Source organism: Gorilla gorilla, chromosome 2, assembly GCF_029281585.2.
Source record: "Gorilla gorilla gorilla isolate KB3781 chromosome 2, NHGRI_mGorGor1-v2.1_pri, whole genome shotgun sequence".
Lineage (NCBI taxonomy): Eukaryota > Metazoa > Chordata > Mammalia > Primates > Hominidae > Gorilla > Gorilla gorilla.
This window is the reverse complement of record NC_086017.1, coordinates 160251094-160365709: the sequence shown is the minus strand read 5'-3', so window position 1 is coordinate 160365709 and position 114616 is coordinate 160251094. Positions and strand designations below refer to the sequence as shown.

Genomic DNA, 114616 nt, shown 5'->3' with positions numbered 1-114616 from the left:
TTAGAGTCTCCTGCTGTCACAAAGTGAAGGACAGTTCTCGATGATTTCCTAATAATTCTGTTGGCATGGAGTAGGGGTTAAGATCCAGTTCTCAAGGGTCAGCAAAAAATGAAACTAGAAGGTATATACAGGAATAGTGGCAGTAAAGAGAGATTGCATCCTGCCAGACAGAAATAAACAGAAGGGTTATTCTGTAAAGGAGGCTGCTTCCTTGACGTTAGCCACTCACAGTCTCAGAATCATGATTGCCAAATGCCGGTAAGATTCACCCAGTCCAGAAATCCTTAAGACGACAAAAAAAGAAAATGTGGAAAATGATTAAAACTTATGCTACATAACTGTACTCAGGTTACTAAGCTGTTAACTTAGACATATACTAGTTGTTTATAACCAAGATATACCCTGGGATTCTGAGGTAAAAACCTTTTGACAAGCACAGCTAAGAGGACAGGCTGTTTGGCAGTCTAGATTCCTCTCTTTCTTGCAATGCTCTAAGTTTCCTAGGCTTCTTCTGGTGCCCCTCTGTTCCTTCTTGTCTAACCCCAGTCTGTGCTGTTGTGGTACATTTCTTGAGTACAGAAAACTCTCAATTGGAACATTATCCAAAGTTCATTTTTAAGTACTATCTCTGGAATCACTGTAATGAAGTTTGCAGTGCAAAATGACTCTGCCAATGGCTGAGCTTATTAGCTCCCAGTGCCTTCTCCCTCCTGTTTATTTTTACTGTTTATTTATTTATTATTTATTTATTTTTTATTTTTTGAGACAGAGTCTTGTTCTGTCGCCCAGGCTAGAGTGCAATGGCACGATCTCGGCTCACCGCAAGTTCCACCTTCCGGGTTCACACCATTCTCCTGCCTCAGCCTCCCGAGTAGCTGGGACTACAGGTGCCCGCCACCACGCCCGGCTAATTTTTTTTTTTTTTTTTTTTTTTTTTTTTTTTTGTATTTTTAGTAGAGACGGGGTCTCACCGTGTTAGCCAGGATGGTCTCCATCTCCTGACCTCGTGATCCACCTGCCTCGGCCTCCCAAAGTGCTGGGATTACAGGCGTGAGCCACTCCGCCCGGCCCCTCTCCCTCCTATTTAAATAGTCCTAAGGCTCAGAGAATTCTCCCCACTTCCTGCCACATGTCTTTTGATGAGAAGAGTAACTACCACAAAACAGAACAGAAATATGGACTGCATGACCTTTTTTGCATTACACCATAAAACGTTCACAAGGGCACTGGTCACAGTGTTACTGTTTAACCATTTCATTTCACCACCAATATGAGGGGTGTGCTATGCATACATTCTGGAACCCTCAGCAACTATTTGAACAGGTTTGTTTGGATGGTTGGTTGGTACAATTTGCTGAAACAAGTGACTCTGGGCATGGTTACTGTGCTCTGATCAACATCTTTCCATGCACAAGATTGGGGCTGAGTTTGAGCACTGAGTGAAAAATGAAAAGCAAATGGCTGAGACAGTTGCTGGTTCACATCGTGGCTTCATGCCAATTAGAAAAAGAACTGTCCCCCTTCGCCATGCCCTGGGGAGGATAAACGGCTGAAAGATGCCCCCCGTCTGTGTGGACCATTAGGGGAAAAGCAGCTTCTTGCAAGGCACAGGGTGTGGCCAGTGGCATCTGAGCAAGATTTTAGTCCTTCGTCAGTCCTCTCAGTGGACATGACGGCACAATTGTTCAAGGCAGTCCTAGAAGGAGGCCTTGGGGCATCCTGGGCAACATGATTCAGTTTTCTGTACCAAGCCATTTAGTTAAGATTATTACCAGCTGGTGAGAGAAGCTCCTCCACTGTCTGCCTTAACATAGGTCATTTCAATTAACCTGAGATTTTCAGATGAGGAAACTGAAGCTGGGCTGAAGTATCTTACTTGAGGTCATTTGGTAGCATCAGATTTTTCCCTAGCACTCCTTATTCTCCTTCTCTGCTTTATTTTTCTCCATAGCATTCACCACTAATATTGTGTATTTCATTTTTCATTTTTATATTTTCAGTTTCCCCAAGTAGAATGTAAGTTGCATGATGGTAGGTGTTTTGTTCTCTGCTGTATTCCCAGTGAGTAGAACAGAACTTGGCATACACTGCTGTATTCCCAGTGAGTAGAACAGAACTTGGCTCATTCAATAATATTTCCTAAACGAAGGAATTGTTCAAATATCGCATGCTTTCTTCTATACCAATCTATTTCAACAAGTGGCCTTCAGCAAATACACAATGTTTTGAGGTATTTGAGAGAAAAAAAAAATTATACTAACACGAAGTGTCATCTGTTACCAGGATTTTCTTCAGCTAAAAAAAAGAAAGCCATTTCATACTTTTAGACATATACTTCCTGACTAAAAACAGGGTTTTAAGAAAAAGTCTTCCACCTTAAAATTCATATCCACTTCAAAGACAGAAATTTCAATCTAATGATAAACTAGGGTACTTTCTATTTACTAAGACTAATCTTTGCCTCTGAAGACAGGTTTAGTTATGGTTTGTTTATTTGATTATTAAAACAAAGTTATTAGCCCCTGTTAGGCTCTGCTAGTTATTTGCATATAGCAATACAGAATGATCTGGTAAAGTTTTTATGCAGATGTGGTCCAAGCTCATAAAATAGATAAATTCTTCCAAATTAAATTCTTATTTTTGTTTACTTAAATTTGGCATGCTAGATATCATGTTTCATATCATAAAGCTGCAATTAATCATTTGTTAGACTTTTAGAAATAGTCATGCACCACATAATAATGTTTGAGTCAATGACAAACTGCATATGTGATGGTGGTCCCATAAGATTATAATAACATATTTTTACTGTACCTTTTCTATGTTTACATATGTATAGATACACAAATATCATTGTGTTACAATTGTCTATAGCATTCAGCATAGTTATATACTGTACAGGTTTGTAGCCTAGGAGCAATAGGTATACCATATAGCCTAGCTAGATGTATAGTAGGCTGTATCATCTAAGTTTGTGTAAGTACACTCTATGATAGTCACACAATGACAAAATAGCCTAACAATGCATTTCTCAGAACGTATCCCTGTCATTAAGAACGACTGTAGTAAAAAGCTACATGTTTTGATTCATTTTACATAATTCTTATCCTGATTTACTAAAAGTGCACTGTTTGCAGGACACTGTGCTGTGACATATTGTCAGAGGAACAAAGGGAGCATTTAGACACGTTCTCTGCCCTCCTGGAATTTACACGATGAATGGAAAAAGGCGCAGAGTTATGCACACCCTAATGCCTCCAACAATAACTGTTGACTTTTTATTTTCAGTCAGAGAAGCCTGGCAACCAAGAACTGTTTTTTCGTGGTTTACGAGAACTTAACTGAATTGGAAAATATTTGCTTTAATGAAACAATTTACTCTTGTGCAACACTAAATTGTGTCAATCAAGCAAATAAGGAAGAAAGTCTTATTTATAAAATTGCCTGCTCCTGATTTTACTTCATTTCTTCTCAGGCTCCAAGAAGGGGAAAAAAATGAAGATTTTGATACTTGGTATTTTTCTGTTTTTATATAGTACCCCAGCCTGGGCGAAAGAAAAGCATTATTACATTGGAATTATTGAAACGACTTGGGATTATGCCTCTGACCATGGGGAAAAGAAACTTATTTCTGTTGACACGTAAGTCACTATTTTTATTGTTTATAGACCAAAACTTTAAATTATTTTTAAAGAATAGAGCCAATAAGATGAAATATTTTTAAAATTTCTTATATACAGAAACTGCAAAATGTGGGCTTGAAACCCAGGACACTTGAATCAATCTCCTTTATATTCCTGTATATTTTTTATTTGGTGGACTACCCTGCTTCTTTCCTGTTGTTCCTGGGGATCTGTGTTCACATCTTACTACCTCCCATGGTCATTACTGCATCTCCGATTAGGATTCTGTCTTTTTATCTGTTTATGCAGAAGTTCTTTAATTTAAACAATTACTGTATACAATATTATGTTTATTACACCATTTAATGGTTATTCATGATAGGCATAAAATTTTTTTTATATCTTTCAAAACATCACTTATAGAAATAAAATACAGTTTTAGCAAATAAGATCCTGCCTGATATTTATTGAGAGACTCCAGACAGTTAAGTAGGTTAATCTTTCACAGCTTCAGGGTCCTAATTTGTAAAATGAGGATAATAAGTGTAGCTCATAGGGTTATTTAAAGAGCGGGTGCATGTAAAGCTCTTAGTACAATGCTTGGCACATATGTGCATAAAAAAATGTCAGGCACTTATTAGGATGGTCCTCAAAAAGCTCCATGTAACTTAAATGTCTTCATTTTTCAGCTGGAAAATCCCCTTATTGAAAGCAATATTCACTACACAGTAAAACAAAAAGTTTAGTTCTCCTTGAAGTTTTTTGTACAGAAGTTTATCTATACTGAGGTCTTCACTTTTAATGATGTTAATTAAACATTAACCACCAAATGGGAACTTGGAATTCAAAATCAATATTCACATTAAAATGTATTTCAGTGGTAATAAAACACAAACAAGCCCAATGACCATCAGCTGCCAAGATTATATCTTTAAAAAATAGCTAAATAAGGATGCCAAAGTTTGTAATTATTGAATCTTATTGATGAGTATATACTATTTTCTTTAACGTTATGTAAAGTTGAAATTTTTCACCATAAAAATAAATACATAACTGATGCTAATATCCAATTATTATATTATGAATTTAATAATATACAGTAAGGAAAGTTTCTGACCTGAAGATAAGTGGTTGTAAATAAAACTAATACATCTTGTAATTATTTCTTTTTTTAACCTGGTTTTAAGGTGGTATTATCTTCTAAGGAATATGACATATTTTTACAGCTTCACCAGAAACATTATTTTGCATGGATTCAGTATTTTCTTGATTAAATATAATATAAATTATATGTGGTTTTTATTTCCAAGGAAAAAGTCAGACACATTAAAAAAATAAAAATACTATCCTTCTCCATGCCCCCACTCACCACCACTCTGCCATTGTTCATGATCAAAAATCAAATCAGCTTTATCAGGCATAAACTAAGTGCAAGACATTGCCCTGACTATGTTTCAAAAAAAAAAAATATTTAATTCTAAAAATCAAGGAGTAGAAGAGTGAAGGAGTTTGTTTAGAATTTGGTGAATGGGGGCGGAGGAAATTCCTTTGTTTTTAATTACTCCTGTGGCCTGTCTGTGCCAGGGAAGCTACCCAATGAGTATAAGCTTGTTTACCCCATTGTGACTATATTAGTCTCTTCTTATGCTGCTAATAGAGACATACTCAAGACTGAGTAATTTATAAAGAAAAAGAGGTTTAATGGACTCACAGTTCCACATGACTGGGGAGGCCTCACAATCATGGTGGAAGGCAAAGGAGGAGCAAAGGCATGTCTTACATTGCAAACTTTCCCATACCTTCCTGTCTTCTGTGCCCTCCAAGTCTCTAGGAAGTTCCAAACTTTCCCACATCTTGCTATCTTCTTCTGAGCCCTCCAAACTATTCCAGCCTCTGCCTGCTACCCAATTCCAAAGTCACTTTCACATTTTTGGGTACCTTTACAGTAGTGCCCCACTCCAGGTACCAATTTACTGTATTGGTCTGTTCTTACACTGCTAATAAAGACATACTCAAGACTGGGTAATTTATAAAGAAAAAGAGGTTTAATGGACTCACAGTTCCACATGGCTGGGAAGGCCTCACAATCATGGCAGAAGGCAAAGGAGGAGCAAAGGCACGTCTTACGTGGCAGCAGCCAAGAAAGAGCTTGTGCAGGGGAACTCTCATTTATAAAACCATCAGATCTCATGAGACTTATTCACTACCATGAGAACAATATGGGGGAAACCACATCCATGATTCAGTTATCTCCACCTGGCCCCCTCCCTTGACATGTGGGGATTATTACAATTCAAGGTGAGATTTGGGGGGGGACACAGCCAAACCATATCAGTTACTTAAAAAGTATACTTAATAGTGATACTTAAGGCTCCTTAAAAGGAAAAATGGAGCATCTTCTAGTTGCAAAGTCCACCTCTCTTTTTGTTATTGTCCTGTGACTTTAACATCTCCTTTGGCTTCAACAATATGCTACAGTTTTGCAAACTCTAGGTGGGACTGCTTTCTCTGTGATTTTTTTTCCCCGTATATCTTACCAGTGAATTTTGAATACAGCTTCAGCAATTTTGCCAATACTATGCTAAACTTTTTGCATAGATGTGTGCAGATAGCAACCTTTTGGTCCCTTCTTTGTCCCAGATTTGCAGCATGTTTAGCCCAGTCAGTGAAGGAGGATGGAGTATCACAAGACATGGTTGGCACTCCTTATTGTATGATGACTAAAAAGGAGTGGAAATAAATGGGCTGAAGAATAAGATGATGGTTGGCACTCCTTATTGTATGATGACTAAAAAGGAGTGGAAATACATGGGCTGAAGAATAAGATGTGAAAGAGTGTAATATGAATTTTAGGTAAAGAATCGAGTTTAAGCTGAATGTTGATCTTGAAAGTCTGGGATGATGAACAGGAAAATATGCATTGGGAGTACTAGTATATGCAAGTACTAGTGCTTGGTCACTAGTACCTAGAATATAGGAGACACTAAATAAATATTTCTGAATAAGTTTAAATGAGTAAATAAAAGATACATAGGAAGATAGGAAAAATCATAGACTGTATTGTAAAAACTTTTCCTTGCTCCTCATGTGGAGAGATTCATGCTATAGAACAAATCAGGCAACAGAATAAAATAGAAAAGTCACCTTAGGGGATTATATGCAGGGTTAGTGCAACTGAAAACACTGGCAGATATTAAAAGAGAAAAATGTATAGGTTTTGGGGGGGACTAAAAAAATAAAGTTTACTTCTCTGATATTAATGCCAATAATATTTACTTCTAAAAGAGTGAAGTGGAAAATAATTTCCTTATACTCAGTACTGCCATTTACTTGGGTCAGTGCCTTATCTGTCACTTCAACACATCAGTAAGTAGTTAAAGACTTTATAGGAGATAATTCCTTATCCTAAGCTATATATATTCAAATTAAAATAAATGACATACATATAAAAACAATTAGTAAACACAATAGTGTGTTCTGGGTCCATAGTAGGCATTAGTTAATTATTTACTGAATTAATTAACTACATAATAGCAAAAATTATAGTAATTCTCTTATCTTCAGATTACTTTTTTTTCTGATGACCTCTAGGAAGCTGGAAATAAGTGAAAATTTTTTTAAGCATACGAACGGCCATCACAAAACTCTTTTATACTTGACTTCATAGGCTCTCACTCAGGCTTGGCGACTTTCTTAACATACAGTTCTTACAAACATTATTACCGGGTTTTTCATTCCATTAGAGGTTTCCAAAACAAATGGTACAGTGAAGATGTCACTATAAGCAGGCCTAATGACCAAGAAGAAATAACAGCTCAAATCCTGACCAAAAAACTAGACAACAAAGAACATTCCACCCTACAGTAATCATAATTGCTATAATTATGATCTTGAGTGATCAGGATATAATAAATATTCAATAAGTGTTCATTTCACTATTATTATCAAAAAAGTTACTTTTTTTCTATTATATCCCCTGTTTAGGAAAACAGGGAAGCAAATAAAGTATTTTTAAAGAAAAAGCTTGCACTAACGGCATTCATTTTACCCCTATTAAAGGATAAACTTGGGCATATTGAAAGTTTAACAAGTTTATTCAAGCATTCAGCCACAGCAATTGGGTGCCCTAAGACCACAAGCAGTTCTGTCAATGCTCCTCTGGGCAGGGAGGAAACTTTCATAACGTATTCTCAGACTAAGAAATAGATATTAGACTGGTTAAAGTGGAGACTCCCTAGTTAGATGTTAGTTGGCGGCTTCTGATTGGTAAAGCCTCTAGTTACAGATTAGAAGTTTCATTTTACTGTTTACTACATTGAATTGGGTTTTGGTTTGCTTAGGTAGGAACCCAAGGCGCTGATGTTTTCTCAGCCTAGTGGCCTCCCAAGTTATACAGCATCCCTTCAAAAATGATTTTTAAATTTTTAAATGATTCTTAAATAGGTACAATTACTAGCTAAAATTTTCTGGAAAATTTACTTTAAATGACTCATTCTCCAAGGTTGTCAAATAAAAAATAGCAAGCGATAGGGCTGGGCGTGGTGGCTCACACCTGTAATCCCAGCACTTTGGGAGGCCAAGGCAGGTGGATCACAAGGTCAGGAGTTTGAGACCAGCCTGGCCAACATGGTGAAATCCCGTCTCTACTAAAAATACAAAAATTAGCTAGGTGTGGTGGCGTGTGCCTGTAGTCCCAGCTACTCAGGAGGCCAAGGCAGGAGAGTTGCTTGAACCCAGGAGGTGGAGGTTGCAGTGAGCCGAGATCACGCCGTTACATTATAGCCTGGGCGACAGAGCAAGATTCCATCTCAAAAAAAAAAAAAAAAAAAAAAAGCAAGCAATAGCTAGTGCAGTACACTTCCAAACACTTCACACAAGACAGCTTGTATGGAAGAGCTAATTAAGTGACTAACATTTCACACTGACCAAATTCCATTTATTATCAAGTTCCTATTTCTCCTGAGAACACAGACAAAAGAAAATTCACTAGGTACTGCATTCATGCTGCGCCAGTGGAGGAAGGCTGGTTAGAACCGGCAAATCACTTGAATTTGTGTTATATATACCTAGGTTGAGTCTCTGCCATATTCTTGCAGCAGTTAATTTTTGACTGTTTTCCTTATGATTCTTGTTTATGGTAGGCAGCATTTCCAAAGTGGCTCCCAGAAGAAATCCTATCCTAAATCTCCAGAACCTGTGAACAGGATGAGACATCACTCTCATGATTTATGTTTTTAGTCAGTAAGATTATCTGAAGAGTCCACACACTGAAGCTGACTTGAAGATGAAAGGGGCCACCTAGGAGGGCATACAGGTGACCTTAAGAAACTGGGAGAGGCTCTCGGCCCATAGCCAGCAAGCAAACAAGGATTTTAATTCTATGACCCCATTGAACTGAATTCTGGCAATAACCCAAATGAGCTAGGCAGATTTCTCCACAGAGCCTCAGATAAGTACTCAGCTCAGCAGCCCCTTGATTTCAGCTTGGTGATGCCTGAGGCAGTGAACCCAGCCACACCATGCCAGACTTCTGACCCATAGAATAGTGAGATTATAAATGGGTGTTGTTTTAACCTACTTTGTGATAATTTGTTATGCAGCAATAAAAAACATATGTCTCAATTAATGAAGTCAAAAATCCAGAAACTTTTCACCTATAATACCCAAGTTTTGGGAACCACGTCTAAGCATAAACCAAGATCACTTGAGTGAATTCTAAATTTATGGGAGGGAATAGCATTATTAATATCTTACCAAAGCAATACTAAAAAATAGTTATGCTACTATTAAAAACTCATGTCTGGGTCTAAGACTACCAGAAATTATAGGAGCGGGCTTTTCTTTTTTTAAATAAGGGGCTAAAAAGAGAGAATGTGATTGATTACTTGAAGGGAGATATGTCTATAGTAATGAGTAGAAAGGAACATACTACAGTTGTCAACAGGAAGAACTACAATTAAATGTGAATTATTTGGTTGAAAGAACAGCTATAATAGATTCTTGTGGCTGAATATATCTAACTGGCAAACTTCCGGCAAGCTTCCAGTAACTGACCCTTTGTCCTCAAGCTGTGCTGTCGAAATTAAATAGAGAGCCCCTAATGACCTTTTAATGTTTATTTGGAGACAAAGCATAAACAAATAGACTTCTCCCAAAGTGTCACACAGTGTAAAATATTTTCCAGTTTGGTTAAGACAGTTTTTTTCACAATAAAAGGCAAGATGCAAAAAGCAGTTTGCATATTGCAATGTGTATAAAAGGAATTTCTAATGTTAAAACGCCTAGATATGTTATACCTTCAGATCAATAATTTTAAAAGCAATTTTAACCCCCCCAAAAAACTTTGCCTAGAAAAATTAGTTACAAAGCCTAGGCAATATAGGTGTTGGTCTTGGCCTTAGGTATTTGTTTATGGCAATGCTCTTCCTATTTTAGGAAATGATTAATACAGGAGCATTTCAATGCAATAAAATCATTTTGACAAAGCCTGCTATAGTTTATCAAAATAGGACATGATGTATGCCAAAGTGTATTTACATTCAGAAAATATAAATAAACATTTTATTTAAATGAAGCCTTAAGAATTTGAGGGGTAACTTTTAACTTTGGCCTATGTAAGATGTGTACCAATAGGACATGGTAAAGCATGGAGTAAAGTCTCCAAATATTATCAAATCAATCTCTCAGAAATAAAAGTGTGTTCAGACTCTTAAGAAAATTTACCCTGGGGCTTAGACAAGTCTCTGTGAGATTGATTGGTCCAGGGTTCTGGTGGGACCAGAGTGGAATTGTACCTTTGTACTGTAGACTTTGCAGCTGCAGTTGTGTACCTAACTGAAATTGCACCCTTGTTGACCTCCTCTCAGTCATATGGACTGAATGACTCTCTGCTTTTAAACTCAGTGGTCTTTGATGCAACAATTTTGCTGTTGTTAAGGCATATATTTATTAAGACTCTTTCTGTGCATTCCTTGCTATGGGTTTAGGGACAGAGTTCACCCCAGTGTCTTGCCCTTTTCCCATGCCTACCTGTGTCCATGAAGTCTCTCCCAATCTTTTCCTATTTTGCTTTAACAAATTGGGAAATGGCAACAAACAATTAGAAAGTGAAAACAAACAGAAAAAATGAGGGTATACTCACAGTTTTGCTGCTCCACACAGGCTGCAAATAATGACACTTTATTTTTCTAACTTCTAGCTTAGCCCTCCCACCAGGACAGGGGATGGACAGGGAAACATCATCTCAGTCATTTTTTTAGTGAATAATTTTATCTTCTTTGGGAATTCGGGTTTATACAATTCAGGAAAATTGGCATTCCCAGTGTATTGGTATATGGTAGTGACTAGGAGGAAACGCTCATCATAGAAACTCCTTGATCAATCCAGAGAATGGCGACTCTTATTTTCAACACCTGCTCACTCTGCCCAAACTCAGCCACCAGGACCATTGCCAAGTGGCCGTGGTACCCGGCCCCAGCACTCAGGCTTAATCTATATAGCCACCACCGCAGAGGTCCTGCCACTTCCAGGTATGACCTGGAAACCGAGTTTTCTACCTTTCTGTCTCATGGTATCAGGAATCCCACTGCTTCTGGGATTGGGCAGCTCTCTTAATCTTCAACCTTAGAGCCTCTTCAACACAGGTTACCCAGGGTCCCAGAGCGGCCTATCTCATCAAAACACACCAGTGTGTTGGTTAATAATGCAGATGCCTGGGCCCTGCCCCAGACCCACAGAATCAGAATCAATGGAGTTGTGTCCCAGGAGTTTGCATTTCACTAAGTTCATCAGTAGATTCCTGTGCATATTCAGACTTAAGAAACATCAGGCCTTAGACTTTTGAAAAACCACATCTTTAAATTCTGTAGCAGTGAAAGTCCAGAGTTCTCACACAAGCTCTGCTCTTGTCTTAAAGAAGGGAAAGAAAAATATATCTCACTTTTACCAATGAGCTTACAACTGAGGAAACAAGACAAAACTTATTCCTCAGTCAGGTTACTCGGCCCCACAAATGTTGAGTAGAAATTGGTAAAGTATCAAAGATCACTAAGATGAAAGAAGGCAACACACACACACACACACACACACACACACACACACCCATGATGATGAGCAGTTTTTATTCAAATGGAAGAGCCTTGGTTGTGGAGGGGCTTGCCAAAGGCCAGAATCTAAGTGGGTCCTGCCAAATGGCAACATGATGTTGCCCATGAATAGATCCTACTGGGCTATATACAGCCTTCAGTTAAGGTTGATAACACAAGAAATTAATTCAAACCAAATTTACTTTCTTTCCATCTTTTCTTTTCCAGATTACTATTTACCTCACTGATATTTTAAAGAAAGTTTTAAGCAACTATTAATGGACACTCACTAGAATACAAACATTCAATGTTAAGTATCTGTACTAGTGAGGGATTAAAAAACACAGGGATTATTTAAATTCAAAAGTAATTTAAAAACCACACACATTGCATGCATCAACAACTCTAGCTTTGATTTAGTGCTGTTAAAAGAAATTAAAAAGAATTAATTTAGCTTTATTAATCTTACTTTAAGGAAAAAATATATAAATATACACACACATACTTTGAAGTCTCAAATATCCAGATTGATTAATTATAAACTCAAATTTTTCCAGTAGCTAAGAGAGGTAGAAGTGAAAAAATGTCTTAATTAACTGCTTTATTTTAATATTTCAACTTAATTTTGTATTCTATTCCACTACATAATATGCCTGTGTTTTAATATAAAAATCATGGAGAAAATACTTCAGTAAGATGCACTACATTTCTATGATGCCTTCGCAGATGGTCCTCCGACATATACCTGATATGGAAAGCCTCACATCATTAAAATAACAGGGCTAACCACCAGCCCTCCACTTCAGTTTTGGAGGCATCCCTACAACAGGCAAACATTCAATGTGATGTGCTCATTAATTTCTCTAATTATAATGTTATTAAATTATACTGATAATGTCATCCCTAGAAATGATGGCTTCTGATAGAGTTGTCTTGTTTCTCTTTGCAGGGAACATTCCAATATCTATCTTCAAAATGGCCCAGATAGAATTGGGAGACTATATAAGAAGGCCCTTTATCTTCAGTACACAGATGAAACCTTTAGGACAACTATAGAAAAACCGGTCTGGCTTGGGTTTTTAGGCCCTATTATCAAAGCTGAAACTGGAGATAAAGTTTATGTACACTTAAAAAACCTTGCCTCTAGGCCCTACACCTTTCATTCACATGGAATAACTTACTATAAGGAACATGAGGGTAAGTTCAGCTCATGTAGCTGGAATTTCCTTTTACTTTTCAGTAGAAGTGCCTTTTAGCTTCTAAAATTGTGGACTTCTCTCCTGGATAAGACCTATAACTGCCATTCAGCTCTTAACTATTTTTTTTTAATTTTTTTTATTTTTTTTGACTTCTGTCACCCAGGCTGGAGTGCAGTGGCGCTACCTCGGATCACTGCAAGCTCCGCATCCGGGGTTCAAGCCATTCTCCTGCCTCAGCCTCCCGAGTAGCTGGGACTACAGGCGCCCACCACCAGGCCTGGCTAATTTTTTTTTTTTTTTTTTTTGGCATTTTTAGTAGAGACGGGGTTTCACCCTGTTAGCCAGGATGGTCTTTATCTCCTGACCTCCTGATCTGCCCGCCTCAGGCTCCCAAAGTGCTGGGATTACAGGCGTGAGTCACCGCACCCGGCCAACTATTTTATTAATAGGTACTTTGTTTCCATATAATAATGGCATGTTTCTCTTGGTTGTGCTCGTTCGTGGAAAGTGTGAAGGTGAGAGAATTTCTAGGTGGACTCAGTGAGAGTCAGAGAGAGCTGGAGCTTCTTTCCCAGAGCCCAGTCCTTTCTGGCCAAATAGAATAAGAGAAATGGACAAAGTGCATCAGAGCCTAGAAGAGGCAAAATCCAGAGGGAAGAGAAAGAAGGACTCAAGATGTGGATTGCCTTATCTTTGAAGTTCTTACATGTAAACATACTGTGCTGTTGTTACCTCCCATCCTAACTTTATATAAACTCTGCCCCAGCTAAGGTGGCATAAGTAGTCTCATATGTCAGTCAAATGGTACATATGCCTGGATGACTGTAGTCACATATGAGACACAATTAACTGAAAAAGTCATTTGAATGTAGGACTTGGAAGCCTTGAAAATAGTACCTGAAAAACAAAGACAAGGTTTGGTGCCTGTGATCTCATTCTTAGTCCTTAACAATGATGGTAAAAAAGGTGGTATTTTGTAGTTATGAAAAGCAAGGGCTTTGAAATTAATAGACAAAGGTCTGAGCCCCAGCCTTGCCTTTCACTGTTTGAGTGACCTTGGACAAATTACTTACGTTCTTTCAGCTTCAGTTTCCTCATCTATAAAATAGAGACAATAAGAATACATAGTAATACCTCAATAACTATCAGCTGCTATCATAAGCAAAAAATGCTGAAGTCATGCTACAGTTCATTGGAATTATAATGATCGAATAGGGAAATTAATTTAAAATTAGATTTGATTCATTATTAGTTGTCTTACTAAAAGAGATATTGGTTTAGAAGGTGAATGTGTTGACTTTTTTTGTTTTTGTTGTTGTTTAGGGATAAATTACATTCATAGCATAAAAGGCTGACTGCCATCCTATTTCTTTTTAATGATTTCATGGCTTACTAGGGAATTACCTTTCATTTTAAAGGTATGGTAATGGAACTGTGGTTTTGTTAGAAGAAAAAAAGAGTTCCTATCTTTTAGAGATACATACTGAAGTATTTATGAATGGAATATGATGTCTGAGATGTGCTTTAAAATAATTTGATGATACTGGGGATAAGAGTGTGTGGGGGTACAGATGAAACAAGGTTGGCCTTGAGTCGATCATTGTTAAAGCTGGTTTGATGGGTACACGGAGGTTCAGCATTTTCTTCTCTCAACCTTTGTGTGTGTTTGGAAATTTCCAAAATTGAGAGTAGAAATGTTTTTAATTTTATGGTTACTTCGTGGGAAAAATCTGAGATCATATAAGAAGTTTTGAATTTAGAAGAAGGTAGCCTTTTTGCTCAGACTCCCATACCATGACCCGAGTTCTTTACATTGAAAACAAAAAGTCATTATGCTCTCTGAAAACCCAATCAAATATAAAAAATAATAAAAATGTCTGTGAAGCTTCTAAACACCCTAGCCCTTAGCCTTTCATTTTCCTGTGTCCAAATAGGATATCACATCCCCAAGGATCACATAGTAGATGTTTAATAAATGTTTGCTGAATGAATTAATGGACTATCTATTCTCTCATTTAAGTTCAAACACATTCACTTTGCACCTTCATTGCGTGTTGCTTCCTAGGGGCCATCTACCCTGATAACACCACAGATTTTCAAAGAGCAGATGACAAAGTATATCCAGGAGAGCAGTATACATACATGTTGCTTGCCACTGAAGAACAAAGTCCTGGGGAAGGAGATGGCAATTGTGTGACTAGGATTTACCATTCCCACATTGATGCTCCAAAAGATATTGCCTCAGGACTCATCGGACCTTTAATAATCTGTAAAAAAGGTACATCTTCTCCTTATTGCACACGCTATATGACCAAAAGACAGGGGCAGGGCAGTTTGTCTTTTAAAAAGAAATCAAGTCTTCTGTGCTGAGATTGAGCAGGTAAGGTAGAGAGGTGGTAAGCAGAAAAAAAGGAAGGGAAGAGCCAGGCAGGACTAGGAGAAGAAGGGATAAATAGAACAAGCATTCCTACGGGGAAAATGCCAATGAAGGTAATGTGAAAGAAATATATTCTCTCAGGGATCAGTTTGCTGTATGTAACTTCCAACGGTGGTGCTGAAGAGACATATGACTTTACCAAATGTGACTACCAAAAGGGCACTCCACGGTGATAGATCTGTAGTTACTCATACTATATTGGTAAACATAATATCATAGCATTTATTTCTAACATCATGAAAAAGACAACGTAGCTCAAGAGCCTGAAATACAATTCTAACTTGAACAATCGTTACCTGTAAAGACTTGTCTCTGTTTGTGGCTATATGCATCAGAAAATAGACGCACAACTTTGAATTCCAATCTTCCCATTTGCCAAAAAGCATTTAATAGTTGTGTGGTCAGTGGATATCCAGATACAGGAGTGTCTTCCAAGCACCAGATACTGATCATAAAAATTCCCTGAGTGTTTCTGTCTGTAAAACAGGAGCGACTGGTCCAGACTTGTGATTTATTCGAAAAAATAAATACTAAAATTTTTAAAAACTATAAATCACCGAAAACATAAATCAAAATACATGCTAAAAGTTTAGTCTTGCTAAAATAGTAACTTTAACTCCAGATTCTCTAGATAAAGAAAAAGAAAAACATATTGACCGAGAATTTGTGGTGATGTTTTCTGTGGTGGATGAAAATTTCAGCTGGTACCTAGAAGACAACATTAAAACCTACTGCTCAGAACCAGAGAAAGTTGACAAAGACAACGAAGACTTCCAGGAGAGTAACAGAATGTATTGTAAGATTACAGCAGACATGTTAACTTTACTTTTTTTTCCCTTGATCCATTAATTCTGCTAAGCTTATTCCCTCACATAAATAAGTATTGAGTGTCTAGTCTGTGGTCCTTATAACAAAGCATATTGGATGTGCAATTTGATATTCAGCTAAGTAAGTCAAAATAAAAACTCTAAGCCAGGTAAAGCCAGATACACCAAACTTGTTCCCCAACTGGTAAGGATAAAGCATCAATTATGGTTTAATGCATATGTATGTGACATTAATATATTTATTTATCCACTAGACTCATTCTAAAAATTATTTGAGGCAGCTCCAAATTATTAAACTAAATGCTTAAAACCATATTATATTTTAAAGCATCTAACTATATTTAAGAAAATAGTTCAAACCACGAGTTCTGGAAGGTATTCGTTTTACATACTATGTTGCCCTCACTGGGCCCCTTAGTCTGCATCATTCTTTTCTACATTTCAGTTCACTTTACTTTTCTAGAAATGCTTTTTTTTACAGTTTAGACTTTTTCTTAATTCTCAGACACAAAATAATGAGCTTAGTAAGATTATCTATTTCTTATAATTTGCATGAGAAACAGAGTCCCTTAACAACAACTAGACCAATAAGTAGATATTTTCATTTATTTGTTTGTGTTTAACTTCTTCAAAATAACCTGTACTCAGAAACCGAGAGCACAAAAATAACGATACTACCAAAGTAGAAAAATAAACTAGTTAACAAAGTACAGATTTTGTTTCCAACTTTTACTTATATCTGGGTGGAAGGTCCTCTTTCCATACTTTAATCCTGTCTCTGTTGTGTACTAACAAAAACAGTTGTTATAAAAAGATACTCGAAATTCTAGCCTGAGCAGGTTTGGTTTGGTACCAGTGTTACATGTGGTGCACTCAGGATTCTTCCCAGAACTAATTTCCACTTGGGAAATTTTTAGGGCCACCCAGTTTGAACAGTGACCATAAGTTTCTTCTGAGGGTTTCAGGCCACCTTGCATATGAACTTTTAGGTCTTTGTGGCTCTGTCCCTGCTGCCCTTCTACATTTTTTCCCTCCTTCATATCTCCTCCAATCTTAAAAATTTTGTCTTGCAATCTTTAAAAAAAGCTATTCTTATGTACTTTTTACAAAATAAATTTATGGTAGAAAATTGGAAATTTTCTGACAAGCAAAAACATCCATACTACCAACATGAAGAATAACTGATTGAATACTAATATTCAATCTTTTTTCCATTAATTCTATGTGTGTGCTTTGTTTATATGTGTGTATATATGCACACCTCTGTATTTACACACACACACAATGTGTACAGTTTATAACAAAGACAGCAAATAGGTTTTATCTTCAGTATTGTGTTCATCTGTTAATATGGTATTGATAAGAATCCTCAGGCTGAATTCAGTTCCAAAATGAAAGAGTGCTGTGATTGATTAGCAATGTCTGACATGAGTATAGGGGGCAGGAATACCAGCATGTGTGCCAGATATTTGCCATTCCAAATTGATTCTATTTATATAGAGGTAACTCTCACTATCTCAAGCATTAATGACTCTTAGTCACAAACTCTGCTCTTGACTTACAGCTGTGAATGGATACACTTTTGGAAGTCTCCCAGGACTCTCCATGTGTGCTGAAGACAGAGTAAAATGGTACCTTTTTGGTATGGGTAATGAAGTTGATGTGCACGCAGCTTTCTTTCACGGGCAAGCATTGACTAACAAGAACTACCGTATTGATACAATCAACCTCTTTCCTGCTACCCTGTTTGATGCTTATATGGTGGCCCAGAACCCTGGAGAATGGATGCTCAGCTGTCAGAATCTAAACCATCTGAAAGGTAGGACATCTTTACCTGAAATTAGCAGTCAGCTGAAAAAGGTGGTTACTGGGAATCAGAATCTAAAAGCTAAATATCTTTGAAATAATCTGAGCTTTGAACTGGCATCTTAGTTTTATCCCTATGATGGTATATATAATAATGTAATAAAAAAAGACTGTAAGACAGGAATATTATAAAGTAATGAAATCTGAAAATATATTAGTTTTTGGAAAGAACAACTGGCCCTGAAAGTATAGTACTATATATACTTACTCAGCTTTGTAAAATATACCAGTGTTGTAACATCCAGAAAAATTGTATGTTGCACTGGAAAGCACCCTGTTTTTCAACTAATTTCCGTCAAGTATAATTAACTTTGTTCTTTATTTGAGCCTGGCCATCCCTGAGTTTAACTCGATAAATCCTTCCTTTATCTCTTTAACTTAGGCAATAAAAACATTCCTTGTTCTTGAAAAATATTAGTTTTTAATATTGGTCTACTGAATAAATTAAGTTTAACATAGGAGTTCAGATATTTTACTTTGACCTGCAAATATAATTGCTTTTATCAAATATGCTCTGGGCCACAGAAGGCCCAGCACAGCAGATGCACAACCATCTTGTACAAAACAGCAATAATATAAGCTCATTTGTTACCTCCTCCTTGTACCTCCTCCTCCACCCAATGCAACCCCTTAAAATATGTCAAAGCCTCTCTTCTCTGCTTATCTACAGATTTGTTCTTTTTCTCTCATCGAAAGAACTACCAAGTGAAACCCCACAGAAACTGGTACCATATTTTGAAAACATATATGCTTAATATCTCTATGCTGTATGTACATAGAAAACAAAGTATGTCTGTTTTAAACTTGAGTTTTCCATCATTAATTTATTTACAGCTGTCTGCCCTAGTTTATAGTACTGTTTCTATCTGTCTGTTCCTTCAATTTCTACTTGTCATCACCCGAGCAGTGTTTACAGGGCAATAGGAGAGAGAAACATTGTCTTCATTAATCAATGCCTCTTTCTGTTTCATTTCAGCCGGTTTGCAAGCCTTTTTCCAGGTCCAGGAGTGTAACAAGTCTTCATCAAAGGATAATATCCGTGGGAAGCATGTTAGACACTACTACATTGCCGCTGAGGAAATCATCTGGAACTATGCTCCCTCTGGTGTAGACATCTTCACTAAAGAAAACTTAACAGCACCTGGAAGGTAATTCACAAAAAAAGAGTACTATTTCAAAATATGCTCTCCCCCGCACAAAGGAACTACAAAAGGCTAATTCAGCAATTAAAATTTTAATTGGTATCTGACATTGAGTAACTAGACTGCTAAATATTTATTAAGGTATTTGATGTAAGAGTCTGAGCTTGAGAACTATGAGTTTTGAGTCCATGAAAAAAGATGGGTTCAAAAGTTATCAAATGCTTGACAAAGTCCTAAGAAAACACTGAATACTATTAGATAAATCAATTAATTTGCTTTCCATTTCAGAAAACGTGGCACTGTACGATTCAGCAGTATTAAGTACAGTTACAGTATTGTATAGCCGTCACCACTATCCATTTCCAGAACTTTTTTTTTGTCATCCCAAATGAAAACTCTGAACCCTTTAAACAATAACAAACTTCTTCCACTCTTTCTCCACCCCCTGATAAGCTCGATTCTACTTTCTGTCTCTATGAGTTTTCCTATTCTAGGCAACTCATACAGGTGGAATCATACAATATTGGTTCTTTTGTGTCTTTTATATCACTTAGCATAATGTTTTAAGATTTGTTCATGTTGTAGCATGCATCAGAATTTCATTCCTCTTTAAGGGTGAATAATCCTTCATTGTATGTATATACCATATTTTGTTTATTCATTCATCTGTTGATAAACATTTGGGTCGTTTCCACCTTTTGGCTATTGTGACTAATGTTGCTATGAACAATTGTTATACAAATATCACTGTTCAAATCTCTGCTTTTAATTATTTTGCATATCCAGCTAGAAGCGATTCTGCTTCTAGCTGGATATGCAAAATAACTAATAGAAATGGTAATTCTATTTTTAATTTTTTGAGGAACCACATTACTGTTTTCCATAGCAACTGCACCATTTTACAGGCTCATCAGCAATGTACAGGGGTTTCAATTTCTTCACATTCTCGTCAACACTTGTTATTTTCTGTTTTGTTTTTTTTTAATAATAACCATCCTAATGAGCATAAGTGATATTTCATAGTGGTTTTGATTTGCATTTTCTTAATGACTAGTAATGTTGAGGATCTTTTCATGTACTTTTTGGTCATTTGTGTATCTTCTTCAGATAAATGTCTATTTAAGTCCTTCAGCCATTTTTGAAGTGGGATTTGTGTTGTTGTTGTTGTTGTTGTTGACCTGCAGGAGTTCTTTATATATTCAGGATATTAATTCCTTATCAGTTATTTGCAAATGTTTTCTGGCATTCTATAGGTTGTCTTTCACTTTCTTGATAGTGTCCTTTGATGTACACAAGCTACTCTTTGTACGTGTCTGAATGACTTCCACAGCCTCCCGGTCATTCTTTCTGTTTGTCTTCCTTTCCTACTATCGATTTTTTACAAAGCAGTACTGTGATCTTTCAAAAATGTCAATGAGATGATGCCACTCCCCTGCTCCAAGTCTTTACTCATATATCACTTCCTTAGAGAAGCCCTGTTTGCCATCCATATTAAAAATACCCTCCTTGGAAAGGTTAAGTAATTCATCCAACATCACACAATAAATGGATAGCTAGGACTTGCTCAGCCCAGACCTGTGACTCCTGAAGCAGAGATTTAAGTCCCATGCTACACTGACACCTACATGTGATTACTCCCAATGCTGCGTCTCCAACTCAGGAGGATCTAGTGAATTTCAGATTGCATTTCAAACTTCTTAGTGACACCCCCACATGGATGAGGCTATTCAAACTCCTCTCCTCATCAAGTACTGCCTTATTTTATAGAAACTATCTCTGAAGGCTGTCTACTTCCCTCCATCTTCTTTGCCAATACCTATGAACTCATCTCTGCCTCTCACTGAGATTAGAAAAGCTGGCTCCTGACTGGTCTCCCTACTGCAGTCTTGTATTTTCCAACACATTCTCCAAACATCTGCCAGAGGGATCCTCCTAAAATGCTAATCCTGAATGCTTAAATCTTTCAAATGCTTCTCACTGCCCTGGGATGGAAGGCTGAAACCTTAACTAGGTCCTACTGCTTATCTCCCATCTATCTAAGCCTCACTCTTCACTCCTCTGCCCTGTCTTGCATGCTATGCTTCTGCCATATTTTCTAGAACATGGCATGCTCGCTCTTTTCTCTAAGCCTGCTCATAAGCAGTTTCCTCTTTGTATACACCTGCTCTAGTCTCTGCGCTACACACACACTTCATCTTGCTAACTCTACTTCCCCTTTAGGTAGTTTTAAGTAATCACTTCCTCTGGAATGTCTTTGTGGCCTCTTCGCTGCACTTTCCCCAACCTCAAAGAAATGCTCCATAATACCCTGTGCTTATTACACTGTATTATATTGATAGGTTCATGGCCTGTCTTCTCTGCCAGATGTAAGGTCCACGTGGACAAGGAAGAGTCCACCTTGCTTATGGTTAAGTCGTCAACACATCGGATTCCCAGCAAAGAGCAGGTGTTTGATGCATTTGTCAAGTGAAAGAAATGATGAATGAGGTGGCTTTGCGCAACTCAAATAATTACCTTTCTGAAATTTAATTTCTTCATTTGCAAAATAGGGAGAATAATACCAACTTTGTTGCGATGTCATGTGAGTTTCAGCTAATAAAAAAAAGCTCCTGGCCAGGCGCCGTGGCTCATGCCTGTAATCCCAGCACTTTGGGAGGCCAAAGCGGGTGGATCACTTGAGGCCAGGAGTGCGAGACCATCCTGGCCAACATACCAAAGCCCCGTCTCTATTAAAAACCAAAAAATTAGCTGAGCATGGTGGCATATGCCTGTAATCCCAGTTATTCAGGAAGCTGAGGTATGAGAATCACTTGAACCAGAGAGGCAGAGGTTGCAGTGAGCCAAGATCACACCACGGCACTCCAGCTTGGGCAAGAGAGCGAGACTCTGCTCCAAAAACAAAAAATAAATAAATAAAAGCTCCCGAGCAGCTGGCCAGTGCTAATACACAATAAAAAGTAGCCACTGGGGCCGGGCGCAGTGGCTTACGCCTGTAATCCCAGTACTTTGCAAAGCCGAGGCGAGCGGATCACTGAGGTCAGGAGATCGAGACCATCCTGGCTAACACGGTGAAACCCCGTCTCTACTAAAAATACAAAAAATTAGCCGGGCGTTGTGGCGGGCGCCTGTAGTCGCAGCTACTCGGGAGGCTGAGGCAGGAGAATTGCTTGAACCTGGGAGGTGGAGGTTGCAGTGAGCTCAGATGGCACCGCTGCACTCCAGCCTGGGCAACAGAGTGAGACTCTATCTCAAACAAACAAACAAACAAACAACAACAAAAAAATGGCCAGGCATGGTGGCTCATGCCTGTAATCCTAGCACTTTGGGAGGCCGAGGCGGGCAGATCATGAGGTCAGGAGATCGAGACCATCCTGGCCAACACGGTGAAACCCTGTCTCTACTAAAGAAATACAAAAAATTAGCCAGGCATGGTGGCAGGCGCCTGTAGTCCCAGCTACTCGGGAGGCTGAGGCAGGAGAATGGCGTGAACCCAGGAGGCAAAGCTTGCGGTGAGCTGATATGTGCCACTGCACTCCAGCCTGGGTGACAGAGCGAGACTCCATGTCAAAAAAAAAAAAAAAAAAAAAAAAAAGACAAACAACAACAACAACAAAACTAGCCACTGTGTTTTTAAACATTTCACAATTTGATAAAAAGATTCTATGGTAGAATCCTTTGTCAAGGGGTTGAAGGGGCCCTTCTGAAAATTTTCTCTTCACTTGAAAAAATAAACATCCTCCATGATTCTCTACTTCTTAACTGACCATCCTTCTGTGAGTGGACTGGAACTGTCTGCTTTGTTTGAGTAACTGGTACGGATTGCTGTAAATCATGGATAATATTCATCTCTAAGCACTGGTCAGAATTTTTCTCTTCAATTAGCACCTTAAGTGAATACCTGCTTTTTGTTCTACTTCAACCCCAGCATTAAACACTTTTTTCCCCCTGCAGTGACTCAGCGGTGTTTTTTGAACAAGGTACCACAAGAATTGGAGGCTCTTATAAAAAGCTGGTTTATCGTGAGTACACAGATGCCTCCTTCACAAGTCGAAAGGAGAGAGGCCCTGAAGAGGAGCATCTTGGCATCCTGGGTGAGTTCTTGCAGAATATATATGGCTGGTTTACTCTTCCCATGGGCTACGTCAACCTCAGAAAGAATAGTAACTTCAGGACCTACTGCATGATTTCTATGTGTTAAGTAGGCGTGTGGAAGATAAAACAATAAAATGCAGCAGCTAAGTACTTTTCCAAATGTAAATTACCAATAGTAAATTTTCATCATTAAAAGCCCTGCTGACGGCCGGGAGTGGTAGCTCACCCCTGTAATCTCAGCACTTTGGGAGGCTGAGGCGGGCAGATCACTTGGGTAAGGAGTTTGAGACCAGCTTGGACAACATGGTGAAACCCCATCTTTACTAAAAATACAAAAATTAGCAGGGCGTGGTGGCACGTACCTGTAATCCCAGTATCTCGTGCCTCGATACTGAGGCATGAGAATCGCTTGAACCCGGGAGGCGGAGGTGGCAGTGAGTCAAGATCGTGCCACTGCACTCCAGCCTGGGAGACAGAGCGAGACTACATCTCAAAAAACAAAACAAACAAACAAACAAACAAAAACCCATGCTGACCTGACTTCAAATGGTTATTTTTTTCTTCAAAGAGGTAAGGGGAATTGTGTGTTGTGTGTTTATGTGACTTGGTTTAAATAGGTAACTAAGTTGTGAGCCTCTGCACTTAGTTAAAGATGTGTTCCCTTAGAAATAAAACCCAGGCTAGGGCCAGGCGTGGTGGTTCACGCCTGTAATCTCAGCACTTTGGGAGGCTGAGGCGGGCGGATCACGAGGTCAGGAGATCGAGACCATCCTGGCTAACATGGTGAAACCCGTCTCTACTAAAAATACAAAAAAAATTAGCCGGGCGTGGTGGCGGGTGCCTGTCCCAGTTACTCTGGAAGCTGAGGCGTGAACTTGGGAGGTGGAGCTTGCAGTGAGCTGAGATCATGCCACTGCACTCCAGCCTGGGTGACAGAGCGAGATTCCGTCTCAAAATCAATCAATCAATCAATCAATCAATCCCAGGCTACTAATGAAACAAGCAGGATCTGTCCTAGAGCCCTCCGCAGGCTGCCCCCAGCCAGAGTCCAGAGACCTGTTCTCGCCAAGGCACGCAGGCAGAATAACAGTGGGTGAGCAAATAGAGTATGGATTCAGATTGTCCTGGTTCTTCACTTTTTTTTTTCCTGGCGGTGACTCAGAGGTATAATACTTTTTGAGCAAGGTATTACAAGAATTGGAGGCCCTTATAAAAAGCTGTTTTTTTGTGAGTACACAGTGCATACATTAGCTGTGTGACCTTTGAAAGTTACTCAACTTGGCTGGGCGCGGTGGCTCATGCCTGTATTCCCAGCATTTTGGGAGGCCGAGGCAGGCAGATCACTTAGGTCAGGAGTTCGAGACTAGCCTGGCCAACATGGCGAAACCCCATCTCTACTAAAAAAAAAAAGTACAAAAATTAGAATGGAATGGTGGCGAGTGCCTGTAATCCCAGCTACTGGGAGGCTGCGACAGAAGAATCACTTGAACCTGGGAGGCAGAGGTTGCAGTTAGCCAAGATCATGCCACTGCACTCCAGCCTAGGCAACAGAATGAGACTCCATCTCAAAAAAAGAAAAAAAGAAAAGTACTCACTGTCTGTCCCTGCTCCCTTCTGTAAAATGGGAACAATAGTTATTAAAGTTGGTATAGGGATTAAATCAGTTAATAGACATACACTCAGAAGAACAGATAGGAAACTCTCTATAAATGTCATTTTGTATATTACATAAAATATTTATGCAAAATATATATTTTTATTCTATAATTGGTAATCATTAATTTTGGTCATGGAAAATCCAAAACAGTGTTATCCTTCACATCCAAAACAATTCAACTTACCTGCTTTGGGTGGTCAGAGTTTATAGCACCTAACTCTTGGGACAAATGACACACCTCCAGCCAACAGAAGATTAGGCTGAGGAGTCTCAACATTCTGAATAGTTTTTGTAGATGTGTAAAGCTTACTAACTGACTTGTACAAAAATGATAATCCATTTCATTAATCTGAAGTTGAATTAAAAAGCCCTTCTCTCCTTCCAACCTCGACATATCAGATTGATTATGGACTTTTCAAAAACCAAGCTTTCCATTCACCACAAATAAGCATGTTGCTCCTAGTAGTTCTTGCCAGAGAACACAGTCAAAGAAGATAACTATCTTATACATTCTGCGTGTTACATACCAAGGAAGGATAATAATTCTCTCTTTGTTCCCAGGTCCTGTCATTTGGGCAGAGGTGGGAGACACCATCAGAGTAACCTTCCATAACAAAGGAGCATATCCCCTCAGTATTGAGCCGATTGGGGTGAGATTCAATAAGAACAACGAAGGCACATACTATTCCCCAAATTACAACCCCCAGAGCAGAAGTGAGTATACAGCACTGTGTAACAAATCAACAATGTTTAATAACCCACTGTACTGGTCACTGACAGTGTGCTGCAAAAACTGAAGGCAGGAACTCCCAAGGAAACCGCTCATATATCATTTCTAGGCATCATGCCAGGAAACAAATAAACCCCTTCTCCTACCTCCAATTGGTTTACGGAATTTTGTCCTGCCTTAATTGGATGATTATTGACAATCCTGATAGTAATTTAGTTGGGTTGTATCAATTATACATTTCTGGAGTACCTTGGGTGATTTTTAATTTTTAAAAAAGTTCTTATAAGAATGTTCGATGTTCACTTTAGAATATTTGAAAAATATAGAAAGGTAGCAAAAAATACTAATTATCCATAGTTCTATAAACAATCGCTCTTATATTTTTATATAATTCTTCCATTTTCATCTGTATACATATAATATATATTTTAAATACGGTTGAGATCATAGCAAATAAATGTTATTTTAATTTCATAATCAGAGTTTGTTCTCTTAGCATTACAAGGGTTTTATAAACATAATTTTAATGATATAAAATATTTCATTATGTGGATTTTTTGACTATTTTTACATATGAAGAAGGACCAGTGAAGACTAGTGACTTTGCTACCACTTGCAGTGTGACTGTGAACAGGTTATTCAAATGTAAATTTGAGAGATTTAAATAGGATCACCTGCAAAGTTCCTTTCAGTTCTACAATTATGGAATGGAATGTAATTTTCAGTTCCATTTTATTCAATAGAAAATGCATCGATTACACTGTATTGCTGGCATTGTTCTAGCTGATAGAAATGTAGAGACAGTGCTTGCCTTCAAGAAAGTTAAGCTCTGTTTGAGAGAAATACACGCAATACAACATGAAAGGTGCTAGGGACATTCCCGGAAGATGTGTGAGCACAAAGAGGGGCACCACTCCCAGGAGGAGGTTTAGAAGAGTCTATCTGGATGCAATCACATCGGTCTGTTATCTGACACCAGAGCATAAGTGGGATTCCATTCTAATTTATAACAAAGAACTCAGAAGTGGGCTATTCTAGACTAAACTTAGTCTACTTTGTGGCTCAAATGACCACGTTAGAAAGCACACTTCACCTCTCTAATGTGACCTTTCTCACAGGTGTGCCTCCTTCAGCCTCCCATGTGGCACCCACAAAAACATTCACCTATGAATGGACTGTCCCCAAAGAAGTAGGACCCACTAATGCAGATCCTGTGTGTCTAGCTAAGATGTATTATTCTGCTGTGGATCCCACTAAAGATATATTCACTGGGCTTATTGGGCCAATGAAAATATGCAAGAAAGGAAGTTTACATGCAAATGGGAGACAGGTAAGTCCAACTGGGGAAAAAAAATCGTTCAATCTCTTTGAAAATGATCGTTTGACAGAAATAGAAATATCTAACCTCATCATTATCTCCAAAAATACTTTAGTATATACCTTTAAAAGATAAGGACTTCTTTAAAAATGCCCACAATTATCACACCTTAAAATAATAACAACACACATCATAACTCTTTAAAGTTATCAAATAGCCAATCAATGTTCACATTTCCCCAACTGACTTTTTAGGTCTGTTGTTTGGATCAGTATCCAAACAATTACACATATTACAATCAATTTATATGTTTCCTAAGATTGTTTACTTGCAATTTTTCTGTTGCAAGAGTCATTGGTCCTGTAGAAATTTCCCATGTCTTGATTTTACTTTTTATCGTATGGTATCATTTAACACAGGGGTCCCCAACATCCCCCACACACACCCACAGGCCACACAGCAGGAGGTGAGCCTGTTAGGTGGTCTGTCAGGAACTGGGCTGCACAGCAGGAAGTGAGCAGCAGGCAAGCAAGCATTATCGCCTGAGCTCTACCTCCTGTCAGATCAGTGGCGGCATTAGATTCTCATATGAGCGCAAACCCTATTGTGAACTGTGCACGTGAGGGGTCTAGGTTGCACGTTCTTTATCAGAATCTATGCCTGATGATCTGAGGTAGAATAGTTTCATCCAGAAACGACCCCCCTTTCCCAAGTTTTTGTAGAAAAATTGTCTTCCGTGAAACCGGTCCCTGGTGCCAAAAATGTTGGGGATCGCTAAAACATGTTTCTTTCTCTCTGCTTTTATTTCCTATAACTAGGAGTTATATCTAAAAGTTTGATCTAATTCAGATTTTTTTTTTTTTTTAAGACTGCTTCAAATGTGGTACTGGGTACTTCCATCAGGGAGTACATAATTTATAGTTGTCCCTTAACTGGGGATGTTATCAGCTACTGATGATGGTTTCCTAGATTCATAAACTAATCAGTGTTGCATAACAGTAATATTCTAATTCCATCTTCCTTTCTTTATTAGCTGGCATACTTCTCTATAAACAGGAACTTCTTAATGAATTATTTGGTTACCCTGAGGTACACAGTATATAGAAAGAGTATGACTTTCATGCGCCTCCATGTGAAGAGGCCACCAAACAGGCTTTGTGTGAGCAACATGGCTGTTTATTTCACCCGGGTGCAGGCGGGCTGAGTCCGAAAAGAGAGTCAGCGAAGGGAGATAAGGGTGGGGCCGTTTTATAGGATTTGGGTAGGTAAAGGAAAATTACAGTCAAAGGGGGTTTGTTCTCTGGCAGGCAGGAGTGGGGGTCGCAAGGTGCTCGGTGGGGGTGCTTTTTGAGCCAGGATGAGCCAGGAAAAGGACTTTCACAAGGTAATGTCATCAGTTAAGGCAAGGACCGGCCATTTACACTTCTTTTGTGGTGGAACGTCATCAGTTAAGGTGAGGCAGGGCATATTCACTTCTTTTGTGATTCTTCAGTTACTTCAGGCCATCTGGGCGTATACGTGCAAGTCACAGGGGAAGCGATGGCTTGGCTTGGGCTCAGAGGCCTGACAATGACAAATACTTGATTCATTCCCTATATTTATAAGTTTTCAAATTAATCAAAGGCTTCTCGATTTTTTTTTTTACTTTTAAGTAGCATTGCGCACTCATGGATTTAAGCATATGTGGTGTGTTACAATTCACTGCCATTATTCCTACTGATGTTCAAAGTATCCTTTTTGACACTGAAGGACTTGTTCAGGTTGACTCCTTTATTTTTACATCATAGTAGTCTTTGAAGATTCTTTGCTTTCTAGTATAACGAGACACCAGGCTCATTTTGCACATTTTCTGAGCCAGAACTGAAACTAACCATTTGTTCCCAAAAGCCCTGTTTTTTGTTTGTTTTTTTTTTGGTGAGGATTTGGAACCACAATGTGGGCACTAGAGTTGCTTGTTGCTATTGGGCAAACAATTGTTTCTGGGCCTTTTCAGTGGAAGAAAATGGGAAAAAACTTTTCAGATAAATTCATCATGATTTCATACTAATACTTTCTATTCAAATTTGAGTCTACAGATTTTTTGGTTTGTTATTAACTGCATCAATCTTATATTTGTATCTGCCTTAAACTGCACTGAAAAATCTTATTTTTTTCATGACACCAACGTATTCATTTGATTCATCCCACAATATACATACAACAGTCTCAGAATCACAATTACAACACTACAATCAACAATATGATTACTGAAAACAGTTTAAGATTTGTTTGCCACTCTTTTTGTCATTACGGTAGATCCCACTAGAGATTTTTAGCCAAATTACATATTTAAAATCACTTGGAATAGTTCTTCTCCACATAGTTTTGCCACCACTGGATATACGGGTTAATTCATTGTACTTCTCTGTTTCAGAAATTGCTTTTAAAACTGTAATATTATTTTATGTAAAATACTCATACCTCACATAGTTACCTTTTTTTTTGGCTTTATAGTTTATTCTTTTTTTTTTTTTTTTTTTTTTGAGACGGCGTCTCGCTCTGTCAACCAGGCTGGAGTGCAGTGGCATGATCTCAGCTCACTGCAAGCCCTGCCTCCTGGGTTCACACCATTCTCCTGCCTCAGCCTCCTGAGTAGCTGGGACTAGAGGCACCCGCCACCACGCCCAGCTAATTTTGTTTTGTATTTTTAGTAGAGACGGGTTTCACCGTGTTAGCCAGGATGGTCTTGATCTCCTGACCTCGTGATCCGCCTGCCTCTGCCTATTCTTCCATTTTTAAATAAACAAACGTGTGTGTATTCATATCTTTGCTTTTTTCACTTCACAATAGAATCTGAACATCTCTTCATAGTATTGTTTGGAAATATTGCTCATTCCTCATTTCTTTGCATAGTATATATTACACTGATGTGTGGACATGCTACAGTTTATACAATCAGTCCCTTATTTGACAAGTGTTTGGGTTGTTTCTAGTCTTTGCCTTCACAAATACAAAACATTGTACAGCTTTGTTAGCCTTGTTCATGTCTCTTTGCATTTTGCCAGCATACCTTTGTGATAAATTCCTAGAAATTGTATTGTTGGGACAAAAGCTAAATGCTTATACAGTTTTGTGAAATATTGCCAAATCCCCCTCTGTAGTTGTGCCAGTTTGTATTTCCAGAAGGTATACATGAGATTATCTGTGTTTCCACACTGCTATTACAAACTATATTGTCAAATTTGGGGATTTTCACAAATCTGATAGGAAATAAATGATACAGTCGAGGAGTGGATCATGTTTATCTTTTTTCTGTATGGCTATCTAGTTACCCACAAAAAAGCTAAACTTTCCTGCATTGATTGAAATGCTGCCTTTATCATCTACTAAAATATTTATATATAAGTGAGTCTATTTCTAGATTTTCTATGCTGTTCTGCTGGTCTTTATTCATGCACCAATACCATACTGCTTTATTAAGAGAGCCCTTTAATATGTTTCATGGCTATAGCTATGTCTCATTTCTCTTCTTTTCCATCATTTTAATGGCTATTTTTGCTTCCTTATTCTTTCTACTGAACCTTAGAAAAACTTATCTAGATCCAGAAAAAAGGCTTGATAGTGTTTTATTGGGATTGTTTCAAATGTATAAGTTAAAGTAGGGAGTACAGACATAATCATGAAGTTGAGTCATCCTGTTATGCCTAGACCGTTAGTTCCTCAAAGAAGACCACCAGAGTCCAGAGTCAAAGCCAAGCGGCAAGGATCTTTACTACAAGTTCGAACTTGGTCCTTCCATTCCACAGCATACAAGAGGGCCCTGAACAATGCGAGTGTTTGCTTTTTATAGCCTGAAAGTTACAGGGGAACAAAGGAATTCTTTTGGTTCCCACTCTTTCAGTAAAACTTTGAACGGCTGTCCTCTTATCGGAGACTTTCCTGGTGGTGTTTGTACTGGGCTCAGGAAGTTTGAGAGATATATGGCGATATGTGGTGGGATGGGAGGATGGGATGTGTTTGTACTGGGCTTGTTTGTTTTGAGCCCGGGGCTGAGGAATGTGCCCGGCTCCTTTCATTCCCCCGTTTTCTTTTCAGGTATTTTTTAGAGCCAATCTTGGGTCTTATAAGTCTGATTCTGTTTCAGCGTTTACAGGTTGGTATTGGGCTCTGAGGACCATGAGTTGTACAGTGTTAAACCTTTCTTTAACGAACCGCAAAATTCTGTTAACAACACAAGGTCCTACGGTAAGCAGAAATAGTAGACTCAGCAGGGGTCCAAGGAAGGGGGCTAACAGAGAAAACATAGATGAGTTCCACCATTGGTCTGCAGCTGAAGCAAACTGCCGTGTTCTTACTTCTGTGCTTAACTTGCGTAACTGTTGGACCCGGTCTTCCATGAGCCCTGATTCATTTATGTAGAAACAACAATCTTCCTTTAGAAACATACACGTTCCTCCTTTTTCAGCAGTGAGTAGGTCTAAGGCCTTCCGGTTCTGCAAGGTTACTGTGCTAGGGACGTGAGCTGTCGCTGGAGGGAGGCAAGGGACTCAGCTGACTCTTCCATAGCAACGGCAAATTGTTGGTACAGCTCGTTACTTTCTATGAGGGTGTGACCTAGGGCTCCCCCAGCCAGTCCGGCCGCCATGAAGGATGCAGTGAGGGAGATTCCTGCAATGAGGGGGAGAAATATGGCTCGTGTAGGTCTCGGTCTAGGGTCTGGGTGAATAACAGCACTAGTCCAGTTACTGGTATACCTTAGGAACTCGCCGGCAGTAAGTAGAGTTAACCGGGGAACTAATGTGACAGGAAGACACAGTAGGTTGGTAACAGAGGGGCTTGATAGGTTTTTAGATAATGTTCCATTACACCAGAAGAATATGCCTGACGGAGCCTTTAAGGTGATATTAGGGAGCGTTGCAGTGATGTTGCAGAGGCTGGAATTAGTTCCTGAGAAACAGTAGGGAAACTTTTCTTGACTGGGGTTTAGGTATAGTGGCACGTTAGGGATAGGGGCATATGAGAGGTTTCGGTGGTTGTTAGCTTGGGCAGAGGTGGAGGATCTTCATGGCAGGGGGACAGCGGTTAGCAGTGGACACCTTAGAGTGGCACACAGAAAGCAGCCAGACAGGCTGTGAAGTCCTGTAAGGTTGGCAAGTTCTAATCCTTCTTGCAATAATTTTAACCAGGAAAAAGGACGTAAATCTTGTGTCAGGCGGTTTTCTTGTCGCTGGATATTTCCATGGACTAGGGGCCGTACCTGCACTAGACCCCGCCACAGATAGAGGTGACTGCTAGGCCATGTGGAGGCGGAGGAGTAGTATACAGCCCCATGTTGAGGCGTGGTCCAGCGGGAGTTCCAGGGGTCTCTATCTATGTATATGAAAGGTCTCTATCTCGTCTGCGATGGAAGGGCCATCTGGGATCTATCTGTTCTTCTCCACCCCACCATTGGTATTTATGGATGTTACAATAGTTATAAGGGCAGCTGGCACTTTGGTGCCACTAATAGTGCTTACAATTGTATTTAGTCTGATCATACTCGAAGCATATTATTGGTGCCACTGGTTTGGCTACTGGGAAATCGGTAAAATTTAGTAAAATTGGGCTATTGCACCTTGAGGAGGGGCAATCTGCACTGGCCACTAATTTCCCGGGCTTATGAGGTTGCCCAGGGTGGGTTTGGTTTTCATAAAGCCAGAATCTCCAGACAAAGGGATTAGGAGCTGGCTTTATGTTTTCCTCAGCGGCCACTAGGGCGACTAATGTTAGAGTTAGACTACTTAACTGCATGTTTGCAGTGAGCTATGCTGCCGGCGCAGGGTGAGTTTTAAGGGGTTGTTCTTAGCTTTGTCCACAGTCCACGTGTCTGGTGCTTCAGCCGCCACCGTGATTGGCCTCAGAAGGTCGGAGGTTGGGTCCACTGGCTTGATGTGGGTGTAGTGGATCCACAACGCAATGCTTTCTACCTTCAGGGCGGTGGGTGTGGTCAGGAGTACTTGGAGTGGTCCTTTCCACCTGGGCTCTAGGGTCTCTTGTCGGTGTCGCTTAACCAGGACCTAGTCTCCCGGCTGGTACGGATGGGGTGTCGGTGGGGGACTGGTCTCATATAGCTCTTTTAGCTTGGGCCAGATTTCTTGGTGAATTTTCTGTAAGGCTTGTAGGGAAAATAAGAATTCAGAGACATTTTCTGTTTCAGACTTAAGCAGGTCATCTTTTAAGCTAGGAACTAGGGGTGGAGGTCTGCCATACATGATTTCGTAAGGGGTAAGGCCTAGTTTGTAAGGGGTATTACGGGCCTGGAACTGAGCATAGGGGAGAAGGACTATTTAATTAGCACCAGTCTCTATAGTCAATTTAGTTAAGGTCTCTTTTAAGGTCCGATTCATCCTTTCTACCTGTCCTGAACTCTGGGGCCTGTAAGCGCAATGTAGTTTCCAATTTGCCTCAAGGATGGAAGCCAAGTCCTGACTTACCTTAGCGACGAAAGCGGGCCCATTATCTGACCTTATCTGGATGGGGAAGCCATACCTGGGAAGGATATCTTCCAGAATTTTCTTTGCTACGACTTGAGCAGTTTCTCTTTTGGTTGAGAATGCTTCAGTCCACCTTGAAAAAGTATCTACAAAGACAAGTAAGTACTGGTACCTGTACTTTCCTGGCTTTATTTCAGTAAAATCTACTTCCTAGTAGATACCGGGCCTGGTTCCCCTGAGCCTTGTTCTTGCTGCAGCTTGAGATTGGGGGTATGCGTTGTTAAGCTGGCAGACTTTGCAACTTGTCACGATACTGCTGGCCGTCTCAGCTATATGTCTAATTTTGAGCTTGGAGCGTCTGATCAGGTCTATCATCCGCCGGGCCCCCAGGTGGGTGGTTCGGTGGATGTGTTCTAACACCTGTTGTCCTAATTTTTCTGGTAGGATGGTTTGGTCATTAGTATCAGTCCACCACCTATTCTGGATTTGTTTCAGGGGAAGTTTGTCAATCCACTGGAGATCTTGTTCTGAATATTCAGGGAAATATGGCAAGTCCTGGGGGCCCGGGTCAGGGAGCTGGAGTGCAAGGTGTTGGCTGGGAGCCTTCGCCACATTTCTTGCCGTTTGGTCTGCCAGAAAGTTGCCTTGAGCAGTTGGAGTAGTTAGTTTCTGATGCCCTGGGCAATGTACAATGGCTAATTTTTCTGGCCTCCATAGGGCTGTTAGCAGGGCTAGGATCTCTTGCTTGTTTTTTATCTCTTTTCCTTCAGCCGTCAGTAACCTTCGCTCCCTGTAAATGGCCCCACGTATATGCGCCGTTGCAAAAGCATATCGGCTGTCTGTATATACTGTCAGCTTTTTCCCCGCCCCTAAGGTAAGAGCTTGGGTGAGCGCTATCAGTTCGGCCTTCTGGGCCGATGTCCCCGGGGCCAGGGGTTCCACCCAGATTACCTCAGTCTCTGAAGTTACTGCCGCTCCAGCATACCTCTGGCCTTGATGCATGAAGCTGCTCCTATCAGTGAACCAGACGAGGTCGGCGTCAGGAAGTGGGTGGTCCTGCAGGTCTTCTCGAACTCCGTGCACCTGAGCTAGTATCTTGGTGCAGTCATGGAGTGGGGCGTACTCATCTTCTAGGTTTATAGTCAGGACGGACACGGGTCGATTGTGGGAGTTGGTCACGACGGGCCCCTCAGGGAGGAAATGGATCTGTGCTCCTATTTTAGTTAGCAGTTCTCTCCCCAATAGGGGACAGGGGCTCTCAGGGATGACCAGGAAAGAATGGGTTACATTCTTGGCTCCGAGGTTTACTGTTCTTTGTGTTGTCTATGGGTATTTCTTAACTCCTGTGGCCTCTTGTACCCACGAGGATTTGGAGGATAATTTCCTATTAGTTTTAACTAAGACCGAGTGCTGTGCTCCTGTATCGACCAAGAACTGGACTGGGGACCCCTCCACTTGCAAAGTTACCTTAGGTTCGGGGAGGGGGTCCGAACCCTGTCTTCCTTAGTCTTCGTCTTGAGTGACTAGTACGGGTGTAGACCTAGGGGGTCCGGGTCCCTGTCCTCGTGGTTTCTTTTTGGGGCAGTCTCTTACCTAGTGGCCAGCCCCCTTACAGTAGGCACATTGGTCTTTGCTCAGATTATCATGCCGGGGGGGGGCCGCCTAGGTTGGGTGTACTCTGGCTGTAGATGCTCTTTCTGTACCACTGCTGCCAGGACCTTGGTCATTTTTTCAGTGGCCTTAAATTGCTTTTCTTCTGGAGTATCTCTGTTATTGTAAACCCGCTGGGCTATCTGAAGGAGGTCCTGAATCCGCTTTCCCTCCAAGTCTTCTAATTTCTGGAGTTTTCTCTTAATATCTGGGGCTGCCTGATTTACGAAAGACATTACAACAGCTGCCTGACTTCCTGGAGCCTCTGGATCTATGGGGGTGTACTGTCTAAAAGCTTCCATTAATCTTTCTAAGTAGGTAGCTGGGCTCTCTGTCTTCCCCTGCAGAATAGAATATACTTTAGCCAAATTAGTGGGCTTGCGAGCAGCTGCCTGGAGACCTGCCATTAGAGTCTGGCGATAAAGGTGTAGCCATCCTCTACCTTCTGCCGTGTTGTAGTCCCACACCGGCCTGGTCAGAGGAAAGGTTGCGTTTATGAGGTCGGGGTTGGCGGTCGGTTGACCGTCGTCCCCCGGGACCAGCTTTCTAGCTTCTATCTGTATTCTCTCTCGCTCTTCCGTGGTGAACAAGATTCGGAGGAGCTGCTGACAATCATCCTAAGTGGGCTGGTGGGTGAATATGACACTATCCAGTAAAGCCAGTAAATCTTTGGGGTTGTCTGAAAACTGAGCACTCTGAGTCTTCCAGTTATACAGATCACTGGTGGAGAATGGCCAGTACTGGAGCCTGGGGATTCCTGTGTCATCTGGGGTCCTATTTCCCAAAGGAGTAAAGCCACTGTGGAGTCAGGCAGCTGAGGGGGGCTAGACTGCGAAGTGCGCCCTCGCGTCTGCCCTGCCGGCCTTTCAAGGTTACTTTCCTTTTCAGCGGGCCCGTGTGTGCCGGCCGCCTCCTGTCCGCCTGCTCCTTCCTGCAGCTCAGCCAGGGGGGCTGGGGCCTGGGGCCCGGAGGGGTACAGAGGGGGTTCTGTGAACAGTGGGTCCCCGCTGTCAGGTAGAACAGGATGGGGGGGGCAGTTGGTTGCTTGGATTTTAGTGGTCGAGCAACCAGTGCCTTACAGGGTTCAGAGGCTAATTGGAAAGGGGACAGCCAAGGAGGCGGGTTCTCAACAAGGTCCTGCCATATGAGGATATATGGGATTTGATCTAAGTGGCCTGCACGCCCAGGTAGGAAAATCTTGGACTTTACTTTAGTGATGACAGCAAGTCAGAAGGTCCTTTCGGGCGGCCACCCCACATCAAAGGCAGGCCATTCGGAGCGACATAGAGTAATTAGCTTTCTTTTCCTGATTTCTATACCAAGATCATGGCCCCTTGCTCTAACTTCTTTGAAATTACTCATAAGGAGAGATAGAGGAGTGCTCTGGGTATTACCTATCCTGTAATAATTTGTAGTGTCTTCCTGTAAAGGAATGTGGGTTTGAATTCCTGTAAAGGAAATCTGATCTGACTTATTAATGATATCTAATCGCAGGCGCACTTTGGCAGCCCTGGTCAGAGTTAGCTGCCTGGATCGCAATCGCGCTGGGGCAGCCCAGATCAGAGACAGCTGCTGCCCGCCAAACCGGGGCAGTTCAGATTGCAAGCGCGCACCGGAAGCCCGGGTCAGAGTTAGCTGCCTGGATCGCGATCGCGCTGGGGCAGCCCAGATCAGAGACAGCTGCTGCCCACCAAACCGGGGCAGTTCAGATTGCAAGCGCGCACCGGAAGCCCGGGTCAGAGTTAGCTGCCTGGATCGCGATCGCGCTGGGGCAGCCCAGATCAGAGACAGCTGCTGCCCGCCAAACCGGGGCAGTTCAGATTGCAAGCGCGCACCGGAAGCCCGGGTCAGAGTTAGCTGCCTGGATCGCGATCGCGCTGGGGCAGCCCAGATCAGAGACAGCTGCTGCCCGCCAAACTGGGGCAGTTCAGATTGCAAGCGTGCACCGGAAGCCTGGGTCAGAGTTAGCTGCCTGGATCGCGATCGCGCTGGGGCAGCCCAGATCAGAGACAGCTGCTGCCCACCAAACTGGGGCAGTTCAGATTGCAAGCGTGCACCGGAAGCCCGGGTCAGAGTTAGCTGCCTGGATCGCGATCGCGCTGGGGCAGCCCAGATCAGAGACAGCTGCTGCCCGCCAAACCGGGGCAGCTCAGATTGCAATATAGATCAGATGAGAGCCAGGGGACGTCTCCCACCGGTCTCCGCTGGCCGTCCTATAGCGCGTCCGCCAGGACTGTGCCAGCTCCAGTTTCAGACCTCGCGAGTCACAGATTCAGATTCAGAACAGACACAGACAGACAAATGGAGACGAGCCAGCTCACCTATCAGTAGATCGATCCTAGCAGATCCATTGACCAGGGGTCTGGTGGGCTTGGGGAATCCTGGACGAGCCCCCAGATGTTATGCCTAGACCGTTAGTACCTCAAAGAAGACCACCAGAGTCCAGAGTCAAAGCCAAGCGGCAAGGATCTTTACTACAAGTTCAAACCTGGTCCCTCCATTCCACAGCATACAAGAGGGCCCTGAACAATGCGAGTGTTTGCTTTTTATAGCCTGAAAGTTACAGGGGAACAAAGGAATTCTTTTGGTTCCCGCTCTTTCAGTAAAACTTTGAACGGCTGTCCTCTTATCGGAGACTTTCCTGGTGGTGTTTGTACTGGGCTCAGGAAGTTTGAGAGATATATGGCGATATGTGGTGGGATGGGAGGATGGGATGTGTTTGTACTGGGCTTGTTTGTTTTGAGCCCGGGGCTGAGGAATGTGCCCGGCTCCTTTCAATCCTACATAAGAACGTATGTCTTTCCATTTGTTCAAGCCTACTTTTGTGTTTTTCAAGAGTATTTTATAGTTCCTCTTATATGGATCTTGGATTTTTTTTAAGATTACGCTGAGATGTTTTATTTTTATTTGGCCTTTGTAAATGGTAATACCATCACTTAACATTTTAAGTATGTGGCTGGGTGTGATGGTTCATACCTGTAATCCCAGCACTTTAAGAGGCTGAGGTCAGTGGATCACTTGAGGTCAAGAGTTTCAGACCAGACTGGCCAACATGGTGAAACCCCGTCTCTACTAAAATAACAAAAATTAGCCAGGTGTGCTGGTGCATGTCTGTAATCCCAGCTACTCAGGAGGCTGAGGCACAAGGATTGCTTGAACCCGGGAGGCGGAGGTTGGTGTGAGCAGAGATTGCATCACTGCACTCTAACCTGGGGGACAAAGCCAGACTCTGTCTCAAAAATAAAAATAAAAAATAAAAAATAAAAAATTTTAAATATGTAATTGGAAAACAAAAAGGTTTTCTACTTTTAGATTCCTATTCTTGATCTTGTGCTTGCTTTGGAAGGAATAAAACAAGACTAATGTTTATTAAACTCTCTCCAGGTACTATCAGACATATTACCTTATTTAAGCTTTGCAACAACACGAGAGGCTATGTATTTTTATGCCCATTTTGTGGACAAAGAACTGATGCTCAATGAGTTGAGATTTAAAATGAGATTTACCTTCTGCATATTTCATTATCTTCATTTTGCAAATGAAGAAATCACAACACAGGAAGGCCTACAGAGGCATCAGAAGTCCTCATCCTGGCTTTCTCAGTTACCAGCCATGTGGCTACAGATTAGTTATTTAATATTTCTCATGCCCATCTGAATCATCAGTAAAATGGAGATGATACCTGCCCTGCTGACGCATCTTGATGGGCTGCATTCTTTCTTTTTGAAAGAAACAAATGGAATGAATATAGGTTAAAGCCCTGGGTAAGCTAAAATATATTAAGCTGACAAGGAATGGTTATCTTGTCTAAATGCATACAACACAATGTGAAGTCAATCAATTTCTAAAGCAAGTTCCTGACCTTTATAACTATTCTTTTTTAAAAAAATCATTTTAATATGAAAATATTTCATGAACACTGTGAAAATTATGAAAATATATGGAGGTAAAAGAAGAAAATAGTCTCAACACAAAAAAGGGATCACAATTGCATATACTGTTTGCAATTTGCTTTATACACTTAAAAATATTATGATTATCCTTCTATATCATTAAAAAAACTTCAGCCTTATTCTGAATGACTGCAAAGTATTTCATGATATGAATGCACCATAATTTATTCAGTCAGTTCCCTACTGTCAAACATTTAGATGGTTTGCAATTTTTTACAATTACGAATTGGGTGTATTTGACATACTATTTTTTGTTTTAACTAAACAGTGGGATATGCCCATTTTTACTTCATGGGAACAAACCTTGGGACTTAAATTTCTAGGTCACAGGCCAGGCACAACTTATGTGCTTGTCAAACTGCTCTTCATAAAGTAGTATTTTTCAAACTGTAGATCATGACCCATTTAGTCGGTTGTAACTAGCGACTAGAATTTTTTGAAGTATCAAGTGGGAAAGAAGAGACAATGTCAGAGTATACCACATACAGTAAGGACAAGTAAGGGTTAAATAAATTTCTTTTCTGGAGTGTATGTGTGTGTGTGTGTGTGTGTGTATACAGGATCACAACATGAAATGTACTTCTTATGTGGTTGCAATAGAAAAGTTTGAAAATCACTGCGTAAAGTGTAGGAGAGAGGCTGTTCTCTGCCGTTTTACTAATACTTAGTTTTAAATTTCTACAAACGGCATAGGTCAATTACTGCACCTCATTCTCATTTAAATTTATAGTTTAATTAATAATGTTTATTGACCATTTGTACTTCTTCAGTCAATTTCTTGGTGATGGCAGATATTCATTTTCAATTATTAATCCATAAAATATATATTAAGCCATATAATATATATATGTGTGTGTGTATACTACGTACATATTATCTTTGTTATGTATAATGCAGGTCTTTTTCTTTTTTGTGTGTGTTTTTTCATATTCCATTATTGCTTACAGTTGAGTGTTTTCACTTTTTTGTTTGTTTGCCTGTGACAATGTAGCTGTTTTCAGTGTTACATAGCCAAATTATCAATTCTTTTTTTTTTTGCCTTTTGTATCATACTTAGAAAATTATTGTCTATTCTATAGGTAAGTAAATATTCATCTACAGTTTAGTCAGTATCTTAAAAATGCTACTTGTAACACATTTTCAGTTTGGTGAGTAGAGTTCTAAGGCTCTAAGTTTTATCTTTTCTAAACAACTATTAGATTATCTGAGCATTATATATTAACAAATCTATTCTTTACTCACTGATTTGAAGTGTCACCTTTAACATACTGTAAATCTTAAATATATCTGGATCATTTTTCTAGGTTTCCTAGTTTACCGTGTGACCTATCTGTGCCAGTACCTGTACCACATTGTTTTTATTATTGCAGCTTGTAAAGTTTTAAATACATGACAGAACATGTTCATCCATTACTGAAAAGAATTATTTTCCCTTTTTATTCTTAGATACCCTCATATATACATTATTCTAGATCAATTTTAATATAATTTTGTTAAACTAAAAAACTGCCATTGGTAGTTTTTATTATTATTACATTAAATGAATAGCTTTAGTTGGAGAGAATTCATCTCTTAGCTATAGTTAGTCTTTCACTCAGGAGCCCTTTAATTCAAGTTGTCTTTTTAATTATTCAGTAAATTCTTATAGTCTTTTTCATATTCGTCCTGCATGTTTCTCATCGAATTCCTGTTTTTCTTAATATTATGCATAACATGGTATTTTTTAATTGCATATTGTCATTATAGAAACAGCTGTTAATTGCTTAACATTTATTTTGGAGCTGGACATCTTAAATATTCATTTCTTAGTTCAAGTAATTTCCAACTGATTCATATAGGTTCTATATTATCTATAAATAATGCTAATTCTCATCGCCAGCAAATTTGTTCTATTTTCTTGCCTTATTATGATGGGTAGAATATTAAAAATAATATTAAACAATAGTGGAATAGCCAGTAGCCTTGTTTGTGTCTGATCTTAATGAGAACATCTCTGTTTATTTTACCACTAAGTATGAATTGGCTAGTGGTTGTGCTTTATTCTATTTTTACACTGAGTGTTTTTAAAACAAATCACTTGAGCTGCTCCAAAAACATCCTGTGCTAGGCACAGAATTCACTGGTAAATAAGACAAATAAGTTTCCTGCTCTGATAGGTTTTTATTCTAGTGTATATGGGAGGAAGGAGGGGAATGGGAGGAAAGGAGATGAAGATAAGCAAACAAAAGAAAATGAAATAGATAACTTCAGAAAGTGAGCAGGTCTGCAAAAAAAAAAAACAAAACAAAATAGGGTAATGAGATAGTGAACAGAAATTCTAGTTCAGATAATGTGGAGATAATTTTTAATGTGATACCTAAATTTCAAAGAGGCAGCCTTGCAAAGATCTGAGAGGAAAGCAAAGGGAAGAGCTAATGCCAGAATGTCATATTTTATACAAATTTCTTTTTAGATTTTCTTGAAATTATTATATAGTTTTTCTCCTGTAATGTGATCAACTACAAATAAATATGACCAGCTACATTAAGGACTTTCTAATGTTAAACTATCCTTGCACTCTGGGGGAGAACAACACTTAAGTATGGTGAATTTTTCTTTAATATATTGGTGGGCTGAATTTGACTGTGTTTGATTTAGAATTTCTCATTTAAGCTTATAAATGAAATTAGTTTAGCTTTTGCTTGCTTTTTCAGATATTGATATCCATGGTTATACTATCTTTATTAAATAAACTAGGAATAGTTTAAATATTTGGGAACCATCTGCTCCCTAGAGAGTTGAAAGAAACTGCCTTAAAAATTATTTTGACTTTTTAAAAGGAGTAGTTTTGTTGTTTATGGGGTTCTCCCCCCCTTTTTTTTTTTTTTTTTTTTTTTTTTAGACAGAGTCTTGCTCTGTCGCCCAGGCTGGAGTGCAGTGGTGTGATCTCAGCTCACTGCAACCTCCACCTGCTGGGTTCAAGCGATTCTCGTGCCTCAGCCTCCTGAGTAGCTGGGACTACAGGCGCCCGCCACCACGCCTGGCTAATTTTTGTATTTTTAGTAGATATGGGGTTTCACCATGTTGGCCAGGCTGGTCGCGACCTCCTGGCGTCAAGTGATCTGCCTGCCTCGGTCTCCCAAAGTGCTGGGATTACAAGTGTGAGCCACCGCACCCAGCCTGTTTATGTTTTTAATCACTATTTTATTTCATCCATGAGTGCTAGTCTAGTCAGGCACTTCTTTCTAAGTCAGTTGATCACATTAATTGCATATAATGATTTACATTTTTCTCCCCTATATATGTGGTTATATTCCTTTCTCATTTCTAATGTGGTATTTTTTTTTGGTTCTCTCCACCTTTTTTATTAGACTTGCCAGAGATTTATATATTTCTCTGGTCTTTTCACATAATATATTTTTGGATTTAATCATTTTACCTGTGTTAAATTGCTTAATTTATGCTTTTGTCTTTATTAATTTTTCTCTGTAACTAATCTAAAAATTTTTTCAGATATTTACATTTATTTTTTAGTCTTAAGATAAAAAGCTTTTCAGATTCTTAGTTTATATGTGTAGTTACATTCTATACATTTTTCTTTACAGCATGCTCACAGACATTACTTACCAAATCTCAGTATTTCATTTTTATTTTCTCTTTGATCTAAGTTATTTGGATCAAAAATGACATTCTTTTTTTACTTTTTGTCCTTGACTAGTAATTTTTAATTTTATTGCATTATGATCAGAAAACATGACCTGAAAACATTTCATTGACGTTTTCTCTGTCGATCAGTATATAGGTGATTGTACCAGTCCCTGTTGGAATCCTTATACATCTGAAAATGACTTTTGTTGTTCTTTACCTGGTGTTACATTTTTGTATCATAATATTTTCTTCTCAAAAAGATAAATGCTACTTCATCTTCTTCTGGCATTTATTATACTTGATAATTTTAATGTCAACCTGATTTTTTCGTTTCATAACTTTTTTTTTTTTTTTGAGATAGAGTCTCGCTCTGTTACCCAGGCTGGAGTGCAGTGGCTCGATCTCGGCTCACTGCAAGCTCCACCTCCTGGGTTCATGCCATTCTCCTGCCTCAGCCTCCCAAGTAGGTGGGACTACAGGAGCCTGCCACCACACCCGGCTAATTTTTTTTGTATTTTTAGTAGAGACAGGGTTTCACATGTTAGCCAGGATGGTCTCGATCTCCTGACCTCGTGATCCACATGCTTCGGCCTCCCAAAGTGCTGGGATTACAGGCGTGAGCTACCACGCCTGGCCTTTCATAACATTTTTAAAATGGAACATTTACCAAGACATTTTTAGTACAGATCTCTATTACTAATGTTGTAATTTTGTCTTGTTTTCAGGAAGCTTTTGAATCTGAATCCTCTAGTCTTTTCCCTTTGTGGTGGCAAACACTTCCACTAGTATTTCTTATGATTGTGCCTCCTCCTTTTATAACTTCTTTCTAAAATTATTACAATATGTATATTTTTCATCTTCAAATGCTCTCCTCTGATTTATGGGAACTTTCTTTAGATCGCCTTCATCATAGATTCAGTTCTCTGCAGGATCTAACCTTCAGGTCTTTGCTTTAGTTTGATTTTTTTTCAATTTGATAATCACCTTATCATGTATCTGAAGGACTGATCTTAAGGGAAAGACAGGCAATAATCTCTAAAGTATTCTCTCCTTTGAGAGTCACTTATTCTCAGGGGCTCATTTGCTTTGATTCCTTTGACTGCCTTCTTCTGAACTACTGAATCATTTCATAGACCAGATGCACTTCTGCTCCTTTTTTGTTTTTTCCACCGGGAGAAGTGGGAGGAGGTGATAATGTTTGAACAGCTGGCTGGAGATTGTTTGAATCTCTGTTCGAATTCATTGGGAGGTTATTTCTTCATCTGGGATGATTTCTTCCTCAAATCTGCTTCCATCCTGCTCTGCCTTACAGGAATTCTTCCGGTTTTCATGAATGTGAAATCTTCCCTGATTTCCAGCACAGACCCATATTCTTTCCTATTTTAACTTTTTTTTTTTTGGAGGCTTCAATTGGTATGCACAATGTGGGCAGGAAGGTAGAGTTAGAACTTTTAGATGCAGAGAGAGACTCAGATTACCATATTGAACCACAAATCCACTAAACAGATACCAAAGAAAGCTCTGGTGGTGAACTGAAATATTTCATGAACCCTAGTTTACAAAGAGCAACAGAAACTTCTGTTCTCATTCCTTCCTTTAGGTGTGTTTGTGCACAAATTGTATTGTGCACATGGAAGTCTTCTGCTTTACTCATTCTGTCTCCATCTCATTTTGTTTTGATTTACAGAAAGATGTAGACAAGGAATTCTATTTGTTTCCTACAGTATTTGATGAGAATGAGAGTTTACTCCTGGAAGATAATATTAGAATGTTTACAACTGCACCTGATCAGGTGGATAAGGAAGATGAAGACTTTCAGGAATCTAATAAAATGCACTGTAAGTACTGCATCATCCACCAATCTACCAAGTTATTTTAGTACTGCATATGTAATGCTTTTAACTAAACAAAATGTGAAGAGCTTTGCTCATTGATTATTTTTTCAATAAACGATTACAATAGTGTCCTGAAGGTAATCTCATTGGTTATTTGATGTGTCAGTTATCCATTATTTCACTTAATTCAAGATATGTCAATTACATGAATGGTCCTTAAAGTGTGGTCCCTATATCAGCAGCCTCAGCATCACTGAGGGACTTATTAGAAATGCAAATTCTTAGACCCCTACCCTGACCTACAAAGTCCGAAACTTTGGAGATGGATCCCGGCAATCTGTTTTCAACAAACTCTGCAGATGATTCTGATGAACGCTACAGTTTGAAAACTACTGGATCAGATGCTTTTCTCATTTTGGCTCAAAAATGACAGGCTCATTTGATTATTCAATATGCAGAAAGATATGATCTCAGCCCTCAATGATTCTAACCCTTGACTGCACATTAGAATCAACTGGGAGCTTTTAAAAAATGACCAGTGCCCTGGAATACCCCCAGCGATTTTTATTTAAGTCTAATACCAGATTTTTTTTAATACCTAGTGTAATTCTAAAAAGTGGTTAGAGCTCAGAGACAGTGAGTTCATTATTCAAAAGGCCCACACCACTAATGGACATCAGTAAAAGTTATTGTAGCTAATAGAAGAAAAACATGTAAAGTTGTGTTACAAACTGATTTTTTTTTTAAGCTAGGTACTAGTCACGCTACCCACAATCTTTAAAATATTTCTTTTGATTCTGCATTTTTGTATATTTGGAAGCATTGAGAATATTATTCATCAAAAATAATTAAATACACAAGATAAAGGAAAAACCTCCTACGTATGACCTTTCCTGTTATTCAAGATGAATTAGAGACTTTTTTTTTTAAATCTAGAACAGCAACACACTCCCAGTATATGGTGCACAGGAAAAGCTGTTACAATTCGCAGATTTGGGTGCTCACAAATATAATCACTTAAAGAACTGGAAATAACAGAATCATTGTTTTAGCCAGGAAGAGCAATGGGATTCCCAGGTTGCTAGGGACACTAGCATAGAACAAGAACTATGCATTCAGCTCTGCTCCTTTCAGCCAGCGGCTGCTCTGAAATGCCAGGAACGGCAAGGAGTTGCAAGGATACTCCTGACACATAAAGCGTGGGCAAGCCTGAATAGGTGTTTTAAAAATTAAAAAAACAAAGTTGGTCCTGGAAAGTCTGTGAGGTTGTCATGTAGTAGAATCTAAACCACTTCCAAAATGTTATTTCCCAACTTTTACAGCCATGAATGGATTCATGTATGGGAATCAGCCGGGTCTCAGTATGTGCAAAGGAGATTCGGTCATGTGGTACTTATTCAGCGCCGGAAATGAGGCCGATGTACATGGAATATACTTTTCAGGAAACACATATCTGTGGAGAGGAGAACGGAGAGACACAGCAAACCTCTTCCCTCAAACAAGTCTTACGCTCCACATGTGGCCTGACACAGAGGGTATATTTACTTAAAGCCAAGTCTCTATTGGATGGATTTGTGTAGTTTTGGTTTAAAATCCTGTAGCAGAATGTGTTGGGTGATAAACTTATCCCTTCCCCAAGCCTCTGAAGTGCCCTTCCTATCTTTGAAAGAGCAAGTCTAGGCCACTATCAGCTGAAGTATGTACCAGATAGGTCTGTTTCCTAGTTACTGAGGAGAATGTGGAGTAAAAGAACATGGTGTGGTTTTCTCCATTTCCATAGGCTCCTCAAGATGATCCCTTTTTAGATTATGGTCCTTTTAAAGATAGCTGGAAAATCAGACTAGAAGGGGAATGACTCCCATAAATATTCTGCACCTGAACTTTTCATCATGTCTCTGTAGCCTAGATGTAGTGTTGGCTTGTTGGTTGCAAGTGAATATTCTATATGCTAGCATTGTAGCCATGCAAATTCAGAGACATCTACAGATCTGGCTCTGAATGAGTAAAACAAACTAAAACTGAAGAGAAAGAATTTTAATCAAAATGTGAAAATATGCTAGCTTGTTTCAGGCTTTATTTGGTTTATCATATGCCACTGAAACTTAAGACCACCCCAGTGTCACCCTTTCCTTCCTTCAACAAATGTAAATACAACAATGAACAAAAGAGATAAGATGTCTCATGCTGCTGAAATTCTAATGCAGGGAGACAGACAACAAGCAAGTATATTAATACATATATGTCAAGTGATTATAAGTACATAAAGAAAAATAAGGCAGAGGAAGGGGATGGTGACTGAGAGGCGAAAGGGTCAAGATTCTCTCAGGAGGTGCTACTTAAGGAGAGACCAGAATAAAATGAGGGTGTGAACCATGAGGATATTTTGGGGAGAAGACAGAGGAAACAGCAAGTGCAAAGGTCCCAAGGCAGGCACACACTTGATCTGTTCTAAGAACAGCAAAAGGCCTGTGTGGATGGAGCAGGGTGAGCAGAAGGTGTGGAAAGCTAGATCACCTGAGACCATGATAAGGACTTCAGCATTAATTCTGAGGAAGGTGGAGAGCCCCAGAGGGCACTAGCAAAGAAGTGACATGTTTTCTTATTTACCACTCCAGGGACTTTTAATGTTGAATGCCTTACAACTGATCATTACACAGGCGGCATGAAGCAAAAATATACTGTGAACCAATGCAGGCGGCAGTCTGAGGATTCCACCTTCTACCTGGGAGAGAGGACATACTATATCGCAGCAGTGGAGGTGGAATGGGATTATTCCCCACAAAGGGAGTGGGAGAAGGAGCTGCATCATTTACAAGAGCAGAAGTAATTCTCCAGACTCTGATTCCCAATTTCAGAAGTAATTTTAGGTTTCCTTTTCAGAGAAGTAAGAATTACACCAAATTTTAGAAAAAAAAAAGTTGCATTAAACAATAACAACAACAACAACAACAACAAAACACTTCCTAGGAACTTGTCCTCATTAATTTCTGCTTCTCTCAATTTCCTTAAGGGAAAATTTCCATTTATCTTCTTTGATCCTTTGGAGTCTTGCTTTCTTTTCTACTGGAGTGTCTTCTCACATTCATGTGCCCTCATGTTGTCATTTATATTCAAACTTAACAAAAGTTAATGCCCAAATTCAGAGCAGAAATATTACTCCCCTTAGGAACTGTTTGTTGCTTATTTTTCCTTCAGAGTTTTCATTGTTAGTCTAACAATCGGTCATTTCACATCCTTAAAACTGTTACGTATGGAATATTTTAAATGCTTGAAGATGATAGATATAGTCTCTATCCTCTAAGAACTTACAGGAAAATATGGCACAAAATTACCAGTAACATGTCCATCATGGAAAAGTACAAAATAAATTCTGCATGAATAGATATAAGTAGAGGATGATTATTAGAGCTTCAGAAACATTAATTTAGAGCAGCATCTCTCATCTCTTCTAGTTAGCCCTTTCTTCATACTTTTCCAAGCACTTTCCTCTCCATCATCCCACTTACATCATGCACTGACCACATGGAGATGATCTGAGGGATTCGGGTGGGCAGGTGTTCAGATCCGGGGTGCATAGCACAACTGGTGACCTGTGGCTAGGCAGTGGTTACCTGTTTGACAGCAGTAGTGAGTATAGTTTGCAGTGTAAAGGAGTAAACTTTTATTTTGTAATTGGGGTAAAATGGTTAAAAGGCTACAGCTGCCATTAGAAGTAAGTGAAAACTGGCCGGGCGCGGTGGCTCACATCTGTAATCCCAGCACTTTGGGAGGCCGAGGCGGGCGGATCACGAGGTCAGGGGATAGAGACCATCCTGGCTAACATGGTGAAACCCCGTCTGTACTAAAAAATACAAAAAATTAGCCAGGCATGGTGGCGGGCGCTTGTAGTCCCAGCTACTCGGAGGCTGAAGCAGGAGAATGGCGTGAACCCGGGAGGCAGAGCTTGCAGTGAGCGGAGATCACGCCACTGCACTCCAGCCTGGGCGACAGAGCAAGACTCCTCAAAAAAAAAAAAAAAAAAAAAAAAAACTAAGTGAAAAGGGAATACCTGGGAAAAGATGTCCATTTCAGTTCCTATAAATCAGAAATATTGGACTCATAAAATTTTAGAGCTATAAAGTAATCTTAGAGATGATCTGTTCAAATATCTCATTTTAGGGATGAAAAAACTGAGGTTCCAATAGGCAGTGACTAGCTGGAGGAAATTTTCGCTAGTGGCAGGGTAGAGGCCAGGACTCAGATGGCTGCACTCAGATGGCTAGGTATGCTTTCTACCACACATACTTTTAAAGTCTTATTATTCATTCCTACTTGGATAGAAGAGTGATGATTAAAAACTACTATAATTACTCTAATAAAAACTATATTTTTATTCAAAATTTAAAGTTTAAAACTTAAGTTACATTTTCATTAAGACAAATACTAATCTTAGTTTTTTTTTTTTTAAGTGTTTCAAATGCATTTTTAGATAAGGGAGAGTTTTACATAGGCTCAAAGTACAAGAAAGTTGTGTATCGGCAGTATACTGATAGCACATTCCGTGTTCCAGCGGAGAGAAAAGCTGAAGAAGAACATCTGGGAATTCTAGGTATGTTAATATCTCCAGTTTATCAGGTGTGGGTTAATGATGTGATGCTACCTGCAGTAACCGTCAATTCATGTCTATGGGTTTCATTTTCTTGGTTCATATATCAAAGTTGTTCAAATAAAAATTTAAAAATTAGTTATCTAATGAAATAAGACTGATGTTTATTAAATAATATGACATAGTAAAATATTACTTATTTCTCTTGGAAACTATGTATTGTCCCGTATACTGATGAAATTATATATATTTTGTTTTTATCAAATTGATGCCTGTAGTTTTAGTGAAGTTCCCAGAAACTATTTTCTAATGAAATTCTGTTTTTTGACAGAGTCTCACTCTGTCATCCAGGATGGTGTGTAGTGGTGTGATTTCAGCTCACTGCAACCTGCCGCTCCTGGGCTCAAGTGAGTCTCCCACCTTAGCCTCCCAAGTAGCTGGGACTACAGGGATGGGCCACCACGCCTGGCTAATTTTTGTATTTTTAGTAGAGATGAGGTTTCATCATGTTGGCCAGGCTGCTCTCAAACTCCTGGCCTCAAGTGATCCACCCACCTCAGCCTTCCAAAGTGCTGGGATTACAGGCGTGAGGCACTACACCTGGCCCTAATGAAATTCTTAACCAATTTATCCCCATTATCCTACCCATTCCTCTCAAATTATAGCTATTTACTTTTAAAATTAAAATATAAATGATTAATTACAAGAAGAAATATACAAAAGGAAATTAATTACAACAGGAAATAAAAGAAAAAATGATACCACGCACAAAGCAGGGGCAAAGCTGCCTTCAATTTTTTAGGACTCACTTTAAGACAGAATGTCTAGAACTCGAGCAACACTGGTCTTGAGACATTTCTTTAAAACTATCAATTGCAGGGACCCCCACTCCCATCCCCACCCCACTGTGTTCCCATACTGTCAGCATTCCCCTGAGGCTTGGTTATCCTCAACCCCTAGACTAAGACACCAAGGCAAAATAGCATTGTTGCTGGAGCACAAAAATCCTACCAGACAAGAGACAAGCTAAGATTGGATAAAGGGTAGAAATGGGAGGGGTATCCCCACAGCAACGGCTGCAAAATGACTCCTGGCCAGATATCCAACCCACCATGATTAGACCGGTACTCTGCAAAGGACTTTCAGGCCAAACCTCCCCTAGAACTCTTAAGAGATAAACAAATGGTCTCCATTTTTATTTCCAGTGTATTGATTCCAAATTCCCTGGGACGCAGTATAAATCCAAGAGTATTATACCACAAACCCATGGGGGAGAGAAACAAGTTATCTTTGCTGATCTTTGTTTTTATTACTAAGTTAGACCTTCTGATTGGACACTCTTCCTCTTCACTTTTGCCAGGTCCACAACTTCATGCAGATGTTGGAGACAAAGTCAAAATTATCTTTAAAAACATGGCCACAAGGCCCTACTCAATACATGCCCATGGGGTACAAACAGAGAGTTCTACAGTTACTCCAACATTACCAGGTACTCATGGGGGCGGGGGTGGGGGTGGTGCATTTTAACAGGCTGTACAGCCTTTCCACAGATTACTCTCATCATAGAGAGTCTGGACCAAGAAAGTGAAAAGGGAGGTAGTTGTGAAGAGGGGATGCAAGGAGGTGTCTGTGTGTATGCAAGTACATGCACATGCTTGTACTAAAAAAAAAAGTCCACAGGAGAGCTTAAGAGAAAAACCTGAAGGTAGTGGACATCTATGAATCCTCAAGCGTGAATCAGAGAGATGCTGTCTCCTCGCTCAGCTAGAACACAGCTCAAATGGCATCTACCACACCGTATGTGGCTGGATGTTCCCACGCCTGTCTCTAGCACATGCGGTTCTAACGGCCAGAGGCTGCCACTTGGAACTCTAAATTCCCCCTATCTAGTCCAGTATCTGGCATATATTAGGAGATCATCAAATGTTTCTTTAATAAACATAGAGTAAAATCTTAAACAGATTATATACATAGGTGAGCATTTTCTTTAATAAGAACCATATTTTTCTTCTATTAGTTGTAAAGTTGGCTTCCAGGAAAAGACTATTTCTCAATAACTTAGCAGGGTGTAGCAAGGGTGCTATTTTAGGTAGAGTGGTCAGGAGGGCTTCCTTGAGGAGGTGGCATTGCTGAAAACACCTAAAGTTTGAGAAGTAATGAAATTCAGGTAATTGTGCACGAATTGATTCTAGGCCCCGAAGACAGGAGCAATGCCTGGTGTGTTTGAGCAGCAGCAAGGCAGCCAGAGGCTAAAGAAAAGCACACAAGGGACAGAATGCTAGAGATGAGATCCAGTGAGAGCAGGGGCCAGATGGAGTAGGAAGGACCCCAGACTCGAGATTTAAGACTGATGTTCTGACGGACACTTTTTAAGGGGCTGTTGGTGATGTGTGGTTAAGTGACCATAAGGGGGCAAGGACAGAATCTGGGGTCAGTTAAGGACCATTGCAAAAATCTGGGTAAAATCATCATCATCATCATCATCGAGATTTGGAATATGGTGGAAGTGGCTGAAGTGGTGAGATATTATCATATTCTGGTTCTATTTTAAAGGTGGTGCTAAAAGGACCTGCTGGAAAATGGGCACTAGGGAGTGTTAGGGAAGAGAGGAGTCAAGCATGACCCCAAGGTTTTGGGCACTGACCACTGGAGGAAGAGCAGGTTGTAAAGGGGTGTGGAAAAGAGAAGAAAATGTTATTTTGCAGCTTATGAGAATAAGTAAAAGCAGAGATGGCAAGACAGTAATATGTGCAGGTGGTGAATCAATACTTTATATTCTAGTGAAATTTTCTGCTTAGAAAAAGGGTGAGGACATAGGAACAGTTCAGACTGAGGCTTGAAGAAAAAGTAAGACGTCTACCACATCACTTGAGACCATCTCTGTTGTCTTGCTTGATTCTCTAGTGAATGTCTGTTGGACTCTGGCAGGTTAGTGTGATAGCATGAATATGTAATGGTGTGGTCTAAATAAATGGGATGGAAAATGAGTGTGGCTGGGATTGGTGAGTGGGCATGGCCAAAAGTTGAGGTCTGTGAGCAGTTGCACAGGAAGCCCTGAGGTGAATGGAAACCCAGATCAGACTGGAGAAAAGCCTAGAGCACATGGGAAAAGGGTAAGGGCCTTGGCAAAGCAGGAGGGTGAAGCAACTGGTCGTCTTCAAAATGCCAAGGCCGAGGGTGTGGTTATGTCTTGTATGTGGGAGTAGTGACAAAACAGCACATGGTGTGATAGAATGAGATGGACTGGAAGGGGAGGTAAACATAACTGTGTCAAGTCGGTGACTCATGAGATCAAGAGGTCTAATGGCTCCTCGCCAGGAATCATGAGCTCACTAAGGACGATCATGAGAGAGGACAAGGAAAGGAAGCCAATGCTGAAGCTGAGGGAATTACACAAAATAGTCCAGATACACACATGCAGAGATTACGGGAAAGGTGCCAGCCACTGGGGAAAAATCACTTGGTATCTGAAGAGAAAAAAGTATATTAGGAAAACAAACTTCAAGCTAAGAAGAGATTGGTTGCAAAGTTTTTTCAAATTGTAATATTGAAGTACACACCTCCTAGCTTTGTGGTATGGCAAGTGGGTTATAGCTAATTTAAAATTAACCCAAAAAATGACAAAATTTTGTCTTCCAGTTCATCTTAAAACTAAATTCCTGAAAAGAATCTTGAGTACCACAATTTTTAAAAACTAATTACACTGACATTTCCAGTTCCTGGGTCCTAGTTATCAAGGCTGTGTGTGTGTGTGTGTGTGTGTGTGTGTGTGTACAATATAAACCAAATACAACCAGATCCATTAACACTTGATGAATTTAGGTGAAACTCTCACTTACGTATGGAAAATCCCAGAAAGATCTGGAGCTGGAACAGAGGATTCTGCTTGTATTCCATGGGCTTATTATTCAACTGTGGATCAAGTTAAGGTAAAATACAAATCATTTGTTTTGTGACACTTCCTAAAATAGACACACAATTGAAGGAAGACAAGGTTAGTGTTTTCCTGTGGTCCAATTCTATGTTAAAATCCTAGGAAAATAAACTGTTTGCAATCTACTTTAGTAACTATGCTGCTACCTATGACACACAAGACAAAAATCTAACATTTTCTAATATGATACAGCTCAAAGGCCTTTCAAGATATTTGGGAAGTTTAGATTTTTGTCTTGTGGGTCACAGGTAGCCACTAAAAAATTGACAAAGAATGGCAGTATATTTGCATTTCAGATCCTTCATTCTGGTGGAATGAAGGAAGGCTTGGAGGGGGAAGAGACTGGAGGTTGGGAGGCCGTTGTAATACGTGAGGCAAATTTCAAGGACCTCTACTGTAAGGAGGGAGAAAAGAAATGGAGTCAGTTATAGATAGGTGGGTGAAGTGCCTGAGTGAGCCGGGGGAAGCAGCTCCTTGATAATTCAGAGTTCTGGCTCAAACAAATGAGTAACTCTGGTATTTGTGGTGCTATTTATTATTACACATTTCATTCATCTATGGATTTTTAGGGACTGCCATAGTGCTTGGCTCACACTCAAGAGTTCATGAGTTTATGGAACAAACCAACACTGTTCATTTGGGATTCTTTTAAAATCACCGCTCATTAGCTGAGCTAATTTTTGCCTCTGCAGACATTTCTGTTATGTCAGCATCACCCACATGACCTACCTACTACTCACCATTGTTCCAATTTAACTACTTCAAGTGAAAAGTTGCTAAATTGGCAGTACCACATTGGGCAAAGTCTGTTACTTCAATTGGTCTCTCCAAAATTCCTGAGGCCATGGGTGCAAAGTCTCAGTTCTCTGAAATCCTGACCTAATTCACAAGGGTTACTGAAGATTTTCCTTGTTTCCAGGACCTCTACAGTGGATTAATTGGCCCCCTGATTGTTTGTCGAAGACCTTACTTGGAAGTATTCAATCCCAGGAAGAAACTGGAATTTGCCCTTCTGTTTCTAGTTTTTGATGAGAATGAATCTTGGTACTTAGATGACAACATCAAAACATACTCTGATCACCCCGAGAAAGTAAACAAAGATGATGAGGAATTCATAGAAAGCAATAAAATGCATGGTATGTAACATTATTCTAAAACAATTTTTCTACTTTTTTGTCATTTTCTCCTTCAAATAAAATTATTTTGGAGACCATTCATTTGTTTTGTCTTAAAATAAACCACTTCTGCCTCACTTTGTATGTCAGGTAGAATTCTGTTCAAAACAAAAAGGGGACTATGTTCAAAATCATTTGCTAATTTATTTTCCAATTCCAAAATCTCATTTCCTTTGAAATAATCCAAAATTAAGATTAAGGCTTTTGGCGCAAAGTGCCTAGAAAAGCAGTGTGATATTATTGACTTTAAAGTATCCATTTCTCTCATTTGTAGTAAAATAAGTCCTATTACATCAAAAAGATTCTTTACATTAACCTAATAATCATATTTTCTTTGAAATAGCTATTGGTTTAAAATATCCTGAAAAGTAACATAAAACCATATGCTTTCCCTAGCTATTAATGGAAGAATGTTTGGAAACCTACAAGGCCTCACAATGCACGTGGGAGATGAAGTCAACTGGTATCTGATGGGAATGGGCAATGAAATAGACTTACACACTGTACATTTTCACGGCCATAGCTTCCAATACAAGGTAAGAGCTATCCATGGCAATTACTCTTGCTCTGTTTGAAAATGTTTTAATACAAGTGAAGAAAATATTTCCTCAGAGAGACTTATGGAAAAAAGCTGCAAAGAGTACAGCCCGTGCTTCATATCCGTGGATTCCCCACCCAGGATTCAATCATGGATTGAAAATATTCAGGAAAAAATAATTCCACTAAGTTCCAAAAAGCAAAACTTGGATCTGCTGCACTGAGTACTATGTTGAATCCATGCAAATGAAATGATATGTAGGCACTGTATTAGGTATTATAATAATCTAGAGATGATTTAAAGTATATGGAAGGATGTGCATAAGTTAAATGGAAATATGCCATTTTATATAAGGGACTTGAGCATCCATGGATTTTGGTATGGGGGCATTCCTGAAACCAATCCTCCATAGATACTGAGGGATGCCTATATAAGGCACAGCAATTTCAATTGACACACTAGCCTTTGTTACACATTGAGCTCTTCCTAGGATTTGCATTTTTAACTGAATTTTCATGGAGTTCTGCTCACAGATTCCTGATTAAGGCAACTGAGCGGAATTGCTAACAAAGAGGGTAGGAATGTTCACATAATGATGGATGAGAGTAGAGACCACAAGAAGACTTTATTATAACCCTTGCCCTGCCTGTTCTAAGTTCTGTATCTTAAATGGCCCATGGTGAGCAAGATCAGTTAGGTGACAAGCAACTGGTCTGTACATCTCAATCTTACTTCTATTCTTTCTCAGTACTGATTTCAGCAGAAGCCAGTGGCCCTCCTGGAAATGCTTTTTCCTTATGCTTTGGGCTAATTTAGAAAATGCAGAAGTTATCAAAAAGCATACTGCAGAAAGCCTGTTTTGTTACCTGCATTTTGTTTTACATAGATATATTGTATTCTTAGTGGGCTTTCAATTCTATCCTTGCAGAAATAGACTATTGTCACCCAACTGTTTCCAGCCGAGACTCCCTGAAGTGCCTCTGGTTTTTGTCGTTTTTCATCAGCCTCCTTTTCTGCTTCCTTTATTATTTACCTTGACTTAAAGCTTCACAGACAAGCTAGGACAGATTCAGGCAAAAGTGAGGCTAGGGCTGAAATGGGGCCACAGCTGAGTTCCTTTTGTGTAGCTTAAGTGCTATGACAAACAGGCAAACCAGAATCAAGGTACAGGAGGTTTGTGGGTAGTCCTGATTGATGAATTCATTCTCATCACATCTTTCTTTCACACCCACTTGACGTGGATACCAAAGACTTATTAGGAATACAAAAACCACATTTTACCATTTGTATTAAACACAGAAACGAGCTCGATTTTTTAAAAACAGATTTATCCATTTTTTCAATATCCCTGAGCTGAACATTAACAAATGACATGAGTGAACTCTCATATACAATATTATACATTATTTGTCATTTTTCTAATTAAGCACAGGGGCGTTTATAGTTCTGATGTCTTTGACATTTTCCCTGGAACATACCAAACCCTAGAAATGTTTCCAAGAACACCTGGAATTTGGTTACTCCACTGCCATGTGACCGACCACATTCATGCTGGAATGGAAACCACTTACACCGTTCTACAAAATGAAGGTGAATATCCAGGTGGTAATTCTAGAAGCCATATATAAAAGATATAACTAAAGGAACTACTTTGCCTAAATACTTCCCCCAATATGATGCATCAACGTGAAGCATTTGTGAATCTGCTGCCCTGATTTCTTCCTTCTCTACCTCCAAACAGGATTTTTTTCCTGCTAAATGGTGAGGGATACTGCTCATTTCCTGACAGCCAGTACTTGTAACAGCACCAGTCATTTCTAAGTTAATACAAATGTGTAATTATACTTAAAGCTGATATAAGGGAGTAGTCATGTTAGTTATTTACCAAGAAACAAACCATTATTTACATAAGACACATTTAGAATCTAATTTCTTTCTTAACAAAAAACAATTTTTTTTCTAGGTGGCAACTCCATGTAAGAGAAGCCCAAGACAACCCCAAATAATATAATTTCAAATAGGCAGTGTCTTTTCTGTGCTTCCAAGGGGAAGGAGGAACCTTACTGATTATTGTTTGTGAAAGATCCAGGGAAGAAACAAAATTTAAATGCACTGCTCCCCAACCCCTGCAATAACCCTCCCCATGTGTAGGTACACACACACACACACACACACACACACTTAAAATGGAGCAAAATGAACAGTTTTTTTTTGTAAGATTCCTGCACTGTGGCTGCAGGCTTTGGTCTTTCCTGAGTCTTTCGAGTTGAGGATTGTTGTAATTAGAAATGGTAAATTCAAAGGGAGGAAATTATGTAAAGAAAACCAATCTATGTCTTTCCTCCCTAAAATGGGGAAAAAGGGAACATACAAATGAAGAAAATATAAATGTAAATATATTTGAAGATTTAAAAAGCCCTGAAAGGTTAACCTTTAGTGCAAATGGAAAGTTTTAATTTCTGCTCCTGGGTCTTACACAAACAACTTACATCATGAAAAACTATTTCCATTAATGCCCTTTTTATTAGAGCAGTCACTGATAACACTAGAATATCAAAGACTCTAACAGACAAGCCACTAAATTTAACGCCAATAACTTGAACAAGGTGAAGAGAGCCAAATATGAGAAAGAAAACTTTAGTCTTTAAATAACACTTGCAACCATGTGGTTACATGTGGTTGCATGTAAACCACACAAAAGGATGGTCTTGCTCAGAAAAATAATGGTGAGTAAGTAACATGGAGGCATTTGGGGAATTCATGTGTGCAAATGCCTGGCATGCAGAGTATGGCACTACAGGGCAACCCTACACACACAGCCACAGAGGAGATTCCTCCTGTGTAACAACCGTGAAAGAAGAGGGAGATTACTGCTTGGTTAAGAAAGGCAAGATAGTTTTTAAAGCTATAGTAAAAATTACAGAACAAATAGCAAATATGAAGTAAAAATCAACACTAGATAAAAAATTAAAGAGAAATTTGACTTTTGCAAAGAGAAAAGGTATTACATGAGACTGAAAGCAGCAGACTGAATAAAAGAAGATAGTTTGAACTATCTTTGGCCCATAAAATCAGTGGCCATGTTTATCAGTCTGAATCATCTTTAAATAAGTCCAATAAAGCTTTGAGCAAGTTTACATTAATTATGAGTCTTAGAAAAGCCTGCTTAGCTTTAAATTTCTTACAGGCAGGGACTATATATTCTGTATTTCTAGCTAAGTACCCAAATCCAATACAATAGTTTGCTTACTGAATGTATAACAACATATTAATTCAATGAAGAGAAACTTTTGAAACTTTTTTGACATAATTTCAGATTCCCATATACCTTTCACCCAGATTCCCCAAATATTAATGATCTGCGTAGCCACATTGGCTTTCTCATTCTTTTCCCTATCTCCCTCTCATGCTCACCCTCTGTATGTACACACACAGACGTGTATAGATACACATACAACTATCTTTCCCAAAAACAAGAATATTCTTGTACATGACCACAATACAATGATCGAAATCAGAAAAGCAACAATGATTTAAAAACTAGAGATCTTCAAATTTCGCTAATAATCCTAATCATGTTCTTTACAGAAAAAGAAAATCCCGGATCATGTACTGCTTTGTTGCCATGTCTTTTAAGTCTCCCTTACTCTGAATAATTCCTTAATACGGGGCACTTTGTAGAATGTCCTTCAATTTGAGTTTGTCTAATGTTTCCTCATGATTAGATTTAGGTTATGCACTTTTGGCAAGACTATCATGGCATGATGTTGTGTTTTTCTTAGTACACCATATCAGGAGGCACAAGATATTGATCGGTTCTATTACTGGTTATGTTAACTTCAAGCTTTGGTTAAGATGGTGTCTGCCAGGTGTCTCCATTGTAAAGTTATTCATTTTCCCTTTACAATTAATAAAGATCTTGTAGGGAAGAAAGTAATCTTTCTTTAAATAAAGCAGCAATAGAATGAGAGATTTTTAAACATATAAAAAGCAGAAAAATATAAATGAATCAGGAGTAAAGTAACATTAAAAATTGGAATACATTTAAAGAACCACCTACTAATTTCTAACCATATATTATTTTTAATAATGGTCTTAAAATTTCTTTTTCTATAGACACCAAGTCTGGCTGAATGAAATAAATTGGTGATAAGTGGAAAAAAGAGAAAAGCCAATGATTCATAACAATGTATGTGAAAGTGTAAAATAGAATGTTACTTTGGAATGACTATAAACATTAAAAGAAGACTGGAAGCATACAACTTTGTGCATTTGTGGGGGAAAACTATTAATTTTTTGCAAATGGAAAGATCAACAGACTATATAATGATACATGACTGACACTTGTACACTAGGTAATAAAACTGATTCATACAGTCTAATGATATCACCGCTGTTAGGGTTTTATAAAACTGCATTTAAAAAAAGATCTATGACCAGACATTCTCCTGGGTGCTCCTCAAAGGAACACTATTAAGGTTCATGGAAATGTTTTCAATCATTGCCTTCCCACTGATCCTTCTAACATGCTGTTGACATCACACCTATTTTCAGAGGGAATGGGCAAGGTATGAGGGAAGGAAATAAAAAATAAAATAAATAAAATAGAATGACACAAATTTGAGTTTTGTGAACCCCTGAACAGATGGTCTTAAGGACGTTATCTGGAACTGGAGAAGAGCAGAGTTGAGAGACAATTCTATAGATTAAATCCTGGTAAGGACAAACATTGCCATTAGAAGAAAAGCTTCAAAATAGACCTGTGGCAGATGTCACATGAGTAGAATTTCTGCCCAGCCTTAACTGCATTCAGAGGATAATATCAATGAACTAAACTTGAACTAAAAATTTTTTAAACAAAAAGTTATAAATGAAGACACATGGTTGTGAATACAATGATATATTTCTTTATTTTCACATACACTCTAGCTAAAAGAGCAAGAGTACACATCAACAAAAAATGGAAACAAGGCTTTGGCTGAAAAAAACATGCATTTGACAAATCATGTTAATAGCTAGACAAGAAGAAAGTTAGCTTTGTAAACTTCTACTTCATTTGATTCAGAGAAACAGAGCATGAGTTTTCTTAAAAGTAACAAGAAAAGGAACAAAGAAAATGAGGTTTGAAATCTTTTACCATGGCAAAACATTAACATCTTTCTCAAAAACATAGAGAAATCTGGAAAAATCAAGAAGATAAAATTCTGGACCAGTTAGTGACATTCTTTCAAGCATACTTGTAAAATGTTTCCTTAAAGTGTTCTTGGGATGAAAATGATTGTCATGTCTCCAACAACAGTGAACTGATGTTGTTCCCTGGAATAAAAGTCAATCCCCACCTTAAAAAATGTATGGCTTGAGGAATTCTTATGTCTTAAAGACTTTTTACATTCTAGACAATTAAATTGATTGAGGTCATAAATTAAGAAGTGAATAGTTACCACTACACGGTAAGGTAAGCAGCCTGAAAGCATTTGTATCATATGTGTGTGTGTGTGTGTGTGTGTGTGTGTGTGTGATATATAAAATAAAAAACTCCTCTACTTGTACTTTGGCATTCAGTTTTTAGAAATTCAGTCTCAAATGCCATTATGGTATTTTTCAAATGATACCTTTAAGTCAATGATTTCTTTCGACTGCAATAGAGAAGATATGGCAAGAAAAATGTTGCAGTACCATCTTCTGGGAGAACATTCACGAAATCCTTCAGTTCTAGTTCCACAGCAACAATTGACAATGTTTCTGTGTAGAAAAGAATATCTGAATTAGAACTGAAAGTCTGTCTTTCATTCAATCTCTTCTTACTTAACCAACCAAATAGAAGCCAGTTCAGGCTGGGCGTGGTGGCTCACGCCTGTAATCCCAGCACTTTGGGAGGCCGAGGTGGGCAGATCACGAGGTCAGGAGTTCAAGACCAGTCTGGCCAACATGGTGAAACCCTGTCTCTACTAAAAATACAAAAAAATTAGCCGGGCATGGTGGTGCACACCTGTAATCCTAGCTACTCAGGAGGCTGAGGCGGGAGAATTGCTTGAACCCGTGAGGCAGAAGTTGCAGTGAGTTGAGATTGCACCACTGCACTCCAGCCTGGGCGACAGAGCAAGACTCCATCTCAGGAAAAAAAAAAAGAAGCCAGTTCAGGTAACAAAATGTTATAACTTCAAAGAAAAAAATCAGTCTCTTAAATCCATAGGCTTCTTTATGGTTGTAAATTATTTTTCCTTACTAGAATCCTTTGAAGTTTATTTTATATCAGCCACATGAAATTTGGATTTATTATTTCATTGCTGAATTACTATATTATTTTGCAATCAATTTCTACTATCCTCTAAAGAAAAGTACAATCATTTGAATATTCTTTTTAATGCTAAGTCTACACAAAAGCTAATTTATAAAGATTGTTTGATAGGATAAGAAACACCAATGTTTTCCCGTATTAGTTCCTAATGTAACATTTCATGTTGTTAATAAGCACAAATCTGTTTTCACGACCATTTACTTCCTTTTCCCCCAAACTGCAATGGTGTTCTAATGAACAATTTTTTTTTTTTTTTGAGACGGAGTCTCGCTCTGTCACCACGCTGGAGTGCAGTGGTGCGATCTCAGCTCACTGTAACCTCTGCCTCCTGGGTCCAAGAGATTCTCCTGCCTCAGCCTCCCAAATAGCTGGGACTACAGGTGCGCACCACCACACCCAGCTAATTTTTGTATTTTCAGTAGAGACAGGGTTTCACCATGTTGGCCAGGATGGTCTCGATCTCTTGACCTCATGATCCGCCCGCCTTGGCCTCCCAAAGCACTGGGATTACCGGCGTAAGCCACCGCACCTGGCCCCAGTGAAAATTTTAAATATTAAGGAACGTAACATACATTAAAAAAAAAATGCAACTTTATGATTCTACAACTTCTTAACAGATACATGCTGCCCTCTCCTGGAATAGAAGGGTGACAGTTATGAACAATGTTCCCAATAAACATCCACTTGGTCTTACATCTTCTATCCACATGTCAGTACCATTCCCTGTGTGATCGTTGCATGCCCATCGCTTACTCAATTTGCAGAGTAAGTGAAATATAAGATCCATTCCAAAGTCATCTGTCCAATATACAGCAACCTAAATTTTTCTTTACACAAAAGAATGAACTGCCTTTGTTGCTAAAGAGTTAATGAATAAAGCAGCAATGGTTTATAGAAAAGATTCCTAGTTCTGGAATCCAGACAGACTTGGGAAGAGATCCAGACTCTTCCATCAACTCACTGAGTGGCTTTAAGAAAGTCACTTAATCTTCCAAGTCCTAGGTTCCTCATTTATAATGTAGTGGTACTGTCTGCTAGCTTCCACAGTTCCTGTGAAAATTAAGCTAAAATACAATGATGTACATCTGACATAAAATCAGACCTTAATAAACAGCAACTACTAACTAGCTTGCAAAATGTATGTGAAAAACATGAATTATTGACGTTTTCCTATCAAAGCAGTTTACTTACCTAAATGTGGAGCCTGTAAGTAGCATCTCAGAAACAAAAAAACTGAGTTGGAGAGCTAGTGTGGAGTTGTTACAGAGTCAACAAAAATCTCACCACTTCCCAATTCTCCTCTTCTCCCAAATAAGGAGGGGCTAATACAGGTTATCACTCCAAGAAGGTCAATATCTTAAATTCACAGAGTACTTTAAAAATTAATAAAGTACTTTCATGTATAACTTCTCTTTAATTCCTTCTAGAATCCTTTGAGGTTTTTATTTATTTAATCCAAGCCCCATCCCAAATAGGGTAAACTAATGGGTATTAGGCCTGATTTAGGGTTGGGAAAATTGAGGCTAAGAGAAGGTTAAAATTACTTGCTCTACTCCACTCACCAGCTACCTAAATCTACAAGTTACATATAAATGATATATCTAAATGTAAACCTGTACCATTAAAATCCTCCAGCATGTCTAGAAAATATTTGTCAAAGGTTGAAAATTTCTGGATGGTGGGATTTTAAATGATTTTTAAATTTAATTTTTGTAATTTACCACAGTACCAGAATTTTAAAAAATAAGCCTGGTTCATTACAAAAACAGTACTGAATATTTCCCTAAAACAAACAACCCATCCACTAACCCATTTTAATGGTTCTGCATTAGTGTGGCAGTTGTCAACCAGGAAAATTTTGTCCCACAGGGGACATCTGGCAACATCTGGAGACATTTTTGTTTGTTATAACTGAGGCAGTAGTGTTGGCATCTAATGAGTAGAGACCAGGGATACTGTTTAACATCCTAAAATGCACAGGGGAAACCCCCACGCACACGCACAATTACCAAGGTTGAAAAATGCTGTATTAGAGAGATAAGAAATCCAAACTCCTAAGCATGTAAGTCCCTGAGCTTCATCTCCAACCTCACCCTCTTGCAATTTTGCCTAACATTTAACTTTTGATTCAGTCCTGAACTTCTCATTTAGTCTCACGACATTAGAAAACTGGGTTGCTCTCGGACACTTAGTAAGTAGCAAACCTGGAACTCAGTTCCAATTCTCCAGATCCCAGTACAGGGCTCTTTTCAGTGTACAACTGTTAAGAAAACACCCTTCTGTGAAACAAACCTAAAGTTCTTCAGCTGTCTCCCTTTCTAATCAATGAACAGTTACAGAATGCTTCCAATAGGAGAGGCATATTGCTGGTGAGGAATGTGTAGCTTGAAAAATGAATAAAACACTATGCCAGCTCTTGAGGTATTACAGTCTAATAAAGGTAAATCACACATGGCACTTAGTCTCATTAGCCATACCCACACACACACACACGCACACACACACACACACACACGTACACACACAAATATATTTTGAAGACAGAGAAAAATGCAACATTTGGAGGAATGATTATGGGTGAGTTGGGGTGGAGTGTGTGGATGTGGATCAGAAAAGGATGAAGAAAGAGTCTTCTGATTAAGATAATGATGATGCTGAGGTGTAAAGATGTGGGATGTCTGTATTGGAAAGTGCTCCACTAACACAAACAGTCAGTGATAAATTATGTAAAGTGTATGCAAGTGGGGCAAAGCAATCAGACATCTGACACTTCCATCTTCTGAAAACCTAAAGCAATCAGGGAGATGGGTAGGACAGAGAATAAAGTCCCCCCTTTCCCTTCCCAATCACAAGCATACAGCTTTAATTAAAGGGGGACCTTCAGAAAAATAATCTCCAGTGGCCACTGACTCGGCCTTACATTTTAAAAATCAACTGTCTTGGCTGGAAAACACAATTTCAACACTGTCAATTTCTAATATTTTATGTGCTCTGCAATTGATATACCCATACCCTTTGTCATCGGGAAAACAACTAATTATATTAACACACAGCAGTATAGAAACAGATTACATATCTACCAAGATTTATGATTATGAATTATGAAAATTCAAATAACTACTATGCTGTAAAATACGGTACAATTTAGATACTCAACTTTTAAATCCTTGAGGTTGTTATTCATCAATACTTGCTTATAATTATGTTTAATAGTAATGATCTTAACTTCCTACATGAAGTAAATTAAGTACTCTGATCATTGATAAAAGATGTAATTGCCTTAATGACTACTCACATTTTAAAACACTGATGCTGTCATTTTCTATGACTGTGATAATTTGTTAAGTGTTTGAAAGGATTAAGTTAAAAGAACATCAGTTCTGTGACTAGGAGATAAATCAATATCAAATGTCAAGGGGAGGGTACGTGAATGCTGAAAATAAGCTCCCCAGATGGTTCTGAAAGGCCCTCGGTCTCACTTGAGAATCATATGAAAATACTTAAGAAGGCTTCACCAAATTTAAAACTGAAACTTAAGTTTATAATCAAGCAAAAAAAAAAAAAAAATCATTTTACCTTTTAATGATGACAGGTAGAGTTGATATTTCTCTCCACCACATTTTATTCTCTGACAAAGTTCAGGCAACAGTTTTTTCCACCACAGAGTCTATCTTAGGAAAAAATGAATAAATTTTAGTTTGATGCATTTTATTCTCAGATTTCAAAGGAGAATAAGAAGATTGTGCAGGAAAGCACGGAGCAAAAATACATCATTTTGTCTAAGGCAGCTAACTTTGTTATAACATAAATTATATCAGCAGCCAGTCTTCTGCCTTAACTATAACATAAAAGTCAGGTTTGTAACTTGAAAACCCAGTAATACATATATTGTACATATGTACATGGCTATTTTCAAGAAGTAACAGACATATCCCGTTATCATCTCCTATGTGGCAAGAAGGAAGGAATGAAGACAAAAAAGAACTAAGGTCTAAAATTCTTCTAATTTCTAAACTAAAAACCATATGGCAGAGAAAATATTTTCCCATCATACACTGTTCCCAAATCTTCAGGTAATCAACTACTTCATCTCCAAACAAAAGATGTTTAATGATGATAATATACCATCTCCATATATTTTAACAGCATTTAATAGTACTCAAAACACGTAACATATTAAACATATATGCTCAATGGACCCACACAGCCTTATGATGTTGGATTAGCATAAATTGTCCCCATTTTGCAGGAAAGGAAATGAGGTTATCAAATCTGATTATCACTGATCAAGCCTAAAAACATAATCTGAAAAAGCATACCCGGTTCTCTTCTTTCAGTTCATGATTAGCATATGGAATGACTGCCTCCGGGCATCTCTCTAACAGTATGTCTATGCACTGTTCATACTCTTTCAAGCGTGTACGACACAGAACATGGACACTGAGGCCGGCAATAGTGTCTTCTGAAAGTGGCTCCAAGAACGGAATAATGGAAGCTATGTCAAATGAAGGACCACATATAAGAGACTATGAACAGAAAAGTGAAATGTTATGAAATGAGGCACCTCAAAAACTAAAACACAACATGCAGAATTCAATTTCTTAAGACTAAACCTCACTTGCCAAAAATAAAATAGAATGAATGCCATATTAGAGCACATGCATGTGGTCCTTATTCAATAAATCTAAGTATAATATAATCTTGAAACTACCTCTAGTTTAAAGATCTCTTTAATAGAAAGCAATCATTTTTAAATAACATGATTTTATTTGCTTTGTGTGGACTGCAAATTAAAACCAATGGGCATTCTTTAGGACTCTATCCTAAGAGAATAATCAACATTGTGGTTAAAGATTTATGTCCAATGATGTTCACCGCAAGAGTATTCACAATATTGAAAATGTAGAAGTAATCTACATGTTTAACAACAAAGGATGAGTAAATACATATGGCACTCAGATAATGGAACATTACACAGCCATGAAAACTATGTTTTCAAAGGCTAGTTAATAAAAAAAGTTTATGATAAAATGAGTAAAAAAGTTTCAATACAAAATTATATTCTGAACATGATCAGTTTTATAAAATCTACATAGGTAAATGCACATACAGAAATACTGTCGGAAGAGCATGGCAATTTGAAACAGTACACAGGATGGGACAACAAAGCCTACTCCTTGTTTTCTTTACACCCCTTCCTGTAGTTTCCAAATTTTCTATACGCATGTGCTACATACATATGCAAAAATAAAATTTAACACTTAATAAGACTAAAGTGATTGTTTAGAACTAATCATTGTTATCAATATCACTTTGTCACAAGATGAATAACAGGGAGCAGTATTATCTCAGAATTTACAACTTTACCAATATTTACTTCAAGCAATTAAACTATAAACACTACTTTTGATTCTACCACCAAAATAATCTCCACTTTCCCCTTCTCCAGGATAAAGATGAGATGGTCATGTCCTAATTTTCTTGTCCCTGTACCCTTTTTGCTACAGCATCTTCTGAGACTCATAGGAGAATATGGAATGTGATCTACCCAATCACAGTCAGCGTGATTATTTTATTCCAAATATCTACCAAGGAATGACCAGGAGAATAAGGTTGGTACCTTTTCTTCCTGCAAGTTTAATAAATTATTCATGTGAATAATTTCCTGACAATCAGATGGCAGAGATGAAATAAGGTTGATAATCTCTCACTCAAAGGGTCTCCCAACATGGAAGAAAATAGATTACCTCTATATTTAACTCTTGACTAATCCAGATAATGGGGAAGGGAGTGGGGGCAGTAGGAAGGAGCAGGGCATGTGTACCAAATTATGACTGAAATGAAAGTAGTCATAACTTCAACTACCCATGAACTTTTACTTAGTTTTATCCATGTAATCAAGAAGTTTGAAAGTAAGGTCAGGTGCAGTGACTCACACCTGTAATCCCAGAACTTTGGGAACCTGAGGTGGGAGGCTTGCTTGAGCCCAGGAGTTGGAGGTTACGGTGAGTCATGATTGCCACTGCACTCCAATCTGGGCAATAGAGTGAGACTCTGTCTCTTTAAAAAAAAAATTATAAAAGTTTAGGCAGACTATGTTTCTCCTTCAACAGCAAAGATTTTGCTCCTTTAATAGCAAAGATATTCCTCCTTTAATAGCAAAGATTTTCCTTTTAAAATATTTTAAAACAAATTTTAAAAGATCACTGAATTATACTTTTTTAAGCAATGATTATAAATATGCTTTAAAGCTTTATCAGGGAAAATTTAATAGCACTTATTCCAATTACAATTTTAAATATGTAATTAGTGTGTATGATTTAGGAAGGCAAAGCTCCATCTGTCTTGTCCAATGCTCCCCATAACATCTACAGCACATGCTCAAGCAATATTCGTGAAATGAACAAAATCTGAGGCTAGCCCCTCAGAAGCCTTTGTATCACAATGGTACTAGAGACAAGAGACAAGAAGAATCTTCTTTGGTTATTTTTTAAAGAAGCACATAAATAATGCCATCTCTGGGAACACCACAGCCCCACCTGAAGGCTGAGTCTAAGCAATATGGCCTCTTCAGCTTCCCTCCTCTAAGCCCCATTCCCAATTTGACACTAAGTAACAACTACACTTACAGTAGTTCCCATAGTGTAAATGAGGTACTGCAAATTCAAAAGCCTAAAGAGGCCAATCAAATGATGAAGATGCATGAGGGCAGCTTCGATAAGGAAAACAGACACTCAGCATTTGGGTCAGGATGCCACAAAGATGATAACTGTGCGGGAGGACAGTGAGAGCACTGCCCAAGGAGGGGCTGCGGGTCAGCCCCAACCCTCAGGTCAGAAGCAATGAGGGCCTTGGGTTAATGGAGCTGCTAAATTTTTCAAGAGTGACTTGAAACTCAGAATTCTTAATAGGAAATCTTAAGTTTTGTATGTTAGCACCTACACTGGGAAGACCAAAGAAAACAGATGTGGGAATTATATTCGTTTTTTGGGCCACTGAACTACATTAAATAAAATCATATGCTCATGTGGCCCAGCCTGATCCACCAAGTCAAATGTGGACTTTAATTCTCACTGCCAGCCAAAACACTGTTGCGGTCAGAATTATTAAGGATGATCCACATTCTCTAATCATCCCCCTCATTCCTGAAAAATCCTTTTCAGGAGCTGGATAAACTAACTACTTTGACCTGTTTCTTATAAGAGAAATAGCAGTGCCTGGCTTGGGTTAGAGACCTAAAATGTGTAAGTCAACACTAACAAAAACAAACTACATCAATAAAAACACCATTAAACATTTGCCACACTTTCATTTCACAAAGTGTTTTCAAGCCCATCCTGAAAATGAGGAAATCAGCCAGGAGACTTGGTGAAGTTCGTTCATCCACCTACAACGAAAGCAGCCGCTCAGCACAGGTGTTTCATCCATCATCAGTTTCAGGCAGAGGCAGGCATTCCTTCCAAGTCTCCTGAGTATGCCTAACTATGGATTTTGTCCCTCAAAATTCTACATTCTAGATTAACAGGACACCTGGGGTCTCAGCAAATTTAATCTTACACTATATTGTAATATGCATTTTCATAAGAAAAGGAGGTATTTTTACTTACCTGTAATTTTGAAAGATCTTCTGTATAATTTTTATCAGCTAAAGAATCAGATGATATTAAGACGTGAACCCATGGATAAATTAAGCCATAATGACTACAGGCATTTATCTAAAACATAAAAGAATTTCTCATAAACAAAATATAACAACAAAAGCTTGCTTATCCATTCCACAAAGAGCAAAGCAATCATTAATTCTCTGCCATGTCATAGAATTAGGTATATACTTTCCTGGGAATGGGAAGGAAAGTTTTTAAGAATTTTTCCCCTGGAAAATATTTCAGTCTTGCTTGCTTCTACACTAAATATCTCCTTATATTTTAAAATGTAAATACTCCAAAGAGGCACTTTCTAGCAAAAAGAGCAATACTGCATTTAAGCCAATTATACCTAAAAAGAATATTGGAAATAATTTTTATTAATACTACTTTCTTTAGAAGGCAAAATATCTTTCATAAATTCTCAAGACAATTCCCAAGAAGCCCTGCTTATTCAAGAAGCTGGTAACTTTTCCACTTAACCCTCCATTAGCCATGGCTAATGAGCTGGGACAGAAATGGGCTAGGAGCAAGAACGGTAGCAAGAAGGGTAGAAAGAGTTGTTACTGGCTGCCTCAAGTGCCACAGAACAGCTCCTGTCTGTGCAACAGACAGGAAATGGGGGCCCACTAAGGAAGTCTCCCTCCCACAGCCTTCTGCAGTTCCTCTCCCACCAAGGAGGTCTGCAGATGTCTTCTCTCTTATGTTCCACTTAATGATCCTCTGCTGAGGAAGGACAGATGAGTTGATGTTCTGGAAGAAGTCCCTTTCTCCATGCTTTGGCAACTGAGCTACCACTGCAAGTAAGTGAGGGACATTAATAAGTAGAGGACATTCTTTAGAGTACAAAATTATTTAAAATGTAGGCCACTTCAGTTAAAGACAAATTTCAAGTGTATTTTTAACTCCTGCATAAATAAGATACCTGGTAATAGAAAACTAGGTTAGATTTTATAATAAGTTATTAAAAATAAGGTATGTTTTTGTAATGGGCAATGCATGAGTTAAATTTAAGGTATTATCCCATTATCTTACCAGATCCTCCGACGTTCGCAATGGTGTGGTGTCAGGAGGCTGCCTCTTAGACAATCTCCAGATGTACTGTGATGTGAGTTTGAAAAACAGTTCCTGAAGTACCACATCTGGGAGACATGCCACTAGCTGAGCTTCCCAAAAGTCTACCAAGAGCTGAGGAATTGTATCTTCATCCTTAGCACAAAGCACCTTGAAAACAGTAAAAGAAGCCTCTATATTCCAGATAAATATAGCACTGATAAAGCGACAGCTGGGCTGAATATCACAGCATCACATGGGCCATACAATTAATAATTTACCATTAGCATTAGCGCCATGGCAAAAGCAAATTTAGACATTTTTAAAAGGAACAGATTCTAGGATGTACAAATAAAGTTTCTACAGATATAGTCTTTTAATTAGTACTTTTATCTTATAAACTGATTATGTATGTCTGTTTTCTCAATAAACAAACAAATGAAAAACTCACTTCTCTTATTCTGTCCCTCCCCACCACCAATTTAATGAGGCCATCCAGAAAAATCACATTTTCAAAGTGACAAACCTTAAAAAAGGAATCTGCTTCTTCAATTCCAATTTTGTTGTTCTTCTGCAAGCCCAGAACTGAAGCCACAAGCAATCCAGGCTGAGTCTCCTTCAAGTGAAGTGCAAGCTCGGTTGGAACAATCTGTCCCTTTCTCTGTTGAATCAACAGCCGAGGTTCCAGAATGAAGCCACATACCAACTTCATCTTCAGATAAGAAAGAAATTTAGGAACAAAAGGTACATTGTATTTAGATTGTCCATCTTAGAAATACTAAACATGCTAGTGCATTCACAATGCATGGTTAAGCTATTAATAATTTAATCACAATTTTTTCTTTGACTATAAAGGCTAGTTCTTATCCAAAGAAGGACACCACTGACTGTCTTACAGAAGTTACTAACATTTAACTAAGAATCAAGGTGTCCTATTTTTTGTAGAGAGCTTTATATTTAGGTCTACTTGATTTGAAAATGCAGTCAATTTTCTGTATTCGTGGGTTCCACACCCTTGGATTCAACCAACCACAGATCAAAAATATTCGGGATGGCTGAGCGCAGTAGCTCACACCTGTAATCCCAGCACTTTGGAAGGCCGAGGAGGGCAGATCACTTGAGGTCAGGAGTTCGAGACCAGCCTGGCCAACATGGTAAAACCCCATCTCTACTAAAAATACAAAAATTAGCCAAGCATGGTGGTACACACCTGTAATCCCAGCTACTTGGGAGGCTGAGGCAGGAGAATCGCTTGAACCTGGGAGGTGGAAGTTGCAGTAAGCTGAGATTGCGCCACTGCACTCCAGCCTGGGCCACAGAACGAGGCTCTCAAAAAAAAAAAAAAAAAATGGGTGTGGGGGGAACTGCCTCTGTTCTGAACATGTACGGATTTTTTTTTATTATTATTCCCTAAACAATGCAGTATTAACAACTATGTGCATAGCAGTTGACATTATATTAGGTATTATAAGTAATATAGAGATGATTTGAAGTATATTGGAGAAAGTAGATACGTTATATGCAAATACTATGCCACTTTATATAAGCAACTTTAGCTTCTGTGGATGTTGGTAACTGTAGAAGGTTCTGAAACCAATCTCCCACAAATACCAAGTGATGACTAATATATCTTAAGTTTTTTCAAAATTATGGAGATAAAATTCATTTTTCTAGAATTCTACTCTTCAAAACAGAAGACATTCCGATGTTGACTTGCTCTCCTCATCATAACGATGCATGTCATTTGTATAGTGATAAAGCACTTACGTTCTTCCTTTTTTAGCAACCCAAGTCATACTGTGGGCTTTGGCCAGTCTGGCAAGAAAACAGTGCAGGAGCACAGATTCTGAAATCAGGCTGCCCGGTTCAATTCTGGCTCTACAACTTAACCGCTGTGTGATCCTGATGAGTTACTTAACCTCTCTGTGTCTTAATTTCCTCATTTGTATAATACTCCTACCCTATAGCATTATTAAGAATTAAATGATATATGCAAGGAGCTTAGAATAGGCCTGGTAAATAATAAGCGTTCAATTACACTACCTCTTATTTTCTTCCCTTAAATGATTAACACCTTTGGTAGTGTCCCTAAATGACCTCTTTTCCAAGGGAAAGCCTGTGTTTCTTGGTACACCATTCAAATGTCCAATCCTCTTAATCTGTGATTTTCCCAAGCGGGGGCTATTTCTGCAACTACTAGACTCCTAAAGCTCATGGCTAATATCCCCTTTGCTGTTCTTAAATACATATTACTCTGTGCTTTTCCAGTGCACACACCATATCCCTCATGCCAGATCACATTGTCCCCTCGGAGCAGAGCCTGTTCTTTAGTACCAAGCCCAGTGCTCTGAACGCACTTGACACTAAGTTGAAGTCTTTGGATATCCACTGCTGTCATTTATCAGTCTTATTTATTTTTCATTTGCCAGATCTGAAGTCCCATTTGGATCACTTTGTTTCTAATATTGTCTGTTTTCCATTACAACCAAGAATATATGAGCTAGAAAGAAGCCAGAAGACAGCTAAACACTTCAGGATTACCAGGTCCTATTTCAGCTTTCTGTTAGCACCGGGCAGGGCTCCATACCTCTGAATGGCTTTTCATTTCATTTCTGTGCATGTCAAGATCTCCCATTTTCAGAGCCACTGCTGCCTTGGTCAATGTCACTAAGATCGATGAAAACCCAGAAGTATCCAGCTTCCTTAGATAGCTCATGGCAGTTAAAGGATTAATATTCTTCATAGAAGGACTACAGAGAATATGGGGCACTTGCTTTGGCTCAGCCACATAAAACATCTGAACCACTTTTGCTGCTAATTTCTTTGGTGAGCACGAAGGAATAAAAGGAATAAAAGGTCAGTCAGCCAGAAGAAAGCAACAAAATCAGCAAAACATATGTGCAAAAAGCCAAGACACAAACATTCCAAGTAAGATAAAATTATAGTATTATGTTTTAATTTTAAAAAGACAAAAACTGATACTAATACATGGGAGGCCTGAGATGATAACCTGAAGTGATCTTTGCTGATTATAAGGAAGAAAAAGCAATGAAAATATGTACCAGGTTATGACCAGCGTTTCTAATTTTAACACTTCAGAAGAAGAAAATAAACATTTGATTGAATGACAATAAAAATCCATCATAAAAACTACTATTTAGTTCAAAATATACCCAATTAAGTAATTTGTATGAGAAAATTTCATTTCAAAACCTTAAAACATTTGATACCACAATTTCTAATGTGGCATATTTACATCCAACTATGTATAAAATACATGAGGGGTTATCTTTTCTTTTTTCTCTCTCTCTAAGACACGGTTTTTCTGTATTGCCCAGCCTGGAATGCAGTGGTGTAATTGTGGCTCACTGTAGCCTCAAACTCCTGGGCTCAAGCAATCCTCCTGCCTCAGCCTCCTGAGTAGCTGGAACTACAGGTGTATGCCACCAAGCCTAGCTAATTTTTTAATTTTCTGTAGAGATGGGATCTTGCTATATTGCCTAGGCTGGTCTCAAACTTCTGGCTTCAAGTGATCCTCCCACCTCAACCTCCCAAAGTGTTGGAATTACAGATACTAGCCACTGTGCCCAGCCCTAAAAATAATCCTTAATAATGTCTTTAGGTCACTGGCCTAAGGTCAGAGTTTTATAAGTGAAGTTTAGGACACAAGGAGTAAGGGACAATTAGGGTTGCGGGAAGGACTGCAGATGAGAAGATGGAAGGCAAGGCCCGCATTCTGTGTAGCTCTACTGAGGACATGCTACTGTCACTGGGCAGGTGTTGAGACTACAACAGACCACATGTCCCTGTCTGTATAATGAGAAAGTATGAGAAGATTACCCATAAGTTCTTTTCCAAGCTATAATTCTATCTTCATTAATGAAGAAAAGGTCACATTACTTTTTTAGAAAAAGAGTATCAAAGAAGAAAAATATTTGGAATCTGATTTCTAAACAGTACTACATAAAATAAACCATTAAAATGAAATGTTAAAAATATTAGATATAAAACAGAAAACTATAATCACTTCATTTAATTCTTCATCCAGGTTTTCATAAAGTGAATGATTAATGTAAAAGATTAATCCTCTCTCGTATTTCTGTAATCCATCCTCTACTGTCCAGTCCGTGCGGGCCAGAACTTCAGCCATAGACAAACCAGACATCTTATAGTATGGCAAGGTGAGATGAGAATGCTGGGAGTCAAGCCTAAAGGGAAGGAAATGAAAAACCTCAAATTTGTCACTTTTTTAAAGATGGGGTCTCACTATGTTGCCCAGACTGATTTCAAACTCCTGACCTCAAGTGATTATCCTACCTCAGCCTCCCAAAGTGCTGGGATTCCAGGTGTAAGCCACCATGCCTAGTCAAATTTGGAATTTTTAAACCTGGATATCTAACACATTCTATAACAGAATATATCATGCTTTCCAGAAGACAGAAATTCCAAAATGCTTTTCTACTGCCATTAGTAACTGAAACAAACTCCTAAGTTTTATCTTACAAACTTCTAATTAATGCAGTTTCTTTTTGCCTGCTCATAATAGAAACAAAAACAACAATTTAAGTTAATTCTAATATTCATGATCGGACTCTAAAATAATGGTGTTTATAGGAGGAAAAGTCTGTTTTATTAATTTTTAACCACTCATGTGGATCAAGTAAGTCTGAAAACAATCATATGCAAAAAAATTTGTAAACATTACTCTCAAAAATAAAAACATTATTCATACCAGTGTCCCTTTCTGACATCATAAAAGCACTGACTACTAAGATCAAAATCACAGACTGTCCAACTGGCAGCTCTCCCTTAAGGTAGCAGACAATAAACTAGTCATACCTCTCTAATGATTAGAGCTGTTTAACAAGGTAGTATTTATAATCATGTATGTATTAAACTGGCTCATAGATGGTGGGAAAAAAGCCCTTTCGCTAAGCCCTTGTCAGAATGGAAAACAACCACTTTGTTTACTTTTAGGGTTTAATATGTCCAAGTGTTAACTTTACTAACAAAATATATGTTTTTAATGTCAGGGATTTTCAAAGCTTGAGAAAAATGTCAAAGTCCTAAGTTAAATGGTGGGAAAATCACAAACTTGAGACTTACTGCTCATCTTCTAAACTGTGACTCCTTGAGAGCAGGAAATGGGTCACATTCATTTTTGTATGTTTAAGCCTAGCACAGTGCCTAACAGAGTATGTGCTCAACAAATGCTTGTGGAAGAAGGGAATAAATGAACCACCTTCCCATTTATCAGGTAACTACCAGAGATGGAAAAGCTAACAAGTGCACCCAAAGTTCAAGATGACTTCTGTAACAAGGTTCCAAGAGGTGTCACCCACCTGCTGTAACAGTCCCCAAGGTGCCCACAGCTTTCCTTAAATGCTTCCAAAAGCTCTGCCTTCTCTCCAGGTTCCAGCTGACTGGCATCCATCAGGGCCGCTCGCACTAACAGATGAGCCTCACTGAGAAGGTGAATGCAGCTCTGGGTTTTGACAGTCTTATAGGTATTGCTATAGTCTATCTAAACAAAAAAGACAAACACTAATGTTGCTGAAGAGAGACTCTCAAAAGTTCCTAAGTTCTTAAAAACATTTATATATTTTGTTAGTAAAGTTAACATTTGGACATATTAAACCCTAAAAGTAAACAAAATGGTTATTCACCATTCTGACAAGGGCTTAGCTGTAGGGCTTTTTTCCCACCATCTATGAGCCAGTTTAATACATACATGATTATAAATAATACCTTGTTAAACAGCTCTAATCATTACAGAGGTCCAAATAATACTGTAATACTAATAATACTGTAAACTTGGCAACAATTTGATCTCAGTAAGACTAGTGAACATGTTAATATTTGAAATAAACTTAAAAAAATTGTGATTTAATTCTTTCTCAAATTTAGACTGAGTATTCTTCCCTTATTTTAGTTTTGATTGGTAAGTTTAGGCTCTACTACATCTATTTCCATAACCCATAGAGGGCTCATAAAAATTATCACTAGCTAATCTGACTCAATCAATATATTCGGCCTCTAGCAGTCAAATCACCTAAATGAAGACTTTCAATTAAGCAAGACTGAAAAGACAGGGCACAGCTAATATAATAATTGGCATTAAATTATTGGCAGGGACAAATCAGGCAACACCTTAACCTGATGACCAAAAATTAACATCACCAAAGAGGGGTAGATGAACAGCATGTGCCTCCAGATGTGATACCCTTAACACAAAAATCACCTATGCAATATTCTGGCTGAAAATGCATAATCTGAATCTAACCATTAAAAAAAAAAAGCAAACCCTAAATAAGGAATACTCTCAAAAAAAAAGTAGAGGGGAAAATTATATTTTTCAAAAATGCTTATGTCATAAAATATAATGAAAGGCTGTAGAAATATTCCAGATTCAAAGGAGGCTAAAGAGACATCATAGTTAAACACACTACCTGATCCTAGACTGGGTCTTGAACTGGAGAAGGGGAAATGCTATCAAGCCATTGGGTCAGTTGACAAAATTAGACTATGAACCATAAACCAGATAAAGCACTGTGTCAATGTTAAATTTATTAAAGCATACTACTGTATTCTGGTATGCAAGAGAGTATCCTTATTCTTAGAAAATATACGCTGAAGTACTTAGGGGCAAAAGACTGATGTATGCAGTTTACCTCCCGAAGAAGAATCAGAAAACAGTGTATGTATATCTGTGTGCACAGAAAGCACAGAGTGCATAAAAGAGAGAGAGAAGCAAATAGGGTAAAATGTTGACTGTGGAGAAATCTGTGTGGGGAATGGGAATATATAGAATATTCTTCTTTTTTAAAAAAGAGTCAAAAGAGTAAGGGTCTTGCTGTGTCACCCAAGCTGGAGTGCAGTGGTACGACCATAGCTCATTGTGGCCTTGAACTCCTGGGCTCAAGTGATCTTCCCATCTTAGCTTCCCAAGTAGCTAGGACTACAGGTATGTGCCACCACAACTGGCTAATTTTTTTATTTTTGGTACAGATGGGATCTCACTATGTTACCCAGGCTAGTCTCGAACTCCTGGCCTCAAGCAACCCACCTGCCTCAGCCTCCCAAAGGGTTGGGAAGAATATACTTATTCTTGCAACTTTTCTGTAAGTTTGAAATTGTTTCAAAATAAAGAGTTAAAATAATTGCCAGGGATGAGTAGGAAGCTGTCACTCTTAGATCAGTAAGGATGCTCCCTCTGGGTCCCTCCCCTCCAGGGCAATGCTGCAGTAGCTGTGGTGCCCTGGGACAATCTGCTAACATTTCTAAATAAGAAGAGTGGGACAGGGATACATAATCCTAGATTTATTTATTTATTTATTTATTTATTTATTTGCTCCATTTCTTAGCTATCTTTGCTAGAGTTCAAATTAAGGTCAAAGACTATGTTCAGATTGGCCAATCGATCTTCTTAGGAGAGTGGGTATGAATAAGGGAGTCTTATGCTAGTGAAGGGAATTTCTACTGGTTCCTCGGATGTCAGAAGCTGTAACAATGAGGAGGCAGAGAGAGATACACATTCCACTGTCAGACAGAGCCAGGAAGCTGAATGGCTGTAGCATCCTGAATGTATGATAATTAGAGTCAATTTCTGATCATTAATTTCACTCTAAATATCTACAAACAAGAATCAGAAGTTTGAAAAGAGTACCATCTCTTTGTACAGTTGCACTGGTGAGATCGTATTCACAATATACAAATTCCACCCAGCCTCAGCTACAGGAGGTATTTTGATTTTAACACTGGTATCTTTTCTCGAACTAAAAGCAAAACAAAGGACAAGAATTTTAAAATGACATTATTAATAAATGGTAGTTGTAAATGGTAAATATTGGATATAAAATAACTATAAAATCATTTTCATTTACTATTTTCCTCAGTGATTAACTGTACACGCTATTTCTATGGAATATTAGTTCACAATACTACATAGGCTAACTGCATTTAATATTCTGTAATTTTCACGTAATGATAAACCAACTGCTTCCAATTCACTCTGCAAGTATTCTCAAATGAGCAGTAAGTTCAAAGAACAGGCAAGTCCCATCAAGAGGAAAAGATCCTTGACTGCGGAAGTCCCTATACCCAGGCTCTTTTCTGCATTTGACTTTCATGAGTCTAGCATGCCCTGAGCCACAAATCTAAGCAGAAGCAACATCATGGCTGCTGAGAATATGATGAAGACACATAAAACTGTTAAGTCTGCTTAAAGCACTATCTTATCTCTTGCTTTCACTATGTGATACATTTTCTTTAGTGTACAATCTTTTAAAATTGTTTATCAAATGAATTTTCAAATGAATTGGAATTTTTAAAAGATCATTTAAAAAATTATACTATTAGAATGTCAAATGTGCAAGACTACAAACTGCTTTTCCTCTTGCCAGAAAGCTTTTAGGATCAGTCAGCCCCAGACCACTCTGTGTACACTCAAAGTGATCAGTTACCAAAGTCAACCTCTGATTCCTGTTGATGCAACAAAGCACAGCCACTAACAATTTGAAAAAGTAAAAATCTATGTTAAAAATAACCTATGTTTGATATGAAATACACTATATGCTTCACTCCCTGAAGAGATTTCTTTCTTGATTAAATTTTCCTTAGAGAAATTAGATTGCATTCTCTACCACTAAGTAGGAAAACATCAAATAGAAGCATAACTAGTCTGGAATTAAGCATTCTATTCTAAACAATGGGAAAGCAGAAACCTAATAAATAACAAGAGATGAATGTTATCAAAATACAACTTTATTTTCAGATGAGCACATACCTATAGATCATAAATGTGCTTTAAGGTAAGACATACATTATTAATTTCTTTCATAATATCAGAAAATAATTTTAGATAAAAATGTAACAACTGAAAGGGTCAAAGAACAAAGACAGTAAAAAGTCTTGTAGTTTCAATTAGCATTATAGGCTCAGTCTTTCCCATTAATTACACAGAAAAGCATGTCCTTTAACTAATCTAAAACACCTTTGATTTTTACTGAAACTATTTTATAATCCATTTTCTCCTAAAAGTTTCCAGGTCAGTTATAAAGTGTATTACAGAGATTGTTAGAACCTTCTTTTCTTTCTCTGGAAAAAGACCACCATAAAAAAGCCATCTGATCATTCCAAGTTATGATTTGAAAAAAGATAAACACGAAATATACCAGTTACAACTCATTCCAGAAACTGGCAGGAATGCCTGGGGCAAGGGGATGCTTACAGAAGCCTCTTGGGTGACTGTCTTCTCTCTGGAATGGCTTCAGGTTCTGCTTTAGTCAAAAGTATGATGTGGTTTTTAAAGTGACAGATGGCTTTCAAGCCTATGAAAAGCTGTATTCTTAAAGCGCAGACATCCATACTGACAGGTGGGCAAGCCTATTAAAGGAAAATCACATATTTAAGCAAGAAATAAAGGTACATGCACTTCAATCTTCAAAAATCAGTCAGTTTATTTGATCAAATCTCTTCTGCTGCCACCATCCCATACCCACCACCACCAAAAAACAAACAAACAAACAAAAAACCAACCCAAATTCCTATTCTTAACAGAAGAGGTTATCTAAACCTATGTAACCAATAGTGTATTCCATAGAGCTACTCAGCCAACAAACTCAGTTATTGATTGATTGAATAAATGCGGAAAGAGGGTCCCACAGCTGCAGGAACTTGTGTGTGTGCCCCACAGAGTGGCTCCACAGATATCTCCAGGAGATGAAGCTGGTACTCTGCCACCCAGGGAAACCCCCACTACTAGCAGGATGGTTGGAGGTACGCCCAAATGGGGTTTTTAGGAAAAACCAGACACTATGAAAGGACATTCTACTGCTTGTAGAGTACATAAAATGGTTTCTTTGCGGATGTGTGTGTGAAAGAAATGCTTGTATGTTCCGATGGCCCCTGACTGTTAGTCTGTTAGGTACGAATAGTGCCTGGAATGGCTGACAGGCTGGGACATGTCAGGTAAACTAGAGGAGCCAGCCTTTTGCTCTTGTAAAGGACCATTAATTCAAGTAGAATGAATAAGAAAACTAATGGAAGAGCTCTATTCTGGGAGCTCACAAAATGATGCTGCCAGGACCCTGCCTTCTTGTCCATGCATGCTGTTTTGATTCTGAGGTCATCTTCATTGTTACCTCCATGTAAAAATAGTTAAGGTGGCTTGGTTAGTGCTGAGGAGTCAGAATCTCAGAGGAAAAGGAGACAGACCACAAGCACTTTCAACCAGATTCTTGAGGTTGTGAAACTTTTTTCAGACATCACAGCTCCAAAGCCTGAGTCAGCAGGTGGGCTAAACGTGTGCTTGTTTAACTGGCACCTAGGGCTTCAGAACTGGTGGAGTCCCAGGAAAGGAGGAACCGTGAGGTGTGATTATGCCTTCCCCCTCCTACCTCCACTGGCCTCAAGGGCAGCATACCTCCACCAGATGCCCACCTCTCCTTATCCCTCCCCTTTGTCTCTTCCTTGTTCCTTCATTCTGCCTTTTATAAGACTCTGAAAATACATGGAATTATTTTTTTCCAAAGGTACATTGATCCTTATTTAATCTATTAGGTACTTTAAATTACACCATCACCCCTATATAAGCCTATGTCTTTCTGAGGTCTGAAAACGCAAGGAGGGGAAAGAAGAGGACAAAGAATGGAAGTTTTATTTTTTTAATCTGTTACTTTTCTATTTTTACAAAGGAAATAACCCTGATTTTAAAGTAATCTCTCAAAAAGACCATGTGTGTATCTTATACAAACAAAGGCACAGGAAATCTGTGGTTCTGGTTTCCCAAGAGGCTGACAGCAGGCAGTAAGCCTGGTCAGCAACAGAAAACCACAGGCAGGCCATTAAAAAGGGTCACTAGGAACTCAGAGACCATGCTTTCCATAACACACTATCATATGACACAGTTTGGGTGACAGTGACTGTGAAAGAGTATCTCAGACACATTAGGCACTAAGTCGGGGCTGGCTTGTTAAGATAACCACCATTATTGAAGGCTTATCTTTCTGGAAAAAGGTATTCCAGTTTCCAGACAGATATAAACCAATTTTTGAAACACAGAGCATGATAATTTGGGAGCTTCTTGCAGCATGTATATTCCTAACAAATATCCAATTCAAATAGCTTATACTTCAGAAGTAAAACAACATAGATCAATATAATGTAAATGATCAGGGTATTTCTGAGAACAGAAATTCAAAGTCAGAAAACACCGAATCTCAACATAATAATGCCTACATTTATTCTGTGGTCAAGAGGCTTTTTTTTTTTTTTTTAGAAACCAAGCACTTTACTTCTCACTAAAAATGAGATTATTGATCTACCATAACCATTAACTCTTAGATTAAGTACAGAAGGTTATCAAAGGCTTATAAAATACAGAATTACAGGCATAGCTGATAATAGTATAAATAAATCATTTTAATGCATTGTATTCAATTTTGTGCTCTTAAGTATATTGATTTCTGGACTGTTTTGTTAACAGCTCTGTAAAACTGCCACCAGTATTTCCATTTAGTAAAATACAATTGGGCCAGGCATGGTGGTCCATGCCTGTAATCCCACCATTTTGGGAGGCTGAGGCAGGCAGATCGCTTGGGCCCAGCCAAGTTCAAGACCAGCCTGGGCGACACGGCAAAACCTGTCTCTGCAAAAAAAAAAAAAAAAAAAAAAAAATAATAATAATAATAATAATAATAATACAAAAAGAATCAGCAGGGCATGGTGGTGCACACCTGTAGTCCCAGCTACTTGAGGGGCTGAGGTGGCAGGATCACTTGAGTCCAGTAGTTCGAGGCTGCAGTGATCTATGACTTTGCCACTGCCCTCCAGCCTGGGTGACAGAGCAAGACCCTGCTTCGAAAAAATTAAAAGTTAAAATTAAAAAAATAAAAAATAAAATTGTAGCATACAGTAGTTGTGAACTGCTCTCAGTTCACACTTTTTATATTCTTTACCAAACTTTAAAAACTATGCACTAAATCAATTTGGAGTGAAATGTTTGCAAAACAATCTTAAAAACTGTCAACTAAGCCATGAATCACAAAATCCTCACTATTTTACATCCAAAAGTTCTAATTCAATACATTAGACAACCTTAAGCTCTTTTGTTCTTGCCTAGCTTAGGTCTGAGAGCAAATCTACGAGTATTCATGTGCTCCTTTGTGATCTTAAGGTTTCACTATCTTCATAAGCCAGTTCTTACCTTCAGGGTGGTGTCCATGTACGGGTCCTCTTCACGAGCTGCCGCTGCACTGCACCGCACAGTGAAACACTGCAGGTTGTTACTGAGGAGGAAGACACAGGCTGCTGAGCAAAGTGAGGCCAAGAACCAACACACCCACAGCAGGGAGGGTTTCACAGGCAAACAGGGCAATGGCAGGGGTGACAGTCAAGTATCTGTCAAATATTGCCAAGCTAAACTGCTTCTCAATAAGAGGAATGCCTCAGAATCCCTGTGGTGTGTTTTTAAAAATATACAACTGGTCCCCATAACACCCCTAGTGAATCGCAATCTCTAGGGGCTGAATCTGGACGTGTATATTTCTGCAAAACTCCATATGTGACTCTGATGTGCATCCCTAGTTAGGAACCATGGATCTGGGTCAGTATCTTCATTTTACAGACAAATGATGCCCCCAGTACCTGCCCAAGGTACAGATGGGTGTCTATCAAAACCAAGATTAAAATCCATTTCTTAACTGTTGTTCTTCCTCAACCACCTCATGATGAAATCCATCCTGGATTATGCTGGACAACACAGACTATGCAAACTCAAATCCAATGGTCAAATTGAAAATGAGAGACCATCTGAAGGCATCTTCAGAATTACCTAGTCCAGCAGCTTGTTTTAAAGATTGGGGCATGAAAGGTTCATGACTGGTCCACTGCCTCTCTGGAGAGTAGAGCCAATTAGATCCCAGGTCTCCTGACCCCTCACACTCCTCTACCTCTTTCCACAACTCCAGGCTGCTTCTGCATACAAAAAGGACCTAGGGACTCCACAGTAAGTGCACAATAGATGCCTGGTTGTCATCTGTTGTTGTTATCTAGGTCAACCCTCGAATATTGACATTAAAAACAGTTAATTAACTTAGAAATTGCTACACAATGATGTATATTTCTGTTCCATTATGTGACGGGACAGAAATTGATATTTTTATTCCTTCCTTCTCCCTCCCTTTTTAAAAAAACTAGAAAGTGGGAGAAGTAAAAACGAACTCTTTAAAATAAAAAAAAAGGACTAAAGCAAACCTAACAGTAATATTAAATTAAAAAAATATCCTCATAAAAAAAGGCATTCTGATATTTTCAGTTAGGAGACTTAGCACAATTTAAGAGGTAGTCAGGCCTCTCTCCATCTGCTGGTGCTTCCACTTCAGCCTCAGCCATCTCTGTCTATCTCTGCAACGTTCTAGGAAATGACCTCTGGAGTCCTGACAATAACTAGGACAGTAGCACTACCACTTACAAATCTGGAGTAGAGTTAGCAACCTTGGGAAGTAAACTGAGACAGAGGGAAGCAAAAAAGCACCTGCAGTGGGACCGGAAGGACAGATGAGAATAGCTATGACCGCAAAAACAAATAACCTTTAGATTCTAGAGATAAAAAGGCAGGGTTTTGGCCGGGCTTGGTGGCTCAAGCCTGTAATCCCAGCATTTTGCGAGGCCGAGACAGGCGGATCATGAGGTCAGGAGATCGAGACCACCCTGGCTAACACGGTGAAACCCCATCTCTACTAAAAATACAAAAAAAAAAAAAAAATTAGCTGGGTGTGGTGGTGGGCGCCTGTAGTCTCAGCTACTCGGGAGGCTGAGGCAGGAGAATGGCATGAACCCGGGAGGCGGAGCTTGCAGTGAGCCAAGATCGTGCCACTGCACTCCAGCCTGGGTGACAGAGTGAGATTCTGTCTCAAAAAAAAAAAAAAAAAAAAAAAAGGCAGGGTTCCCTGACTTACCTCCACTTATAGGAATCCAGTCTATTCGCTACTGTTGGAATTCTAAGCAGAAATGTATACTAGAGAAAGAATAAACTGAAATGTGCTGGCATTGAAAGATGTCCAAGATATGCTGCTATGTAAAATAGCAAGCTGCTGAACAGTGGACAGAGCATGATCAATTTCTGTAATAAATAAGGCATAGTAGTACATGCATTGTAAAAAAAAAAAAAAAAAAAAAAAAAAAATGGCCGGGCATGGTGGCTCATGCCTGTAATCCCAGCACTTTGGGAGGCTGAGGTGGGCGAATTGCCTGAGGTCAGGAGTTCCAGACCAGTCTGGCCAACATGGTGAAACCCCGCCTCTACTAAAAATACAAAAAAATTAGCCGGGCATGGTGACGGGCACCTGTAACCCCAGCTACTCAGGAGGCTGAGGCAGGGGAATTGCTTGAACCAGGGAGGTGGAGGTTGCAGTGAGCTGAGATCACGCCACTGCACTCCAACCTGGGCGACAGAGCAACACTCTATCTCAAAAAAAAAAAAAAAAAAAAAAGTCTTGATATGCTTAACTCTGGGAGAATAGGATTTCATGGGGGGCTTTCCTACTTACACGTTTCTATAAAGTTGGCAGTTAACATGATTTTATTTTGTTCTTTGCTTCTTAAAAAAATCTCTATTGCTTTCTTTAGGCGTACACCTATCTTCCAGAAACTTTTCAAGACCACCTTATGGGACAAGAGATTTTGAAACATTTATCTATTGGGTAAAATAAAAAAGATGGGCTGGGCGCAGTAGCTCACATCTGTAATCCCAGCACTTTGGGAGGCCGTGGCAGGTGGATCATCTGAGGTTAGGAGTTGGAGACCAGCTTGGCCAACATGGTGAAACCCCATCTCTACTAAAAACACAAAAAAATTAGTCGGGCATGGCGGCAGGTGCCTATAATCCCAGCGACTTGGGAGGCTGAGGCAGGAGAATTGCTTAAACCTGGGAGGCAGCGGTTGCAGTGAGCTGAGACTGCGCCATTGCACTCCAGCCTGGGCGACAAAAGAGAAACTCCGATTTGATTTGAAAAACAGGAGTGGAGATTCTTATTAAGAATCTGAATTTACATAAAACAACTGCTATTCTAATGTCTAATGGTTTCACAGGGAAGTTAATGATGTCAGTCTCCTTTAGTGCTGATAATAAGAAAAGCTCAAAAATGTCCTATCTGGAGGCAGTCAAAACCCACGCATTACAAGTCCATTAAAATCCATAATATAATGCTTTCAGGACTCTACACTCCAAATATGTACATAACTTATAAATGAGATGGGGCAATAGATTTAGTGGGTCCACTCACTAAATTCTCAGTGTACTTCAAGTATATGCAATCAGATGGGAAAAAGATGGATAGTCTTTTACATCTATATGATGGGACAGAAATTAGTATATTCCTTCCTTTTCCCTTTTTCCATTGTTTCTGAGATGGTATAGTTTCCTAGATTCTTCTGCATCCTTAAAAATCTTTGTCTTTCTCCTCTTGCTTACTGAGCAAGACCTTCACCAGAGTTTAATTCTTTAATAACTTTTCACTATCTACATACTCTCACTACTTTAATAATCAACTTTTTTTTTGGTGGTAGTAAAACTTCTAAGCTTTCCTCTAATCTACAGTTCTATGTGTCCAAAAGCCTACTTAGCATTATGTCTTGATAATCTATAAGCATCTCAAACTCAAATGTCTAAACCAAACATCTCTTTTGCCCCACATTTCACCAGCCTCCATTGTTTCATAAAAGCAGGCAAAACCTTGGTGGGATTTTTCATGCCTCCTACATCCCCATTATCCCATCAGACAAGTCTTTTAACTTTCCCACTGAAGCCTCTCCCATCCATCCTCCCTTCTCCTTTCATTAACACTACCCTGCCTGAATACCGCCCCTTAATATCCTTGCCTGAACTATTCCAATAGCTTATTTATCTATGTTCAATTCATATTCCACAACAGCCACCATTAATTTTCCTAAAGCAATGTTCTGATCATATTACTTTCTCTGGTTAAAACTTTAAAAAAAAGTCCTTAGTTTAATTTTCAAATCCTTGAGCTCTCTTTCAAGCACTGTTTTCACCACCAGTCTACTTTTCAGCTTCTTCATACTGAAAGAACATCACTACACAACACTTTGGAAAGAGTAGCTATCTCCACATTGTTCACTTAAGAAACACACTGCCATCAGCAGCATTTCTCCTTAAGCCAGAAATCAGGTGGAGAAGGGAGTGCAACCACTAAGAGTGGATATCAGAATCTCCAGATTGGTTCTATGCAGTTTGGAATCTCCAGCACCTGCTAGAGGTTGTGATACTACCACTCAGTGGTGGGGGGATCTCTGTCCTGTGCAATTAATTTTTGGATGTTCCTAAAAACTTGATACAGTTTTTGTTTATAGTCTTCCTTCAATCTATAATGCACATCTCTTTCAATCTTCATCTACCAAAATTCTAGCTAGCTTTCATGCTTCACTTCAAACACAATCAGCTATCCACAACTTCCCCATACAACTTAGCCAGAAGTAACCTCCCTCCTCCCAATGTCAATGGCACTTTCATGAGGTCTTAAGACATTTTTCGCAAATCTCCTAGTGTCTGTGACTCTTGTCTGTCTCTCTAATCTTCTATTGTTGCTTTAGAAAGTGGTTGGTGTATCTTATTCACAGTTGCATGGTCAGAGGGCACAAGGAAGTGCCCTGAACATAATCTAAGCTCAAAAAACAGGAAATAGAACCAAAACCATCATATGCTGCTGAGATTAAAAGGAAATGAAATCAAGCTACTGCTTGTGAACCCAGTTTACATGCCAGCATAATAGGGGAAGGCAACTCAACACATCTGCCACCAATTAGCACATGACTTTGGCCAATTCTAACCTCTCTGTAACTACTTCCCTATCTGTGCCAATCAGGGAGAGAATCAGATCATCTCTCTGGCCCCTTCACAGTTCTAAACTATTATAAATAACTCAATTTATACTAGAAAAATATGGTAGCAGTGAGAAAAAAAATTTAGGAAATCTAAAAAGAAACTTAAAGAGATGCTCTGACTGGCTGCATTGACTTTTCATTAAAACTCCCTATGAAAGTCTTCCTTTATGAAGAACCTCATACTTCCTTACAGGGACCCCTACCCAGTCTAGGGAAACAAACAAAGACAAAACCAGAGTCTAAATCTTTGACATTGAAAAGGCAGGTATGGGTTATCAAAAGACAGACTTACAATGACATGTAACTCATGCATTTGTAGTACTCTATGCTAGTTCACACAGTTCTCACAGATTTAGGCAGTACCTCAAAAATTTACAAACAAATAAGTGACTCACAGGCCAGCAAGTGACCCTCTAACAGTACCTTGTAATGACGTGCAAAAATTGTGGCGTGAGTACTGCCTGCTGAGACTTTTCAGGATACTGGTAGACTGACATCAATTCAACAGATTTGACAACCATGTAGAGATAGCCCACATGAGGTAAGGAGAAAAAGCAAAAGAGACTCAGCAATTCTTTTTCCTGAGACAAATTTTTTCCATCAGACGTAAGAGAACCTGCATGCAAAAATGAAAGAAATAAAACACCATGAAACCAGTAAATAAAGGGGGAAATAATCATATATTGACTTTGCTATGCAAACTGTATCAGCGGGTAACCAAAGAGTTGCAAAGGGGAAGTTGCTCTTTATAGAAGAATGTTGGTAAGAAATAAAAAAAGAGTAATATAATTAGAATATCGGCATTGTACAACCCCTACTAAATTAACAGATCTGAGTAATGATCATCAATGGCTGTTAACATCACAAAAAGAGTCCACTGGCAGAGCTCAACACTACCTGTGCTTCAAAATAATAAAAAGAATAATAAATAATCTGAGCAAGCCTGAGTATAGACCAGCAATGTTGATAGAAATATGTGAGCCACATCTGTAATTACTAGATTTCTAGTAATCACATTTTAAAAAGTAAAAAGAAACAAGTAAAATTTTAATAATATTGTATTAACCCAACATATCAAAAATATTACCATTTCAAGAAGCAATAAACACAAAAATTAATATTATATACATTTTTGTACTTAGTCTTCAAAATCTAGTGTGTATTTTATACTTATGCCATATCTCAATTCAGACTAGTCATATTTCAAGTGCTTAATAGCAGCATGTGACTAATGGCTACCATACTAAACAGCATAGATTTCCATCTACCAACTCACACGGAAATACAGTGGACAGAGAAACATGTTAAATGACACGTAAGGATTCAATTAGCAAAATTCAGATTGTTGGAAATTTTATAGTAAAGAGTCTAATTTCTTGTTAAATAAGATGCAAAGAAAAGAGAGGAGGGAAAGCCTAGATATTAAAAGAGCCTTAAAAGACATAGCAATCAATTGCAATGTATGAACTTTATTTGGAATATGATTCAAACAAATGAATTATAGAAGTTTTTTAGTCAATTAGAGAAATGTGAACACTTACTGGATATCTGGTGGTATCAACAAAATTTTTTTTATTTTTATTTTTTGAGATGGAGTCTCACTCTGTCACCCAGGCTGGAGTGCAGTGGCACGATCTCGGCTCACTGCAACCTCCACCTCCCGGGTTCAAACGATTCTCCTGCCTCGGCCTCCCAAGTAGCTGGGACTACAGGCGGCCACCACCATGCCCGGCTAATTTTTTTTTTTTTTTTTTTTTAGTAGAGACGGGGTTTCACCATATTGGCCAGGCTGGTCTCGAACTCCCAACCTTGTGATCCACCCGCCTCAGCCTCCCAAAGTGCTGGGATTACAGGCGTGAACCACCGCACCCGGCAACGAATTTTTTATAATGTGAAATAGCATTTTGGGTTTAAGTAAAAGAATACTTTTAGAGACATATGTTGAAATATTTATGAATGCAATGGTATGAACTCCGGGATGTGCATCAAAATAATGTAGCATGGAGCAACACTGTTGAAGCTGTTTGATGGGTACATGGGGGTTCACTGCACTATTTTCTATCTAAATGTGGCTGTAATTTTTCATAACCAAAGTTGTTTAACAAGTACCCTGACTGACACCCTTGAAGGACACCAATTAATAGCAGAAGTCCAATTCTGTACTCTCCATATTTGGCTGAAAGTCAACTGTCCAGTTTTTTTCTCCCTATTCTTTTTTAACATACATCTGTGCTCTGGCCAAAGAGAACTGCTCACGAATCTCCAAATACACATAATTTTACACCTCATATAATGTTGGTTCCCATTATGTAATATCTTACCAAAATCTCTATCATCCATTACGGCCCAGCTCAAATACATATGACCCATCCGTTCGTCTATTCAGTCAGTATTCATCAGGTACCTACTAAGTGCTGCTGTTCCAGATTCTAGGGATACAACAGTGTTCAAAACAATGTAACTGCTTTCACAGAGCCTTCATTCTAGTGATGTGGATTGGGATGGAGAGTAAACAAGTAAACTCCAGTGTGAGTGGAGAAGGGATATTTTAAATTGAGAGGTCAGAGAAGTCCTCCGTGATGAGGTTACACTTCAGCTGCAAACTGAATGACTTAAATGCACCAGTCACACAAGGCTGAGAGGAGTACACTATGCACAAGAAGAGCAAATAATAGGTCTTAGATAAGCGTGCCTGTGGCGTCTCTAAGGAAGAGGGAAAGGCCATTATGGATGAAGAATAGTAAGCAGGGTGAGAGTGGGACAAGATGGGCTTAGAGTTAAGGTCATATACGCCATGGAATGGATTTGGAGTTTTTATTCCAAGTGCTATGGGAAGCTCACTGGATCTTTAGCTGATCCTCTAATATGGCTACTGGCCCTGTCTGGTCTCCAGCCCTGTCTCACTGCCATCCCCTTAATTTTGCTTCTCTCAGTTTCTCAAATGTGATCCTCCCTCTGCGACAGAGCCTTTGCTACTGCTTCTGCCTGGAAGGCTCTCTTCCCCTCCCCTGCACCAACCCAACCCTATTCCCAAGTGAGTCCAATTCGCCCTTCAGATCCTCTTTCTCAGGAAGCCTTCCCTGACCTCAAGATGAGGTCAGGGTCTTTTGTTATAGGCTCTCACAGGGAGGTTTACCACAGATCACTCATTTCAGGGTACAACTGTGAATCTGCCGTTATTCGAATGTCTCCCTTCCCCCACTAGACAATTAGCTCCGTAAGAGCAAGCACTTCACTCACTGTTAGTTCCCTAGTATTCAGCACAATGCTCAACATAGTAGGTACTCAATAAATATTTACTAAAAGAAAGAAAAAAAAATGAAGATTAGAAACACATTTAATCGGAATAATATTTGTATCTTTCTCTAGATAACATCTAAAGACGTTAATCAGGCCAGAACTGAGTGCAGGGCCTATTAGTGATTCTCAATCATGGTGCCCATTAGACTCTTGGGGAGCTTTTAAAAAATACTAATGCCCAGGCCCTGTAACTGATATCTTGCATGTAGAGCCTGAGTATCAATATCTTAAAAAGCATTCAGGTAAGCCCATTGTGTGGCAGGGTTGAAAACCACTGCTCTAAATTATTTTCCATTCAGTCCACATTTTTACACCTAATTCACAAGCCAATCATAAGAAGCTTGGCCAAATACCTAGCTAGAACCCAGACATACCTTGGCTCTAACAGGTCTCCAATTTCCTTTTTGGGCCTAGAGGCCATTTCAAAAAGGGAAATGAGTTCAGTCTGTCATGCCTTCTCCATGGCTTCTCCTAGCAGGTATGACTTCCCTTTCTAGTACTCACAGGTATTTGCTAAGGATTTTGGGCCGGGTGTGGTGGCTCACACCTGTAATCCCAGCACTTTGGGAGGCCGAGGTGGGCGGATCAATGAGGTCGGGAGTTCGAGACCAGCCTGACCAACATGGAGAAACCCCATCTCTACTAAAAATACAAAATTAGCTGGGCGTGGTGGGGCATGCCTGTAATTCCAGCTACTTGGGAGGCTGAGGCAGGAGAATCACTTGAACCCAGGAGGTGGAGGTTGCAGTGAGCCAAGATCATACCATTGCACTCCAGCCTGGACAACAAGAGCAAAACTCTGTCTCAAGAAAAAAAATAAAAAATAATAATAAAATAAAGGTCGGGGTGCGGTGGCTCATGCCTGTAATCCTAGCACTTTGGGAGGCCAACACAGGCAGATCACAAAGTCAGGAGATCGAGACCATCCTGCCCAACATGGTGAAACCCCGTCTCTGCTAAAAATACAAAAAAATTTAGCCGGGCTTGGTGGCAGGTGCCTGTAGTCCCAGCTACTCGGGAGGCTGAGGCAGGAGAATCACTTGAACCCAGGAAGTAGAAGTTGCAGTGAGCCGAGATCGCACCACTGCACTCCAGACTGGCAATAAAGCGAGACTCGGTCTCAAAAAAAAAAAAACTTTGTTAAAGGGCCACAAGGAGACTCCAGTGGAAGAACCAAACCACCAAACCTATTACCCACATGGGTCTTCACTTCCAGCCCAGACAGAGCATTTTCACCTTGCTGCACTGTCACACTCCTACACTGTCATGCTTACCGGTCTGGTAAATGGGTAGCAGCTGGAGGGAATGTAGCTTGATGTCATCAGACAAGACATAGGACGAAATATCAGGAGCAAAACGTCTGTGGGTTTAAAAAGACAGAGAAAGGGAAAAATATAACTTCCATGTACTTTAAGCAGGCATATATACATAAAATTCTGGTAAAAAAAAAAAAAAAAAAGCACTATAATACCTATAGAGCAGGTGCTGAAAGTGGGAATATTTTCTTTTTTCATCAGCTAATCCCGTAGACTCCAGTGTAACAGATAATCCAGACTGTTCACTTTTTTCACCAAGAAGTTCCAGGGGCTTCTGGCAGATGACAAAATCATCTGACTCAAGCTGTGAAATTTCATTACTGATGCCTTAAAAAAATAAAATGTAACAGTCCTACTTGAATGAAAATTAGATTTTACAACATCCTCTCACCAATTAGACATATAGTAATTTTATTTATTTATAATATGCACACATTTACAAGGCACTGTGGTTGTGAAAAGACTTAGCGCTTGCTCATTTAATCTCCACAACTGATAAAGTACAACAGGGTAGGTATTATCATCCCCATTTTACACATGAGGATGTTGAAACTCAGAGATGGTATTATTAACCCAAGGTCATTCAACTAGTAACTATGAGGACTAGGACTAGAAGCCCCTCATCTAGCAGTGGTTGTTCCATTACTTCTACTGATAAATATATTCACATGCTACAGAGTAAGCTATGGACAGCCAGATCATAAAACCAAATCCCATGAAATAGGAATAACTAAATCTATAAATAACATGGCCGGGCACCATATATACCACAGACCTTCAGACTGCCAAAGGTGAAGGTTTTCTATGTTCCTAAAACAAGAAAGCAAGTCAAATTCATTACTTACCTTCTTCTGTCCGTCTTATTCGATTGTTGGTCTTATGTGGATAGTGGTGAACTCTCTCTCCATTTTTAGGGCCTGACTCCAGTTTTACGATTAAGACTTCTAAGTCTGACATGACAGCAACATATCCAACACAAAAAGAAATCTCAACAGGAGTGATATTATCTATGTGTATAATTAAAGAACGTTCAAAGTCCAATAGTGAGAATTCCTCATTAATGATCTGGTACTTCAAACTAAATAAGACTAATTTATTTGTGCAGCCAACGAGAAGGTCTCCTTTCACAGGGCAACAGGAAATGCACAAGGGGGCCTCCGAAAGCGGCATTTCAATAATGTACATCTGGTCTCTGAAGGCTTTGCTGAATGGTCCCTCCACATTATGCCCAATCATTCGGATACACACACGAGAGTTTTCAGTCCTTTTATTTCTCCAGTTCACATAAGCACGTAGAAATGTAGCTTTGTTTTTCTCTTCAATTGCTACCAAATAATCTCCTGAGAAGGAATGAAGATTATACTGAGAATTTGTAATTAGAAATACAACCACCTCCCTTGCTGACATGAGTACTATTAATGAATTCTAACACAAATGGTCGAATTAAAGACTGAATAGAATAAAACCCTAAGTAACAAAATCTTAGGTGTATTTTTGACTGACATTAGGCTTTGAGGTTCTGAAATGCCATCTCTCCCATCTGAGTGTCTTAAGACAACCTATTAATTGCCCATGTAACATACAGAAAGTTCATATAAGGAATAAAATGTAAAATTAAGTGTTTACTGTAGCTCTAAATCTGCAGTTCTAACAAAGCTCTACTGACACAGAATTCACTATTAGGGTGACACCAAAATTAGGTATACATTAAGGAATTCTCAGATTAGCAGAACTTACACTTCAAACCCTCTCCTTCCCACAAGTCACAAGTCTGAGAAACAGGATAAAGTTGGAAATAGCAAAGAAAATACAGATCCAAGTTAATTTTCTCTAAATTGTTGATTGTATAAGTTTTAACTTATAAACATATATTGGTTGTGGGAAGTCAAAATGGTAACGTGGTAAAGAGATGCAAAATGAAAAGCATAATGATCTCCCCCTTGAGGACCCAATGTTAACACACAGCCTGGTATGTGCCTTTCAACACCTTTTTCTCATATAAACAGAGATCACAGAGCGGTATTCTGTCTTTTTTAAAAACAAACAAAAACTAAAGTGTAATCATATTAAATGTATTTAACAATCTGCAACTTTTAAAAATTATTAATAAATCTCTCCCTCCAGGCTGATACATGGATATCTAACATCCTTTTCAATATGTTCAACATCCCATATGTACATACATATGCATAATTTATTCAATAATTCCCTTACTGATAAGCATTCAAATATATTTCCAGGGTTTTTTGCCACTATGTTTCATGGTAATACATAGGCTTATATCTATATCTTTATTTACTGGGGGATTTATTTTAACGGTACAGATTCCCAGAAGTGAGATATGTTGGGCCAAAGGGCATGGGCATTTTAAATTTCAATATTGCCCAATTACTATCGATTAGATAATAGAAATTCATGTTACCAGCAGCAGTGCTTAAACACACCTGTTTCCCCACATCCTCACTAGCACTGACTTTACACAATGAGAGAAACATGGACTCTCATGGCTATTATAATTTACATTTCCTAGACCTTTTTATAAAGCTGGCCATCTTTTCCTATGTTTATCAGCCATGTATAGTTTCTCTTCTGCATGATGTCCAATTTTTATTAAGTTGTTCATTTGTTTTTCTTATCATGACACTGTAGCCCTCTACTTAAAAGGGATATAAACCTTTTGTCGTCTATAAATAGTAAATGGTTTTAGAGTCTATTTTCTGATTTTGACTTTGCTGATGGCATCTTTTACCATACCCTTTTTATTTAGAGTATACTATATGTATCTTTTCCTCCTTGCCTTCTGAGTTCCCATCCATGTCCTCCAAATTACATAAATATGCTCCTATATTTTCTTCTATTTTAGTGGAGGTTTAGAAAATAAACATTTTTAATCTTTAGAATTTTGCGGGTAAAGAAGGAGATAAGTCAGAGGATCTAATGTCACTTCTTCCAAATGTAGACTCTATTATATTAACACTATTAAGCAAATTGGCCCTTTTCCGATGAACTGAAATTGAAATGTTGCCATTACATTGACTTCCCATGTACTTATGAGGCAAGGAAGCAGGTGCTGCCCCTTTCTGCAGACATTCACTGGGCTGACCAGGCTCCCTCCTCCAAAATGATCCTGACTTCTACAGGTAGCAAGCTTTCTCCTGATGGTTCTTTTTATGCCACAGAGATGGAGCCTGAACCCGTTCTTTCCCTGGAGATCGCAGGTGCCCTAAGTTTGTTCACTTTTCCAGGGAAGCAGTTTGGACAGAGTTGGGATGAAGCTGAGGCCTCCATCTTCCTAAAATTCCCCCAGTAAATAAATTTTCTTTATTGTAGTACAATACACACAACATAAAATGTACATTTTCACCATTTTTAAGTCTACAGATCAGTGGCACTGGTATCTTCTCATTGCTATGCAACCATCACTACCATCCATCTCTATAACTAACTTTTTCATCTCCTAAAAAACTCTGCACTGATTAAACAATAATTCCCTATTCCTCCCTCTCACCAGGGTGAGACCACCATTATACTATCTCTATGAATTTGACTACTCTAGGTACCTCATGTAAGTTGAACCATATAGTATTTTTCCTTTTGTATCAGGCTTGTATCACTTGGCATAACTTCTCCAAGATTTATCCAGGTTGTGGCATGCATCAGAATTTCATTAAGGCCAAATAATACTCTATTGTATGTTCATACAATATATTTTATTTACTCATTTACTTGTCAATGGATCCTTGAACTGTTTCCACCTTTTGGCTCTTGTGAATAATTTTGCTACAAACATTGGTGTGCATGTATCCATTCAAGTCTCTGCTTTCAATTACTTTGGGTATACACCCAGAAGTGGAATTGCTGGATCATATGGTAATTCTATGTTTAATGTTTTGAGAAACTGCCATATTGTTTTCCACATAGGCTGTGTTATTTTACATTCCTACCAGCAACGTTTAAGGGTTCCAATTTCTCCACATTCTCCCTAACACGTTAATTTCTGTTTTTTTAATAACAGGTATACTAATGGGTGTGAGGTGCTATCTCACTGTGGTTTGGATTTGCATTTCCCTAATTATCAGTGATTTTGAGCATCTTTTCTTATGTTTTTTGCTGTTTATGTATTTTCTTCTTTGTAGAAATGTCTATTCAAGTCCTTAGCCCATTTTTTAATCAAGTTTTTTTGGTTGTTGTTGAGTTGTAAGAGTTCTTTATTGTATATATTCTAGATATTAATCCCTTATGAGATATATGATTTGGAAATATTTTCTCCCATTCCATGTTGTCTTTTCAATCTGTTGATGAGTCTTTTGATATATAACAGTCATTACTTTTGATAAAGTCCAGTTTATCTATTTTTCTTCTGTTGCCAATACTTTTGGTATCATAATTTAGTAAATAAATTTTAAAACTAAGAATATTTAATTACAATAAAACCTTTTTATTCATATACCTATAAATACATGCCCATTTCATCTATAAAATTCATATATTAACTAATGTTTATAGTATGCAAATTGTAGATAGTGTCCATGTTGTATTGTGTGCTTTCAGATTAATGACCTGGTCTTTAAATGATGATCCAGCACTTGCTAAATGTGCCTGCCTGACAATCCTTATGATCAGAGCTTTAGAGTTCCTTCAGTTAACTCTCACAACAGCCCTTCAAGATATAAATCTCCCTCCTCATTTTATACATCAGGAATCTGAAGCACAGACAAGCAAAGTAACTTGTCCAAGGCAATACAACGAATAAATTAGGAAACTGGGACTCAAACCTAGATCTGGTTAGCTCAAAAGTTTATGTTCTTTGCCCAGTAATGCTGTTTCCCCAACTGATAGAAGGGAAATACAAGTCTACAGGAGTCTGTGGAGGCTATAACCCTTTCCAAGAGAAGGGAACTAAATTTTTTAAGCTTTATGTGTGCAGTGCCTCATTTTACCTTTTTTAAATTTAAGTGTCTTGCTCTGTTGCCCAAGTTGTCTTGGCTCACTGCAACCTCCATCTCCCGGACTCAAGTGATCCTTCCACCTCAGCCTCTCAAGTAGCTGGAACTACAGGTGTGAGCCACCACACTTGGCTAATTTGTGTGTGTGTGTGTATATATATGTATATACATATAGTATAATGTGTGTGTGTGTATATATATACACACACACACATATGTAGAAACAGGGTTTCACTATGTAGCCCAGGCTCAGCTTCTGTCTTTATTAAGTACATTGAAAAATCATTCTCATTTTTACTCTTGAGCTTAGAGTTACTGATTTTTAAAAATAAGTAAACCTTCCCTTTTATGTAGCAAGATCACAAACATGGCTAACAGTAATACCAGATCAAAGGCTGTACTCCTATGACAAAATTGAATCACAAGGCAGAAATAATTTATAAGGCATCTAAATATGTTTTATGACTCCAGGAAAATTGAGAGAAAGTAGGGCTTGTGGGAGGGGTAGATGGGCTGGGGCTGGTTTAGTACACTTGTGCTAATGGCCAGGCAATTACAGCCTTGTGGTCTGCATCCTCCATGCCCCACCACCCCTAGACACCCCATAAACAAGTGTCTACCACCAAAGGTCCCCACACAGCACTCGACCCTGGCCACCAGGTCTTTCTCTTTCAGGAGTGGGGAGTTCTCAGGTCTCCCTTCTTCTTTGCTTTACACACTGTATTAGTCCATTTTCACATTACTGCTACAAGCAAATACCTGAGACTGGGTAATAAAGAAAAAAGGTTTAATTGACTCACAGTTCCACATGGCTGGGGGGACCTCAGAAAACTTATAATCATGGTGGAAGGCACCTCTTCACAGGGTGGCAGGACAGAAAATAAGTGTGGGTAGGGGAAATGCCAGACACTTAAAAACCATCAGATCTCATGAGAATTCACTATCATGAGAAACAGCATGGGGGAAACTGTCCCCATGATCCAATTACCTCCACCTGGTCCCGCCCTTGACACGTGGGGGTTATGGGGACTACAATTCAAGATGAGATTTTAGGTGAGGACACAGCCAAACCGTATCACACACAAAGCCTAAATTTATTTTCCCTTACTGATGACAATGTCAGAGGTCCCCGTCCTTCAAAATTTCTACCTACTTTCTCCCTAATACCCCCCAAATTTTATTTTAAAAACTTTCAGCTAATCTGAGATTTTTTTTTTAACCTGAAAATGTTTTCTGCTTGACTAGAGACCTGAAAAGCATTTTTAGTAAATATAGATGGCTGATGTAAGATTCTTTCCATTTTTGATGAGGAGACTTGCTACAGAGGAGGACACTGGGCATTGAGCCGGAATCCTCATGTCCCAGTTATTGTGAATGGAAGGAAGGGGCCAAAAGGGAAAAGCTGTGAAGTGGAAAACAAGTTATCTGGATACCATCATAGCCAGAGTCAGCTCTATTTATGTTCATTTATGGGTGGATTAATAGGAGCTGTACCCAGGGGTTGAAGTTCAAGCTGTGGACTGAAACTTACCCTTGAGCTACATGACCCGTGATGCTAATTCCATCCCACATGACTCTTGAACCTGCTTTAAGGCAGTCAACTGGTTTATAAAAACATCTTTATTGTTCAAGGCCTCGTTAATGAGGTTACAATGCTACTCATGGCCTCCTGCAGCCAGTACTGCTCTAGATCAGTGGTTCTCAATCCTGATTAAATATCTGACTCACCCCAATGCTGTCCTCACTCCAGGGAAGCTACTACTGTATCTCTGAGGGTTTGGCCCAGGCATGGAGATTTTTAAAAACTCCCCAAGTGATTCGTATGCATAGGTAGTGGCCATCCAAGGATCCAACAGGTAAGAAAGCTAGAAGTTTACATAATACCTGCCACTCCAAATTCTAAAATAAACATCCACTTGGAAGAATGAAGTAAATCATGTAAACATATTATCTGTCTGTGTGTATGCCTGTCTGTCCCTGTCTTTCTTTCTCTCTCTCACACACACACACATAAAAGTTGAAAGTGGTGAGTTCGTTACTCAGTAAAACTCTTGAAAGTGAGAACTCTTATGCCTTAAAAGGAGTGACGTAGAGAAAACTACCAATATTGTAACAGGTATGACCATTAAAGACAGATTTTATAAGAAATACCAAAATTGGAATATTCCTGCTGAAAGGGAACTTAAAGAGTTAATGAGAGGTTTTTCAAACAGGTCCGTGGCCCAGTGCAGGCCCCTGCTAATGTTGTCATTAGGCAAAAACAAAAACAAAAAACCAATGACAGCAGAGTAAGTTGTTCACAAAGCTAAAGACATCCAATGTTTGATGCTAAGTGTTTTTTCTTTTATAAATAATGACAGTAAATAGTAAGGCTTTTCATTTTTTTTAAAAAAAAAACACAGGCATATCCCAGAGATATTGGAGGATTGCTTCCAGACCACCGCAATAAAGCAAATAATGCAATAAAAAGAGTCACATAAATTTTTTGGTTTCCCAGTGCATAAAAAAGTTATGTTTGTACTAGATTATAGTCTATTAGGTGTGAAATTGCATTATACCTAAAAAACAAACAAACAAACAAAAAAACAAAGCAATGTACATACCTTAACTAAAAATATTTTATTGCTAAAAAAAATGCTAACGATCATCCAAGCCTTTAACGAGACATATCTTTTCACTGGTGAAGGGTCTTGCCCCGATGCTGATGGCTGCTGACTGATCAGGGTGGTGGTCACTGGAGGCTGGGGTGGCTGTGGTAAATCCTTAAAATAAGACAACAATGGGCCAGGCGCAGTGGCTCACACCTGTAACGCCAGCATTTTGCAAGGCCAAGGCAGGTGGATCACCTGAGGTCAGGAGTTTGAGACCAGCCTGACCAACCATGGAGAAACCCCATCTCTACTAAAAATACAAAATTCGCCACAAGTGGTAGCGCATGCCTGTAATCCCAGCTACTTGGGAGGCTGAGGCTGGGAATTGCTTAAACCTGGGAGGTGGAGGTTGTGGTGAGCCGAGTTCACGCCACTGCACTCCAGCCTGGCCAACAAGAGTGAAGCTCTGTCTCAAAAAAATAAAATAAAATAAAATAAAATAAAATAAAAAATAAAACAATTAAGTTTGCTCCATCAATTGACTCTTCCTTTCACAAAAGATTTCTCTGGAGCATGCAATGGCATTTTACCCACAGCAGAACTTCAAAATTGGAGTTAATCTTTTCAAACCTTGTCATTGCTTTATCAACTAAGTTTATGAAATATTCTAAATCTTCGTTGTCTTTTGAACAATGTTCCCAGCATCTTCAATAGAAACAGATTCCATCTCAAGAAACCACTTTCTTTGTTCATCCATGAGAAGCAACTCCTCATCCATTCAAGTTTGATCATAAGATTGCAGGAATTCCAACACATCTTCAGGCTCCACTTCTAATTCTAGCTTTCTTGCTATTTCCACTACATCTACTGTTATTTCATCCACCTAAGTCTTGAACCCCTCAAAGTCATCCGTGAGGGTTGGAATCAACTACTTCCAAACTCCTGTTAATGTTGGTATCTGATCTCCTTCCATGAATCCTGAATGTTTTTAATGCCATCTAGAAAGGGTGAATTCTTTCCAGATGATTTTCAATTTATTTTGCCCAGATCCATCAGAAGAATCACTATCTGTGGCAGTTATAGCCTTACCAAATGTATTTCTTTAATAATGAGACTTGAAAGTCAAAATTACTACTTGATTCATAGGCTGCAGAATGGATGCTGTGTTAGCAGGCATAAAAACAACATCAATCTCCTTCTACATCTCCATCAGAGGTCTTGAGGGACTAGGTGCATTGTCAATGTGCAGTAATCTTTTGAAGAGAATATTGTTTTCTGAGCAGTAGATCAAAACAGTGGGCTTAAAATATTCAGTAAACAATGTTGTAACAGCTGTGCTGTCACCCAGGCTTTTTTCATTCTAAAGCACAGGCAGAGTAGATTTAGCAAAATTTTTAAAAGGGCCCTGTGATTTTCAGAATGGTAAATGAGAACTGGCCTCAATTTAGTCACCAGCTGCATCACCCCCTAACAAGAGTCAGCCTGTTCTTTGAAGCCAGGCATTATCTTCTCCTCTCTAGCCAAGAAAGTCCTAGATGGCATCTTCTTCCAATTTAAGACTGTTTTGTCTACACTGAAAAAAAATCTGTTGTTTAGCACAGCTGCCTCCATAAACTCATCTTAGCTATATCTTCTGAACTTCTGGATAACTTGCTGCAGATTCTACATCATCACTTGCTGCTTCACCCGCACTTTTATATTGTGGAGACAGCTTCTTCCCTTAAACCTCATGAACTGAACTCTGCTAGCTTTAAACTTTTCTGCTGCTGCTTCCTCACCTCTCTCAGCATTCACAGAGTTGAACAGAGGGCCTTGCTCTGTATTAAGCCTGGGCTTAAGGGAGTATTTTGGCTGGCTTGATCTTCTACCTAGAGCAAAGTTTTTTTCCTATCAGCAATAAGGCTTTCTAATCATTTGTGTTCACTGGAGTAACACTTAATTTCAAGAACTTTTCCTTTGCAGTCACAACTTGGCTAAGTGTTTGGTCCAAGAGGCCTACCGTGCAGCCTATCTCAGCTTCTGACACGCCTGCCTTCCTCACTAAGCTTAATCATTTCTAGCTTTTGATTTAAAGTGAGAGACATTCAAGTGTCACTTGAACATTTAGAAGACATTATAGGGTTATTAATTGGCCTGATTTCAATATTGTTGTGTCTCAGGGCCTAGGGCAGCCTGAGGAGGCAGAGACGATCAGAGCAGTAATCAGAACACACACAACACATATCAATTAAGTTCACCATCTCACATGGGCACAGTTCATGGCACCCCAAAACTACTACAATAGTAACATCAAAGATTGCTGATCACCATAACAGATATAATAATTATGATAAAGTTTGAAATATTGCCAAGAACTATCAAAATGTGACTCAAGAGACATGTAGTGAGCACATGCAGTGTGAAAAATGGAACTGGTAGATTTGCTCCACACAGAGTTGCCATAAACTTTCAATTGGGGAAAAAAAAACACGCAGTATCGGCAAAGTACAACAAAGTGAAATGCAAAAAAAACAAGGTATGCCTGTATATGTCTTTACTTAACAAAATAAGCAGTCAGATACTATGTATGGTAACCCCACAGTTTTTAATTGAGCCACGAAATCCCAGGGTCTGGATATCACTGATCTATTTATTCAACTTTTTTTTTTTTTTTTTAACATAAACTCAGACCCCAAGGTTTCTATAAACTCACACCGAACCAGCTGCGGGGTAGGGATTAGAGAGAGATCTCCCATCTTCCAGGTTCAAGTTCTCCACTTCATTAACACCATAGCCACCAGCTTTCGCACCGTAAATACTGAACTTTACACCCATCTTGTAAAGTATGAATCGAAGGTAAGTGTATTAAAGGAATTATATGGTAAATTCTTCTGTAATCTAAAAGGGATCTAGTTTTAAATGTTGGATTTTTCTAAAATAGGATTCACCCACACAGTACTTCCTTGGTATTGCTTCACATTTCTGGTGTGAAAGAGTAACAGCTGCTCCTACAACTGTTTGTTTTTGTTTGTTTTGGGACGGAGTCTCACTCTGTCGCCTAAACTGGAGTGCAATGGGGCAATCTCCGCCTCCCCGGTTCAAGCGATTCTCCTGCCTCAGCCTCCCAAGTAGCTGAGACTACAGGCGCCCACCACCACGTCCGGCTAATTTTTGTATTTTCAGTACAGACGGGGTTTCAATAAATTGACCAGGCTGGTCTCGAACTCCTAACATCGTGATCTGCCTGCCTCAGCCTCCCAAAGTGTTGGGATTACAGGCGTGAGCCACTGCGCCCGGCCACAGATGTTTAAGAGAAGAGAAGGGGGCAGTCTGAGTTCTACTTACACACATTTAAAAATCAACACATAATGTGAGCTTTCAAAAACCGACCGGAAGTGGATGGAGGTACAGATGTAAAAGAACTGCCAAGAGTTGGAATAATTGTTAAAGCTGGGAGTACTTGGAGGTTCCAGGATACAGTACTAGTCTCCTTATTCCTACTTGTTTTTTTGGTAAGTCTTTGAAATCTGATGCACTAAAGAGTTTTTTGTTGTTGTTTGCTTAAGTATCCGAGATGAGTGGAATCCAGCCAGAGGCCTTTCTGCAGAAAACCAAGACCAAGAGATGTCAGAGTCTCCGCCCCGACAGAAGCAAGCTCATACCTATGCTTGCGGCGACAACCGCATAGCTCAATGCGACTTCAAGCAATCAGCGGCCAGACCCAGGGAGACCATCCGACAAATTCCGGGAAGCAAGAAGTCCCATCCCTAGCTAGAGCTACAGCCCAGACGTTCGGTCCGCTAGCTAGGAGGCCTCAAGCTGGACCCCAGGCGCCCCCTGGCTCTCCAGATTACTCACCAGCCTCGCTGTAGGCCAGGCGCAACACCCGGCCCAGCGTGGAGAAGGCGCACCGCGGCTGGCACAGCTCCTGGCCGGCCACCGCGAACGCCTCCACCTTGCAGCCCGCCGCCACGAAAAGCGCGTCACGCCCCCCGCCACAGAACCGGTCCGGCTCCAGCTTGCAGGGCACCACCTGCTGCGACCCGAACGGGTGCAGGTTGTACAGCTGCACCATCCCGACGTCCGGCTGCGGGATGGCACAGCCTGCCCGCCCTGCAGGGCGCCCGGAGACCCCGCACTGACCGCGAATGTAGGACTACTTCCGCGAGCGAGCCAGTGACGCAGGGCCACGTGAACGCCAGCCAGCCCCGCCCGCGGCTCCGCTACTTAAAGAGGCCGCCGCAGGGCGTGGCAGGCGTCGGGAAAGCGGTCACGCCAGCCTGGTCAGTCCGCGCTCTCGCGCTGCAGTGCTTTCGGTCTCTGCGCCTCCCACTCCGCCGCGCGAGCTTGCCACTGCTCTACGCTCAGTGGCCGGTGGGTGCGGGGACCGCTGGGTCCCTGCCTTTCGTCTTTTACTGCTTCGGGCCAGGCGGTATGTTTTGGCTTTTGAGTACGTTCTGACAATTCATCATCTATCTTGTAACATTTTGTACTTACTTTGAGGAGCGTTATTCATGTCTCTTCAGTAGTCCCTGAGCTTCTGGAGGATGGGGTTGCAAAAACTGAAATGGGGTGCAGTTCGGGGCTAAACACTCTGAAGAGTTGCTTTAAAATAATGGAAATTCTAGAATAGTTCAGCTGGAAAGAGCAAAGCCTTGAACGTGCTTGGCAAAAAGATGTTTGTTGAATGAAATAATCCATGGACTTCATCTTGTAGGCATTTGACAAAAGACTAGTTTGAACCCCAGAGGATAGAAGAACTAGGAGGGAAATCCCCTGGCTTTCAGTCCAGTGCTCCTAAAACTATGCAGTAAATTATCTATTCCTGACATCTCAACGTGGAGTTCGCGATCGCAACACTTTCCCTTTTCTAAAAAAATCAGATTTAGATAAAACAAGTAGTATAACTTTGTCCAGTTCACCTAGAAAATATATGTGTTAGCATGGATTGAGGGATGCTGTTTTATTTAGGCACACAGGGACATAAATGAAAGTGCAACATTTTCTTCAGTCGGTTTCCAGTTCAGAATTTGTAAATTAGATGCAATTGGATTGAAGTTAAACTTGCCTCCCTTTCCTAGGCCCTTCAGATGAATAAAGTACCTCTAAGTAATGGGAAACAACAGGTTCGTCAAACTCAGTGAGTCAGAGAAGTAAACATGGAGGTAGCTCAGGTCAGGAACTAGGGCTGCAAAAAATCACAGAAGGCTCCTATGGAAAACAACCAGACTAATAGTCCACAAGTTATTTGTTCTAGATACAAAACTTAAGAGCAAATATCAAAATCAATAGTAAAAAAGATTCCTTTCCACAAGTATCTGCCATATTATTCTTTTTGGCTTAATTTTCTTCTTCAAGACTTAATTATCCTAATTCAATTTTCTCCTAGTGAAGACCGATATTAACTTTAGTGTAATTTCACCTGCATAAAAAGAATGTCTGTTTTGGAGAAAGAAGTGAGATTTGCTCAAAACCTGGAACCCCATTCCTTCCTAGAGATAGTGTCTTCTTCCTTGCTGTAGTCACTGCACCTGACTCATCTAAGATTGTTTGGGAAGAGACATGCTACCCAAGGGAAGGTGGGGCACGTGTCTGGTTTCCACGTTTGTCAGGAGCTGTGAGCAGGAGCTGCCCACTTGTATTCCTGTTACGAATGCAGGGGCAGCAATGGCACACCATCAATTCTTTGTGGGAGGTTGCATTTGTTTGCAAGGGCTGCCATAACAAAACACCACAGACTGGGTGGCTTACACAATAGATATTTCATTTTCACAGGTCTGGAGGCTAGAAGTCCAAGATAAGATGTCAGCAGGTATGGTTTCTCCTGAAGCCCCTTCTCCTTGGCTTGAAGATGACTACCTTTTTATTATGTGTTCCTATGGTCTTTCCTCTGTGTGCCTGCATCCCTGGTGTCCCTCCCTCGTCTTATAAAGATACCAGCCATATTAGATTAGGACCCACCCTGATGATCTTATTTAACCTTAATTATTTCTTAAAGGCCCTATCTCTATATGCAGTCACATTCTGAGGTATTGGAGGTTACAGATTCAACATATGAATTTGGGGGGAAGACACAATTTAGCCCATAGCGCATGCACTTAGGGTAGCACTCTGTTGAAAAGGGTTGTCTTGAGAACTTTCTTCCTTCCTTCCCTCCTTTCTCTCTCTTTCTTTCTTTTCTTTCTTATTTAAAGAGATGGGGTTTCGCTCTGTCACCCAGGCTGGAGTGCAGCGGTGTGATCATGGCTCACTGTACCCTTGACCACCTGAGCTCGAGCAATCCTCCCATCCCAGCCTCCAGATTAGCAGGAACTATAGGCACATACCACCATGCCTGGCTAATTTTTAAAATTTTTTGTAGAGATAGGGTCTCACTATATTGCCCAGGCTGATCTTGAACTCCTGGACTCAAGCGATACTCTCACCTCAGCCTCCCAAAGTGCTAGGATTACAGGCATGAGCCACTGCACCTGGCCCTAGAACTTCTTTAAGCTGTATTTGCTGGGGACATTGAGGGTACTATGTGGATAAAAAGCTCCCCCAAGTTTCTTCTAGGTGACAACACCACTGGGGATGGCTACAAAAATGGTTCTGCAACAACATGGACAAAGAGCTCTACTCAACCAGCCTAGAAAAGAAGGATTCTGGATCTCTGGAGCACTGATTCCCTATCCCATCTGTGAGGTACCTCGGGATATCTGCATTGGTCTTAGAGAATGTGTTGAGAAAGTCACTCACAAAATACCATTTAATTCTCATTTTTTATTTCTATATTTCCTCAAAGTTCTTTCTGGAAAAGTCACAAAAATCAAACAAGGAAAGTGTATAGGAATTCCCAAAAGGTAGCTGACCACTATTTGCATAGGTGGCTCCATTATTTTTGCATCTTAAAAAAGGGGCCTCTGAAAGATTTTTTAAAAATTAGGTTGGTGTTGTAAGCATGCTTCCTGAAGAATAGAACGTGACTCTCTCAGAGCAATGGATGAATTGGTTTCTGCATCTCTAAACAACACCATTACTACTGTCAGAGAAGCCCAAGGCACTTGGGGAAATCAAGCGCCAGCATTGAGGTGTCCAGCCCTCAGCCTTCAGATAGAGCAGTTGGTGGGGTGTAAGGAGGTGGAAACGACAGCTCCAAGTGGCCCTCCTTCTCTCTTCCCTAGCCTCCTCTTCTCTCCCTTCTCTTCCCTAGTTTTCTTTGCCAAAGTGGCACAGGCAGGCCACTTCTGTAGTTTTCCTGGCTTGCTGCATTTAGAGGGTATCCTTGCCTTTAAGATCTCCCACATTGCCAAAACTAATGCTCTCATCTTGACCCGTCAGCAGCATTGTATCACTCTCTCTTCTTAAATCATTCTCTTCACTGGGCTTCTGATAGTCCGCTTTGGATTTTCCTCCTCTGTCTCCTTTACTGGATCCTATCCCTCCTTTCTCTGAACTCTAAAATTAGATGAATATGTTCTCTCCATCTATACTCACTCTTTCAGTGAAATCAACCAATCCCATCACTTTAAAAATTATCTAAATACTAAGAACCCCTGAATTTATATCTCTAGCTCTCAGCTTCCTTGAGCTCTGACCTGGAATATCCAGTTGTGTTAGGCTGTTCTCACATTGCTATAAAGAAACACCCAAGACTGGGTAATTTATAAAAAAAATAAGGTTAATTGGCTCACGGTTTTGCAGGCTGCGTAGGAAGCGTGATGCTGGCATCTGCTCAGCTTCTGGGGAAGTCTCAAGAAACTTACAATCATTGTAGAAGGTGAAGGGGGAGCAGGCACATCACATGGCCCAAGCAGAAAAAAAGAGAGAGAAGAGAGAGGTGCCACACACTTTTAAACAGCCAGATCTCTCAAGAAGTCACTCCCTATCACGAGGACAGTACCAAGGGGAGGGTACTAAACCATGCATGAGAAATCCATCCCCGTGGTCCAATCATCTCCTACCAGACTCCACCTCTAACATTGAAGATTGCAATTCAAGATGAGATTTAGGTGGGGGCACACATCCATACTATGTCACCAATTTAACATCTCTATTCTCTGTCATTTTCAGACTTAAGATGTCCAAAACTAAACTGCTGATTCCTTCATGCCCTGCATCCACCTCTTATCTTCCCTAACTAGGTAACTAGCACCAGTCACTTAGGCCAAAAGCCCAGGAATATCATTGGCCCACCTTTTCCTGTTTCTTTACTTTTTTTTTTTTTTGAGACAGTCTTACTCTTGTCCCCCAGGCTGGTGTGCAATGGTGCGATCTTGGTTCACTGCAACCTCCGCCTCCTGGGTTCAAGCGATTCTCCTGCCTCAGCCTCTCGAGTAGCTGAGATTACAGGCACCTGCCATCACGCCCAGCTAATTTTTGTATTTTTAGTAGAGACGGGGTTTCACCATGTTGGCCAGGCTAGTCTCAAACTCCTGACCTCAGGTGATCTGCCCACCTCAGCCTCCCAAAGTGCTGGGATTACAGGCGTGAGCCACCGTGCCTGGCTGACCGATCTTTTTCTCTCACACCCTACATCCAATCCATCAGCAAGTCCTGTCTGTTCTGCCTTTAGAATCTGACCACTTTTCACCTTATCACCACTACCATCCCAGTCCCTGTCACCATCGTTTCTTACCTAAGCAAATGCCTTCTAACTGGTTTATCTGCTGTACTCTTTGCCCCCCTCTAGTCTATTCTCCATAGAATAGCCAGAGACCTTTTTAAAAAGTACTGCACCTTCTCTTCCGTCTCCTTCTTTTCTCTATCACCCAAAAAATTCATCTTAAAACTATTAGGTGGAGTAAAGTAAGATCACCATAGTTGGGGGAGGAGGAAGCCATGCAAGTGAAGAGGCAGAGCCAAATGTAATGAAAAGGGCATCCATGATGGCGTGGTATGGCCTAGTGTGGGGAGTCAGAGGCCACAGTGGATGAAGAGGGCATTGCTATGGTGTGTCAGAGCCTGATTAGTGAGGAGAGCACTCATGCAGGACGAGGAGGGCATCCATACGTGGGGTGGGCTGGTTTGAGGTGTTAGAGCCTGAGCGGGGTGCAGAGAGTGTCCCTGCAGGGGGAAGGAGTGGCCCAGGATGGAATGTTAGAGCCAGCGCAGGGTGAGGAGAGTGTTCATGTGAGAGGGGCAGCCTGGCATGGAGGGTTGATCTGTTCAGTAAATACAGTATATTAAGAAGAGTGGAAGGCAAGTTTCTCACTGCCGGCAAAGGAAAGGACAGTATAATTACCAAAAGGAGAAAATCAGAATTAGTCAATAGGAAAAAGTGAAATTGTGTATCATGTGATGGGAAGGAATAAGAATACAGCATCATTTCTGAGATACTTTTATTAAAATTGCATAAACTGAATTTAATAATGAGGAAAGCATCAGACCAATGCAATTTTTTTTTTTTTGTTTGAGACAGAGTTTCGCTCTTGTTGTCCAGGATGGAGTGCAATGGCACAATCTCAGCTCACCGCAATCTCCATCTCCTGGGTTCAAGCAATTCTCCTGCCTCAGGCTCCTGAGTAGCTGGGATTACAGGCATGCGCCACCACACCCTGTTTTGTATTTTTAGTAGAGACGGGGTTTCTCCATGTTGGTCAGGCTGGTCTCGAACTCCTGACCTCAGGTGATCCGCCCGCCTCGGCCTCCCAAAGTGCTGGGATTACAGGCATGAGCCACCGCACCTGGCCAGACCAATGCAATTTGAGGAAGATGCTATGATGAATGAAATTACAAATTAATGACAGAAAGATGTCTGGAAAATCTCCAAATACGTAAGAACTAAATAGCATACTTCTAAAGAAGCCATAGGTCAAAGAATTAACCAAATGGAAAATTAGAAAATATTTTGAACTGAATGAAAATTAAAACAAAAAACATAACACCTACGTTAGAAAAGATGAATGACTTCAAATTAATTACCTCAGCTTCTACCTTAAGAAAGTGATCTCAGAATGGGGGAAGATGATTTTTAAAAAGAAAAAATTTAAAAACCAGAAACTAGAATAAAGAAGACTAAATTAAACCCAATGTAATCAAAAGAAAGGAAATAAAGTTCAGAGCAGAGTTCAGCGGAACCAAATACAGAAAAACACTGGAGAAAATCAATAAAACCAAAAGCTGTTTCTTTGAAAAGATCAATAAAATTGGTACAACTCTAGCCAGACTTATCAGGAAAAAAAAGAGAGAATAAAAATACATATTACAAGTATCAGGAATGAGAAGGGTGACATCATTAAAGTTTCTTCAGATATTAAAACAATAATAAGAGAATATTATAAATAATTTTATGCTAATATAGTGAACAAAGTAGATGAAACGGACAAAAACTCTTGAAAGCACAAGCTACCAAAGCTCACTCAAAAACAAATAATCTGAATAGCTGTATCTATTTAAGAAATTGTATTTGTAGCTAAGAACCTTCTCAAAAAGAAAACTAATACCTACAGACGATTTCATGTATCCATTTACCAAATATTTAAGGAAGAAAAAAATACCAATTCTACTGAATCTTTCAGGAAATGTTAAAAAAGAAAATACTTCCCAACTTATTCTGTGAGGCCAGCATTACTCTGATGACTAAGCCAAACAAAGTGATCACAAGAAAAGAGAACTATAAACCAATGTACCTCAACAGATGCAAAAATTCTAAATGAATGTTATCAAATTGAATCTAACAATATATAGGAAGAATAATATATTAACAAAGAAGAGTTTACCCCAGAAATGCAAGGTTAGCTTAACATCTGGAAAAAATCAATCAATATAATTCACTATATTTAATAAAAAATATATTGACATTATTTTTGACAAAGGTACAAAGGCAATTCAGTGTAATAAGGATAGTCTTTTCAAGTAGTTCATGAAAACAATTAAAAATCAATATGCAAAAAGTAAACTTTGAAACTTTGCACCATATAAAGATTAACTCAAAATAGGTAGTAGACAATGTAAAACCTAAAACTTCTTAGAAGAAAACATAAAAGAAAATCTTTGTGACTTTGAGTAAGACAAACATTTCTTAGATACAACACCAAAAATACAATGCAGAGAAGAAAAAAATTGATGTATATTATAGGCCAGGTGCGGTGGCTCATGCCTGTAATCCTAGCATTTTGGGAGGCCGAGGCAGGGGGATTGCCTGAGCTCAGAAGTTCCAAGACCAGTATGGGCAACGCGGTGAAACCTTGTCTCTACTAAAATACAAAAAGTCACCCAGGCGTGGCGGTGTGCGCCTGTAATGCCAGCTACTCGGGAGGCTGAGGCAGGAGAATTGCCTGAACCTGGGAGGTGAAGGTTGCAGTGAGCCGAGATCACGCCACTGCACTCCAACCTGGGTGACAGAGCGAGACTCCGTCTCCAAAAAAAAAAAAAAAATATATATATATATAGGATACTATGTATTGGATTTCATTGAAATTGAACATTTCTGTTTCTTGAAAGACACTGCTAAGGGAATGAAAAGACAAGACCAGAAGAAAATATTTGCTTGTTTCCAGAAATACATAGAACTGTCTTTAAACACTACAATGGAAAAAAAAATTTTAAATGGGCAAAGGATTTAAACATATTTCACTAAAGAAGATACATAGTGGCAAATCAGCACATGAAAGGATGGATGCTCAGCATCATTAATTATTTAAGAAATGCAAGTCAACACCACCATTAGAAACCACTACAAACTTATAATGACTAAAATGAAAAGGACTAACTATCATAAGTGTAGATGAGTATGGGGAGCAACTGGAGCTCTCATACACTACTGGTAGGTATCCAAAAGGTACAACAACTTGTAAAAACTATTTGGTAGTTTATTACAACATTAAACATATACCATACACCTACCACATGATCCAACCATTCCATCTCCTAGGTATTTACCCAAGAGAAGTAAAAACATTTGTCTTTAAGAAGACTTGTGAACACATATTCATAGGAGCTTTATGTGTAATAGTAAAAAACCAGAAACAACCCAAATGTTCATCAACAGATGAATGGATAAACAAATCGTGTTTTATCCATATGATGAAATACTACTCAGCAATAAAAAGGAATGAACTATTGATATACACAACAACATAAATGGATCCCAGAATAATTATACTGAGTGAAAGAAGCCAGACAAAAAATATTTCATCCCATATAATTCCATTTATATGAAATTCTAGAAAATATAAACTAATCTATAGTAACAGAAAGCAGTAGTCTGCCTGGGTCCGAATGGGGGACAGAGGTGTGAGAGAGGGGGAGAGATTACAAAAGAGCACAAATAAACTTTTGGCAGTGATGGATATGTTCAGTATCTTGATTTCGGTGATGGGTTTATAGGTATATGCATATGTTGAACATTACATGCATATACCTATAAGGATAAATTCATATACTTAAAATATGTGGAATTTTTTTAAAAGACCACAAGACATATGACTAAGAAAATTATTCCAAATTATACTGCTACTTAAAGGTAAAGCTCACTATATGTACCTAACTACATAGTAGATACTTAATAAATATTTGTTCAAGAATTTAAAATATGAGAGAGCAGGAGAAAGAGATAGTGCCACTTGCCTACTCAGAACATCCCAGTGGCTTCCCATGATACTGAGATTAAAGGTAAAATTTCTTAGGTTGACCTGTGAGGCCCTGTGTTATCTGGCCTGTGTCTCTCTCCAACCTCCAACCAAGCTTTCCTACCACTATCTTTCATTGCATCCTTGACACAACCCCTCTCAGAATTTCTAGACACAGAAGTCAGTATTTTTTAAAGATTCCAATTTGCAACAAAGTTTAGGAACCGCTGAATTTATAGACCCCTTTTTTCTGTGCTTAGAGCACTGACTGAATCGAAGCCCTTACTCTAAGATGCTGTTTCACTTTTCTAACTAATGTGTATAAAACTATGTAAGTATGTCCTCAAGTTCTAAACAGACTAAATAGCTCTTCAGACGAGTACTGTTAGTCAATAGCGACATCTGGCGGTCTGATGAGAACCTAAACAAATAATCTAATTTTCTTGGTGTAGGACCACTCTTAACGCAGGAAAAAGGTGCCAATGACCACTCCCCTCCCCAAAACACCCCTCCCCTACATACACATATCATACAGAAGGCGAAACGGAGACCCAGAGAGTAATTGATAGCTGTGGAACTGGAACCTGACTGGTCCACCTACCTCCACTTCCTCTCAAGGGCATCCTCCCCCAGAGTGCCCTCATCTTCACATCTTCCCATTATAAGGAACACCACCATTCACTAATAGCTTCCAGGGTTTTTTTTCTAGCTCCCAAGCATGACCCTGGTTGATACCTGCAACTGCCAAACACAGCTGCATGACTAACCTTAGCCAGAGTATCTGGATAGTAATGGTGGTTCCTCTCCTATATACCCTAGGATTTTGATTTCCCCCCTGGTAGAAGGAAAAAGTTGCACTGTTAGGTAGGAAAATCTGACGGATGGGGACAAAATATAGGCTGATTTTTCTGGTTAAGGATAATGGTTCCCATTTAACGAATTAGAGGACTAAGGCCCAATGAAGGTAATTGCCAAGACCATTTATCTCCACACGTTCTTTCTCTCTGTCCTGAATCCAAGGGCCTTCATACCAAGTGGGGAAACTGAGACCCAAGTACAGAACTATGCTTTCCAGGTAGGCTTCTGAAAGCCCCTGGCTGACTTGTAGCACTAACACTAATGGGACACCAGAGGTGTGACATTCTCAATATGAAGTAACAATGGATGATGCCAGAGTCCAAAGGAAAAGTAGTCTGAAAGAAGCTAGGATATCAGAGTTGGAGGGCAGAGGCTGAAGATTCAGGCTGGTGGGAAGGGATCTTTGAACCTAGACTGGGAGAAATAGTTCCTGAAGCAGGAACTGAGTGGAATTTGAGGACTGAAGATCCAGGAGCAAGAGAAAAGGGAAGGCTGGGGCCCTATATAGGTGTTCTCCCTAGAGACAGAGAACAGCCAGTGGCTGCACTGCTCCTACCTTATTTTGTGTAGCAGGTGCCTAAGGTGTGGCTCCCAGGGCACTGGGACCCCTAAAGAACAAGAGACCTTTCAAGCCAGTGTGAGCAGGCAAAGACCTGGGGGATAGATAGGGTCTCCTATCCCTTTCTATTCACCTGCCTCTGCTTGACACAGGAGAATCCAGCAGCAGCAGTGGAGAGTCCGACCTTTTCCACTCCATCCAAAGTCTCAATTTCTTGGAACTTTATTGACACCATGAGGTGCCAAACTGTCAAGTCTAAGAGAGGCTTCACAGACACCTTTGCCAGGAGAAAGCCAGCGGGGGCTGCCTTGGTTCCCTCAGCAAAGGGAAAGATATGGATTAATTCTGGCCTCTGTAGTCTGGATGAAAGAAAAGCTTTGAAACCCAGAGCAAAGCCCTGTGGAGCTTTCAGGGAAGTGTAGTCCCGAATGAAGAGGGTGCATTTTGGAAGCTCCCTGGAAATAGTAGTTTTTGTGCTCCGGATGCACATGACCTGCTTGGCATCTGCACTGTGCTCAAGGCTGGGGCCTGATCTTGTGCCACGTGGGCACATGTGGCCATCCCCCAAGGCTGGCCTGGTGCCACCAGGGGTGGGGTGGGTGCGACTGTTACCCTTCCGTTTGCCTCTCTGTCAAGGGTCGTTAAGGCTTTACTGTGGCATGGGACTTAGTGTATCCAGAGCTCACAATCTGGAAAGGGCTAACAAGCAAACCAACAACACATCATGTTACAATTGCTGCCTTGGGCAGAAGCACATGGGTGGGAAAGTTGTCCAGAGGCACTGAAGTTCGAGCAGAAATCTGGGGCACCTGTAAGGTGGAAGCTGGCAAGGTGTACAAGCAGGCCCAAGGTCTCTGGGAGAGGTATCACAGGCCGAGGGACCAGAGAGGAGTTAACAGAACAAACCTTTGCGGGGGAGAGTAAAGGGATAACAGGGAGAGAGGTGGGAGTAGGGAGAAGGACCACCCAAAGCCAGATTGAGCAACTTGGACTGTGTGCCTAGGACAGTATGGAGACATTAGAACTCTAGGCAGAGGTCTTACCTACTCAAAATTGGATTTTAAAACAATCCATTTCCATTGTGGAGGGTAGATTGGAATGACTGACATTGGGGTCAGGAATTCTTGGGAAGAAATGATAGTGATCTTGGCTAGAGTAGAACCAGTGGAGATGGAGAGGAGACGATATTATGGCAACAAGATGTATTTAGGAGATAGGCCGGGGAAAAAAATGGTCATCGATTGGGTGGGGGATGGTAGATTACTTTGGGCCTCCCTGGGGGTAGGGTGGGTGCCACTCATTGGATAGAGAAATTCACACACGTGTTGCCCATTTTTCTTACACAGAATGCCCTTATTTATAAACTATCTCATTTGAATAAATAAATTGAAGGAGATTTCCAGCCATTTGCACAACATATGCATGTGAACACACATAATATGCAATGCACTGATAGACATAAATGCAGAGGTTGTGTTAGACTTGGAATGACAGGCTAGGTCCTTGCCCCCTCACTCCTCCCTTTATACACCTCAGGTCCATTCCTCTTCATGGTGAGCTCTTGTGCAAGCTGCTTAGCCTCTTTTGGCTTTATTTCTAAAAGGCAACTCCTTACAAATGGACCAGTCAATTGTTATGAGCATGTGGAATTTAAGAATAAGCCTTAAGTACTAAAGGAATCCTACTGTGTTTATTGATAATGGCATCTGTAGAAGAGATGCCCACTTACAAAAGAGGAACCCAGGATGACTGTACAAAGGCAAGCAAAAAGAAGGGTTGAAATAAATATATCTTCCAGGCTTTAAAAATGCAAACATGGAACTTCGGGAACATCTGTCAAAATGGAGATTATGGTGTAAAAATTAACAAGCATTCACAGCCTCCTTCTGACCATAG

The 114616-nt window shown here is 39.4% G+C and overlaps 2 protein-coding genes across 9 annotated transcripts; one reads left to right on the top strand and one right to left on the bottom strand.

The window, feature by feature from the left end:
- Window positions 1–3208: 3208 nt before the first annotated feature.
- Window positions 3209–69812, top strand: CP (ceruloplasmin). 2 transcript variants are annotated; one of them, XM_063704291.1, is made up of 20 exons: window positions 3209–3641; window positions 12657–12904; window positions 14972–15184; window positions 15966–16139; window positions 17735–17989; window positions 19013–19184; window positions 23130–23269; window positions 25489–25641; window positions 26776–26987; window positions 44345–44495; window positions 45815–46027; window positions 47108–47315; window positions 48941–49080; window positions 50438–50566; window positions 52900–53006; window positions 53931–54147; window positions 54583–54722; window positions 56152–56314; window positions 66530–66634; window positions 69704–69812. In XM_063704291.1, the coding sequence occupies exons 1-19, from the start codon at window positions 3496–3498 to the stop codon at window positions 66619–66621; spliced, it is 3273 nt and encodes a 1090-aa protein (XP_063560361.1). In that variant the 5' UTR covers window positions 3209–3495; the 3' UTR covers window positions 66622–66634; window positions 69704–69812. The 2 variants fall into 2 exon arrangements, with proteins under 2 accessions (XP_063560361.1, XP_018879447.4); XM_019023902.4 differs by lacking the exons at window positions 66530–66634; window positions 69704–69812 and adding an exon at window positions 58841–58986 and having other exon boundaries at window positions 3290–3641.
- On the bottom strand, window positions 59609–103053 carry HPS3 (HPS3 biogenesis of lysosomal organelles complex 2 subunit 1). Of its 7 annotated transcripts, none has more exons than XM_019023904.4 (17): window positions 102611–103053; window positions 92082–92576; window positions 91392–91563; window positions 91195–91280; window positions 87044–87236; window positions 81924–82005; window positions 78948–79102; window positions 77385–77493; window positions 75061–75242; window positions 73746–73926; window positions 72306–72539; window positions 70245–70430; window positions 69701–69889; window positions 68630–68737; window positions 65342–65548; window positions 64599–64689; window positions 59609–60466 (listed from the first exon to the last, which is right to left on the bottom strand). In XM_019023904.4, the coding sequence occupies exons 1-17, from the start codon at window positions 102825–102827 to the stop codon at window positions 60339–60341; spliced, it is 3015 nt and encodes a 1004-aa protein (XP_018879449.3). In that variant the 5' UTR covers window positions 102828–103053; the 3' UTR covers window positions 59609–60338. The 7 variants fall into 7 exon arrangements, 3 of the variants coding, with proteins under 3 accessions (XP_018879449.3, XP_055239587.2, XP_055239588.2); XR_002005303.4 differs by having other exon boundaries at window positions 60407–60466; window positions 64599–64693; window positions 102611–102947; XM_055383612.2 differs by lacking the exon at window positions 65342–65548 and having other exon boundaries at window positions 102611–102947.
- Window positions 103054–114616: the final 11563 nt, after the last annotated feature.

Coding starts and splice junctions, on each gene's coding strand:
- CP (XM_063704291.1), top strand. CDS start 3,496: ATGAAGATTTTGATACTTGGTATTTTTCTGTTTTTATATAGTACCCCA. Junction 16,140..17,734: donor GGAGAGTAACAGAATGTATT/GTAAGATTACAG, acceptor CTTGACTTACAG/CTGTGAATGGATACACTTTT. Junction 23,270..25,488: donor GGAGCATCTTGGCATCCTGG/GTGAGTTCTTGC, acceptor CTTTGTTCCCAG/GTCCTGTCATTTGGGCAGAG.
- HPS3 (XM_019023904.4), bottom strand. CDS start 102,827: ATGGTGCAGCTGTACAACCTGCACCCGTTCGGGTCGCAGCAGGTGGTG. Junction 91,564..92,081: donor AATAAGACGGACAGAAGAAG/GTAAGTAATGAA, acceptor TATTTTTTTAAG/GCATCAGTAATGAAATTTCA. Junction 91,281..91,391: donor TTTCAGCACCTGCTCTATAG/GTATTATAGTGC, acceptor TTAAACCCACAG/ACGTTTTGCTCCTGATATTT.